A 142,723-nucleotide genomic window follows, 5' to 3' on the forward strand; every position below is an offset into this window, starting at 1 on the left:
CAAGAGGGTCGAGGGTGTGTGACTATAGTTGGTAGCTAGCAGCTTTCCCCTAATTTGCCCATGATTGCATGGCTAGTAGGTGGCAGAATCCAAATCCAAACAGACAAAGCTCTGTCTATACCACCTATAAGAGTAGCAAGTGGAAAGCAAAGGGAGAGATAAGCCCGAGGCAAAGGACTTTACAGAGTGTATCTTTACAACATTGTGGTAATGCACAATTTCCAGGGGAAACCAAGAAAGCTAATTCTTTAGTTGCTGGGAAGACAGGAGTCTGGAGAGTTGAGAAAAGAGGTATAGAGTCTCTATACAGTTGAAGAGATAGAGAGTCTCTCTATACAGGAGACGAGATATAAAGTCTCTCTATATAGTTGAAGAGATATAGAGTCTCTCTTTACAGGAGAAGATATATGGAGTCCCTCTATACAGGAGACTGAAAATAATTAATTGCTTTGGAACTTGTGAAGCCAATTTGAAGAGGAAGCATTATCTTGCTAACTCTTAAACCAGAGGTGGTCCAGATTGTTTGAGAAATAGTCTGGAAATAATTTTGAATAACCGAAACAAATTGCTCCTCTATTCCTCGAGTGAATCAGGCTTTCCCGAGATAGGGTGAGACACGTACAATAGCTGGGTATGGGGGCCGGTGCCAGGCACCCAAGGGATCACGCGGATTCCAGGCAAGGGGACTCTGTCCAGGAAAGGTCACGTTCAGTGAAAGGTCATGAGTGCCAGGACTGGGATTTCAACCACTTCTCTGAGGCATAACAAGGTGGTGGTTTGTCCAGGGCCTCTTCCTAGGAAGACACATTGGTTGTAACTTCCTGTGAACATCAACTTCATGGCCTCCTCGAGTTAATCAAAGGGATCTCCCCTTTTTGGCGCTCTTTCAGCCCCCAACCTCCCCCCTCACCCGTAACTCTTCTGTGGACCATGATTCTTTTCTGTTGTCAAGGCCACGATGACAGAAACTAATGGTTATTGCATGACCTCTGAGCCTCAGCTCCCTCTCTCTCAGGCCCTGTCCGTCCCGGATGCCCCCTTGCTACCCCCGGTTACCATATGCTTGTCCTCAACCATCCATCTTGGAGTTTCCAAGCCTATCACTGCCTTCATGCCATGAGTTATTCCATCCTCACTGCTCTTCTTTTTATAAGTGGAGGTTCTGGGCTGTTTCTCTCCCTCGGACCCCAACAGTTTCCTTTCTACTTCAAGGACTGTTGGTTTTCTGTTTTGGTTTGTTTGGGTTTGGTTTGGGGGACATACCCCACAAAGGGATTATGCCTGGCTCTGCACTCAGGAATTACTCCTGGTGGTGCTCAGGGGAACATATGGGATGCCAGGGATAGAACCCCTTGGCTGGCACATACAAGACAAGTGGTCCTACCAGTTGTACTATTACTCAAACCCCAACAAGAATTTTTTTCAATGACCTCACTTTTCCCAAGTTTCTGGACCAGCTCAACTGATCAGAAGGAAATATCCAAGAATGTCACTGGCCCGCTGGTTCTGTTTTTCCTGCAGGTAAAGCCAAGAGCCAGAGTCTCAGACTCAGAGTTAGGAGGTGGTAGATAGGCCACCTTGTCCAGTGGTCTCTCAAGTTGAAAATCAGCCCAACCCAGAATAAGTGATTTCCAGAGCTGCCACTTCGGTGTCTCATTTGTCAAGTAGAGATAAAAATACCAGCCTTGTAGGGCGATGAGGACAAGCCAATGGGGCATGTAATTCATCTCATGTTTAATAGCCGGGAGCAGAGATTCTGCTTGTCTCAGACCCAGCTCCTGCAAAGAAGAGGGCAGACTTGCCCAAAGTCATGTGCAGCAACAGCTACAGCTCAGCCTGTTTCTCCCGTGGGTTTTTTTTTTTTTTTTTTGCCCACTCACCCCAGTAGGGGAAGAAGGCAGGAACAGAGGGGCATGATGGGAAAATCTTCCTATTCTTTGATCATCTCCCAGGGGCTGTAGATGCAACACACAGGGGACAAGGACAGGGTGTAAATATACAGATCCCAGGCCCACAGCCACACCAGAAATGAAGAATCAAGACAATAGGGCAAGGAGGCGCCTGGAAAAGATGTTTTAATGTTCATTCACGCAGTAAATAAGATCAAAGTCTATGGCACCGAGAGAGATGTTTCTCAGAAAATCCACCCTCGTGAGCCTGTTCATTCAGTTGCGGTTAGTTTGAGGGTTGCCAAAGGGAAGGAAGGGTGCAGTGAGGGCGGGGTGGGAAGGGCAGCCTTCAAAGGAAAGGCTGGTCTTTATGTGCTATTTATTTTCTACTGTCAGATTATTTGGCATTTAAACTTTTCCAGCAAGTTGACTTATATAAAGAGATGCCATTCTGAAATATGATTGTGCAAAAATATAAAACTCCTAAAGCATGAAGGCAATAACACTTTAAGTGGGGAAATCAGTAAGGGTTGTTAATATCAGAAAAATACAAAGAGGATCATTTGAGCAGTTCTGTTTCTCTGGAGGAACAGCGGTCACAAACGATGAGTGGAATATTCCAGAAAGAAGCATGTGGTCTGTACATAAGTTAGAAAGGTGCGACGTTTCTAAACACTGACTTTGCAAGAAAACATGAAGGACGTCTTACACTCAATGTAGTGTTCAAAGGGGGAAGGACTGAAGGATGCAGTGGGCAGGGCCTCAGCTTTTTGTTTCGACTCCCTCCTAACCATGTCAGGGGGGTGGGGGCGGGGGACATGGTCACACTGCATGGGGTGTCCTGCAGGATCTAGCACCAATGTGGGAATCAGATTTGATCTTGCCTCCGAGTCCTCATGTCTTCCGTTCTGAGTGTGACTGAGGTATGTTTTCTTCGGTTGTTGTTTGCCATGGAAGCAGATTGAAGACCGTACTATTTACAACGTTTAGACAGGTTCAGTTTCAGTGTCAACTCTTCACGTAAGGAAAATGAAAACTCGTGAGAAGCCTCAGAAGGTCATCACTTCCGAGCATCAGTCAGGAAACTATTTTCAATGCACAGAACAATGAGCCTGCTCGCACAGCTATAGGGGTTCTGCTCCAGAATCTTCCCCGAGCTCAGGGGGGAGGCATAGCCTGTGCTCTCCGTGCGGGCGGTCCGCCATGCTTCACAGTAGTTATCCACCAGACGGACGCCGTGAGGGGTGGAGCCGTGCCAAACCACCTTTTGGGGCCTAAAATAATAATAATAATAATAATAATTTTGCCATGTGAACCTTTTTTTTTTGCCTTTTGGGCCATACCTGGCGATACACAGGGGTTACTCCTGGCTCTGCACTCAGGAATTACTCCTGGCTGTGCTCAGGGGACCATATGGGATGCTGAGAATCGAACCTGGGTTGGCCGCGTGCAAGGCAAACGCTCTACCCACTGTGCTATCGCTCTAGCCCCGCCATGTGAACTTTTAGGTACTTCCTCATGGCACATCTCAGGGAGTCAAACTGAAGACAGCCGAGTGAATGGAGCCAAACTCCTACAAGTCCACACTCTGACCTCAAACCACCTCTGTCGATCTTCTGAATGCTCGATTTCATCCATATCCTGCTGGCCCTGTTCTCCTTCCACACACTCTGTTAACATGACTCTGAATCTCTGTTCCTGGGGGCTCATTCTGACTTGGAATGACCCCTCTCCCAATGGTCAGACCAGGGGCTCCTTCTCTTGTTTGAAAAGACGACATTAACTGCCTCCTCCTGCAGGAAGCTCTCTTTTTTTTTTTTTTTTTTTTTTTTTGCTTTTTGGGTCACACCTGGCGATGCACAGGGGTTACTCCTGGCTCTGCACTCAGGAATTACCCCTGGCCGTGCTCAGGGGACCATATGGGATGCTGGGATTTGAACCCGGGTCGGCTGCGTGCAAGGCAAACGCCCTACCCGCTGTGCTATCTCTCCAGCCCCTGCAGGAAGCTCTCTTGATTCTCACCCCAGGGCAAGAATGATAATGGCCTGGGCAATCCTGTTTCTCTACCAAGGAAAAGTCACATTTATCATGTATTAAGTGCCTCCTGCCTGGCCTCTGTTCTCATGGCATTCCTTTACTTCTTACAGCATCCTCGGGTACAGTTATGGTTATATGGCCCGTGGACAGGTGAGGCGGCCAGGCCCCTTAAGAGGCGGCCAGGCATGGCAGGTGGGTCCTGGCTTCGAGGCCAGGGAATTCTCCATAGGTTCTGGCTGCCTCATGGAGGCTTTCTGTTCACCATACCCTAAAGCACAGCTGATCAAAACACTCCTCTAGTTAGAAGATTCCCCTGAAACAGTCTCCTATGCATCTCCTTGGAGGGTTCTTGGCCCTACTCACCAGGAAGGATCCGTCATTACATTTCGGCCATCAAAGGAGTATATGGGACTGTTTGGGTGGAACTGACCTCCGTGGCCAGTGAAAATGGAGTCCCAGTTGTCAAAAAGGACTTGGCCCTAGAGAAACAAAATGTGCCATTTCAATTGTCATCCCGTCAGCCTATAGATGAATGAGCTCTTTATTTCTACTTCAAGGCAAAGGTACCTCCTCCCCCCCCCACCCTGGTGTGGAAGCACAATCCCCAACCCCAGAGCCCACAGAAGGAAGGAACTCAGGCACAGCTTGTGGTTTGGTTTGTAGAATCCAGCCCGGGACCTCTGAGTTCTTTGGTTTTATTTTGGAGGTCACTTTCCTTATCTATGTGTATAAAGTCTCCTCCCTGGCTGAAATGTGCTTTTCCCCGTTCCGGTAGTGGTGGTGTTGGATCCTGAGTTTCATGCTCTAGGCTCTGATGCATCTCTGACTCCTTTTCTAGAATGAGCCCTGTTTCCTCCTGTTATCTACTGCACTCCAAGAGTGCAAATATTTTGAGAGGGTGAATGTGAGGGAACAGAACCTTGGGAGAGAAGATACAAAAATCTGGGGCTGGAGGCAACAGAGAACTTGCTAACCTCAGGGTACCCCATTGAAGTGATGGAGTACCAGGGAACAAAAGCTCTCTAAGTACCTTTGAGATCTAGTTAATTTTTTTTAAGGGGGGCAGAGATTGTTTGTTTTCGGAGCACACCCAGCAATGCTCAGGACTTGCTCCTGGCTCCACACTCAGGAATTACTCCTGGTGGTGCTCAGATACAGGATGCCAGGGATCAAACAAGTTGGCTGCATGTAAGGCAAGTGCCCTACCTGCTGTACTATGACTCGATCCCCCTGGGGTAGATGTGTGAATAGCACCTGAGCTGCCTCTGTTGCCTAGAAGAATAGAATGCTTTCCAGGTTCTCCTTGAGGGAGGGAACCCCCTGTGAATGGGGAAGAGAACCACCGGCCAGGCCCTGTCAGCTGAGATGTGCTGGAACTACAAAGCTGGTATGTGACAAAGGGATGCTGATTTGGACAACCACTGCTCTGCCCACTGGGCCCCTCAGTGGGTACCCTTGAGAGGGTGTCCATGGTCCAGCTAGAGCCCCAGAGGCAGGAGTCAAGGATGCCAAACTTAGTGTATGGTAATTTGGAGCAAACTGCTTGCTCTCTCTCTCTCTCTCTCTCTCTCTCTCTCTCTCTCTCTCTCTCTCTCTCTCTCTCTCTCTCTCTCTCAGTCTCCATTGGGAGAGCTTAATTTAAAGTGAGAAAAAAAAACCCACTTTTATTGAAACCATCTATTAATAGAAGAACAGTGCTTTTTCAACTCCCCAAAGAACTAAGGAAGTGAATAGGCTACTACTATTCCTTCTCTCTGCCTCAAGACTTAAGTTGTGTAAGCAGGAAGGGTCACCATTGAGATAAGGAAACAAAGACTCAGAGAGGTCATCCACCCTACAAGTCACACAGTCAGTTGGGTCGGGCGATACCTTGAACCCTCACATCTCTGATGAGGGCCAAGGCGCCAGTCCCCATAGGGGCCAGGACTTCCAGGACACCAGGGCACTGCCTGTTTTTACCTTGAGATTCACAATGGGAAGGCTGAACCTCTCTGCTTTCCGCACGATCGTGGAGAGGTCTTGCAGGTGAGTGGATAGGAACGCCCTGTAGGTGGACAGCAGACCCGTGGCCCTGGCCTGCTGGAAGCACTGGAAGTCCGCACGAATGTCCCCAGAGAAGGGGGAGTTCAGAGCCACCAGGTGCAGCTGGAACAAGCAAGAGAAAAGTTGTTGCTGTTAGAGCTAGATGCAAGCTCCATTATCGGGGGTTGCTTAGGAGCCCCCAGACTCCCTGGCAGAGGGCAGGCAAGCGGGTAGCACCTTCATCCTGCATATGAGGTCATCGTTACATTACAGCACCACCGAGGAGTAAAGTCACCCACAAACAAAATGCTGCTTGGGGGGGGGCGCTGTACAGTGGGTAAGGGGTTTGCCTTGCCAGGAGTGATTCCTTGAGCACTGCTGTGTGGCCCCAAACAGCGTAGAACCAGTGCAGTAACCCCTGAGGGTCGCAGGTGTGACACCCCTTCCCCCAAACCAACCAAATGAAAAGTGCTGCTTGGGGCAAATGCAGCCGAGGGCCACATGCAAGCTGAAGTGCCGAGACTGGCCCCGGCCTTGGGGCACTTCTCAGGATGTTTTCTCCATCTCACCACCTTTCCTTCCCATCCTAGAGCAGACGGGAGTCAGCTACACCCTCCAATTTATCTCTTTTAATTCACCCCTAGTTCTGCCAGCATGGCTGGGCTGAGAAGGGGCCCCCGTCACACAGCAGCCCCTCCTCTGCCTAAGCTGAGACATTCCTGGTGGTGGCAGTGGGTACTCCTGCCAGCCTGGCCCTGAGGATGGAGAGGGTGGGAGGTGCCCTCACCGCCCACTCCAGGGGCCAGACTCCAGCTATGCAGGCTGGCCAGGCCCTGTGTATGTGGACACTAGAACACCAGAGGGCCCAGCGGCTGTGGCCCCTCCACCTCCGGCCAGCGTGCAGCTGCCACTGAGACTTGGCCCTCTGCGGGAGGGGGGGGGGCGGGGGGAGGGAACTGGGAGAGGTGTGGGGTGACCGCGTGCACTCCTAATCCTCCTATTCTGAAGGAGAAGCAGAGAGAAGAGTCTGGAATGTGGATGGTTGTTCCTAAATGGTGAATACAGGGCATTTTGGGGAAGGTAATCATGTCACAACAAAGTGTTAAAAAAGTGGAAGATTGCCGTCTGGGTAAAATCATGGGCTGCACTATTTTCTTCTCCGTTCTTTTTATTCACTCTCCAAATTTTCTCTGATGCATATGCATTACTTTAGAATTTATAAAGTGCTATTTAAAGATTCCTTTAGCGTAGATGTAGCTCCTGAAAAACTCCCATTTTAATCTCGGAGTTACTTGATCTTCCTGTCACAGAGAAACTTTGTGAAGGGTGAATCTCTCCAGCCTCTTTCCGCCTCACTTCCCACTGGCTCCTCAGCCAAAGCATGGTGGCATTCTGGGAATGCTCTTCTTCACTTTCTATGTTTTGGGGGCTGGGGTGAGGTCATACTGAGTGGTGCTCAGGGTTTGCTCCTGGCTCTGTGCTCAGGGATCACTCCTGGCAGTGTGCAGGTGGGGATCAGACTGGAGTCGACCACTTGCAAGTGCCTTAACCCCTGTGCTATGTCTCCAGCTCCCCTTTCTCCAAGAGCAGGGCTCCTCTTCACGATTCCGATTGTCTTCTGGGCAGCCCCGAGGCTGCTGGCTTCAGCCTTGGTTGGCCTCTTCATTCTCTCTGGCCTCTTTGTCCATCCCTGGAGTCTTAGCTTCCTTCTCTCTCTCTCTCTCTCTCTCTCTCTCTCTCTCTCTCATCACACCCAGTGATGCACAGGGGTTACTCCTGGCTCTGCACTCAGGAATTACCTCTGGAAGTGCTCAGGGGACCATATGGGATGCCGGGAATCGAACCCAGGTTGGCCTCGTGCAAGGCAAACGCCCTACCCACTGTGCTATCGTTCCAGCCCCTCAGCTTCCTTCTCAATAGTTCATCATCCAGCTGTTTTTTTAAGGCCAGACCATAGGAAATTGTCTTATACGATATGGCATGTGGGCTGGATAATCCCCAGGCCTGGCTTTTGCCAAAGCAATGATTTCACTTGTGAGTAAACTGAGGCTACATGAGGAGAAACCCTCCCCCATCTCTTCTCTCCAGACAGCATCTCCTTTGGGAGCTTTGCCTTCCTGTCCCTCCGTTGAGGACCCTCGCTGAGTGTCTCTCTCCAGCCCCAGGCCATTGTGAGCTTTCAGACCTCTATACCCAAGACCTTCTGGGTCATGGCCATGAGATTCCTGCATACCTGTGCCCGCCTGTGAGCTACCAGCAGAGCTCAGGGAGGGGCTGCCCTAGGAGAAACACGGATTCTGCCCGGCACAGGCCTTGTTCTTTGAAAGTGACCCACAAGCCTAACCTTGGCCACTGCAGCTGTCCAGTCACACAGAGCTGGGGCAGCGCTAAACAGGCCCACTTCTCTGGCCTCTCCTGGGGCCTTAGTGCCCTGTGTTGGTCTCTGAGACCCATCTGCAGACTTTACTATTATTCCCCACTTTTAGTTTATCTTCGGGCCTTATGTGGCAGTGCTCAGGGCTCACTCCTGGCAGGGCTCAGGGGGGACCCTATGAGGTGCCGGGGATTGAATTGGGGTCGGCTTTGTACAAGACAAGTTCCCTGCCCACTGTACTGTCTTTCAGGCCCTTGTTGTGTTCTTTCCCTCTGTCCTTTGTCTACTGTCTGGCTTGTTAAACTCAGCCCGGGTGAGGTGGTAGCCTCCTGGAGACAGTGTTGTCGCAGTGACAGAGACACAACACACAGCAGATGGGGGGCTGCTTGCTTCTGAAGCTGTGGCTCAAGATGTGGGGGGTTCCAAAAGATGTGGCAACAGAAAAAGGTTTCTGAACGTGCCACCGCCAGAAATCAATTCAAAATCCGCCGTGTCCTGAGCTGTGGGCGTTTCTGGCAGCGCTCGATTGGGCTATGCTTCCTCTGGCGATGAGAAAGGTCACCAGGGGAAAAGCCGAAGCTGCCCTGCTCGAGGCTACAAGCTCCCGCCCAGGCTGTGGGAACGGTCCCCGAGCCTGAGGCCCTGTGCACGGGAGACACACGTTCGGGATTAGCACAGTAAAGGCGTTTGGACTTACCGAGGGCCTCACGTAATTGGCGCTTAAGACAGGCAGCTGTGGAGGCTGAACGTGATGTGGCTGCTGGGGAGGAAAGGAGAACAAGCAGTGGTGAATATGCATCCGAGCTGTTCTCCAAACACAGAGTACAGAGCACAGCCCCTCAGGGTCCACCTGGGTCTCTGGGCCACGTCTCACTGCGAAGAGTCTCATACTCAAATGATAAACTGTGCCCTAGGAAGGATGGTGGGTGTGTGTGTTGTGTGTGTGTGCGTGCATGCATGTGTGTGTATGTGTGTGTGCATGCACACATGTGTGTATGTGTGTGCATGCACGCATGTGTGTGCACGCATGCATGTGTGCGTTCATGTGTGTGTGTGTGTATGTGTGTGTGTGTGTGTGTGTGTGTGTGTGTGTGTGTGTGGTTATGCTGCATCTTTTAGAATGCACTCAGAACCAAGCAATCAACCACTTCACTGCACAGGGCAGCCACCTCTTCAGAACTCCAGCTTCCTCATCTGCAACCTGGAGGTGACCACACCTGGCTCAGAAGGAAGCCTAAAACAGGGGCCAGGTAAATGGTTGATGTGTTTAGTGGGCAAAGAATGCTTAGAGTGCTTAAAAGCAATAGATTTCTTAGACCTATGATCAGGATGAGGAAGCTTTTGTGTGTGTGTGCCAAGGGCCATTTGGATTTTACAACCCCATTTGAGAGCCACTCACTACAGGCAGGCAGCTGATAGGAAGCATCCGTGTGTCTTCGATCATGGTTCAAGGCCAGACCACAGGAAATGGTCTTATATGATATGGCATATGGGCTGGATATTCCCCATGCCTGGCTTTGCCAAAGCAATGATTTCACAGGTGAGTAAACTGAGGCCACACGAGGAGAAACCCGCCCCCTAGAGGGTTTAGCTACTACAGGGGAGCAACCGCCCGTCCTGTTTCCCTCCACTCTGCGGTGAGATTGTTCTGTCGGCACGTGCTAACTCTGGGCTTCCTTTAGACACCAGAGCGGGCACAGATGGGCATCCACAGTTTGGAGGGGTCAGAGGAGACACTCAGAGGGACTCAGTTCATGCTGCTGAGTGGAGGAGCAAGGAAGACCAGGAAACAACTCACGTGGCTGGAGAGTGCTGGGGGTGGCAGGCTGTCGGCGGGAACGGGGATCAGCTCTCCCAGCTTTAAGGAAAAGAGTACACTGAAATTGAAACACCCGCTAGGAATGGTTCCCCTATTTCCAAAACAGAAAAATGGCATTTGCAGGAGTAGATCAATAGTTTTTCAAAGGTTGGGGAAGGCGTTTTGTTTTGTTTTGTTTTGTTACTTTTGGGGTCACACCCGGCGATGCATAGAAGTTACTCCTGGCTCATGCACTCAGGAATTACTCCTGGTGGTGCTCGGGGCCCATATGGCATGCTGGGAATCGAACCCAGGTCGGCCACGTGCAAGACAAATGCCCTACTCGCTGGGCTATCGCTCCTGGGGTTGGGATTTTGTTAAGGGAAGTTTCAAAATTACCTGTAATTTTTTCCAGCCATCCCGGACTCGAATGAAAAACTCTGTGCTGTCCTTCAAGTAGATGAAGGTCCCTTCTATCACCAAATGTGCGTTCTGCAGCATGTGGTCCATGGAGCTGAAGGCTGTGACCTGCCACATGGTAGAGATCCACATACTGTGTTAGGGTGAGGGCGCCCTGAAGCTGCCTCTCTGCAGCATCGAATAGGAGTGCCCTCCTTCTCCACCAAAGGACCGAGTGTGCCACTATCCACTGGCATTCAGAACCACACTGATCCACGGTTCCTCAGAGGTGGAACACAGCTCTGAGTTACAGTGAACAAGACTCTAAATGGCAACGCATAGATGAAAGCAAGGAAGATAATCTTCCGTGGGATCAAAGGCAGTCAGAAACTGTGAACAGAATTATGTCTTGGGTTTGAGAATTGGCAAAATGAGTGGGAGGTTCTGTCATTTACATCTTTCCGGGGCTCCCACACTGTTCCTGGAAGGTGGCCGTGTTTGTTTACATGAGCAGCAATGAATGGAAGCAAGTGAGCAGCTCTGCGTGGGTCTTGTACCTCTTAATTTATTTATTTTTGCCTAGCAGAGTCGTTACAATAGCAAGCACATGGTAGACATGGAGGTGTGTCAGCTCTCTATCTAAGGCACTGCCAAAAATTAGACAGCTATATTGGCAGACCCGGGAACAGATATAAAAGCTGCAAAAAAAAAAAAAAACTCTATCAAAAAAACATCATCTCTCAAAGAAGTATCAGCCGGAGGGAGGCTTCTTTTTTTTTTTTATTTCATCTGAGAAAGTTTATTTAAAAAATTAATTTTCCTCCTGGCCTTAGAAGAAATGACTTTATGCATTAGAATGGCTTCAGCCAGGCCCCTCCCCCAAGGTTGTAAATCCCATCATCTTCTAGACAGGTCTTTTAATTTGGCCACCAAATCCTCCACTCCACTCACCGGGCCTTCCCTCTGGCCCCCACATAGTCACACACTAAAATTCACAAAGACCAAAGCACATTCCTAGGAATCCTGACATTCTTGTGCTGGATTTACCCATTGTCCTGTGGAGTGCTGTGCCCTGTGCTCCAATGATCTGGAATGTACTGAGAGTAGCCCCAAGCTCCTTGGGCAGAGTGGAGCCAGCTGAGTCCCTCGTGCTAAACCTGACCAGCGCAGAAGCTGCTGAGATCTTTAATTTTCATGCTTATGTTTTCTGATGTCCTATGCTTGGTTCTTACTGGCTCTGATATCTGTGATACGATTGGTTCTTATAAAATTATCAGTTAAGGGGAAGGGGGACTAGAACTCAAGTCATACATAATTGTGTGGTTTATATTACTTAAGAACCCACTCCTTTCTTTGGACTTAAACCAACCCCAGTGTTCTGGAGATCTTAATTCCAACCTGAAAGGGCTGGCAGCCCTCCTGGTTCAAAAGGAAGGATACATATCACGGGCCAGACTCACCAGGTTTCGGGATCCAGGTAGCCCCGGCTGTCCAGGAGGGCCAGGCGGTCCAGGCAGGGCCACAGCTAAGATATAAAAGAGAAGAGAAGCTCTGACAGAGGCCTTGGGGGTCGGCTGGTCACTTAGGAAAGGAAGGAGAGCATGCAAACCCCTGCTCACAACCCAGCACAGCAGTGAGTCTTGGCTGATGCATCTCTGTAGCTCTAGACCCAGGATATGATGCACCCATAGGGACTCATTGGGGGTAAAAATGAGAGCCTCGGTTGCAGCCATGAATTAAGCCATGCCAGGGAACTTTCCAGGGGAGGCCTATCTGGCTGTGTGGATAAGCCAGTTTGAATCAGATTCTCTATCACTTGTTTCCCAGCCTTACTTCACTCATGAGAGAAGCAGAAGGACAGAAGAGAGGCATGGAAAGAAGAGGAGATGCGAGGCAGTAGAGAGAATTTGAGGTGGTGCTGAGACAAGAGCCCATGAGGCCAGGAGATGGAGACTCGGGCTTTTGAACGTCAATTCCCAGCTCTTGTGATCTTGGAGAAACAGAAGTTCTCAGAATCCCTGCTTCCTCATCTGTGAAATGTAAGCAGGCAGTTCTTTTCAGGCCGCTTGGTGAGAACTGAGGAAAATGCAAACCAGGAATGGGATTTGCATCAGTATAGTTTCATTCCAAGGATTTTAGTTTTTTAAGTCACAGTGTCTATTAGGGTTTTCTCTCTCCCTTTCTTTGTGAGTCTTGCTAGAGGCTTATCAATCTTGTTTATTTTCTCGAAGAATCTATATGAAATGAATCAGAAAAAGAGGGACAGATATAGAAGGACTGCACTCATTTGTGGAGTATAAAATAACATAACACAAGACTGACATCCAAGGACAGTAGATAGAAGGATCACAAAGATTGCCCCATACTTGGAAGCCTGCCTCATGAGTGGGCGGGGAGAGGACAGCTGGAATAGAGAAGGGATCACTAAGAAAATGACGGTTGAAGGAATCAATCAGGATGGGAGATGAGTGCCGAAAGTTGATAAAGGACCAAACATGATAACCTCTCAGTTTCTGCATTGCAAACCATAATGTCCAAAAGTAGAGAGAGAATATGGGGGCTATTGTCTGCCATGGAGGCAGTGGGAGGGTGGGAAAGGGGGGGGTATACTGGGGATATTGGTGGTGGGGAATGTGCACTGGTGGAGGGATGGGTGTTTGATCATTGTGTGATTGTAACTCAGATATGAAAGCTTGTAACTATATCTCACAGTGAATCAATAAAATTTTTTAAAAAAGAGTCACGGTGTCCTTTAAAATGAGATGAAGACACTCTCTCCCCAGATGAAATCTGGAACAGCCGCACACAAAAACGGCTCCTCTGCTCCTTAAAGGCTATGATCTTGGAGGTCTACTAACCAATTTTGGCACCCAGCTGCTTCTTATAGAAATGCATCTAGACTGTGAACTGAGCTACAACCCCAAGCCGCCCTGGGAGGGGAAAGGTTTTTCTCTCTCAACCCCTTCTTGCTATGGGGGAGGCAGCAGCGGCGGCAGCCCCAGAGGCACTCACGTGGCGACCGCCATCATCTAGATCCCACTATTCAGAGGTATGAGTTTGCAGTGACGTGGCGCGCAGGAGATCATGGGATGGGGGTGTTACTGGCACAGTCCCCACCCAGATGAGATCCGGAGCAGCCGCACACAAAAATGTCTCCTCTGCTCATTAAAGACTATGATCTTGGAGGTCTACTAACCAATTTTGGCACCCAGAGGCTTCTTATAGAAATTCATCTAGACTGTGAAATAAGCTAAAATATCAGAAATCCAAAACCGTGTGCCGCACAAGCTCATATATTCTTCATTCTCAGCAATGGAAAACAAATTATCAAATGATGCCTTTTCAGCAGGTTTAATTGTTGGGGGAAAATTCCAAATAATAATAGTGAGTTCTCTGTTGAAATATTGAATGTATTCAAAGTATGGAGAGAATAAAGTGAAGATCACTAGCCATACAGGTGGGGGGGGTGGAGGGTATACTGGGGTTCTTGGTGGTGGAACATGTGCACTGGTGAAGGGATGGGGGGTTGATCATTGAGTGACTGAGAATTTAACCTGAAAGCTTTGTAACTTTTTCCATTGTGATTCTATAAAAAAAAAATGAAAATTAAAAAAAAATGAGAGGAAGGCCTCAGGGGTGTGACTGAGTTGTAGAGGACATGCCGAGCCTGACCGAGGCCACGATTCTGTTTCTGTAGCGCAATAACCACCACCACAACACCAAGAACAGAACATCAGATAAAGGTTCACCAACCTAAATCTCTATACAGAGAAAGAAAGCATCATTGAAACAAAAACACACCTGTACAAAGAAGAGAAAGTATATGCACATCATAAATTTGACAAAGGACTAATAGCCAAGATATATAAAGATGTCATGAAGCACAACAAGGAAGCAAATAACCCTATTAAAAACTGAGAGCTTCAGGGGCTGGAGTGATAGCACAGCGGGTAGGGCGTTTGCCTTGCATGCGGCTGACCCGGATTTGAATTCCAGCATCCCATATGGTCCCCTGAGCACCGCCAGGGGTGGTTCCTGAGTGCACAGCCAGGAGTAATCCCTGTGTATCGCCAGGTGCGACCCAAAAAGCAAAAACAAAACAAAACAAAACAAAACAAACCTGAGAGCTTCAATCACATCCCAGAGCTGCTGCCCTGTAAACTCATCTACCCACCCTGCTCCAGAGACTCATAATTTAATCTTGAAAGAGATCAACTAGCCGCAAAATTTCTTGGATATATCAGACCTGGCTGAGACCTCCGGGGCAATCTCGGGAGCAGGAAGGGATAAATTCTTGCCCCACCAAAGCCCAAATAGCTGCACTCACACATGCCAAAAATTTTAGGTACACGAAGATTTTTGGTTGACATCTCCAAGCCTTCTTGGAGTGGGAACGGGCAACCTCCCCCCACCTCCCATACTTCCAGAAGCCCTGGAAGCCACACCCATGTCCCACCTCCACTTCCATGTAAGCTCACTCACTGCTCAGTTGAATATTCTGGACTTTCTTTTTTTTTTTTTTCTTTTTGGGTCACACCTGGCGATGCACAGGGGTTACTCCTGGCTCTGCACTCAGGAATTACTCCTGGCGGTGCTCAGGGGACCATATGGGATGCTGGGATTTGAACCCGGGTCGGCCGCGTGCAAGGCAAACACCCTACCTGCTGTGCTATCACTCCAGCCCCTATTCTGGACTTTCTAAACTGCATTTTCTCCAACAAAATGAGGAGAGGCCTGGGGCCAGAGAGATAGTACTGGAGGTAAAATGATTTCCTCCCATGCAGCCCACCCAATTTAACCTCAGCACGGATTATGGTCCCCAGAGGACCACTGGGGTCACTCCTGAGTTTAGAGCCAGGAACAGCCTTTTGGGACTGCAGCTGCAGACTGCGGCTGCAAAAGCACAAATGTGACATCTCTAAACTCTACAATACTAACAGCATACCAGATTGAGTGGGAATGTAACATAGAAGCCAACTAAGCTCAACAAACAAAAACATTAACACAGAAGGCTACACTAGCAACAAAAGCTTAGTAAACTCTCAGACAAGGACTTAATGTCTCCATGGTGAGATACAATAATTTTCACAAATTTTCTTTTGCGGAAGTATTTTTTTTGATCATTCCGTTAGCCATTTAATGGTAACAAGCAATATAAAATAAATTATTGTGGGCCTGCTAAGGAGGCAGGCTTGAGGAAAATGAAAAAAATGGTGGAGAGAAGGTGACATTGGTGGCGGGATTGGTATTAGAATAGTGAATTCTGTAGCAAATCATCATGAACAACTATGTAAACCACAATGTTTAAATAAACATCTCGTCTACTCAGCCGAGACCCCAAGCAACCGCACACGAACAGCTCCTCTGCTCCTAAAAGACCATGATCCTAGAGGCCTATTAACTATTTTCAGCACCCAGCGGCTTCTTACATAAATGCCTCTAGACTGTGAACTGGGCTGCGACCCCATGTCGCCCCGGGAGAGGAAAGGTTTTTCTCTCCTTTCCTTTCCTTTCCACAGTGGTGGTGGCAGCGGTGACCGCGTGGCCATCTTATAGAGCCCAGTAACTGGAGGTACGAGCTTGCAGTGACGCAATTTCTGGCAGAAATTTCTCTGGACTTAATTACTAAAATACCACAAATCCAAAACCTCATATACTCTTCATTCTCAGCAATGGAAAACAAATTATCAAATGATGCCTTTTCAGCAGGTTTGGTTGTTGGGGGAAAATTCCAAATAATAATAGTGAGTTTTCTGTTGAAATATTGAATGTATTCAAAGTATAGAGAGACTAAAGTGAAGATCATTAGACACAGAGCTGGGGGTGGGTGGGATGAGAGGTATACTGGGATTTTTGGTGGTGGAACATGTGCACTGGTGAAGGGATGGGGGTTTGAGCATGGTTTGCCTGAGACTTAAAACTGAAAGCTTTGTAACTTTTTTCACGGTGATTCAATAAAAAAAGTTAATAAATAAATGAAATAAAATAAGAAAGAAAGAAAAAATAAAGTGGAAAAAATTAAAAATTAGCAGGGCAAGACAGTCCAGTGGGTAGGGCAATTGCCTTGTATGTGGCAGACCTGGGTTTGATCCCCTGCATCCCACATGGTCCTCTGAGTACTGCCAGGAGTAATTCCTGAGAGCACAGCCAGGAGTAACCCTTGAGCATTGCCAGGTGTGGCCAAAAAACAAAACAAAAGAAAAGTAAAAAAAAATTAAAAATTGGGCATGTCCAGCTACCAGACCCAGGGAACCTGAAGACCCCCTTCTCAGCCGAGGTGCCCTCTGAGCACCTAGGCCAAAGAGGACCCTGCAAGTTTTAGGAGTGGTCATAAGTGAACTGCTAGCCCGGCACAGGCACCAAAGCGGCTCCTCCCCCACAGCGGTAGGGGGCGTGGCCTCCAGCGTGGCCGCCACTCCTGAAGCCACAGTTATTTTCCCCTTTCCCGGCCCTTTGGACTCACATCTCAACCCCCAATACTTAATTCTGACGAGGATAGCCTGGCTATACCAAACACATTAGGCCAATCATCCAAAAGCCTATTCCAATCAAAATACTCCCCAAACTCACCAAAATAACAGTAAACACAAAAATCTGAACAAGTCTATTGCAAAAGAACACATTCCCTAAAGCTTCACTAGAGGCCTCACATAAGTCACAGAGAAGACCAAGGAGCCCATCTAGAATCCTCCTTCGCAGTGAGAGGGGGTCACTGAGAGTGAACTGGAGGGATCCACCTCCACACTACCACAGCAACATGAAGAAACAGCACAGATGCCCAACACGGTGAGCGGATGAAGAAAAGAGCCCTAAAGCTGCAACACGGAATATCCACAAATACAAATACAATCTCTCTGATAAAGAATTCAGAGATGAAACGTTGAAAATGTTCAATGAACTCAAAGAAACAGTGGAACAGACATCCAGTAAATTAAAGGAGGTTATGAGAGAAACAGTAGAACGGACAGCCAATAAAATACAGGAAGAAATAAGAGCAGAAATATGAAAGCTACAAACAGGAGTGTCACTAATAAAGGATTCAGTAGATGAAATTGAAAACTCAGTGGGTGCCCTCATCAGTAGAATGATGACAGTCGAAGATAGAATCAGTGAGCTTGAAGATGAGTTGCAAAAAGCATACAGGCAACAACATATAATGGAAAAAAAAACTCAAAACAGCGCTAAGATGAATAAGAGACCTAGGTGATGAATTCAAGAGGAACAACATAAGAATCTCTAGAGTACCAGAAGAACAGGGAGGCAACCCCAATGAAGTCGCAGTAGTTAAAGATATAATTGCTGAGAAGTTCCTGGAGCTGGAGAATACACATATCCAGTTCCAAGAAGCCTGAAGGGTACCAGCTAAAAGAGACCCTAATAAAAATACTCCAAGACACATCATAATCAGAATGATGAATACCACAGATAGAGACACAATACTGCAAGCAGCAAGATCAAAGAAGGAAATCACATACAAAAAAGCATCCCTTCGATTTATAGCAGATTTTTCAGAGAAAACTGTTCGAGCTCGAAGACAGTGGTGGGATATAGTGAGAAAACTCAATGAAATGAACGCCTCACCAAGAACACTTTATCTGGCTAAACTCTCACTCAAACTCAAAGGAACAATACACTACTTCATGGATAAACAACAGCTCAGGAACTTCATAGACTCAAAATCAACCTTAGAAGAAGGACTGAAGGGGCTACTGTAAGAAAAGACAAACCCCTACAAACACAATAAACCTCTACAAAAAGATGACACAAACCCCATGACAATAATCTCTCTCAATGGCAATGGACTGAATGCACAAATTAAGACACACAGAGTGGCAAAATAGATGAAAAAAAAACTGAACCCAACATTCTGCTGCCTAGAAGAAATACATTTGAACAGTCAGAGCAAAACAGACTCAAAGTCAAGAATAGAAAACAATCCTTCAAGCAAACAGCTCCCTCAAAAATGCTGGGGTCCTGGCCATACTAGTATCCAGCAACATAAATTTCAGACTGAAAAATATTAGAAGGGACAGTGAAGGCCATTTTGTAAAATAATCGAGGTATGTGTACATCAGGAAGAAATCACACTCCTCAACATATACACATCCAATGAGAGGCCACCAAAATACTTAAAACAACTTCTAAAAGACTTCAAGAAGGAAACTAGTAGCAACACAATAGTAGTAGGAGACTTCAACACTGTCTTATCATCTCTTGATAGATCAACAAGACTAAAACTCAGCAAGGAAGTACTGGTTTTGAAAGAAGAAATAGAAGAGAGAGGGCTAATAGATATATTAGCTTTTTCATCCCCCCAAAACTGAATACACATTCTTTTCTAGTGCACATGGACCATTTCCAAGATAGACCACATGCTGGGACACAAAGCAAATCTCAATAGAATAAAAAAGATGGACATTGTATCAACTATCTTTTCAGATCATGATGCACTGAAGATAGAAGTTAATTACACACAGAAATGGAGAATCAAATCAAACACCTGGAAATTAAACAGCTCATTGTTGAACAATGAGTGGGTCAGAAAGGCAATCAAGGAAGAAATCAAAAGATTCCTAGAAACAAATGAGAATGAAGACACAGCTACCAGAACTTGAGGGACACAGCTAAAGCAGTGTTACAGAGAAAATTTGTACCTCTGCAAGCTTTTCTCAGGGAGGAAGAAAGGGCCCACATAAATAACTTGACTTCACAGTTATTCTATTCACAGTTTAAGATCTTAGAAAATAACCAACAAAAGGTACCCAAACAAGAAAGCAGGAAAAAAATAATAAAACTTAGAGTAGAAATTAACAAGAAATTATCCCCCCAAATAATCCAAAAGATCAATGAAACCAAGAGCTCGTTCTTTGAAAGAACAAACAAGGTTGATAAGCCACTAGCAAGACTCACAAAGAGAGAACCCTAATAAACTGAATCAGAAATGAAAATGGGGACATCACAACAGAAACCAAAGATATTCAAGAGATCAACAAAGATTATTTGAAAGTCTGTATATCATGAAACAAGAGAACCTAGAAGAAATGGATAAATTCCTGGACTCCAATAACCTCCCAAGGTTGAACCAAGAAGATTTGGAATACCTGAATAGACCTATCACTATCAAGGAAATTGAAATAGTAATTAAAAGTCTTCCCAAAAATAAAAGCTCAGGTCCAGATGGATTCATTAGTGAGTTCTTCCAAACATGTAAAGAAGACCTATTCCCAGTTCTTTTCAAACTTTTCCAAGACATTGGAGAAACAGAAACACTCCCAAAGAGTTTCTATGAGGCATATATTGCCCTAGTGCCCAAAACAGATAGAGACACTACCACAAACAAAGAAAATTACAGACCAATATATCTGATGAACACTGATGCAAAGATCCTCAACAAAATATTAGCAAATAGAATCCAAAGATTCATCAGAAAGATCATACCCCATGACCAACCATGATTCATCCTGGGAATGGAAAGATGGTTTAACATTCGCATATCAATCAACATAATCCATGATATCAATAAAAGAAAAGATAAAAACGATATGATCATATCAATAGATGCAGAGAACGCATTTGACAAATCCAGAAACCATTTATGATGAAAACTCTCACCAAAATGGGAATTGAAGGAACTTTCCTTAAAATAGTCAAAACTAACTACCACAAGCCCACAGAAAGCATTATTCTCAATAGGAAAAGACTGAAAGCCTTCCCTCTAAGATCAGGTTCTGTAAAAAACACGCAACCTGGAGATTCTTCCTGCAGCGATTTATTCAGAAACCTTCTCATGCATTGGGAAGGAGGGGAAACGGGAAAGAGGAGAAAAGAGGAGGAGGAACCAGGGACCAACGAGGAGGAGCCTCTAGCTAGGTGGCTTCCCCCCTTATATACCTCTCACTGCTTGTTTACGCCCAAGTGTCTGCAGCTGATAGGCTAGTTACACCTCGTGGGCGTGACAGGACATCCTATTTCCTTATTAGGGTTTGTTTTCGAAGCACGGTGCAATTAACAAGAAACAGGTGTTGTTTACGAAAATAGAATGGTAGGCACAAAAGGTTCAATAACAATAGCAGAACACCTATTCTCTAGGACAGATACTTTTTCAGCAGGACCCATCAATGATGAAATTCCATGGTTGTGTTTCTCCTCTCCTTGTCCAACAAACATATGAGCATTCATAATATTAATCGTTTTGTATGGGCATAGCAAGAGATGCATTAAACTTTTAGAATTGCTCTCCCGGGGTCATCTCAATCTCAGACTACAGTGCCCAGGCCAGATTAGTCTTTCCTATCCCTAGCAGGGTCCTAGTCTCGTCATTACTTTAAGATCATTACAGCACTTGTCCATGATCAGACTCTTAACTTATAGTTAAGAATGAGGCACTTTGGCCAGGCCCATCTCGATGCCAGGGTAGCACATAACTTACCGCTTGCCCTGGGTCCGTCTCATCCCCTGTTGGGACCCTGCCTTTTAGAGGGCTAGGAACTGAGGGCAACCAAGGCTACAGTCAAGAAAGCAGATGCTCGGGAATTAATAATATTCAAAGCCAATTAAATCCCAATTGCAAAGGCATATTAATAAATGTCTTTCTTTGTCCATACAAAAAGGACTTGCTCTGAATAAGCTATGCAAAGGACTCAAGGAGAAGAGAAAGACATTATTTACAAGTCAACAGAACACTAAGAAAGAAGCTACAAATAAACACAGAGGAATGGGAGCACTGTGACGGGAGTAACCCAATAAACCTAAACTACCTGAAGCTATGTAATCCTTCAAGGTTCAAGACAAGGATGCCCACTCTCAACACTTCTATTCAATATAGTACTGGAAGTATTTGCCATAGCAGTTAGGCAAGAAAAAATATTAAGGGCATCCAGATAGAAAAGGAAGAAATCAATCTTTCACTATTTGCAGATGACATGATACTATACTTAGAGAATCCTAAAGCTTCTACCAAGAAGCTCCTAGAAATAATAATTTTGATGTCATTGGCTCCTCAAAGATCATAATTTTATCCTAGTGATGTCATACTGATTACTGACCTCACTGACCAAGAATCTCTCAGCCTCCTGAGCACTGGTTGGGAGCGTCCCTCTCTCCTATACCCTCATCAAAGTGAGAAAAGCTGAACTGACACTTCACCAAAGAAGACATACAGATAGCCAATAGGCACATGAAAACAATTTGCTCATTATCATCTATTATTAGGAAGGTGCAAAAATTTAAATGACAATGAGATATCACCTCATGAGAATGGCCTACAGAACAAAAAGAACCAGAAATAACAAGTGCTGGAGTGTATGTAGAGAAAAAGGAACCATCATATACTATGTGTTGGAATGTAATTTGATCCTGCCTCTATGGAAAACAGTTTGGAGAATTCTCAAAAAATTGAAACTAGACCTGCTTTCTGATCCAGCCTTTCCACTCCTAGGTATGAATCGAAATCACACAGACAAATACAAATTTGAAAAGATGTATGCACACCTATATTCACTGCAGCACTGATTACAAAAGACAACATACGGAAACAACACAAATGCCCAATGACAAATGAGTGGATGAGAGTTGTGGCACACATACAAATAATGGAATACTACTCGACTAAAATGAAGGATAGAATATTGCTGTTTCTTTTTTTTTAAAAAAAAAACATGAACATGAATGAAACTAGAGGAAGTCATGCTAAGCTATTTAGAAAGAAAAGAATAAAAACCACTCAATCAAATGATCTTACTCATCTTACTCATGTCTGGTATAAAAAGACACCAAACATGGGGCAGAATGACAGTACAAAGGGTAAGGCATTTGCCTTGCATGCAGTTAATGTGGGTTTGATTTCTGGCATCTCACATGGTCCCCAAGCCAAACAGGAGTGATCACTGAGCACGGAGCCAGGAGAAAACACTGGGAACTGCTGGGTATGGCCAAAAAAAAAAAACAACGAAAGAAAGAAAGAAAGAAAGAAAGAAAGAAAGAAAGAAAGAAAGAAAGAAAGAAAGAAAGAAAGAAAGAAAGAAAGAAAGAAAGAAAGAAAGAAAGAAAGAAGCCAAGCAAGGGTCGAAAGAAAACAAACCCTTACACTCTGACAACAGAACTGAAGTTATCAGGGGGAGATAGGGGGTGGGCTAGAGTCCAGTGGACTGTGGTGGGGAAATATTGCCAATTTGCTGATGGGTGTGGAAGTTAACACAATGCCTCTAAAACATAGAAACATTATGATCTATAGTCATGTAAACTAGTGTTACCTCAAAAAAAATTTTAAATAATGATCAGATACCAACCCCACACTCCATACCCAAGAAAGAAAGCAAGCAAAATAAGGCTTTAGCAAAACTCTCTTTGCTAGAAAAATTGTCCCTGAAAATTTCTACATAAAACATTAGCAGGATGGCAGATCCCTTGAATTCTCTAGGAGTTCATGGTCCTCCAAGTGAAAAGCTGCCACTTTAGGTGAACATAAAGGAGGATTATGGCACCTAATCTTTTGCTTTCCTCTCCCTCTCTAAAGTGCTGCAATCCCTCCTCACCAAATCAGCAAAACTTTGAGCAGAGGTTAGGATGTTTTCGGGAATCCCAGTAAAATGACTTATGAGACTTTTGGGGGCCGTGACAAGTAAGCTCCAACATGAGATGTGAAAATCCATACCAGGGGCTGGAGTGATAGTACAACAGGTAGGGTGTTTGCCTGGCATACAGCTAATCTGGGTTCTACCCCCAGCATCCCATATGATCCCCTGAGCACTGCTAGGAGTAATTCTTGAGCATTGGCAGGCGTGACCCAAAAAGCCAAAAAAAAAAAAAAAGTCCATAACAGATCCTAATGTCAGTAAATGCAGACTTCATGTGGACCCCTATCATCCTCTTCCTAATGCGTGTGACCTTCAGTGAGACACTTTACCTCTCTGAGCTTTAGTGTCTTCATCCATGAAATGAGTTTTATAGTAATATTGGTCTCATCACCCTCCCCGGGCTATCATGAAGATCAGATGGGATAACGGGCAAGAGAGCATCTTGTAAACTTAATTGCCATACATTATGTGAAGGGCAGTGTTAATCCATTGGAGCAAGACATGATGGGACCCTAGGGTCAGGCTCTTTTGGACAACAGACTCTGCAACCTACAGTCTCCCCATGCATCGTCTCCTCCTACTTTCTCCAAATCCTGTTTCTTCCTCAAAGTTAGTTGAACACCTCACTCAGCACCTCCATTCTTTTGCAGTACGAGTATTGTTATCTTCTCTTGGACTCAACCTCTTCACTTTGACAGGCATTTGGCTCCAGATGGAGCTACCATGTTCTCATGTAATCCAACTTCCTACAGATGAGTGGCCCAGGTGGGCCCAAAACAGGCCAAATCAAAGTGCCCTCTGGCCTTTCGCCATCCCAGGACTCTGTCAGCTCAAACTTAGAAGGCCGAGATTTCCGGCTGATGGAGGAGGCTTTACGTCATCAGCTGCTGCCCTTCCCATCCTTCTCCGTCCTACAGCATGTGAACGGTGAGATGTGTGGTGAAGAAGCACCAGATGCCTGAAGCTAAAGAACAGAGAGGAGCTGGCAGAGATGCACAGGGAAGCCACACCAGGGTGAGTCCCTGTGTCAGAATGGCCCCGAGGTCCATATAGATGTCAGCCTCTCTTGCAAACTGATGGCTCACTTCCACCTTCACAGATAACTCATTTGCCTTCAGCATGTGCTAGCTTGAGTTTTATTTTTGTCATTCACCACCCTAAGAGCCAAGATGAAGGCAAAGTTACAGTCCCAGTCCCAATGCTAACTACTCTTGAAGGTTCTCCCCAATGCCCTGACATCAGCTCTTCCCAGGTGCTCTCCCACTGGCCTGACTAAGGTTCATTCTTTCTGGTAATAATGATTTTAGTAGTGGTAGAGAGCTAGCACAGAGAGGAAGAAGCTTCCCTTTTACACAGCCGACCCAGGTTCAATCCCTGGGACCCTGAGCCCCATGAGTGATTCCTGAGCAGAGAATCAGGAGTAAGCTCTGTGGCCCAAATACTCACACTCCAAAGGGAAACAAAGTGTATTATAGAAGAAATACTGGCTTTGTGTGTGTGTGTATAAAGCAAAGTCATTTTATTTTTTAAATTTTAGGAAAAAATGTGAGGAAGGGGGGCAGAAAGAGAGAGAGGAAAGAGAGAGAATGAGAGAGAAGCCTTCTTTAGAGAAGCAAAAGTCTCACATACCGACTGTTATTGCTATTACTCTTACTTTCTAGTGTGGGCTCAAGGGAAAATGCAGAGGCCTTGGAACTATGGATTGGGCCTTGATTCTGTAAGTACCATTTATTAGCTCTGTGACCTTGGAGAAGTTCCTACATGTCTCTGGGTTATACCTGTCTCAACTGTAAACGAGCGAGTGAATCATTTCCTCGAAAGGACTACAGAAGACTGTAATAAAATAAGGTAGTAAAAAAGATACTAGGAGTGTACTGACACTTGGTAAATGTTCAACAGAAAGGGATTTTTCTTTCCTGTCACTCTTTTTCATTTGAGGAATTGTGGAACCAAACGGTGAAGAGATTTTTCTCACAGAGAGCTAGAGTTCACACTGGCCCTTGAGTTCCTCAGGCCGATAAAGCAGCCAAGAAGCTTCCACCCCACCCCTCGCCCCCACGGAAAGCTCTTTAGTATTATTAACCTGTAGGGAAACCCAAAGCTACTATGAGACAGCCCTTCACAGGCCCGAGGTGCAGAGTTAGGACGAAAAAGATAAAATAGTAAATACTGCTGAAGACAAGGAGAAACGTGAACTTTCTTCACTGCTAGAGCCAAATGTTGTGAACACTCTGGAAAAGAGTCAGGGGTTCCCCCCCTCAAAGTAACATCTGGAGTAATTCTTCGTATGACCCAGCAATTCCTCTTGAGAATGGAAAATACGGGTTCTCATAAAAATTCAAACTGGAATGTTAGCACAGAAATATTCACAGTAGCCCCCAATGGCAGCAACCCAAACATCTACCAGCTGCTGACTGAAGGATGAAACGTGCGACCCCCTTACAACAGTCAGTCATAAAAAAAAAAAAAGGAAGGGTGAGATGACAGAAGCCACAATAGCTTCCAAACACGCTAACGAGCGGAGCCAGAGTCAAGAGGCCATGCTGTGTGACTCCTGCTGTACGGAAGCCTCAGAAAAGGAAAATCCACAGAGACAGACGGTGAATGATTAGAGACTGGGGATGGCAAGTGACTGTCGAGTAGTACCAGGTTTCTTTGGGAGGTAACAGGAATGTTCTGGAATCAGAGCCATGGTGAGGGCTATAAAACCTTGAGATATATTTAAAAACAAAGCCAAAACTGAATGGTACCGTTCAAACAGGGGGACTGTACAAGCTGTGCATCAGATCTAGCTTTGAGGCAGACAGGAAACAGTGTCCTCAGACACGCAGCTCTGACACACCACTGAACCCAGTGTCCATGAGCACAGAAGCTGGTATGGTGGCAAGAGTGCTAACCATAGGACTCACCTGCTCCCAGGATGGCTGGAGGACCTGGTGGTCCTGGGGGTCCCGGGGGTCCAGGGACACCAGGTCTTCCAAAGCCAGGTGGCCCAGGTAGGCCTGGAGCCCCTGGGGGTCCTTGGGGCCCAATGATGGTCTCCCCTTTCTGGCCCTGTCAAGACAAGCACATAGTGACAGGAGAGAGAGAGAGAGAGAGAGAGAGAGAGAGAGAGAGAGAGAGAGAGAGAGAGAGAGAGAAGAGAGAGAGAGAGAGAGCCATCAGTCACTGCAGGTCCCATCCCTTCTCCTGATGGGGACAGTCAGAGAAGTTAGGCAATCCCAGCTGTCCTCACATCCGGGTCCCAGACACTCTCAGGGAGGCACAGTGGTTAGGGGTCAGCAGGCTGACATGTGGTGAAGGGCACTGGGCAGAGTCCCTGGGCCCTGAGTCAGAAGCGCTCAGTCTTTTCATCAAACATAGATGAGGAAACTGAGGCCTAGAGAGGAAGGAGTTTGCCCAGAGCCTCACTGCAAAAGACCCACAGAGCAAGGAGTAGAAAACTACACTCCTGGTTTTGGGGAGCTGAATAGGCCTGGGGTGAGCTCTGGGAGCAGAGCGTGTTCCTGGCTGGCCTGTGAGAGCCAACAATCTGGCCATCCTCTTATTGGAGGTCGAACTCTACTTTCTCTTTTGTGGCCTGGAGAAACTTCTCATCTGAAGAAGACCAGGCCTGTCTAAGGGCATCTTTTCTGGCAAAATTTCAGAAGCATCCAATTGCCCCTTTAAAAACATCTCCCTCACCTCCCTCTCCGCCTTCACTGCTCCTACGGTGACGGACTCTGTGTTGAGTGAACAAGATCTCATCAAGGACACAATATAATATGGTAGAATGGTCAGTGAGCTGGAAGCTGCCATTCCTTCCTCTGGGTCACGTGCCGCATCAGTGAACACGGCCAAGGAAAGCCATCAGGTGCTTAGGCCCTGATGCCAGCACCGGCTACAGAGACCAGGACTCGCTCCAACTGCCTTCTCCTACCAGGGGCTTCCAGGAAAGCTGTGTGACTCAAGGAGGAATGTGACAGGGAGGAGGCTCAGTACTCACAGCCGAGCCCGGATATCCCGGCAAGCCTGGAGGCCCAGACATAAAGAGGTCGCTGTGAGAATCCCCTTTCTCTCCTCGGATGCCTCTGTCTCCATTCTCCCCCTAGAAGCAGAGAACGTTCAATGAGAGGAGGACAAAGGCACCCCGAAAACTTGCAAACACTCGGTCAATCCTGAAGGGAAACGTGTACCTTCAAGCTGTTGATGAGGTGACTCAGATAAACCGGATCAATGGGAGGCCCTGGAGAAATAAAGCTTCATGAAATTCACAATCATAGTCTCAGACATTGAGAAGCAAAGTCTCCCACTGGCTTCCATGATGCTTGCTCAGGACAACTGGCTCCATGTCGAGTTGGCCAACAGAGTGACCTCTGGGCTTGGGGGCAGAACCATCTCTGCTCTGGGCTCCACGTAGGCCCAACAGTGTGAGTTCTTGGGCACATCCCCTCTCTGTACCATGAACAATGGGGATCTCTGGTGTCTTTTGACAGTGATCCATCTGGGACGCTCAGTGCCCGGGACTAGATCTGGATCTACAAGCCAAGGTGGCCACGTTCTTGGTCTTAGTTCCTGGCCCAGATGTCTCAGGAAAAAAAGAAAACTCATACACAATGCCCCCCAATTAGAGTTGGAATACCTGGTGGTCCTTGGGCCCCCTGTTCGCCTTTTTCTCCTTTAGAGCCGGGAAGACCCCAGGATCCTTTTTCTCCTTTGACACCTGCCACCAAACACATATGTTAAAAAAAAACAGCTTTGGGTTAAAGAAACTTTGATACATCTACACAATGGAATACTATGCAGCTGTTAGGAGAGATGAAGTGATGAAATTTGCTTATAAATGGATAAACATGGAGAGCATCATGCTAAGTGAAATGAGTCAGAAAGAAAGGGAGAGACATAGAGGGACTGCACTCATTTGTTGAGTATAAAATAACATCACATGAGGCTGACCCAAGGACAGTAGATATAAGGGCCAGGGGGATTGCCCCATAGCTGGAAGACTGCTTCATGAGCAGAGGGGAGAAGGCAGATGGAATAGAGAAGGGATCACTAAGAAAATGATGGCTGGAGGAACCAGTTGGGATGGGAGATGCATGCCGAAAGTAGATAATGGACCAAACATGACAACCTCTCAGTGTCTGTGTTGCAAGCAATAATGCCCAAAAGTAGAGAGAGAGTATGGGGAATATTGTCTGCCATGGAGGCTGGGGAGGGTGGGAAAGGGGGGTTTACTGGGGATATTGGTGGTGGGGAATGTGCACTGGTGGAGGGATGGGTGTTTGATCACTGTGAGATTGTAACCCAAACATGAAAGCTTGTAACTATCTCATGGTGATTCAATAAAATTTAAAAAATTTAAAAAAAAAAACAGCTTCGCCTTCTAGATTACAATCTGCTTAAATTCATCTGTTTGTGGCATCATCTCCCAAGCAGTGCCCGGGATGTGTGTGGAGGTGCAGGTCTGCAGGTTCGGTGCCTGGTGCCGTTTGGGCCCAGGGGCATTTAAGGCACCAAGTGGTGTTCAGGTTCAGACCTTACTCTACCTGCAAGAATGTGCTCCAGTCCTGTGGGCCAGCTCCCCAACCTTGTCATCTATATGACCCAGTTCTGGGACCAGTCTCCCACTGAGCACTGTGAGCACAGCCAGCCAGGCAAAGGCCCATGGACAGTCTCTAAAATCCTTTGTTGAAATGAGAGATTGGGCGGGTGCAGATGGGGCAGACCTGTTTCCTGCTCTTGAGAACTTGGTCTCCAAGGAGACAAGCACACAGCAGGTAGTAGGGGACAGGCTGGATATGCCCAGTAGGGGCCAGCAGGGGACTGGAAGGGGAGAGGGATGCCTCAAAAGCATATGCACTCAAGGGGCTCAAGGGTCACTTCCGCAGCTGAAAGAGTCAACTCATGCCCCATTCCCAATGTGCACACACACATACACACATACACATACACACAGACACACCCCTTCCTGATGGGTTCGGAGAAGCTGTTTCCACAAAACCGACCTTACAGGCTCCCCTTTCTCCCCAACTCTCTACATGGGAAAGGGGCACAGAGGGAACCTCCTGGGGGCCGATTCTGGGCCAAGGAGGGATCCCCGCTCCCCCACCTTGATGGGACAATGGGCACTAGGTCTTTGAATTCCTGGAGGTGATGGTGCTTCCCAGTGCAAAGGTGGCGGGGGCACACAGGATAGTTGGTGTTCAGGCTTTCCCAGTGTTAGGCGAGGGATGTGTCAGGGCATGGCACAGCCTGCTGATGGATGCCAGTCCTGGCCGGACCTCACCAATGCAGGAGGAGCAGAACTCACTGAGGAGAGAGAGATCCGTCCCCTTCCAGCCCTCCCAGGGGAATCCCAGAGAAGGAGAGAGCAAGTGTGTCTTCTCCCCTCGAGCCCTTGTGTGCCCCAGAGGAAGCTCCCTGGGGAAGGGCTGGAGTACCAGTACAGCAGGGAGGGCATTTGCCTTGCACACGGCCCACCAGAGTTCGATCCCCATAAGGTCCCCAGAGTACCGCCAGGAGTGACTCCTGAGTGCAGAGTCAGGAGTAAGCCCTGAGCATTGCCGGGCATGACACAAAGCAAAACAAAAACAAAAAGTCCCTGGGGAGAGGTGTCATGGAGTAAATGGCCCTTGGCAAGCAGGGATGCAGGGAGACAAAGGGCAGAGTGGGGGGGGGGGTGTGGAGACCAGGAACCAGAGTCACCACTGCTGGCTCCTGGGGCCCTGTCCCTGTGTGCCCGCCCCATGTGTCCTGCCCAGGCAGAGGGCCACTGATCAAACACCAGAGGCTGCGGGGCCTCACGCCTCAGGGGGGCGGGTAGAGGCGTCTCCAGGCAGTGCAGCCTGGCTGAGTCTCTGCAGTTCTCTCTGTTCCTGGCGGAAGCTGAGAGCACTGAGGAGCCAAGGCCTCGAGCTCACACGGCCTCTCTCTGCTTGAGCTCTCGGCACGTGGCCCGTCACCGACACTTCAGCGACTTGTGCCTAACGGAGCCTGAGGGCTGGGAGGTGGGATTCGTGTCTCAGCCACACGTGCATGGTACAACACCACTCGGCAGAGAGGCGGGCTCCCCACACACACGGACACCCGCACGGACACACGGCATATTCCCCGCCCAACAGAGGCTCAGTTGGCCGCAAGGCGCAAAGCAGACGGCGTATGGCAAAGTCACAGCCACACACACAGACCCATCCTCCAGGTCACCAAGTTCAGGCCCTGTCCAGGAGCAGCAGAAACCACCTTCTGCAGAGCACCAGGGTCGAGAAGCAGCCCTGAGACACCCCGCGGGGAAGGGGCTGCATACCGTGGAAAGTGATAAGCTCTGGGTTCTCGGAATGGTTGGGGATCACCTGGAGAGAGAGAAAAACAGGGTCAGAGGGTGTCCGCCCCCCATGCCTGGGCTGCGCCTGTGGGGGGAGGGGCACAAGAGTCCCCCAAAGCTCCAAGCTCCCTGGAAGTTCTCTGTACCCAAACACGCCAGGACTTACTGGGGCCTGCTGTGTAGCTTGATGGGGGGCTTGGGGGAGACTGACTGGCCCAGCAACTCTGCAGAGGGGAAGCCTCAAACTTAAAGACACAAAACTGGGCCCCCACAAAGCCTCTCACTCTTTCACTCTCTCACTAAGCTTCGCACTCCCCCACCCCGCAAACAGGCATCGATGAAAAATCCACGGCCAGGGCTGCCAGGTGTCATTCCAAGTCCCCGAGAGCAGAGACCTCAGTTGTCCCGGAAGCCAGCCGGACAGAGTACTGGGCGCTCGGAGCAGTAGATTAAATGTTTGCTGACTGAATGGCTGTGATTCGACACGGCACGGGGAGGTACATCCCTGCCCAGGAAAGGTCCGCCCTCCTGCGTTTCCCCCACAGAACCAAGACTCTCTGGATGTGGGGGACTTTGGGGTTCATGCCCGTATCCAGAGAGGGGACCTCCCCCATCCCCCGGCCCGTGCTGGCATCTAGTCTGGGGCGATGGGGAGGCCTGGGTTACGGTTCCAGTGGCAGCTGCCCATCTTCTGTGACCTTGCACAGGTCAGGGAGGCCTGAGGTGCAGTTTTCCCTGTGGCTAGCGGGGAGCTGTGTGCTTGCCCCTGAGGGCTGGGCCGTGTGCGAGAGAGCCGAGCACACACTCTGGGAGAGATTTGGGTACCGCCCCCCAACCCCGCCGTGCTCAGAGCCCGACTGGAATTGCTTACTTTGGTTTCTCATCTGCATCTTTTTAAAGGGTCTATGGCCCCCACCCCCGAATATCCGGCTCCACGCTGGAGGCTGATGGGGGACCAAAGACCCACACTCCAGCACAGTGCACCCTGAGGAGATGAGACGCGCCAGCACCACAGCCTGATCTAGAAGCTTCTAGAATTTCACATGTAGGTGACAGGAGGCAGGAAAGCCGGTGAGCGGAAGGGGCCCCCAAGGTGGATCTGAGGTGCTCTCAAGGGCAGGGCTGCTACTCACCGGCGTTTTGCAGTGCGGCCGTGCAGGGACGGGGAAGACGGTCTGTGTGAGGCGAGAAAGGGAAGGCATGGGTCAGGCCCATCCGGACCACCTCCTGCTCTCCCAGGATACCCCCACCCACCCCCACTTACTCCTTTGATGTTAACCACAGCACCAGGAGGTCCAGGGGGGCCTGGGGGACCAGGTAAGCCTGGAGGGCCCTATAGGGAGAGAAGAAAAGGGATCACTGAGTTCCAGGTGCCGTGAGGTGCAGAGGCCCACAAGACCCTTTCCCGGGATCTGGGACACAACAAAGAAAGGAAGGTCCTCCCAAACCAATAGTCTTCTCCCACAGGAAAGCCAGCACCTCCCCTCAGTGACCCATCTTCACCACAGCCCCTGGGCAGTGCAGAGTGGGCGTTTTCTCACTTCCACATGGAGATAAGAAGGCCCAGAGAGGGGAAAGACTGGCTCAAGGTCACACAGCAACTTAGAGCAGACCAGATTCTGGCTGCCAGAGCAGTGCTCCGGCCCTCATGTCAATGAGTCGCCTCTCTATCTGGGGATCCGGGTGAGGGATGGCGGTGGAGGTGGGGGTAGGTGCCTTCAGGTGAAACGGTGCCTGGGAGGAGGCTTCGCTAACACAAAAATAACCATGTTGGGTGGTAGAGCTGGGTTCAGAGGTCACAGAGCCTGAAGCCCAGGCAGGACCAATAGTCGGAGGACTGAGGCCTCAGGCTCAGTGGTTTTCCCATGGTTGGTCTGCAGCAGCTAGGGCCACCTGCAGGTGTGACCTCTCGTAGATATGACCGCCCAAGGTGTGACTTCTCATAGATGTGACCTCCTATAGGTGTGACCTCCCAAGGTGTGACCTCCCATAGGTGTGAACTCTCACAGGTGTGACCTCCCACAGATGTAGGTCTCTCACAGATGTGACCTCTTATAGATGTGACCTCCCAAGGTGTGAACTCTCACAGATGTGACCACCCCTGGGTTTGATGGCCCACATATATGACTGCCCACACAGGTGCGAGAAGTTTGCAAAGTGCTGGCCACATACCTGCATCATGATCCCTCGATCTCCTTTGGTTCCCTTGAGGCCATTCAGTCCGGGGCGACCCTAAAAGGCACAGACACCTTAGCAAACCGCACCCAGAGGCCCTCGGTCAAACCCACCCCCTGTCTCCTCTCACCTCCCCTCTCAGGGACCCCCACACCTACAGGGCGTCCAGGAAGGCCAAATTCTCCTTTGTGTCCCGGTGGTCCTTTGGGTCCCTAGAGGCAAAACCAACAGATTAGAGAAAGATCAGCCTCACAGGGGCCTGGGGGGGCAGGAGGAAGGTGGGTGAGGAGCAGACAGAAGGTGCCAACCTGCTGGGCATGAATGTCCCAGCTCCCAGCAGCAACTTCCGCCCAGTCTCTTCCCTGCCACACCTCACCAGGGCTCTGCCCCCAAGCCAGACTCTGCACCAGCCCCCCTAGGCCACCAGGGCCAATGAAAAAGTGCTCAGGTGCTCTGTCCTCAGTATCCAGGTTGCCAGGGGCCAGGCCAACTCAGAATTGAATGTTTGCCCCCAGGGTCCTATCCCAGGGCTTCCTATATCCTGCACAAAGCACCCCTCCATCCCTCATGACAGCCTGGCAGATAACCATAACTTGGTTCTACCTTGCTCCCAACTACCCCTCAGCACCAGAACCCCTGGCCTGGCCCCCAGATCTCTCTAAAGTCCCAGACTCAGAGGTCCTGGTCTGGGGTTGACTTTCTTAGAGAGAACCGGTAATTTCCAAGCTATCTTATTGCCCAGCGACAAGATCCCAGCTCAGAAAGGCAAAAGACCCCAGCAAATCCTTTCCTAAGTCAGGTGGGGAAACAAAAACCCTTAGAGAAGAGCACGGTCTCATGGTCTCATTGGAGCCCAAGAGCAGTGATCCCGGACCAAGAGCCAGAAATCCAGAGAGAACTGTGTGGGGACCCTCTGAGGGACCCTGTGAGCCATAACTGCGCTGTAATAGCTCACCCCACATCCAGTTCTCCTCTGGATATACAACACAACCACATTTTTGCAGGCTGCCCTGCTCTCTCAGTTCTGGTCAGTAGAATTTGCTAGAAGTGCTGCTCATCATCTTCCCTTTGTTTCCCCATCTCCACCTGCACTGACGGCCGATACCAACATGGCCTTGAATGTGCAAGATGGCAGCGGGCAGGAGGCAGTGTCCCAGGTCCCCCCACCCCCAACCCCTAGTCCCTGCGTGGAGAGGAGGGGTGTCCAACTAAGAGCCGTGCACTTTCAAGAGTGAACACTGAGACATCTGTGCTAAACAACTGAGATTTTGATCCAAACACACACACACACACACACACACATCACTGTTGCAATTTGCATGTCACAATCTAACTGTGTGCCAGTGTGGGAAAAGCTTCCGACCCTGCCCCAGGGGACTCACCATTGGTCCAGGGGATCCGTGCACTCCTGGTTCACCCTGGATGGCAGATCAGGGAGATAAAGACTGTCACTCAGAGGCCCACCACTTACGGCACAGACAGACAAGTGCCCCCCACGGCTCTCGAACACCCTTACCTTTTCCCCTCTCAGCCTCTCCAGTGGGACTTCCCCCGTCAGGATGGCGCCAGGCTCGCCCTTCTCGCCCTGCGATTTGGAGAATCCAGAGGTGAAGCTGGGCTCCCAACCTTTCTCTGATCTACCGCCAGAGGAGAGTCTCTCACCCCCACCCGCCCATCCAGCTCCGACACGGCCTCTGGCTAGAATATTCCAACAGCCTCTAGGGAAGGAGCGAGGGTCTCTTCCACACACCGTCCTTGGGTTCCCTGGGCTCCCGCGTGCTGCTCCTGAGCTGGACAGGCCACGCATCCCCAGCCCCCAGCTAGGCCCTTGCCCTCTCTGGCTGCAAGCAGGCTCCTGACACATCTGGTGGCTTTGCTCGGCTAACTTGACGTGAGACCCGTTCCCACCCCTGAGACGTTGGAAACTGGGCAAGAAACGAAGCCACGAACAGGGAAGGTCTTGCTCAACACAGCGGGCGGGGCTGCATCCTTGTGTCCCCGTGTGGTGCTTCGCTCCCCAAATCCATCTTCCCATGGAAACCCTCCACTGTTCAGAAAAAGTCCCCTGGGCTACTGGGGCGGGGGCAGGGTCGGGGTGAGTGGCAAAGACTTATCACCTGCCCCCCCATCCCATCCTCCGCAGAGCTGACCGCTATCTGGGGTCGGGAGAAAAACCCAGGTAGAGGAGGGTCTCACCTGCTGCCTTGGCCCCAGACCCCACTGCTAGTCCCGGTGGGGCTGGTCTAGAGCTCGCAAAGGAATGAGGCCAGCGGAGCCAGGGTGGCAGAGCCAAAGCCAGCAGAATCGTCTCTTCTCTCCCTCCCCCAGTGCCCCCTGGCCTTGGGCTCTTACCGCTCGGCTGGCGAGGAGAGGCACAGTCCTGCGCAGGCCAGCAGCAAGAAGGAGCAAGCGCAGAGGCGTTAGAGGCAGAGCGAGAGAGAGCACGTTAGCTGTCGCGGCCGGAGCAGCTGCCCAGGCACCCGACCCGGTTGTGAAGGCGGCAGGGGATCCGTTCCAGAAACATCCTTCTGATCTTGCCACAGAGTCCACGGTGTGTAAAGCGAGAGCTGGGCAGCTCTCGCCCGACCTGGCCTTCTCCTGAGCTACGGCGACCCTGGCCCTACCTTATTCCTGTAAGACTTATGAAAGCAAAGACGCCTCCCCAGACAGGGTGCCCCCACCCGCCATGGGCCAAAGTTAGACCCCTCCGCGCAGTGCCTCTGGGAGTCCCTGGGAAGCGCTCCATAGGCTGCATGTGTATTGCAAACTTTCCAGACCAAGAATATCACCCAGTTGCAGAATGCCCCAGGCTTCAGCGTCAAACTAGGGGCAGTCCCTGCGTTCCTGAGCTACATCTGCTCTCGTCTGACAAGGGTTTCAAGGCCCTTTACGTCCTGGGCCCAGGGCTCAGGACTGAAGGCATGGGACAGAGGCTGCCCGCAGAGAACTCACAGGCCAACGTGAGGGTCCATGGCAGCCAGACCACGCACAGTTCACGCGACACCAGCATGCTGGGGTGTGTGGCTGTGAGTCCCCTTTCCAAGCTAGGAAGAAAACCAATGTCCCCACCCAACTGGATGAACCTCAAATCTCTAACAGATGACCACCAGGGAAACATAAGAGCCAATTTCTGCTCTGAGGAAAATGTACCAGAAGGCGCCAGTTGTGATTCGTGTCCAACCTTGCCACTATATGGAAAATCACAGGGGCTTGTCATTTAATGAGATGGACTTTATGGCAGGTGAATTCTACTTCAAGTTTAAAGAAAGGCAAAGGGTCACTTTCAGGCTATTTGCAGGTCAGCCCATTCTGGGGCACAAGTCTAGGAAGCTATGAGGCTTCCTCTCACCTGATCTCCTTTAAGCCCTGGAAATCCAGGCACGCCAGTGTCACCCTTTGGTCCTCTAGGGCCCTGGAAGAAACCATTGGAGAGCACTTTGTTGGTAGGGAAGACTTAAAATGCTTTAACCCAAGCCAAGTATTTCCTCCCGAGAAGTGGGAAAGAGTAAGCTGCACCCTGGGTAGGCAGAAGCCAACTCTCAGCCTGCTGCCTACCCAGTTCCCTGTAAGACAGAGCTCAAGGCGTGCTTGGCACCCACCAGCCCTCCCAGCCAGCCTCCACCCTCAGCTTCTGTTTCTCCTCCCACCACCCACCACCTCCCCCCAAGGTCTCTGAGCTTCAGTTCTTGCCGTTCCCCCTGGCAGGAAAGCCCTTCCAGCCCCCTCTTGCAGCAACAACTCCCTCGTACTGGGCCAGAAGTCTGAGCCCTGACATTCACTGAGTATGATCGACAAGTACTCCCACAGCCAGACGGCTGTCTCCCTCCCCCCAACCTTCCCTCCTGCCCCTGCAGGCGTTTCAACACTTGATTGCAATTTAGCTCTTCACAAGTTCCTCTCTTGTCTTCTGGGTGGAAGGGTGATTTCCCCACGAGAGGGGGAAGTTTGTTTTTTTTTTTTTTTTTTTTTGCATCTCTTGATTATATTCTAGCAGTGAGACTCTTCCTGTTCTCTCTTCCTTCACCCCCCACCCCTGCAAATACAAGCCTAGTAAATACAGTGTATCTGTGGAGGGTCCCAGCTGGGGGGTCAGCAGCCTGGACCCTCTCCAGCACAACTGCTCAGTCCCCTCAGTGGGCCCAAAGGTTCTTCTGAGATGTGGGGCTCCCCAGAAAGCACAGACCCATATAGAGGGGACTTTGCGGAGCGACGTGCCCCCACTTACCGCAGCTCAGGAGGGGCTGGAGGGCAAGCTGTGGTCTCTGCTTTCCCCTGACCAGGCGGCTTCCCAACCCCCACCCCAACCCCCGATTTCTAGCCCAGGCCATGAGGACTGTTTTGTGGGGTGGGGGGGGCATTGTTTTGTTTGGGTGAAGCTCAGGGGCTACTCCTGGCTCTGCACTCAGGAGCATGGAGAGGCTCTGGGGAACCCTACAGGAGGCCAGGGATCAAGCTCGGGTTGGCCACCTGCGAGGCAAGAGCCCTACCCGCTGTAGTGTCAAACCAGACCACCAGCACTTTCAGAGTCACCACTGGGCTCCGATGCTCTCCGAACCCACGAAACAGCTCAGACATCACTGTAAGGAAGGTGTCATGTTGCTCCACCTTGCTGGTGGACATCAAGGACAAACGTGAACTACTAGTGTCCTACTGTCCTTCATTTCTTCTAGCAGCAGGTGCGGGCACCCACCCTCCCAGCTGGCCGTGCGGACTCACCTGGACAAGGCCCTGGGCTTCAGCACACACCCACGGACCATCCAGAAATACACTTTCCCCGCCAAGAAACCGGTCTGAGAGGCATGTCCACCGAGGGTGGACAGTTAGACACCCGTTCCTTCCCCTCGCACCATCATGCCAGGCTGTCAGCTCTACAGTGCAATCTCCTTGGGCTATTTGGGGGGCAGGGGGCTCCCTAACAATGCTCAGGGGCTCCAGGGGCCACTCTCAGCAATGCTCACTGGGCCCCGTGCGCCTGAGAGCTGGACTCTGCAGTGCTACCTGGGCCCAGCAGTGCAAGGAGGGGGGGTGTCCCTGGGACCACCCCAACAGTGCTCTGCGGGCTGAGCTGGGGTGCTGGGCCTGGCACACCACCTCTTTGGGCCCTCTCCTGGCACGGCTGCACTGTATGAACTTAAAAGGCCTGAGGCAGTCACTGGCACACAGAAGCAGCTGGGCATGGGCCCAGCAATGCTTGGCCCTGGTGGAGGCCCACCCTGCATGAGCCAACTGTCGAACAATCACAAGGGAAAGGGCAGGGGAGGAACAGACGCCCCACAGGCTTACAGGCGGGAAGGCTTGGGCCAGGGAGAACAGGCCACAGGGCTGCGACACGCTCCATACCAGAGACCCAAGCTTTTTTTTTTTTGAGGGGGGGAGGGTTGGGGGCTTTTTGGGTCACACCCAGCGATGCACAGGGGTTACTCCTGGCTCATGCACTCAGGAATTATTCCTGGCAGTGCTTGGGGAACCATATGGGATGCTGGGGATCAAACCCGGGTCGGCCGCGTTCAAGGTAAATGTCCTACCCGCTGTGCTATCACTCTGGCCCTTCCAGAGACCCAGGCTTGATCCTTGGCACTTCGTGGTCCCCTGAGTATCACTGGAGTGACTCCTGAGCACTGAGTGCCTGGAGCAACCCCTGAGCACTGCTAGGTAGGGTTCCCAAAAACAAAGAAAAGAAAGGAGGGAAGGATCCCTCCTGTAGAACAAGGAGCAGGGCCCCAAGAGAGGAGACCACTGTGGTACTTACCGGAAATCCCGGCAGTCCAGGCATGCCATCGGGTCCCTGTGACGTGCAAGGACAAAGCAGTGGGTCAGAAGCCACGGAGAACTGCGACCCGCCCATGAGCCACCCCTCTCCCACTTTCAGAGGCTGAGCCAAACTGGATTCTCTTAGCAAGGCTTGGATCTACTTTAGGGGCTTCAGGGAAGACCCCCGAGGAACCCACACAGACACATGAGACCAGATAAGGGGCTGGCAGGGGGCAAGTTGAGGTCACCTCTCTCTCTCTCTCTCTCTCTCTCTCTCTCTCTCTCTCTCTCTCCCCCCCACCTCTATCTCCCCTCAGTGGGAGCAAGGATGGGAAAAGGCCCGGCCCACCATTTGAAGCTCAGGACACACAGGAGGGAGCCGACTCTCTGGGCAGGCCAGCCCAAGCTCAGGTGCCTGGGCAGGCAGGAGGGCTAGGCACCATGAGTGTGTGCAGACCAAGAGCTGGCCCATACACTGTCTTCACAGAGAGGGGAAAATGGCAGTGATGGCCAGGACGAGGGTCCTCATGGGGAACACTGCCTCTGAACAGGAAAAGCCTGGCCACCCCCCACCCTACCCCAGCCCCCGGGGCGAGTGCACAAGGGCCTGGACGGGTTGGACTGGAAGGCCGGACATTCAGGGTGGAGGGACGCAGATCAGAGGCCACTGGGGTTGGCTTCCCGTCCAACCCATCCAACACCCCATACCTCTGATCCTCTGATAGTTTGGGGAGAGCTATGCCTCTGGGTGAATTTGGTGTTAGCTGCCTTAGGGTGTGATTCCTGGGGGCACTTTGGATGATTCGAGGAGCAAGCAAGGAAAAAGAACTCTTTTTTCTTTTTTTTTTTTTAAGAGAACACTTGGGCTGGAGTGATAGCATAGCAGGTAGGGCATTTGCCTTGCATGCAGCAGACCTGGGTTCAATTTCTCTGTCCCTCTCGGAGAGCCCAGCAAGCTACTGCGAGTATCCCGCCCGCATGGCAGAGCCTGGCAAGCTACCCGTGGCGTATTTGATATGCCAAAAACAGTAACAAGTCTCACAAAGGAGACGCTATTGGTGCCCGCTCAAGCAAATTGATGAAACAATGGGGCCACAGTGCTACAGTGCAGTGCTAGAGGATTCTTGAGTTGCTGATGTCAGTGCATGGGGGGCCAGAGGAGATAAAGGAGGACAAGGACCCTCCAACAGAAGTGACTCCATGGAACAGAAACCTAGGCCTCCTCTGGGCATTTGCAGACACTGAAGGTGGTTTTTTTTTGGGGGGGGCGTGTTTCCCTGGGATGAAGAGGGTGCGTGCACAGTGGTCAAGGCCCTGCACTCCAGCCCGTGTCCCCTCCCTCGGAGGACAGCAGCTGGCAGCTTTGCATCATCTCTCCCTCTTAGAAGCTGCCTCAGAGGTTGCAGGGAAGCATCACGCAGGGGCCTGAGAGCCCTGGGTGGGGGTGAGGTGGTAGGGGTGGTGGGGAGCTTACACACACTCCAGGTGCTGAGGCCTGAGCGTGCGGCTCTCCCGAGGGTTCCAAAGGACCCCGCGGGGATTCACCGCACGGCTCCCTGGTTCCTTGATGCCAAGGCCTGCCTCTGCCCTGGCTAGTACAGCATCCGTGTGTACTCCACTCCGGTCAAGGGGCTGGAAAGCCAGTCCCCTTCCCCCATGCACCTGTTTCCCCATCAGCACAAGGCCCTCCAGGGGCTCCTTCTGTTCTGGGAAACGAGATTCTGCACATAGAAGCAGGCCAGGGCCCTGCACGCATATCCACAGGCTGGCTACTGACGAGTCTCCAATTTCTGGGCAGTTTATGCATTTCTCTTTCTTTTACCCCGTGCCAGGGTTTTTACAGACTATGAGACTACCAGGGTTATCTGGACACCTGCGGACGACCTTTGTGCTTGCCGGACAGGTGCCTCCAGTCGCCGCGCCACCCCCCACGCATCCCAGCCACTCGCTTCCATCCCGCTGATGTAAGGGGCCAGAGGCTTCCCCTGCATCTGAAAAACCCCTGCGATGGCACGCGGCCTCTCAGAAACACACAGCTCTACAGCTCTCTCTCTCTCTCTCTCTCTCTCTCTCTTTCTCTCTCTCTCTCTCCCCCTCTCTCTCTCCCTCTCTCTCTCCCTCTCTCCCTCTGTCTCTCTCTCTCTCTCTGCACACCCTCACTGGCTCCCAGATCTCTCGCTCGGCAGCCACACCAGCACCACTGAGTTTCAAACAGGGCCTGTGGATACAACCTGAGGGCCGGCCAGCTCCGGAATGTCCGAGAGATTCGTGAGTCCGTGGGTGGTGTTGACGAAAGGCTGAAGAAGAGAGACGCGTCAGACCGTGAGAACGAGGCTGGGGTGTGTTCGACCCAGCAGCGAAGCCTGACCTGCCTTCCCCCAGCATCCACGGCAGCATCTGGGCAGACTGACCCAGCCACGCTCCTCTCTCCCGCCCTCTCACTCACCCAACAGCCCTGCGCTGCCTGGGTGCCTTCCTCTGGAAAAGCCTCCTCAGAGCTTACGCGATGAAGGGAGCGGGGCGGGGGGGGGGGCGGGTGAGAGCGGGTGAGCGAGCAAGCCGGAGAGGGAGAGAGTGCACTGAGCACGGAGTCCCCATGGGGATTCATTCATGCGCTTGTTCTCTGTCGGTGGTGCTGGGTTGTGTATGTCACCCTTCCACTTTCTTTTCTTGTGTACGTGTGTGTGTATACATGTGTGGGGGGGGGGTGGTGGATGTGGGGTGGGTGGGTGGGGGTGGGGGTATGGGTGTGTGGGTGGGTGTGTGGGTGGGTGGTTTCTGTGTTAGGGCCACACGCAGCAGGGCTCAGGGCTGACTCCTGGCTCTGTGCTCAGGGTTGACTCCTGGTTCTGTGCTCAGGGCTGACTCCTGGCTCTGTGCTCAAGGATGGCTCCTGGCTATGTGCTCAGGGCTGACTCCTGGCAGGGCTCAGTGGACCAAAAGGCCTGCAGGGGATGGAACCTGGGATGGTCGCATGCGAGGCCAGCACCCTCGCTGCTGTGCTCTCGGCCCCTGGCCCTGCCGAGGAAGCTGCAGCCACCAGGGGGGCCCCTCCCCAGACACCAGCCCCCTCACGTGCTCCGGCTGCTCTGTGGCATCCCCCCAATGCTGCCAGTCGGCAGAGAGCACCGGAAGCACCATGGAGAGAGCAGAGGCCTCGGGCAGAGAGGGAGGGGCAGTGGAAAGGCCAAGGCCAGGGGCCAGCCACAGGCCTCCGCAGCACCCGTGGCCCCAAGGACGCTGCGCTGGAGCCGCCCTCCTCTCCCCTGCCCGGCCGCCCCGCTCTGGCCCAGACGGTGCTCACCATAGGTATGATCTCGATGCGTCCGGGCAGCCCCCGGGGTCCTGGGGGGCCCCTGGTGCCAATGCCGTCCTTCCCTTGGTCACCCTGGGGCAGGCAGAGAGAGCAGAAAGACTCTTGTTCCCGGACGGTGCTCCTGGGCCAGGCTGGGGAGTCCATCCCCCGCCCCGCCCCCCCCCCCCACCCAGATCGGAGCCTCACCTTGGGTCCACGGTCTCCCTTCTCTCCTTTGAGGCTCTGGCAGGGCAAACGCAAACGCTCCTGTTACCTTCTGTTCTCTCGGCTCACTCTCCCTCTGGCCTCCCCTCCGCCACCTTAGTGGGGGCGTGGGCCCGGGGGCAGAACTGGGATCTCACACAAGCAGGGCACAGGCTCCACCCCTCAAGCCCCAGAACAGGACCAAGGGCGAGGGGCAGACACGCCTCCCCGGGCCAGGAACAGCCCGCAGAGAGCGGGGGTACCGAGGCCATCTCTCTGCGAGGGCCAGTGTCCCTGGTCCCAGAGACCCCGCACCCTGCCCAGGCCTGGGTGAGGGCTGTGCCGCTGCACAGCACAGATGAGGAGAGCCCCAAGGGTGTCGGGGGGCACCCAAGCAGGAGTGGACCACGGGGGGGGGGCAATCTGTGTGCAGGTGGGAGGAACTGGTCCAGAGAGGGGCGCTCTGACACATGACAAGGCACGAGTCAGAATCAAACGCTGGCTGGCTCCTCATACGAGAGTTAGATTGTAAGGGGAGAGATGGGGGAGGGAGAGAGGAGGGTCAGAGACAGGGAGAGAGGGGGCAGAGAGAGGGAAAGAGAGAAAGAGGAAGAGGAAAGAGGAAGGGCGGGCAGAGGGATAAATGGGGCAAAGCAAGGGAGAGAAAGAGTGGGAAAGCGGGAGAGAGGGGACAAAGAGAGGGAAAGAGGGAGAGGAGAGAAAGAGGTGGAGAGAGGAGGACAGAGAGAGGGAAAAAGAGAGGGAGAAAGATGGAGGAGAGAGGGAAGAGGGAGAGAGAGGAAAAGGGAGAGGGAGAAAAAGAGAGAAGAAAGAAGGGGAAAGAGGCAGAGAGGGGGACAAAGAGAGGGAAAGAGAGGGAGAAGAGAGAAAGAGGTGGAGAGAGGGGGACAGAGAGAGGGAAAAAGAGAGGGATAAAGAGGGAGGAGAGAGGAAAGAGGGAGAGAGAGAGGAAAAGGGAGAGGGAGAAAAAGAAGAAAGAAGGGGAAAGAGGCAGAGAGGGGGACAGAGAGAGGGAAGGAGGGGAAGGAGAGAAGGAGGAAAAGGGGGAAAGGGAGATACAGAGAGGGAGAAGAAAGAGGGAGAGAGGAGAGAGTTTTTCCACACAACATGTTCAAAACTCTCCTCAAATAATAATTTAAAAAAAGCTCCTCAAAGGAGGCTCCAGGCCTGTCCACCGCTCAGCAGGGGGCAAAGTGAGGGGCAGTAACTGGGGGCTGGGACACAAGGCACCCCACCTCCGACCTCTCCCTCAGGCCCACAGCCTCCCCTTGAAGGGCCCAGACTTCAGCCTACACTCGAAGCCGTGGGTCCACAGACTCTGGGTTCAGGATGTAGCTCGAGGTTTCCAGAACCTTCTATGTCCTAGGGAAGAAAGAAGGAGTGTTGGGGGAGGGAGGTACCTGAGCCCCTGCAGGAGCCAGGGCTGGAAGTGGGGCTCAGTGGACACGACACCGCCCAAGTGGAGTTCGCTCCGCTGGTCCTTCTAACACTCTAACCAGCAAAGGGGGGACCATACCTCAAACTCAAGTCCCACGGTGCATCCAGGGCCTGGGGGGCCGGGTGGCCCTGGGGGGCCCGTGACCCCAGGAGTGCCCACTTGTCCATGTTTCCCGGGGAGCCCTGGTAAGCCTCTGCTGCCGGGGTCACCCTGGGAGGAAGAGGACAGCTGAGCCCCCTGCCCCGACACACGGGGTCAGAGACGGCTCTTGGCATAGATTAGAACAGGCTGCCCGGGAGCCTCGCTCCCTTCCTGGGGGTGTCTCCCCTGCCCCCCACTGCCCTCAGACCCGCCCCGCAGAGGGAAGGAGGGGAAAGCTGGCTCCCAGGGTTTTTACCTTTTCTCCCGCAGAGCCGTCAGGCCCTCTTGCTCCCTGGGGAGGGGAAAGGCGGGTTAGTGAGGATCTCAGAGCCCGGTGGAGATTCGGCTCCAGAACCAGGGCCTGGAAGGGGCCCACGCCCTGCACCCATGTGGTGGTGTCTCCAAGCCTGCACGGACACCCACGCCCCCACCCCCGCACCCCACCCCCGGCAGGTTCTAGGAATCATTCTGAAGGCCTGTGACCGCCCGGGTCAGCCATCTGCTCATCACTGACCGCCCCCGGAGCAAAGGAAGTTAAAGGCCACCAGAGGCAGATGCCTGGGAAGGCCAGTGTCACTGCCAGGCCACTCCCTCCACGGAGGGCAGTTAAGGGCACGACACCCCCGGTACTGAGACCCAAAGGAAGGGCTTCAAGAACTCGACCCGACTCCCGGGGCAGCGTTGGAAGCTACCTGGTTCTCTTGATAAACAGAGAGAGAGAGAGAGAGAGAGAGAGAGAGAGAGAGAGAGAGAGAGAGAGAGAGAGAGAAGGCGATTGACCAAGGCCTGAGCTGGGGTGTGGAGGGGCCTGCACAAGCAGGCAGCATGTCCACCCTGGTGGGGGCCCCCGGGGCTCGGGGGAGCAGATGGAACTCCTACAGTAGGGCCCCTGCTGTGAGCTCCGGGCAGGTGGGGACAAGCACGGGGCTGCTGGCTGGCTGCAGGCAAGGCCGGCTGAAATTCTGGACGAACTGGGCAGGGGTGAGGCACATGCCTGCCTGGCATGTGGCTGGCCGGATTCCCGTGCCTGGCACCACTTGGTCTCTGGGCCTTTGAGTACTGCCAGGGAGGCTGGAGCAACCCGCACCAGCACCTCTCCGGACCCTCACATTGGCCTGTCAGCCGGATGGGCTGAGAACTGCTGGGAGGAGCCCCCAGTTCTCCTGACCTTGGGAGGGACGTACCTCCTCCCCCCCCAATCTTTTTTTTTTCTTTGACTAGGAGAACCTGAAGCCCTGCCCACCCACCTCCCTCCTTTGATACTCACAAGAAGAGTAAGAGCTGTCTGCTCGGGCAGAGGGTAAGGGCCCAGCCCCGGGGAGCTGGGGGACCCTGCGGGGCTGAGAGCACCCTCCACGCACAAGCTGAGGCTCCCCTGAGGCTTCTCCTCCCATTCCCTTCCTGAAGTATGCAGGGGGGGGCGGTCTCCCCAGCAGCCGCTGCCCACCCCCACAGCCGCACAAAGGCAAAGACCAGAACTCCAGAGGGGTGCAGGCTTGGAAGGAAGCACGGGCAGAGGCAGCAGCAGCCGAGGCACAGCCCCGAGGAGAAGACGGGGCAGTGGCGGCTGCGGATGCCTCCGAGGGGGAGAGAGGCCACGCTCGCCCAGGGATTCTTCTTGGTAGCTGACCTACACTCGCGGGCCCCACACAGCGGCGGCTACCGGTAAAGAGCCAGAGCAAGGTCTGGTGAAAGAGAAACGGGGTGATGGAAAGGAACCACCAAGCTAGGGAATGAATCCGGGGAACAGTGGAAGGAAGAATCCTAGAGAAGACTCTCCTATTTATTTATTTATTTATTTGTTTGTTTATTTAATTTATTTATTTGGGCTGGAGCGATAGCACAACGGTAGGGTGTTCGCCTTTCACGTGGCTGACCCGTGTTCGATTCCTCTGCTCTCTCAGAGAGCCCAGCAAGCTACCAAGAGTATCGGGCCCGCACGGCAGAGCCTGGCAAGCTACCCGTGGCGTATTCAATATGCCAAAAACAGTAACAATAAGTCTCACAATGAATGAGAGACGTTACTGGTGCCCGCTCGAACAAATCGATGAGCAACGGGATGACAGTGAATTTATTTATTTATTGCTTTTTGGGTCACACCCGGCAATGCACAGGGGTCACTCCTGGCTCATGCACCCAGGAACTACTCCTGGCGGTGCTCAGGGGACCATATGGATGCTGGGAATCGAACCCGGGTTGGCTGCATGCAAGGCAAACGCCCTACCCGCTGTGCTATTGCTCCAGCCCCTAGAAGACTTTCCTCAGCAACACACGAGGAAGAGAATTCTACGGGAATCAGCTCGGTACAATTTTCCCAGAGTCATCTGAGGATAAAGACCTGAGAGGAATGATGAAACAGGGACACGGAGAACCAGGAGTTCCAACATCTGGGTGTGGGGAGTGGCGGAAGGGGAGAAAAGAATAGAGACAGAACAGTTTTGAAGAAACGATAGTGGAACATTTCTGAAAACTCAATCTCTCATATAGCTCTCTCTTCTCTCCACCTAAAAAAAGGGGGGGGGGCCCACACATGCTCTGCAAACTGTGTTAGTGGGATAGAACCCAGGCCTACAGGTTAAGCATGAGCACGAGCCCTTGGAGCTATCTACCCATCTCCTGTTTTTTTTAAAGGACCGTCTTTTAAAGCTAATGCAGGGGCTGGAGCAATAGCACAGCAGATAGGGAGTTTGCCTTGCACTCGGCCAACCCAGGTTCGATTCCCAGCATCCCATAAAGTCCCCTGAGCACTGCCAGGGGTAATTCCTGAGTGCAGAGTCAGGAGTAACCCCTGTGTATTGCCAGGTGTGACCCAAAAAGAAAAAAAAGGTAATGCAAATTTGTTTATCACATTTGAATACACAGATATGCTATTTTTAATAAACTACATAAGTATGTGAATTAACCATAAATATTGCAGTTTAGTACCACTACCCAATGTAAGTTGCTATTAAGTTAAAATAAAATCAAATGCATCTGAGTGCACTGACACACACACACACATTTTTAAAAGGGGCCCCTAAGAGACAGAGAAAGGAGATTTGGGAGAGGATCAACATCCATTTATGATAAAGGAGCATTTCAAAACAACAACAATAAAAAAAGAAATTCTGAAATCTTTCAAAGAGACGAGCTAGGTGGCCTTCAAAGACACAAAGCTGAATGCTCTCTGACTTACGGTGGCAGCACAGGTTTCTGTGAGAGATCACCTTCAAACGCCCGCCCGCGACAAGGGCCTTGATCTAGCTTCTAAACAAATAGACTGACCTAGATTCTTTAAGCAACCAGGAGAGTAAAGCAAAGACATTGTTTAAGTATTCAAGGTCTTAGAAAGATTGCTCTCCTCAGACCCCCTGATACTGGAGAATATATGATTAAAGAACACATCCCAAGGGGAAAAAAAAAGCAAGAGGACACGTGGTGCCATGAAAAATGTGCTCATCTGTGACCTTTATCTTTCAAAACGAATGTAAAACACCCAAGAGGAATGGTCTGTTCTTCCTCCCAGCAGCCTGGAGTCCCTCCCAAATTCCAACGTGCTGCCAGGGCACGGTTAGGAAACCAGCGGGCTGAGCGATTCTGCAGATTCCTTTGTCACTCTGGCCCTTCGGGACTCCAGGATGAGCCTGAACCAAGCTCTTGGGGCTGATGAATGCAAGAACAACACGTACAATTCACATTGTAAAGGGGAAAAAGGGGAAACCAGGACAGCAGTTAATCCCACGTGTGAGCTGAAGAGCGGGTGGTGGATCTGCGGTACTAAGAACAAGAAGGAGGGTGAGAGAGACAGCACAAAGGCTTGGCATGTGGGAGCCCTGGGTTTGAGGCCCAGCACTGCACGGTTCTCTGAGCACCAGGTCAGGAGCTGCCCCCAGAGCACCACCATGTGTGTTCTCAGGAGAACAAGAAAATATAACAAAATAACAGAAAGGAATGTTTTTTTTTTTGGAGGCTAGTCTCCAGCGAACCCTTTAACACCCTTTCCAGAAGCTTCCAACTAGCTGGAAGAGCAAGCTGACCCTTTGCCTAATCCTTCACAGTCCACAAAGACCTCCGAGTTAACTACTCATCCTAAGTTGGGGAGCATAAATCAAGAATACATCTATCAGGGCTAGAGCGATAGCACAGCGGGTAGGGCATTTGCCTTGCATGCGGCCAACCCAGATTTGATTCCCAGCATCCCATATGGTCCCCTGAGCACCGCCGGGATAATTCCTGAGTGCAGAGCCAGGAGTGACCCCTGTGCATCACTGGGTGTGACCCAAAAAGCAAAAAAATATATATATACATCTATCAAATGAAGTATAGAAATAATAAGTTTGGTATTTGATCATTGCTGTCTGTGCCAGGTTTGGAACATAGGGCCTCACATATGCAATGTCCAAGCCGCATCTTTATACATAAAATATAAAATTCTGGTTTGGGTTGTTGTTGTTGCTATTGCTTTTTTCTTTTTTTTTTTTTTCCTGGTGGTGCTCATGACTTACTCCTGGCTCTGGAGGGATCACTCCTAGTGGGCTTGGGGGATCGTATGGGATGCTGGGGATTGAACCTGGGTCGGCAACATGCAGAGCAAAGGTCCTACCCACTGTACTACAGCTCTGACCATTTTTCTTTTATTTTGGCAGGGGTGGGGTATGCCCTTCAGTGCTTGGGAGTCTCTCCTGGCACAGCTGAGTAGGCCACGAAGATCTGGGGATCCTCAAACCTCAGGATTCTACATGCAAAGCCCTTTTGCACCATCTCCTCCCCCTACCTACCACCCGCCCTGCCGCTAACAAACTTTCAAAGATCATTTACATTTTGAGGACAATCTCACAAAATAATCATATTTTTCCCAATTAGCTTAACTGGATCAGATTCTCTGGGGGTGGAGGGTAGTCCCCACTTTAGCTGAGAGAGATCTCGGTCCCTGTAGTGAGGAGAGACTGATTCTCACAGCAGGAGGGAAGATCCTTCTCCCCAGCCAGCCAGCCACTGAGGGCAATGCCCAGGCAGGACTTGAGTCTCCTTGTCATCTGAGAGATGCAAGCCTGACGGGGACGGGGGAGGCCAGGATCGCATCTATCCGTGGCTGCTCTGAGGTGCCACAGCCTGATTCTGGGGGTCTCTCCAGCATGCTATCCTTGGTTTATATCAGTCCATGCTCCTTTACTGATTTTTTTTTAAGTAAATGTCACGGGTGAGTATTTTTTCCTTCAGCTCTCCCCAAGCAAATTTCCAAGTCTCCCGAGAGCCTCTCCTTTTATCTTTTATTTGACCACAAAGCACCCTCAGCACACAGTGCCGCCGCTTAAGGTTCTCACAGTTTTCAAAGGGGAAGTGTGTGATTTCTCTGTCCCCCATTGCCCCCCCGGGGCAGCCTGCTGCTCCCGCACAGCTGATCCCCAGGCAGCGAGCTGCACAGTGCGCCTGCGTGCGCGTTTGTGTGCAGAGGTGGGTGTGGGTATTTTTAGGTGCCAGACGGGTGGGTGTGTGTGTGGGGGGGGATGTGGTGAGCGTGGGCAAAGCTGGTAAAAAGAACAGGGAGACGGGGACAAGTCTGTGACGCTTCCTGCAAAACGCAGTGTCTTAGGAAAGAGTCAGGCGTGTCAGAGGAGCACGGGAAAGCCCGGCGGGGGCTTCTCCTTCTGAGAACGAGCTTTGCACAGACACGAGGGACTGTTCCAGCGATCATGAGCACACTCGAGAACCTCCAGAAACGGGAAATTCAGCTCAGAGAGGACTGCGGCGGGACCCGGGGTGTCGGCACTTTCCGTGACCTCTCCCCAGCTTGGGTGCTCCCCATCTTGGGGGGCGGGGGGGAAGACCCTCCACCTCCGAGCCCCTGCCCCACCCTGCTGAGCACCTGAGGACCTGGCTGTTCTCTCTCCCCAGCTGGGAGCCTGGAAAGGCACAGGGTGTGTGTGTTGTGGGGTTGGGGAAGCGGGACCCTCACTCCCGCATGGGTGGGCAGCAGAGCCCTGATGTCTGTGAGGTGCAGAGTCAGAGAAGTACTCCTGCTTTGACAGGGTTGGGTGGTCTATTTATGTCTGTCTGGGGGCCAGACCTGGCAGCGCTCAAGATGTATCCCTGGCTCTGCTCTCAGGGATCGATCCTGGAGGTGCTCAGGGGACCACACAGGGGGTTAGGAGGGATCAAGCCCAGGTGAGCCCGGTGCAAGGCAAATGCATTGCCCTCCGTGCTATGGCTCTGGCCCCAGCAGCGTGGGGTGTGGTGGGGTGGGGAGCACAGACTAGGAGAGCTAAGGGGTCTCAGTGACCTTGATGAAGTGGGACGGGGGGGGGGGGGTGGTGGTGCTCAGGAGAAGAAATGCTGCAGTGCTGATGGAAAGTGGCAGAAGGAAGGGAGCCTCCTGCCGCCCCTCAATATCAGGGGGAGCACTGGGGGCAGAGCACTGAGAGTAGAAATGGGAACAGACAAACAGACATCCAAGATAGAAAAGCAGGTGCAAAGGCCAGGGGGCAGGGAGGAAGGGCACATCCAGAACATTCTCCGGAGACCTCAGAAGGGTGTGCTAGGAGATGGAGCTGGGGTGGGGGTGGGAGTGTAGCCTGAGGGTGTTACATGACTGGGTGCAAGAAAAGGTTGGGGTGGGGGCTGGGGGGAATTAGAAACGCCGGAATATTGAAGGAATAGTGCAGGCCTGCAGGAGGGGAAAGAATGATCTTCAGTGGGAAGCCTGCCACTGGGGCCGGGGTGGTGGGGGATAAGTTAGGAAAGGGAATAATCACAGACGGGAAATGTGCCTGCGTCGAGGCAGGCTGGGGCAGGAGGGAAACTGGAAACACTGGTGGAGGGGTTGGTGTTGGAACATCAGATGCCTGAAACTCAATCATGAGTATCTTCGTAACTTTATAATTCACTAAAAAACAATAATTTAGGAAGGAAGGAAGGAAGGAAGGAAGGAAGGAAGGAAGGAAGGAAGGAAGGAAGGAAGGAAGGAAGGAAGGAAGGAAGGAAGGAAGAGAGGGAGAGAGAGAAAGAAAGAAAGAAAGAAAGAAAGAAAGAAAGAAAGAAAGAAAGAAAGAAAGAAAGAAAGAAAGAAAGAAAGAAAGAAAGAAAGAAAGAAAGAGAGAAAGAAAGAAAAGAGAAGCGGCCGGGGTGAGGGCCATGTGTCAGGAATGGCACGTGAGGTGGGTGAAGGTGGCTGCAGGGATGCAGCCTGGCAGACAGATCAATGGGGCAGGAGAGGAAGGGAGGGACCTGGAGGGCGGGGACCACTCTGGGGAGGTGGCGGCAGACAGACACTGAGCCAGGCCTGGACACTGGAGCCCCCTAGTGGACACAGCCAGCAGAGAGGCTGGGGCGGAGGAGAGCTGGTCTCTGAGGAACAATGTCCAGAAGAGTGGGCCCTGGGGCCCAGAGCCCTCCCGCCTCGCTCCTACCTTCTCCCCTTTCATGCCTGGAAGGCCGGAGTCTCCATCAGGTCCAGGCTGTCCCTCGGGGCCCTGGGGAACATAAGTGACCGTCAGCCCTGACATCCCTGATCCTATCCACACACAACGCCCTCTTCCCAGCACCTCCTCCCCCGCCCCCTCGTGGAAGAGGAGGTGCAGACCCAGAGGAGCCTGTGGCTGAGGCTGGAGGGGCCAGGGCAGATGGTCAGCCCCAGCCGCTGCTTGGCCAGCACGGCTGGCACGTGTGCCGAGGGCCCTCAGTGCTCAGGGAGCCCCCTCTCTGCTCTGGGGGGTGGTCAGGGAAAAGGCTGACCTATGGGCCCCGAGGGCCTCTGGGAGCTCCCGCTGAGCAGAAAGAGGCAGTAAATGCAGAGCTGGACGGCGCCCTGGACTCGGACGAGAGCTTCTGCTTACAGAAGGGAACCATCTTCCTCAGGGGGCCTCGGTTCCGGGGTCTCCGCTCTCCCCCCACCCCCGTGACCATGACGAGGAGCCGAGACCTCACCGGGGGCCCTGGCTCGCCATCAGCACCATCCTCCCCAGGAGATCCTGGGGGTCCCATGAGAACATCAGCTCCGGGTTTTCCGGGTATTCCGGGTGGGCCAGGGGGGCCGGGGGGGCCTGGAGGACCCTAAACAAAAAAAGACAGTTGTTCTGCTCAGAACCAGCAGAGCGGGGATGAACGGATGCTGCGCTATGGCCTGCCGTTTCCACCAACAGCTGGGGAGACCCACAGTGAGCACCGACCACACAGGGAAAGGGGCTCGCTACACGCACACACACACACACACACACACGCACACATGTGCGTGCACACACACGCGCACACGCACGCACATGCACACACATGCACACTATATGCAGATAGACACTAGCACACACATGTGCATGCACTGTATGTGGGTGCATACACATATACATTGCACACACACGTGCACACAGCTCACTGGCCGAAGGGCAGGGACTTGCACCCTGGTCTTCGTGAGTTCCTTCTAATCAGTTTTTTTCCCAAATGTTTGTTACACATAGCCCCCAAGTTCATCAGAATTCAGACGTGTTCGGCATGTTTTGTTTTTGTTTGTTTGTTTTGCTTTTTAGGTCACACCTGGTGATGCACAGGGGTTACTCCTGGCTCTGCACTCAGGAATCACTCCTGGCGGTGCTCAGGGGACCATATGGGATGCTGGGAATTGAACCTGGGTCGGCCGCATGCAAGGCAAACACCCTACCCGCTGTGCTATTGCTCCAGCCCCGGTTTGCTTTGTTTTTGAGTTAATGAGCCATCTCTCAGATCACCTGCTGCTTTAACCTTTACTTCCGGGGTTTGTGGGTCCCACCCGGGGGTGTCTGACATCATCGGGAGTGACCATCTTCCAAACAAACAATCAAAGTGGAAAATGCCGACGCAAAAGCAGAGAGAAAAGTCCAACCGAACCCCTGAGCTCACCCACCGCCAGCCGCCATGACTGCCGCCGCTCAGAGGCCGTCAGCCTGGTTGGTTGGGTTCGTCCCGGCCCTGTACCTGACCCGCCCTCCAGGCCCAGCGCGGAGGCAGTCCCGGACACCACTCACCCGGATCAGGTCCTCACTGCCCATCAGGTCACCAGAGCCTGAGCCCAGGCCAGAGCCCCAGGCCAGGCCAGAGCCCTCCACCTCCGCGCCCATCTGGAGAGAAGAAACCCCACAACGCGGCCTCAACACTCCGGCCAGGGCCAGGTCACCCCACCTCCACCACTTTCTCCCAAGCTTTCCTCCAGCCTTCTGCCCCACCTCTCTTCACCGCCCTGTGAGGAGGGACCTGTCCCGTGAGGAGGGACCTGCCCTGTGAGTTGGGACCCTGCCCCATGAGGAGGGACCTTGCCCCGTGAGGAGGGACCTTGCCCCATGAGGAGGGACCCTGCCCTGTGAGAAGGGACCTTGCCCTGTGAGAAGGGACCCTGCCCTGTGAAGGGGGACCCTGTCCCGTGAGGAGGGACCCTGCCCCATGAGGAGGGACCTGCCCCTTGAGGAGGGACCTGCCCCATGAGGAGGGACCCTGTCCCGTGAGGAGGGACCCTGCCCCATGAGGAGGGACCTGCCCCTTGAGGAGGGACCTGCCCCGTGAGGAGGGACCCTGCCCCATGAGGAGGGACCCTGTCCCTTGAGGAGGGACCCTGCCCCATGAGGAGGGACCCTGCCCCGTGAGGAGGGACCTGCCCCTTGAGGAGGGACCTGCCCCTTGAGGAGGGACCCTGTCCTGTGACGAGTGACTATTCTGTCACAGCGTGACAGTCTCGAAAAAGTGAGGCCAGGGCACTCACCGTGGTTCCAGCAGTTCCAGGTGGTTCAGGGGTCACGGGAAGCCACTCCTCAGGAATACCCTAAAGAGAATAAGAGGGTCAGTGGCAGGCTGGACACTGCCTCCCTCTGTCCCCTTTCTTAGTTGGCAACTGCTGCTCTTGGCTGGTCAGAAGAAAGTTCTGGTCTTCCAGGCCAAAATGGAGCACCTCATCCCCTCTGGGGCTTTGGAACCCTGGCTCCCGTCCACCTGAGGGGACCACCAGATGGACAGGGGACATGCACGGCCGAGTCATCCACAATTCCCTGGTCTGGGGCCCTCGGGAGCCCCCATGTCCAGCCGTAGTGCCCTCACTCCCTCCTCCTCGCCCTGCTCGCCTGAGAACCTTCATTATTCAGGGGTCACTGCCTAGTGTGACAGTAGCCGAGAGTAGTTTGACTCAGTTTACCCCCAAGGGTTGGAACATTAAACCACCTCAATGTTTTTCTTTGATGGACAGCATTGGGATAAACATCCTGATACACAAAACCATTGCACACATCAGGCTCTCCTTGGTTTCTAGAACAGCAGTTCCCAGTCAACAATGTGCAGTTGTTTAGTCATTAACCTGGGTCAACAAAGAACTCTCCAGAAGGAGCAAACCCATCATGGGTACTGAGCACCAACGTCTGCTGCAGAAAACACAAAGGCTCTAAGGACAATTGGCCACAGTTTGTCACACACCAAAACCAAAACCAAACCAGGTAAGAAGGCAGAGATGATCATAGGCTAATAGAGACACAAGAGACACATCCAGGCGCGCATATGCTGCCTGAGCCCATGTGCTGCTTGTGCCATGTGGCCAAGCACATGTGTCGCCCGCATCTCCCCCCTTGAGATGTGTACTTTCATGCTTTCGTGTCCAGTGCTAGGATGTGTGTAGAGCTCTCTCCACCCGTGAAGAAGCCCGCATTCTCTCTTGAGCGTGTTATTCTTACTATTCTCTCTCCCACTTATCCTTCCTCCTTCCCTCAGAAACCTCGGAATAAAATCTGTTACTTCAAAAGAAAAAAGAGACACATCCATAAGTGTGACGTGGAGACCTTGTTTAGATCCATATTCAAACCAACAACTTAGAAAGGGACCTTTCTTAACTATTAGGGTACTGAGGGGCTGGAGCACAGTGGGTAGGGCATTTGCCTTGCACACGGCTGACCCGGGTTCGATTCCCAGCATCCCATATGGTCCCCCGAGCACCGCCAGGAGTAATTCCTGAGTGCAAAGATAGGAGTAACCCCTGTGCATTGCCAGGTGTGACCCAAAAGCAAAAAAAAACCCCAAAACTATTAGGGTACTGAGCAATGTTACAAAGGGGGCATTATTAATTTTGTGAGATGCATAGGGACCTGAGACTAAGAAAAATCAGAGGTCCCAGATCAACCTATTTTCAACACAGATGGAAGAGTTTATAGGTTAAATGATGTTCGGGATTTGTCTGCATATACTTCTGGGCCTAGAGAGGTAGTATCACAGGCAAGGTGCCTGCCCTGTAGCTACTTTAAAGTAAATACATACACCCGTGCAAATCTCCCTTCTGAATAGATGCCCAAAGACCAGAGATGCAGCTCAGGTGATGGGTCACATGCTTTGCATGCAGGAGGGTCTGGGTCCCATCTCTGATAACTGCAGGGGCCCTTAGCACTGCCAGGTGTGGCCCCCACAATAATCAAAAACATTCACAAATACAAATATTCACACTAATAAAAGTTGGTGAGAGCAGGTGTGTCAAACAAAGCACCCTTCGCATAGCTACTCAATGTGAGGAATAGGTAAGGGGGTTATTATTCTAAGTCCTTTATTATTATTATTATTATTAATTTTATTTGGACTGGAGTGATAGCACAACAGGTAGATCATTTGCCTTGCGCGTGGCCAACCCAGGTTCAATTCCTCTGTCCTTCTCGGAGAGTCCGGCAAGCTATCGAGAGTATCCCACCTGCGCAGCAGAGCCTGGCAAGCTACCCGTGGCGTATTCAATATGCCAAACACAGTAACAACAAGTCTCATAACAGAGACATTACTGGTGCCCGCTCGAGCAAATCGATGAACAACGGGATGACAGTGCGACAGTGCTACATTATTATTTACTTCCAAAGTTTAAAAACATTATAGAGAAAGGAGAAGTGGCTCAAGGTAGAAGTGATGGCCAGCAGCCACTGCTGGAGCCTCCTGGGGTGACCCTGAAGAGATAGGGCGGGGTCTGCAGAAGGGCTGTCCAGGTGTTTACTACGTGTGGGCGGTGCACAGGCAGCACCTCAAGCTCACTCGGTGGCTTCCACACCCGCGGCCCTGTGGGATCTCCTGGAAGCTGGGCCGGGCGCCAGGGGGCCTCTGGCTATTTGGAGGAAGCTCAGCGCAGCTTCAGCTCTGCAGCCAGCACGGGCCTGGAGCCCCCTCTCATCCCGCATCTTTCAGACACAAACGCCCAGAGGGGGACCCTCCACCTTTTGGATCCTGGTTTGGGCCCTTCCACCGCCTCAGATCCTATGGGAAGCTTGAAGGCATGACATCTGCAGCCCAGCTCTGCCTCACGGATGCGTGTCAGGGCTCCAGACCCTCCGGGTCTCCCTCTCCCCCACCCCCAGCAGGGTGGAGGCGTGAGTGTGGGCGGGTGCTTAATGGCCATGGGTGAGCAGGGCGCTTCCTGCTGGGTCGGAAACAAGACCCTGCTCCTCTCCAGCCCCAAGGTTGGGACAGACAGCACTAAATCCAGATGCGGGGAGCAGGGCCCTGGGAGAGCTGGAGCCAAGGCCCCATTCTCCCCCTCTACCCTGGAGCTCTGTGCCGAGCCTGTGCCAGGACCAAAGCTCCGGGAGGCATGTGGGTCTGGTGGCCTGCTTCTGCTCCAGGCAGCAGCATCAGAAGAGCTATTCCCTGATGCCACAAGCCCACGCCAAGGGTCAAGGGCCAGCATGGGCCTCCTATTCCTGAGACGGAATTCCAGTGCTAAGGGGTAACGTCTCCATGCAGAGACAGAGCTCGCAAACGCTCCCTCAATGGACCTCACAAGTAAACAGAGGCCCAAAGCAGGGAAACGGTTTGCTTGAGATCAGAGCTGCCACCCAGAATTCCAGAAACTTGTGCTGGAGGGGACTGCAGACTCTGCCCTCACCACACACACACACACATGTATGCACACCATCTCTTTATTTTATTTCAATTTGGAGGCCACTCCTGGGAATGTTGGGGAGAGCATACAGTTTCTGGAATTGGACACAGGGCTCCCATAGGTAAAGCATGAGCTCCAGGCCTGAGCCATCTCCTTGGTCCAAACATGCACACACCTGCACACACCTGCGCACACACGCTCACACGCATGCACACGCATGCACATACATGTGCACACACCTGCATACACATGCACATACATATATGCATACATGTGCACGCACACCTGCACACACATGCGCACACATGTGTATATGCATATACATCTGCACATATATGCAACCTATATACACAGACGCACACACACACATACACCCCATGAACACATCTGCACACACTCCACAAGGGTAGCCTCAATGACAGTCTCTGCTTCTCAAAGGTTCTCAGGTGGAAACCCTTACTCAAGTGGAAAGTGGGGTCCTTGGAGACCTGGGTCCAGGTGCCCCCAAATTTAGATTTTTCCCCTTCTGCTCTTTCCTTATAAAGTGCGGCCTGTTTGTTCCAGTCTGGAGGACCCTCAGATGCTCAGGCCTCCTGAAAACCAAAGTGGACCCTCCCTCGCCTTGGGGTCTCCGCGCTGCTTACCTGGGTGACCACCCCCTCAGGTGCCACGGTGGGCACGGGGAGCGGAGACCCCTCCGGGGGAGCCAGGCCCAGCTCCCCTGCCTCCGTCCAGGGGAGGAGTGACTCTGTGGGGGCTGCTGCTGAGTCTTCATCACCACCAGGACCCTGAAAGCAAAACCAACAGAGGACTCTGGCCACTGTCCGTGCTGTCCCCATGGTGCCTTTCAACCCCCCCCCCATCTCCACACCATACCCCTGTGATGCCGCTGCAGAAGACGAGGAGACAAGATGGTGTCTCTCACAAGACCCTGATTTCACACAGGCCCTTCGCTGCAGGCATGCCCACCCCCTGTCCACAGCAGCAGGGACGCCCACTGAGGCCACCCCGCTAGCCCCAAATCTGGAGGCAGGATGCCCACCAGCCTCTGCCCTCCCACAACCCTTCCAACTCCCAACCACTCATGTTCTAGAAAGTTCTCCCAGACGCAGCTGGGAGGCAGGCAGCAGGGGAAATAAAATCCCAGATGTGCCCATCCCCCACCACCATGCTCCCTCCCTAGCACCCTGGCCCTCTCCAGTGACCACTCTCCAAACAAGCACTCAGCACGGCCACGTCTGCTCTGAGCCCTGGGAGCTGGTGGGGACACTTACAGCAGTGCCTGCGTGCTCAGAGGCCACTGTGGGTACGAGGGGGGCCAAGCCGTCTGTGGGGACCCCACTGGCCTCCTCCTCCTCCTCCTCCTCCTCCTCCACCTCCACGGTGCTGAGGGGCCCTTGTGGGGTAGTCACCACTGTGGTCACACTGGCTTCACTCTTTGGATCCTGAAATTCAAGTGGCATGAGGCGTGCGGGGAGGAGGGGCAGCTGGTGGCCCACACTGCAGCACACACTTCTAGAAGCCCAGGTGAGGATGCGCCATCAACATCAGGCCCGTGCACACCTGGGACCCCAGCAGCGTGGCCCTGCCGAGCGTCTGGACTTAGCATGTGCATCTTCAGCGACTGAGCTCCCCTCCAGTTCTACAGAGGTTCTCCTGGTCCCCGGCAGCTCCGAGAGTGACACCCCCTCCCTGCTACACTGAGACAGGGTAGAACTGGGCGGCAGGCTGTGGCCCAGTGGCCCAGGGCCTGCTCTGCAGGGCCGGGGTTGGGATTCCCAAAGCCAGAGTGTGACCATGGGGTGCAATAGGGCACCGTGGCCAAGCGGGCAACTCCCAGACACTGAGACAGTGACCAGAGAAACAACAAAGATGGGGTTGGTACAATCTGCTCCCCATTTTTCTCACCCATAGGACGAAGGTTCTGCCTGTGGCAAACAGGAGGAGGGAAATGAAGAAGGATAAAGGAGGAGTGAATGATGAATGAAGAGAGAGAAGGGGGGGGGCGGGGGGGAGGCTGGAGCGATAGAACAGCGGGTAGGGCATTGGCCTTGCACACGGCCAATCTGGATTCGAATCTCAGCATCCCATATGGTCCCCGAGCACCACCAGGAGTAATTCCTGAGTGCAGAGCCAGGAGTAACCCCTGAGCATTGCCAGGTGTGACCCAAAAAAAGCCAAAAAAAAAAATCTGCGTGACTTAGAGATATAAGCTACAGTTATAGCCCCGAGGCTACTCTGGGAACACGGAATTGTTAGTGGGTAGGGGGGTGGTCCTATAGTGAGGCCAGAGGGAAAAGGTGGGGAGCAGATATACAAGCGTCTCTAAGGTCATTTTTATTGTGGGGAGGGCGGGTTATTGGGGGAGGTGGTTTAGTGCCATACCCAGAAATGCTCAGGGCTTACTCCTGGCTCTGTGCTCAGAGAGTACTCCTGACTCTGTGCTCAGGGATTACTCCTGGCAGCTCAGGGGACCATGTGGGACATCAGGGATTGAACCTGGGTAGGCTACATGCAAGGTAAGTTCCTTATCCCCTGTACTAGCTCTCCAGCCCCACCCACTCAGCGAGTATCTTGGGATTGCAGGAATGAAGCTCGGTCAGCCAACGAGACAGGGACAACCCCCTGTCCTCTGCCCCTGGGCCCATAGGGCTCCAGGAAGGAGAAGTGCCGGTCCCCGCAGTGCTGGTCACTGCAGTGACTGTGAGACCTTCCAAGGAGATGGCAGGAAGGTGTCTGTCATTGCTGTCCCAGCTGAGAAGCAGGGGTGGGAGGAGGGGAGGAGGGGGGAGGTTCTGGGCAGGGGGGGAATGAGGAGGGAGGACTCTGCTGCAAGAAGGAAGGAGGAAGGATGGTCAGCGAGGTGGGAGAGACGAGGACTGGGAGGTCTGGCTAGGCCATTTGAGTCAGGTGGGAGAGTGGCGTATGTACGTAGGGAGAGGGAGGGAAGGAGAGGAGGGTGCAGGAGGGGGAGGCTCAGGGGCTGGGTGGGGTGAGGTGGCTCCCTGCAGGGTAGGAGGAGGCTGGTCCTCATCATGGACAGGCGGGAAACACCAAGACTGAGTGGCGGGCGGTGTGTGCAGGAAGAAGGCAGAGGAAAGAGGACCCAACGCGCCCATCTCACAGGGCTAGACATTTGGAAGACAGGAAGTGAAGGTCAGGGGTGCGGGTGGGTGTGAGGATGGTCGAGACCCTGCAGGAACAGACACTGGAGGCCCACGAGACACCTGTGTCCTGCTTCAGAAGGGGGACCAGGCTCTCCACACGGGCCCAGGGGGGCTGGGAGGGACCCCTGGACAGCTCCGCTGCTCTGCTCTCCCGCTCCACCCCACCCCTCCCCCCGCATGTCCTCCCAGCTCCTCTGCACCTGCCCGGTGGGATGGATGCTCTGAGACCCTCAGCTCAGCTCCTTACCTGCAGGACCCCTTCCCCGGACTCCGGGGAGGACCCGCTGCCGGCCTCTGGCTCCCCCGACGCGCTGATGGGCTCCTCGGCCTCTCCTGCAGACGCCGCGGAACCTTCCTCTATATCTGGGTCCTGAACAGAGGACCCGGAGGGGCTGTGTCAGGGTTCAACGGGAGGGAGGCTGGCGGAAGCCACTGGCTGGGACCCCCCCACCCCCCACCCCACCAGTGGCCCCTGCCCCCAGGCCTCAGTGGTGACACTGGGACAAAAGTCAGGGCCGGAGGACCCAGGGCTCGGGGCTGCAGGTGTGAACCCGCTCCGGCTCCCTGCTCGCTGTTACACCCCACATACCCCACCCCATCCTCCCCAGGACCCCCCCCCCCCGACAGTCACGGGGGCAGATCCAAGAGGTACTTTTAGCCCATGGCCCCTGGAGATAGGATCTGGCACTGGGTGGAGAGGGGTCCACCCCCGAGGGAGCCCACCCTGTCCTGAGCTCGTCCCCAGGCCAGCTTCTCCCCATTGCCCCCCACTCAGAACTCAGGGTGGCCTTTCCTGCCGTACTCCAACCGCCCACCTGCACCGCTACCCCCAACCCCCACGGCCCCCACCCCCTGCCACAGGCAGCCTTTGTCTCTCCAGCCTCTGCTCTGGGAGCACTGTCTCATACCCGTGGGCATCACCGAGTCCAACTCTGCAGCTCTCAGGGGAGACCCCAGAGCCTCCCAAGCTCCTCCTGGAACTGTTCACTTCACTGGCCCCAGGACCTGGGAATGTGCTCTCTGACCCCCCATGACCCTACCAACACTTGTGGGTGAGGCCAGAGACACTGCCTAAGGGAGCAGCAGAGTCGGAGCACATGTTCTGGGTGACTCACCGGAGCGGGCTCTTCCCCAGAGTGCTCAGCGGGCACCTCGAGGGTCGGGGTCCCGGGGGTCGCGCTGTTGAACTCCGGTGTTCTGGCAGTGCTGCCGGGCATCTCTGGGGTGCCCTCGGTTGCCACGGTGCTTGCCAGAGCTCCCTCGCCAGTTGGGCCCTGGGGACGGAGGCCTTGTGTCTGGGTGCCGCTCTCTGCACCCATGGGGGGCGGTGCAGGGTGTCGGCCCAGCTGCTCCGGCCCATTGGCGCACACAGGGCCACGCGCTCCCTCCTGTATCCCGCTGCCGCAGCAGCTCTGGCTCTTCAATCCACACAGGCTTCCCTACCAGCCCCCCACCCCACCCCGTGACCACCCTCATGCCCCTCTGATCTCCGGAACACCCCAACATCTTTGCCCCAGAAAGGGCTTCAGAAGGGGTTTTAAATAAGGGACAGCTCAGTGTCTGTGTTGCAAGCCATAATGCCCCAAAGTAGAGAGAGAGTATGGGGAATATTGTCTGCCATGGAGGCAGGGGGAGGGTGGGAAAGGGGGGGTATACCGGGTATATTGGTGGTGGGAAATGTACACTGGTAGAGGGATCAGTGTCTGATCATTGTGTGATTGTAATCTAAACATGAATGCTTGATTCAATAAAATTTAAAAATATATATAAATAAACAAATGAATAAGGGACGGCGGCTGGAGTGATGGCACAGCAGGGAGGATGCTTGCCTTGCACGTGGCCAACCAGGTTTGATTCCCGGCATCCCATATGGCCCCCTGAGCACCAGTGATCCCTGAGTGCAGAGTCAGGAGTAACCCTTGAGCATCACCGGGTGTGGCCCCAAACTCCCAAATAAATGAGTAAATAAATGAAAGGACAGGTCCAGTAGAGGTCTGAGGGCCATGGGGATGCTGGAGGCGCATAACCCAGAGGTTTACTCTGCTTCAGTGCTCAGGGGTCACTCTGGGTGGGGATTCAACCAGGTTGGCTGCAGACATGACATCTGTAAATGCTTAAACCCCGAGACGATCTCTCCAGACCCAAACTTCCACGGGAAAGGTCCAGACCAGAATTTGGCCAGCTACATTAAAAAAAAAAAGTCTTTTTCCCCAGGGGGCTGACTCTGCAGAGGTTAGAACTCGCCTCTGTGGGTGGTTGGGGGAGGAAGAGGAGGGAGGAGAGGGAGGGAAGCCAACAGCAAACTCTCCGCCTAGCTCCTGCCTGGGCCCCGGCTGCCAGCGGGCCTGGGTCTCGAAGGGGACACCTGGTCTCTGTATTTCTGCTCATGTGATGCTAAACTTGGCTTTTAAAGCCCCTGTGGAAGCCAACTGCCAGCAGAAAGGGACAGGGAGAGCCAGGAGAAGCACCCGAGTTTTCATCCCCGGCTAGGGGGTCCAAGAGCTAACGTGGCGGGGTTCCCATGGTGGCCCTGGGGAGAAAGACGCATTTGCGGTCAGATGGCACCCGGCGGTGTCCAGCATCTGAAAACTGTCTCTTCAGATGTCATGGCTCAGCATTGGCCTGGGTACCCCCATCCGGGCAGCCTTGGGAGTCTGAGTCGGGGCTCATGGTCCCTACAAGACCAGGGAGGAGGTGACCACGTGCCCGTTAGCACAGACCCGTGGGTCCCCACCGTGCCCAGCTCACCAGGTCTGCCATAGCCCACCGGACTGACTACTGACCCGCCAGCTGCACATAGCCCCTCACCTCTTCAGTGACAGGCAAGAAGTTCCCGTCCCCAGAGCCAGCCTCTGGAATGGGGGTACCATCCACAGCCTGGTCCTCCTCGGTCGTGTCATTCAGGATCTCCCCCGAGCCTACGGGAAGCATCAGTCTGCAATGAGCAACTGCAGTTTCACGACCTTGGGAAACAGCGTGGTTGTTGTCCCCTGACTGACCAGAAAGGAAAGATGTCTGTTCATGAGTATTAGGAGGGGAAATGGGTGTCAAAAGGGAGAATTAGGGACCAGAGAGATGGTACAGCAGTTAAGGTGCTGGTTTGCACGCGGCCGACCCAGTTTCATCACCAATGGCATCATACATGGCTCCCTGAGCCCTGCCAGGAGTGACCTCTGAGTGCAGAACCAGGAGAAGCCCTGAGCACCTACAAGGAGGAGGAGGAGGAGGGGAAGGGAGGAGGAGGGAGAGGGGATGGGGAAGGAGGGGGAGGAAGAGGAAGAGAAGGAGGAAGAGAAGGAGGAGAAGGAGAAGGAGGAGGAGGAGGAGGAGGAGGTGGAGGAAGAGAAAGAGAAGGAGAAGAAAGAGCAGAAGGAGAAAGCATAGGAGAAGAAGGAGGAGGAGGAGGAAGAGAAGGAGGTGGAGGAGGAATAGAGGGAGGGGGTGGAGGAATAGGAAAAGGAGGAGGAGGAGGAGGTGGAGGAGAAGCAGCAGCAGAAGCAGCAGAGGAAGCAGTAGCAGCATTATTGTGGGTCCATCACTGGCTCTGGCACCAACGGCCAGGCGGGAGCCCTGCTTTGTCACCTGTGACAGGCTGAGTACCTGGTGGCTCAGGGTCATCATCTACAACAGTGGAAAATTTTATCTCTAAGGTTATCTTGAGGATTATGTGTTAAAGGTATCTGATAAACAAATAAAGGAGAAGCATTGAAGACAGACCCTGACCACCAATAAATATTCCGTCTCATGGAGAGTATCATGCTAAGTGAAATGAGTCAGAAAGAGAGGGACAGACATAGAAGGACTACACTCATTTGTGAAGTATAGAAGAACATCACATGAGGCTGACACCCAAGGACAGTAGATACAAGGGCCGGGGGATTGCCCCGTAGCTAGAAGACTGCTTCATGAGCAGAGGGGAGAAGGCAGATGGGATAGAGAAGGGATCACTAAGAAAATGATGGCTGGAGGAATCAGTCGGGATGGGAGATGCATGCTGAAAGTAGATAATGGACCAAACATGATGACCTCTCAGTGTCTGTGTTGCAAGCCATAATGCCCAAAAGTAGAGAGTATGGGGAATATTGTCTGCCATGGAGGCAGGGAGTAGGTGGGAAAGGGGGGGTATACTGGGGTATTGGTGGTGGGGAATGTGCACTGGTGGAGGGATGAGTGTTTGATCATTGTGTGATTGTAACCCAAACATGAAAGCTTGTAACTATCTCACGGTGATTCAATAAAATAAAAAAAAATTCATCTGAAAAAAGAATTCCTCAGTGTACTTCTACAGTTGTAAATAGGATTTTTGAGTAGATGCCCTTTGAGAAATACAGAGTACATGGGTGTGGCCTTAAAAATAAGGAACAAGGGCTGGCCTTATAGTACAGTAGGCGGGCACTTGTCTTGCACACAGCCAAACCGGGTTCTATCCCTGGCATCTCATATGGTCTCCCAAGCTCTGCCAGGAGTGGTCCCTGAGTGCACAGCCAGGAATGATCACAGCTGGGTGTGACCAAAAAAAAAAAAAAAAGAACCAGACTAAACCTCAATAATTCCAGCATATAGGAATATACAGTTTCTACCATCATTATTAGGGGCTCCAATACACCATCAGGCTACACTAGCATGCGACAAGGATGAATGGAGACATTACTGGCATCCGCTCGAGCAAATTGATGAACAACAGGATGACAGTGGTACAGTGATACACTATATCACTGTAAACATTATAAAGAATGACACTACTGACATGCATGACAATTAGTCCTTAGCACGGAGGTCACCATGCTGGGTTTAACTGCAGTATTGGCCATCAGCTTCCTCCAGAGGCGCCACAAGGGAATGATTGATCCTTCACCTTTTTTTTTAATTTTTTTTTTTTGCATCAAACTGTGTTGGTTAAGCAACCTCCATGAGCTCCATCCCTAGGGCCTCTCTCTCCTACTCCCTCTGCCCCAACTGCAAAGGCCGCCACTGCCACCTCACTGCTGTTGGGAAGAGTCACCAGGAATCCTAGCTTCCTCTCTGCCATCCCCCTCAGAGCCTGCGCCCTGCTCTGAGCCCGAATCACGCCTTTACTTCTAGCTCGCCTGTGCAGAGGTGGAGGTCCCACGTCAGTCTCTTGGTAAGATGGAGGTCCTTCCTCGCGCCATGACCCTTTCACGCACGCTGTGCTCACATGTGTGCGGGGAGAAGGACAGAGTGGGAAGGAGGGGCTCTCACCCTGAAAGGCTCTGAGTGGCCAGGAGTGGCCTTCGCTGCCACCACCTGTTGTTCCTGCATTCTTCCCAAACTGACCACTAGGGGGCGCCATGCAGGCACCTCTAGAGACCCCATGCCTGGACACTCCTCCCTGCTCTTGGAGGATGGGGTTCAGGGGAAGCTTGGGATAAAGCTATCAGTGGCTCTCCCAGGCAGGGGACAGGGCTGAGACTCTGGCCCCTTTCTCCTCACCACCTGGGCTGCCACCTAGCAAGAAGAAAGGGATGACGTCAGGTCCCTTCTCTCTGTGTGGTCTTTTGTCGGCCAGAGCGGAGGTTAGCTGATGGCGGGGCAGGGCCAGCTGGGCTGGGTTCTGAGTCCTGGCATCTCCCCTTGGCATCCACCTACCTTGCACTCACCCCTCTGTCTAGACGAGAGCCTCGCCCAGGGCCTGCCGCCTCTGCCCGCTCCTGGTCCCCATTCGGGGATGCTCAGGCCACCCACGAGAACAGCACACAAGCCTCAGAAGCCTCTTCCAAGAGGCCGTTCCGCCCACCCCCCCAGGCCCTGGCAGGCAGGCAGCCGACACTCTAGCAGACGGAGGGAGAGTCCAAAGCGCAGGAAAGCTCAGCCGGGGGCTCCAGCGGAGAGCAGAGGGGGACCCAGCAGGGCTGCCCTCAAGCCTGGCCTCAGCAGCACCCCCACCCCCGCCAATGTGTTAGGACTTTGTGTTTTGCAAGGGGGAGCCACACCCAGTGGTGTTGGGGGTCTCCTCCCAACTTGGTGCTGAGGGTTCTCTCCTGGACGTGCTCGGGGGACTATGTGGGGGTTTAACCCAGGCTCCCACATTCCAAGCATGCACTCAGCCTCTAGAACTCTCTCCCTGGTCATGTGTATTACACCCTGACTAAAAGTATTGCATAGGTTTCTCTTTTGGGTCTCACTTGGTGGTGCCCAGGGCTTACTCCTGGCTCTGCACTCAAGGATCACTCCTCATAGGGTTCGGGGGACTAGATGGGGTGTCAGTGATTGTACCCGGGTCAGCTGCATACCCAAAAAGCACCTCCACTTCTGTATTATCTCTCTGGACCCCCTGCAGAGTTTCATTTTTTCTACTCAGAACTTCCTTCACCCACAGCTTCTCCAGTTTAGTTGACATCTTTCATGTGCTGGTGGAGAATAAGATCGACCAGTGCAGGCCCGGATGCAGGGAGAAAGGGACTCTCCTTCATTGCTGGTGGGAATGCTAACTGGTCCAGCCTTTTTTGGAAAACAATATGGACATTCCTCAAAAAACTAGAAATTGAGCTCCCATTTGACCCAACAATACCGCTTCTGCGAATATACCCTGAAAAGCAAAAAATAAAAAATAAAAAACAGCAGAAACACCATCTGCGTTCCTATGTTCACTGCAGCACTATTCACAACAGTCAGAATCTGGAAACAACCTGAGTGCCTGAGAACAGATGACTGGATAAAGAAACTATGGAATATCTACACAGTGGAATACGATTCAGCTGTTGGGAAAAATTAGGTCATGAAATTTGCCCATAAATGGAAGGACTTGGAGAATATCATGCTGAGTGAAATGAGTCAGACTGAGAGGGACAGATATTAAATGACTGCATTCATCTGTGGGATATTTTTAAAAGTATGAAGCTAATGTTCAAGGTCAGGGAAAATGGGCCTGGAGGACTGGTCAGTGGTTGGAAATTACCACCAGGGTGCGGGGTGTGGAAGGTAGTTACGATAGAGGAGAGCCCATTTGAACACATTAGTTGGAAATAATCACTCTTTTGGACAAGAATTGAGTGTTGAAAGTAGGGAAAGGGGTGTACATGACAACCCTTCAGCAACTATATTGCAAATCATCACTGTATCACTGTCACTGTCATCCGGTTGTTCATCGATTTGCTCGAGCGGGCACCAGTAACCAGTAACGTCTCCATTGTGAGACTTGTTGTTACTGTTTTTGGCATATCAAATACGCCATAGGGAGCTTGCCAGGCTCTGCCGTGCAGGTGAGATACTCTCGGTAGCTTGCGGGGCTCTCAGAGAGCGGAGAAATCGAACCCGGGTCGGCCGCATGCAAGGCAAATGCCCTACCTGCTGTGCTATCACTCCAGCTCATTGCAAATCATAATGCTTAAAATGAAAGAGAGATGTGGGGGGGGGGGAGGTGCAGGAGGAGCAGGGGCAGGAGGAGGAGGAAGAGGAGCAGGAGCAGGAGGAGGCTCTCCCACAGAAGCTGCGGTGCTCTTTGTTCCAGCTGCACCCAACCTGGCGCCCCAACCTCACACACAAAGCACCGCCCGTGACGACCCCTCAGGGACTTGCCTTGTTCGAGGCTGCTGTGGGGGGTGACACTGGAGTTGGGGGCTTCTGGGGTCCCCTCAGGCATGGGTTCTCCAGAGAACTCAGCATCGTCGGCAGCAGGTGTTGGAGTTGGAGGGGCATCCACGGGGTCCACTTTGAGTTCTTCCGACTGGAGGGAGGAGGAAGAGGACCCCTGAGGATTTACTCGGCAGGAAAACAGACGATGGCAGTGATGGTCGGGGAGGAAAGATTAAGGCCCCGAAGCGCCAACGGAGCCAGAGAAAGCCCAGGCCGGGCGAAGTGACCTGCAGGGCGGCTGGCTCCACGGGGCATGTGACAAATCCGAGTCAGCTATTCCGCTGAAGTTCTCGGAGCCCCCGCAGTGGTGCTGGCTGGACCGGCTGCGTGCGAGACAAGTGCGTTACCCACCGCCCGTTCTCTCCAGCCCCCGGTTTCTCCATTTTCAGAAAGAACCGTCCTCTGGGCTGACTCGAAGGTGTGGAGGCTGTGGAGGAGGCAGCTGGGAGAGGACCCAAAGGGGGGGCTGGAGCAGTTCTGTCTGCGGGAGCCCCAGTAGGAGCCCTGATGCCGTGTGGTCCCCTGAGCACTGCCCCCCGCTGCCCCCCCTGTAAGACAAATGCAGCAGGTTGCGCTTTAGGGTGAAGCTTTGCCACATGCTGAACCCCCCTCTCTCTCATGCCCTCACAGGGTGACTCGCTCCACACCCACTACCAGAAGCTCTGCAGGTGCCAGGCCCGGGGCGAGTCCCCGGGGATAAAGGAATGGACGTCAGGCCGCGGGGCTGCCCCCAACCTCCTGGGCTATGTGGGAGGCCCCGGCCCCAACTGCCACTGAACTTAACATGACAGCAACAGGGGCCCCGCGAAGCGGCCACCTTCCGTGTTCACATTAGACACAGGCTGGCCGGCACCCTGCCCCGCTCCCAGTCCCACAGCTCCCAGGGATGGCCTGAAGACTGGACGGGTCATGGCTGGACCTGGACTCTGGGCTCTACTCTTGTTTCCTGGCCTCCTGGCCTCCGCTTGTCCACTGGTAGAAAGGGCAGTTTTCCGTGCACTGCTGGACAGGAACCACGGTGAAGCCGAGGCCCCCAGCGCTAAGAGACTCTGGTCTGCTGGACACCTCAGTGAGGAGGGTGTCCATCTCACCAGAGACATCTGTCTCTGTCTCCTAGCCCATATCTGTCTGTCTGTCTCCCAACCCCTATCTCTATCTCTGTCTCCCGTCCTTATCTCTGTCTGTCTCCAGGCCCTTATCTCTTTTTTTGTCTCTGGGCCCTTATCTCTGTCTCTATCCTCTGGCCCCTATCTCTGCCTCTGTCCTGCAGCCTCCGCCTGCTGGAGGCTTCCTGCGTCCTCTGGTTGCTGAGCAGACACGGCCACAGGTGGGGCTTCTGCATCGATGACTCAGGCTGGAGACTGCCTGCGTTAGAGTTTCGTGGCTGGAGCTGGAGACTGTCTACACTAGAACCCTGTCTCACGGCTGGAGGTTGCATTAGAACTGTGTCTCACGGCTGGAGGTTGCATTAGAACTGTGTCTCGTGGCTGGAGACTGCACTGAAACAGTGTCTCATAGCTAGAGTGTGACTCAGGGTTTCAAGACCACCAGGTGCTCGTCTGGGGTTCAGGGAGAGCCCAGCTCTGGCGGGGCAGGGCCGGGCATCTCCCAGGAGGACACCCCTCTTGGCCCGAGTGAGTGTGACAGCACAGCCACCGGGCACGAGCCCCCATTCAGGGCTGCTTTCCTGAGACCTGGCCCTGTCCTGCCTTCGCAGATCCTGAAATCAAGGCCCTGAGTCAGGGGGTCTCTGGGTCTTGTTTTCCGGTCGAGAAGCCAGAAGGACTGCGTCCGTGGCCCAGGCTGGGGGTGACTGAGCTCGTGTCCACACGCTGGCTCCACTGCCCTGGCCATGTTGCAAATAGTGGTGGGGTCAGTCAGTATTTTGCAGATCTCCCCAGAGCAGGTCTGAGCGCGGGGACGCCAGGGCTGGGCTCTGGAAGCCATGAACTCTCGGCCCCAATGCCGCTGACCCCCGGGACGGGACACCGTGACACTCACCGGGGCCTGTGTGAACATCTCTGCCTCCAAGATCTCAGCAACGCCCTCCGTCTCCTGGAACCCGCTGGCCTCGCCCGAGCCCTGCGGGGGACAGATGGTGACAGGCGACCAGGGACCACTTACCACTGGGCAAGTCAGTGTGTGTGTGTGTGTGTGTGTGTGTGTGTGTGTGTGTGTGTGTGTGTGTATGTTAGAGAGAGAGATACAGAGAGAGACAGAGAGACAGAGACGAGAGACAGAGAGGAAGGGATGGGAAGAAATGGAGCGAGCTCGTGCACAGCTAGTGACTGCTTGGCTGTTCTTCCCACGTTCTATGGCTCAAGCAGAAGGTAAAAAACAACCCCATTCCCAGGCTCACCCCCACTCCCAGGCTCGCCCCCATTCCCAGGCTAGCCCCCTTTGCCAACACCCCACTCTCCTCGCTCCCCTTCCGTGGCTGCCAGAGGCTGTGCTCCTCATCTCTGCACCGGCCCCAGGTTGTAGCTCAGGAGCTGCCAGGCAGAGGCTGGGCTGCACCTTGTCCTCCCAGTTCCCCATTCCCGCGTGGGGCCCCTGGGACCCGGGCTCCAGGCTGCTCCTGCACTCGTGAGCAAACCTTCCCAGGCCCTCTCAACTTGATTCTACTTTTCCGCCGTGAGGCAGAGAGGCAGAAGGGGCTCCCATGAGCACCGGTCGGGGACCCAGCCCGGGAGGGCAGACATTCTTATAGGGAGATGTTTTTCTCCAGGGGCACAGGAGCGAGTCTGGTTTGGGGGCTGACGCCTCGGCCCCAGCGGGGGCAGACACCCTGGCCTCTGCCGGCCCTGCTCTCCTCCAGCCCCACTCAGGCCTTCCCCCTCCCTCTAGCTGCTCCTGAGTCCTCCTCCGCCTCCTCGCCCTGGAGACGCTTCTGGGGGCGGGGCGGGGGGGGGGGGAAAGAACCCTGACACCACCATTCTCACAAGGTCACCGCATTGGGCTGGGTCAGTGCAGGGACGGAGCATCCCCACCCGTCTCTGTCTCCTCCAGCACCCTCCAGTCAGGGCACCCAGCCGCAGGGAGGTGGAGGAGGGAGAGAGAACCCTGCTCTCCGCCCCATCTCTCTCTCTCTCTCTCTCTCTTTCTCTCTCTCTCTCTCTCTCTCTCTCTCTCTCTCATACACACACACACACACACACACACACACACACACACTTTTAGGGGCCGGCTCCACTGCCAGGCACGCATGCAGGCGCGTTTCAGGGTTATTTTTGTAGGAATCGACACCCGGAATGTCGTGGAGCTGTGACTTCCATTTTAGAAAGCCTGACACCCTCTTCTTGGCAGGAAGTCTGGAAAGCAGGGCATGGACTGGCACGGCCCCCTGGCAGAACCTCGCACCTCAGAGGGAGAAGCACAGCCCCCACCCCACGCCAGAGAGACGGCAGAGGCCCTAAAAAAATAAAGACCCAGAGCTTAAAATAGGAGCCGCGGCCCGGAGGCGAGGTCCGACAGACACAGTGACGTGGGCACTGGAGCCCGTCTCTGGGCACCCGGCCCCCCCCCTGGCCTCCCCTGGAGGCACTTACCGAAGAGCTCTCGGCCTCGCAGTGCTCCTCAGGCGTCCTGGGGTCAGGGTGCACGATCAGTTGCTGCATGGAGCCCTGCAGGGAGCGGAGCAGAGGGTCAGAGACGCCGAGACCAGGAGCCCAAGGCCCCTCCTGGCTGCTTTGGTTTATGGGGGTGTCCCTGAGCAATATGACCCCAGCCCCCCAGCCACAACAGTCCTGGGGGGTGCTGAGTCCAAGGCACAGACAAGCTCAGGACCTCTCGTCATGGTTTCCCCGACCCTGTCCTGTCCGTGGCCAGCCCTGGCCCCCGGGACACGTCTCTCTCTCTCTCCCAACTGTGCACCCCCACTGGAAGGCCTTGCTCCATCCTCCCCTCTCCACCCCCCAGATTAGCCCGAGTCGAGTGTTTCAAAGCCCTCACGGCTGGGAGCACAGCACCTGAGGTCGGGCTGACGGCGAGAGGCTCCTAATTGCTCGTCTACACCAAAAATGGAGCTCCCTGGTCCCAAAGGATTTTATTTATTGTTTTTTAAAAAGGTAAAAAATTGGGGCTGGAACAATAGCACACAGCAAGTAGGGCATTTGCCTTGCACACTGCCAACCTGGGTTCGATTCCCAGCATCCCATATGGTCCCCCGAGCACTGCCAGGAGCAATTCCTGAGTGCAAAGCCAGGAGTAACCCCTGAGTATTGCCGGGTGTGACCCAAAAAGAAAATAAATAAATGAATTTTTAAAAAAAGGTAAAAAATTGCTTATTGAATGTGAACTTGTTAAAATTTACTGTCTTCAACTGAACTATAAATAACCCCGACTCTGCCCCCACTTGGCCCCACAGTCAGGTGAAGGACAGGTGGGGGCTCGGTGAAGAACTGGGATCTGGGGAGAATTTCTCTAGAAGGCTTATTCAGGGGAGCACTGAGACGGTGACCTCAGTTTCTGGGCACGTTGTCTACAAGTGGTAAAGAAGCAGCTCTGGGCCAGGGCCAGGGCCCAGAGATCAAAAGGCTTTGCATGGGGGGTGGGGGAAGGGGGCCATGCCCAGCACTGCAGGGTCTCCCAAGCGTGGCCAGGGGGGACCTGCAGCACCCAGAGGGTGTGGCCCAAAAAAAAGAGAGAAGGGGAGAGGGATAGAGAAAAAGGAGAAAATGAAGGGAAAAAAGAGAGGAAGGGGAAGAGAGGAAGGGGAGGGAGGAGAGAAGGAAGGAAGGAAGGAAGGAAGGAAGGAAGGAAGGAAGGAAGGAAGGAAGGAAGGAAGGAAGGAAGGAAGGAAGGAAGGAAGAGAAGGAAAAGAAGGAAGCAAGAGAAGGAAGGAAAATAGAAGAAAGAAGGGGAGGATAGAAGAGGGGAAGGGAAGGGAAGGAAAGGGAGGGAAGGAAAGGGAGGGGAGGGGAGGGGAGGGGAGAAGGAAATTAGCCACCTCTCACTCAGCTCATTCTAGCTCATTCCACCCTGGCAGGAACTGCCTAAGTGCTGCTGCCACGGCACCCAAAGCTGAAACCGCCGGCTGTAAGGAGCCTTCCTCTCTCCTGATGCCTGCAAATGTGCAAAGTGCCTTCACACGCTCTCACGGGAGCCCGCAAGCCTGCAGATGGGATTCCTTCGCCCCATGACAGATAAGACAGCAGCGGGGGCTGGAGAGCCCAGGGCAGGCCTCACGGGGGCTTAGGTTGGGGCCTGAAGCCAGGTGCGGGGGGACCGGGGCTCCATCCCCCCCTGTTCCAGGCCTCTCTGAGACCCTGAGGATAAACGAGCAACCGTGACAGGGGGCCAGGGCTGGGCCCCGACTTACGATGAACCTCTCCAGCCCCGTGGCTCCCGCGTTGCCCACGAAGACGCCCGCGCTGGGCTCGATGGCCAGGGCGCGGGCGGAGCGCCGGAAGGTGACCGTGCCCTGCTCCTCGCAGTCCAGCAGGAGGCTCACGCGGTCCCCCTGGACCACCACGGCCAAGCGGCTCCAGCGCCGCGTGAGCACTGGCACGCGGAAGGCGGCAGCCTCCTGGGACACCTGGGAGCCGGGCTCGGTGTAGTAGAGGATGACACGCTGGCCGCCGTCCTCCTCGCCCGACAGTCGCAGGCCCAGGTAGAGGACCTTCTGCAAGGCGTCGGTGATGGCGAAGAGCACGCCGCCGTGGGCGCTGTCGGGCCTTACGATCGCGCTGACGGCAAAGTCCCGGAAGAAGGTCGCAGGGATGAGCGTCCTGGCCGGGCGGCCCACGTTGGCATTCGGGCCAAAGCTGTAGGCGGCGAAGCCACCGTAGCCCGTGACGAAGGACACGGAGGAGGGCAGCGGGATGCCGATGAGGTCCGTGAGGTCCAGCGGCCCCCGGGGGATGGATTCTGCAGAGAGGCGGAGAGAAGGGGGGGGGGGTGTCACGCACATGTTCTACAAGGCTTGAGAACGGGGTCCTCCAGAGCCCCAATGACGGTTTCTCACTCCCTGTTTTTGGTGGGGGGGCGTGACCTCCCAAGCAGGGACCATGCCAGCCCCCACTCCGCTATCTTCTGAAATGACCCCTCGTCCCTCAAGACGCTGCCTGCCATGGCACCTACCATTTCACCCCTGCTGCCCACCCTCCTTCATCCCTCCTGCGGCTGCCGCAGATCTCCCCAGACACACTCAGTGCTCCATCGCCGCTACTCGCTCACTTGTCTCTCCCCACCGGGCCACGAAGGGAAGGGACTCATCGTGTCCATGTCCCCGGTCCCCAGTGCCACTGAGGGAAGTAGGAACCGAATAACCACAGACCTGCCAGGAGCCGAGCAGGGCAGCAGCTGTCTGGTGGGAAGGGGTGGGGATCTGATTCCCACACCTGAGCTCTTTCTCCCCCCCCCCTGCCCTGCAAGCCTGGTTTTTGGGGCTGGTTTTGGGGGCTGCACCCAGCTGTGCTCAGTACTTATTCCTGACAGTGCTGGGGGGGAACAGTAGGAGGTGCCCGGGGTTGAGCCTGGGTCAGCTGCATGCACAGGTGTATTCACCAACCCAGCGGTGACACACCTGTGACTGTTTCTACGAGCAGAGAGAGTGACATCCATGAACGAGCACATGGCTCAAAGCGCATGGGAGTGCTCGTCTCTGGGGAGGGTTCAGCAGTTTATATAACACCTTCAGCTAGGTCCGGTCCATGGCATGACAGCAGACAAGAATCCTCGGGCACTCACACACATCACTTGATGAGAAAGAAAAATGAACAGCCCCCAACTCGAATGGAAATGCATGTGTGAAGCTACGAGATTATACCCGAAGGCTCTTGAGAGCAGAAACTGCAGGCAGAGACTCACTCTCGGGGGGAGGGGCTGCGGACAAAGGCTAAAGGCTCGTGAGTTCATTTATTTTCTCTGGGTGCTCTCCTACTTCTGAAACTTTAAACCTTGTATTTGGTGTAAAAAAAAAAAAAATCCAGACATTCCCGTGCTTTTACACATCAGCTCCTTCCGTCCCCTTCCAGACACGTTGGCGTCGTCCTTCTTACCTTCCCTTACCCCGGCATACCTTGTCTTTGCATAGGAAAGGAGAGGGAAATGGTAGACGGGAGTGGAGAGCCGTGACCGCCACTGAGGTTCCTCTTCCCCACTCCGGGGTAAAGATAAGAACTAAACCGAGCCGGGCACAGCCTGCGGGGAGCCGGGCTCTGGGTCCCGGCTAAGCCCCTGAGAAGCTGCCAGCCAGCTCCCGTCTCCCCAGAGAGCTGGTGCACAGGCCCTGTCCAGGCAGGGGTGTCGCAACCGGTCTGGGAAGACGGGGGTCTCGGGACAGTGAGGCAGCCAGAGTCTCTCTGGGGATCGAACCCAGGTAGGCCACAAGCAAGGCAAGTACTTGGCACGCTGCACGGGGTCTATGGCACCAGCCCTGAGAATTCTTCACCCCAGAAGGACTCTGCTCTGATGAAACATCAGAAATATGACCAGCCTACTTGGTGTATTTTCCATTAATTTTTTAATTGAATTACAGTAACATACACATTTACAAAGTTGTTCACGATTGGGTTTCAGTCATATAATGTTCCAACACCTGAGCCCTCACCAGTGTGCATTTCCCACCACCAATGGTCCCAATTTCCCTCCTGACCCCCCACCTGACACTATGGCAGGTACTTGCTTCTCTCTCTCTCTCTTTCTCTCTCTCTCCCTCTCTCTCTTCCTCTCTCTCTCCCTCTCTCTCTTCTCTCTCTCTCTCCTCTCTCCCTCTCTCTCTCACTCTCATTCTCTCTCCCTTCTCTCCTTCTCTCTCTCACTCTCATTCTCTCTCTCCCTCTCTCTCTCCTCTCTCTTCTCTCTCTCTCTCTCTCTCTCTCTCTCTCTCTCTCTCTCTCTCTCTCTCTCCTTTTGGGCTTTATGATTTGCCATGCAGATAATGGAAGGTTATCAGGTATATCCCTTTACCTGTGTCCTTCCCCTCCCGCCCCGCCCCCCTGTCCCCCCCCCCCCCCGCCAACACACACTCTCGTGGCAAGCTTCCAACCCGTCCTCCTGGCCCCTCCTTACCCTTTCTTGGATAGTGGTCTCATATGTATCCCATAAATGAATGCAGTCGTTCTAAACCTGTCCCTCTCCTTCTCTCCTTCTGACTCATTTCACTCCACATGATACTCTCCATGTCCATCCACTTCTAAGCAAATTTCACGACTTCCTCCTTGGTATTTTTTTTAAGAGGGGAGGAGCCCAAGCCACGCTTTGGAGATCCCGGGCTGCTCCTGGCGGTACCCGGCTAACTGGGTCTGACAGTCCAGGCTCAGTTCCCACGGTGGTGGTGGGGGGGAGAGGGCGGGGGTCACTGGGGCTGCACTTCGGGGTCCTGCAGTCCTTCAGCTGTGCCCACCCGCGTCCCCTTGCTTTGCAGACAGAGGAGACGGTCAGGGCACGAGCTCCAGGGGCAGGAGACAGCAGCAAAAAGCTGCCCAGGAGCAGGAAGCACAACTGGACAGGGGTCCAGGGAGGTTGGTACGCCAGAGGCCCCTCCCAGAGCCCCGGGGGCTGTGGCCTCCAGCAAAGACCTTGGCGTTGGTCTGTTGGAGAGAAAGACAGGAGGCTCCTGGGCTTGGGTTTGGCTCCGGCGTTTACCCAGCGGGCAGCCTCCAGGTGGGGTGGGGTCTCCCTGCGCGTCTGCCACTGGGACCCCAACAAGACGAAGGCAGGGGATTAACTCTGGGCAGCGACTGGCATTGAGTCCGGGTCAAAGGTCCTTTGGAGCTGAGACCCTTTCCCTGCACCCCTGTCACCGGGGCCATGGACCCCCAAGGGAGGAGTGTGCAGGCCGCAGGCCACCCGCGTGTGTCTCCACCAGCCGGCCACAGCGGGAGCCAAGCCAAGAGGCCAGTGAGCAGCTCCGGCCTCCAGCACCCGCTTCCCTCCATTGTCCAGGCGGGACGACCCCTGGCCCGGACTGACCCCGGCAGAGGCTGCTGGCTGACTGCCCCTGGCCTCTGGCGGGAGGACCACCTGCTCCTGCCACCCCTGGGGAGGAGAGGGAAGCCAAGGAGCCAAGACAAACAGGCCCTGCCGCTCGGTCCCAGGGCCTGACCTGAGATGCCTCTAGGCTGGTGGAGGCGGGCGGGGGGCCGGGGAACAACACAGCTGGAGGGGAGACGGCCCCCACTCTAGCCCGGAGGGGCCCCACTGCGGAGCCGGGCTGGTGGGGGTTGCTCAGGCCACTCTCTAGGCTCAGAACTCTCTCTCGGTGGGAGGGGGCCACCCAGAGGCGCAGACACGGCTCCCGGCTCCCAGGACAGCCACACACCCACAGTCAAGGACTAGACCCAGAGGGGAGGGCTGAGTAGGGGGGGCGGCCCCCGCTCCGTGAGGGCCTCCCTGTCCTTGGCATCACCTGGAGACCCCCTGGAGGTCTGGCTGTGCTCCTCTCATCACCTGTCACTCGCCCTCCTTGCTCCTCCACCTGATCCCCGCTAACCTGCAACTCTTGGTTCTGAGACCCAACACACAGGGAATGTTACCAGGGGACACTGTCTGTCGCCTTGATTCGTATGATTACCAGGCACAGGTGAGGCCAGGCCTTGTTCTTCTCCCTCTGGCTTCATCAGCTCGACCTGAGTCCCTCCGGCCGCACCCACGCTACGGCCAACCACGTGACTCCATCTCCGGGTCGTGCTGTGCTGTGTCTGTCTGGCACGGCTTCTGCGAGCGCTGTATGTCACTGGGCATCGGGGCTCCATCCACGGGCTCTCAGAGCACGCGCCGCGGCGAGCACAGGTGTGCAGCTGCCCTGGTCCAGGGCCTTCACCGCCTTCCCGACTCTCCCACTGCGGGATCAGAGCTGGCCTGAGTCTCCCGGCCATCCACGTGGTGTCATTTCTCACCTCTCCTGCCGGCGGGTTAACTTTCCCACAGCCCCTGCATCCAGCCCCGTGGGGCTCTGGGGTGCGGGGGGACACGGAATCCAACCGAGGACCGTGATCCAGGAGGTCTGGCCGTGCTACTCGCAGACTCCGACGCCCTCCGTGGCTCCCCAGTACTCTGAGGGTCCGGATTCAATTGCACACAAGACACCCTCCGCTTCGCCCCTGCCCTCCTCTCCTGGCCAGCTTGCCCTTGTGCTACTGCCCCTCTTTCCATGGCCAAAGCTCTCTCCCTGCCCAGCTGGAGCCCGTAGACGCAAGGGCACACCCTACTCTACACACAGTATTGAGGATCGCCTGGGCCTCTCAATGCCCACATCAGAGCTGGACACAGAGCAGAAACTCATGGCCACGGGTAAAAGGGCAGAGAGATGCAGAGATGCAGAGACACAGAGAGACGCAGAGACACAGAAATGTAGGGATACAGAGACATAGAGAGATACAGAGACAAAAAGGGACATAGAGATGCAGAGATGCACAGATACAGAGATACAAAAAAGATGCATATACACAGAAACACAGATACAGAGAGATGCAGAGACACAGATACAGAGAGATGCAGAGACACAGAGATGTAGGGATACAGAGACATAGAGAGACACAGAGAGATATAGAGATGCAGGGACTCAGAGATGTAAGCACAAAGAGACAGAGAGACAGAGAGACACAGAGAGATGCAGAGATACAGAGAGATGCAGAGACACAAAGAGATACAGAGACACAGAGAGATGCAGAAACACAGAGACACAGAGAGATGCAGAGACAGAGAAACTCAGAGACACAGAGGACACCGAGAGATGCCTGGGGCCGAGCTGCCTGGCCCCTGGCTCAGAGTCCAGCGCGCGGCCCTCCCTCTTCCCCGCACCAACGAGAAGCCAGTGGAGCCGGCTTCAGAGATGGACCGAGCAGAGGAAACTCTGAACAGTCACCACGAGTGAGAATTTCCTGCTGGGGGTCAAAGCCAGTTTCCACGGGAACCAGACAGCCTCCTGGACAGACAGACACAAACAGGGCGGGAGGCAGGTTTTCCTTCTGGCACGGAGGTGGTGGCCTGGCTCGGGATGCTGACGGCCTGCCTCTCTTTCCTTGCCTCTCCTCAGCACACACCCCAGCTTCTCAGCTCTCCTACACTATCCAGCTGAGTCACTGGGTGAGGTCCAATGCAGTCTTAGCCTCCCTGGGGAACTAAATGCAACTTTGCAAAACTCGCCTTCCCAGATAGCCCCCTGGGACTTGGCCCTGACCCTGGCGCTTGTTAGCCACCAGAGCAAGGAGCGCCCTTCCCTGACTCCAGGACGAGGAGGAGGAAGATGCCTTGGAACATGTGGGGCAGCGCCCCCTGGTGGCCACGGAGGGGGGGAAGAGTGCACCTCCACAAACATTGGGACTGCTTCTCAGGCTGTGGTTTCAGGGCTCCCTGCATGTACCTGGAGAAAGTAGGATGGTAGGGACCCCGACCACAGAACAGAGTAAGGACACTGGGAGGGACTCAAGCTGGCAGGTGTGAGCTCACACAGTGAGCTGCTGAGCAGGCTGGAGATATTACCTCCTATCTTCTGCCCTTCGGCCCCGCCCTCCGTTAGAGGAAGCCACGGCCTGGCCCTGTCTGTCTCTTTGCTGCCTTTCCCCACCCAGGCAGTGAGAGCCAGGGACACTTCAGCCAGCTCCCAGGGGACAGGGGCACCCTTCCAGCTCCCAGGGGACAGGGGCACCCTTCCAGCTCCCAGGGGGAGAGGGTCACCCCTTCCAGCTCCCAGGGGACAGGGGCACCCTTCCAGCTCCCAGGGGGAGAGGGTCACCCCTTCCAGCTCCCAGGGGACAGGAGCACCCTTCCAGCTCCCAGGGGGAGAGGGTCATCACCCCTTCCAGCTCCCAGCGGGGGACAGGCACACCCCTTCCAGTTGCCTGATGCCTTCCTGCAGCGGGCCAGGACTCGGGAGGTCCAGAGCCCACAGTGCTGGGGTCTGGGCCAGGAGGCTGCAGGCTGTGGGTAGATAAGGACAGGGGGGCAGGTGCCCCTGGATCACAGAGAGGCTTCTGGCCTGGACTTCCTCGCAGACTGCCCCTGGGGAAAGAGGAAGCCTCCACTATTTCCTTTGTTGCCGACAGTGGCAGGAATTGGGGGGGGGGTGGTTAGTCGGCTCGGAGAGCCCAGGCCCCCTCCTCTTTGGCCCTCTCAGGCTATGCTGTCTGAAACGGGGACATCCCTGTCTATTTGCTCCTGAGGGCTCTGGAGGGTACAGAAATGAGATCTGTGGGCCTGCCCGGGGTCGCCCTTCCTCTCATCTTCCCGGGAGACAGGCGGCTGGGTAGAGGGGGGTGGGGTCCATAAGTCACAACCTAGAGAGGAGGGGCTGGGGGAGCCGGCCACACCGGGGGACATATTCCTCTGCCACACGCCCCGCAAAAGGATACCTGGTCTCTGTGTGCTTATCTCATTGTCGGGGAGCCCCACGCCCCACCATCCTAGAGCCACAGCTGGTCAAACCTACATCTTCAACGGGAGGGACCCCCAAGGGGGTGCTCAGGCCTCCTGGGGTCCTGCCCACCAAGTCCTGTCCAACCAGACGGGTGGCTCAATGTGAGGGTCCAGGGGTGCAGTGCTGGTTGGGCCACTGTGGTGGTTCGGGGTTCTCTGGAGCTGGACCCCGTGGTGCTCAGGGGACCCCGTGGTACTGGGGGCTGAACCAGCACTGGCTGCAGCAGAAACAAGTGCGTTAGCCCCTGACGTGTCCCTCTGGCCCCCAAGTCCACATCTTCAGGGATCCCAGTCCTGGTGAATGTGGCATTGCCCCCCATTTCTGTCCCTACCTCTGCTCTCCTGGGGTGCACCCCCACCCGCTTCCACAGGCTGCCTCACCTTACCCCATGTGGGTCTCTACCAGGGGATAGATAGAGGCCAGCCCCAGAGGCTGGTCCTAGTGGGGCTAAGCCGTCCCTCTGCGCAGTCTCATTCCTCACCCACGGAACCCGGGCTGGGACGAGACAGTTTCCAAAGGCCCCTGCCAGGTCCGAGCGTCTCCGGCTTGGCACCCTCTGTTTCTGTGTCCATCCGCTGTCATTTCTCCCACCACCCACACCTCATGGTCAATGCCTGCAGCCCGCAGCTCCCAGCCCGGCAGAAGGGAGTCTCCAACTAATGGGTCCGGGACAAACCCAGCCCTCCCCACAAACTTCCTCGGCCTGGCCAGCGGCAGGAATGCCAGGCCCAGGAAAACATCACCCGTCTCTGCTCAGCCCTGCCCTGACTGGAGCGCTGTCCTCCACCCCTCCACCAGCTCGCCTGACGCGGTCCCCAGGAAAGGGACCCGTTTCAGGCTGCACGGGATTCCTCTGCCCTCCGCAAAGATGCGAGGGGGATTTCAGACAAACCTGCTGGCCCGTGCGTGCATGCGTGCCTTTCTTAGAAACAGAGCAGCGGCCCTGCCAGGGAAAGCGGTCCTGGCCCAGCTTAGCAGGGGGACCTGGGCTTGGCAACCGCCACAGACTGCCTTTCTCTGCATCACAGAAGAGCATTTTTCTACATGTAAACTTAGAACGCCTCCTTCCCCTTTCCGGTTTTCATATAGCGCCGAGGAATGTCCCCGCTCAATGCAGCCACTGTGTGAGACCCCTCCCTCTCCCCTCTCCAGCTCGCTCTCGGGCCTCCGGCCCACGCTGAGAAAGTGATGGGTGGAAAGGGGACGGGGCGGGGGGGGGGGCAGACATGGGCAAGGTGGAGGCCCTGCCGCTTGGCTGCCCTACCCACAGCTGCGAGAGGCACTGGGGACGCTGGCCCAACGAGGTCCACATCTGCCCGGTGTCCTCTACAGCACCCACGGCAAGGAGGCAAGTGCCTCTGCTGGCAGAGAAGCCGAGTCCCCAGAGGGGTGTCCCAAGTAGCCGCCCGCTGGGCTCTGGGTCCCCAGGGCTTCACCCCACATTGTCACTCTCTTGTGGCAACTTCCCTGCTAACTCAGGCCTGGGCACCTGGGCACTGCCGGGCCAACGGGACTCAATGTGGGTCCCCAGCAGCAGCATAGAGCCTGGGGGTCCGGGGTGGGAGACTCGGAAGAAGACCAAGGTCTAGAAACAATAACAGCAGCAGCAGGGATTTACTGCGAGTAGGCTGGGGCACCAGGAAAGATGCAAAGCCCTTTCCTGGGGCAGCTGGGCCTGGCACTTGCTTGTCTAGGAGCTAGGTCAAAGGATCACTTCACATTCCAGGTGGGGACATTGAGTCTGGGAGGAGCTGGGAATGCCACCCAGAGCCCTGAGGAGGAGCTGTCAGGAAACTCCTGGGGGCTACAGCACAGGTGGGAGGTTCCAGCCCGGCCGCCCGTCACGCCCCTGGGGGAGTGTCCAGCGCATGGGCTTCGCATGTGGAGGCTGGGTTTGGTTGCACGTGGTTCCCCCACCAATACAGCCCGGGATGACCCTGAGCACGGCTGGGTGTGGTCCAAACGCCACAATAGGAAAAGAAAGTGACAGGACAGCCCTCTTGGTTGGCCCTTGCAACCAGAGGCTCCCAGGGTGCCCTGGGCAGGTCTGATGGCCTCTCTCAGGGGCCAGTCACCAGACAGGTGACTGCAGGTTACTTCGCACACGGGCCTGGGATTGTACCCAGGAGTCTGCCACGCACTAGGGTGGCCATTGACAGCCACTTCCTCCTCCGACTCACAGCCATCCCTCAGTTACGATGAGTGATGCAGTGAGGCCACGCCCAGCGATGGGGGCGCACAGGGTCAGCCACAGGCCGTGAGCACCCACTACCCAGAGTGAGTCCCAGGGAGTCTGGGCCGGCTCTGGAAGGAGCCCCAGCCTGGACCTCTAACCAGAGAACCTACCATACAACAGAAAAGGGGGCCAGGGGCCTGGCCCGGAATCTCACGCTGAGAGTTGCAGTCTGGCAGGGACGAGGGTCTTCAGAGCCCCCCACATACCCCTCGGCCCTGCCACAGCCCTGTTCTGGCTGCAGCCTGGGGGACCACAGGGATGCCCCCCTCCCGTGCACACCAGGTGGCTGGGCAAAGGCGGCAGGTGTGAGCGGGCGAGCCGGGCGCGGGCATCTGGGAAGCATTAGGGAGCAGCCGCTCCTCCTTGGGCGCAGGGACCTCCCGTTTCCATTTGGGAAACAAAGACCCTTTGAGAGTGAGGCCTTGGTCTGAGGATGACATCAAGCGAAATGAGTCATGCTCCCGCAGGACGCCAGGCAGCCAGCAGCTGGGGAGGAGAGAGCCCGGGGGACAGGCTGGGGGAGAAGGGGCACTGAGGGGAACGGGGGACGAGCCCCGTAACCTGCAGATCCTGCTACACTGCCTGGCACGGCAAGGAGAGGGGCCTCAGAGCAGCACAGGTGGGCAGGATGGCTGGGGGACATCGGACCAGGCAAGGGTAACCGGGACAGCCTGTGGGGGCCCCTGGTACATGCCCAGGGATGAACACACAAACACACTCACACACAGGCACTCACACACACATGCACGCCCACACAGAGGCATACACACGCACACACACACTCACACACAAGCACACATGCGCACACACAAACACAGCCATACACAGTACACATGCACACACACATTCACACACATGCATACACATACATGCGCGCACAACACACTCATGCAGATATGCACATGCATGTACACACATACACACTCACACACATGCATGCACACACTCAGACATGCACACACATGCACACACAATCATACACACACATGCACACATGCACACTCACACACACATGCACACACAAGCACACACTCATGCATGCACATGCATACACATACACAAGCGTGCACACACATGCGTACATGTATACACATACACACACTTATACACATAAATATGTGCACACATATACATATACACACATACACATACACACATATGCATGCACACACACACTCTCACACACACATGCACACCGCTGGGTGCTTACCCCAGGTCGCAGGTCTACGGATTGGTACACACGGATGCCTCCATCCACACACACTCACACATGCTCACACCGACACAGTCACACAAATCCGTGCACACACCTCAGCTTCCCCACAATCACACACTCCCACAAAGCCACGTAGACTGAACAATCTCTCGGCCCTCCTGGGCTCCGATCACAGTCTCCCTGGAAGAAAGGATTCCATTGCTCAAAACCTACCCAGAGAGCAGACCCATGTCCCCACTGGATTCCTACTTTGGAAGAGAACTCTGAGAACTGGACAAAGGAACAGACATAAAATAAAGACTGTAGGGCTAGAGAGACAGCACAGTAGGTAAGGCACTTGCCTTGCACACAACTGACCTGGGTTCAATCCTAAGTACCCATATGGTCCCCCAAGCCCTGCCAGGAGTGATCCCTGAGCATAGAGACAGGAGTAAGCTCTGAGCACTGCTGGGTGTGCCCCCACCAAAGGGGAGAGAGTGGGGGAAAGAGAGAAAGAGAGAGAGAGAGGGAGGGAGGAAAGGAAAGAGAGGAAAGGAGGAAGGGAAGGAGAAAGAGCGAGAGCGAGAGAGAGAGAGGGAGGGAGAGAGAGAGAGGGAGAGAGAGAGAGGGAGAGAGAGAGAGGGAGAGAGAGAGAGGGAGAGAGAGAGAGGGAGAGAGAGAGAGGGAGAGAGAGAGAGAGGGAGAGAGAGAGAGAGGGAGAGAGAGAGAGAGGGAGAGAGAGAGAGAGGGAGAGAGAGAGAGAGGGAGAGAGCGCCCTGGGCTAGCAAACACATTTAACAAATACTGCAACCATAGTCAGTGACACCAGCTGGCTTCCATAGCCCCCACACTTGGCACTAAAGGGGTTCCTCGGGGCAGCTCTCCTCAAAACCACCTGGGTGATAGGCCTTCACCGCGGGGAGTGTCCAAGGGTTCTGATGGGAAAATGCCCACCCGGTGCAGGCTGCCTGGGGGTAGGCCATGATGAGTGTGGGAAGAGACTGGGAGCAGGTGTCTGTGGGGGGCTCTTGTCCAGTGGGAGACCCTCAGTGGCATGCTGGGACGCTCTAGGGGAGCCAGAGTCCCTTCATCTGCCCCTGGGACAGCTGGTCTCAAGGACCACAGCACTGACCAGACACGGGCTCTCACCCCATTCCATCTCCCCCAGCTCCACAGCAAGAAGCTGGGGGCAGCGGCTTAGTAACAGCACATAGTAACAGCATGTGCTCACGGCGCTGGCTAATCAGGATCAGGACCCCCTAAAAAGATAAGCTCCTGTCCTCGGCTCTGGGATCTTCCTTATCTGGGGGCACTTTTGCAGTTAGGCTTGAGGATCTTGGGATGACGTGGTCATTCCGGATGATGGGGGTCAGGGTGAGCTGAGGGGCTTAATTTCCAGGAGGGCTGTCCTCAGAAAAGACCCCGGGGGCCACCAGACATGTAGTAGAGACCACGTGTCCTGGGGGGCAGAGTCAGAGAGACTCTGGGGAGCTCGTACAAAGGGCTCCACTTGGGGGCCCGAAGTGATAATGCAGCAGCCTCGCACGTGGCTGACCCGGGTTCACTCTCCTCCACCCCATATGGTTCTGTGAGCCCTGCCAGGAGTGACCCCTGAGTGCAGAGTAAGGAGTAAGCCCTGAACACAACCAAATCAAACCCAAAACAAACAAACAACAACAACAAAACAAACAGGGCCCTGCCTCGTAAGAACCCAGGACTGGCACCATCTCTAGCACTGCTGGGTGAGCCCCTCCCACCGTGAAAGGGAAAAGGAAAAGGGAGAAGAAAAAAGGATTCTCCTGGGGCTGGAGTGATAGCACAGCAGGTAGGGCGTTTGCCTTGCACGCAGCTGACCCGGGTTCGATTCCCAGCATCCCATATGGTTCCCTGAGCACCGCCAGGAGTAATTCCTGAGTGCAGAGCCAGGAGTAACCCTTGTGCATCACCGGGTGTGACCCAAAAAGCAAAAAAAAAAAAGAATGATTCTCCTGAGCATCCGGCTGATGCACCTGCAGGGCCTTGGGGTGCCAGCCTTGTACAAGAACAAACTTGGGTGGCGCTGAGCCACCCAGCTGTGGGCACCAGTGGGGACAGCGCAGAGGGTGATGCCCACCCTCGCAAAGGCTGCCTGTCCGTCCCCTTGACCCAGTTTGCTCCCATCCCGATCTCCCGGGTGCTGGTGTCACCCCAATTCCGGGGGAGGAGTCTGAGCAGCAGGGTGATTCTGTGACATCATGAGTGAGTGGCAGAGTCCTGAAGTGGCATCTGAACCATCGGAACCCCACCCCTGAGGAGGAGAGGGGGGAGGAAGTCCCTCTCTCTCCTGCTCCCCGGGCCCCTGTCCAGCCGTCTGGCACTGTCCATAGCCAGCAGCCGGGACTCAGCCTTACCTGGGGCCAGCTCCCCTCCTTTGCCTCCCCAGAGAGGGGACAGGATATTGGCACCCAGAACCTGACATAGGGGGACACCTGTGTGTCAAGAACAGGTGGGGGTCTGCAGGGGCTCCAGGAGGGACCCTCTCTTCCCAACGGGATCCCGGAGCACCCTCAGGGTGGGCCCCTGAGCTGGACCTGGCAGGCTTGACTTAGGTGCACCTGCAGAGAATAAGCAAACCCCCAGAGTTAGGAAAACTAGGGGTGCAAGGTGTTCATCATGGGTGGGGCGAGTATGGGACCTTGAGATCGTCTCTGGTCTCGAAACAGCCAGGAGGAAACTGGGGGTGCCGAGAGACCCAGTTTCTAGGCCCTTGTGCCTAAGCTCTTTGCCCCAGAAGACCGGGGTGACTTTCATCCCATTTAGCAGACAAACAAACTGAGGCTCACAACGCTCAGGGACCCTGCGCTGGTAACTAGGGTGTCTGGGACACACTTGTGGGTCGTCTGAGGTCTTTCCTGCTCTTGCTCCTCTGAATCACATTTTCCCTTGGGAGGCTGCAGCCAGTTTGAGGAGAGCCGCTAAGGGCCGGCCAAGGAGACCAGAATTCATCGCAGAGGCTCCGGGGTGCCTGGGCAGGCTCCGGGGGAAGGCGAGGCTGACCATTTTAGGCGGCACCCCACCCACCACCCCTGGCCCTCAGGGGGCCCCGCTGCCTTGAGGAGAGGGTGGGATTGGGATGCGGAATGTGGCATGAAGGCGGGAGCCTGGCAGCCGCAGGAGACATACTTTCCCCTCGGCACTTGGCATGCAGTGCCCTGGGCGGGACCAGCGGTCCTGGGAGAGGCCCGGGCGCCCCCGTGTATGAGCTCGCGCGTGCCGACTGGGCCAGGGGAGCAGCTGGGCACGGAGCTCAGGGCCCAGAGGCGCCGAGAGCGGCACCCGCAGGGCTGCGGTGGGGGCTGGGGTGGGGGAGGGGAGGGCTGGAGAGTCGGGGTGACCGGAAAGAGCAGCAGAGGCCCCCCAGGGAAACCCAGAGCCCAGCGCCCCCAAGAGGAGAACCAGGGAAGGCCCCAACGCCTGATGGGACCGGGGGTGGGGGGGGGGCGGGCTTGGGCAGGACACGCCCTGGCCTAGGAAGAGGGGGAGGGAGGGGTAAGGAGAGGGGGACGGGGGGCCTGCAGCTGGCTGAGGGCACTCGCTGTCCACTCGCTGGGCGCGACCCGCTGCAGCACCCATGCGCTCTGAGGGGGCACTTGGGTTGAAGGGAACCAGCAGCCCCAGTGGCGACCCCGAGGTCGCAGGTTGGACGGAGATGGAAGGGCAGAGTGAGGGCCTCCGGGTGTCCAGAGGGAGACCCTGGGAGCCCACAGTAGGACACAGAATTCAGCCCAGTGCCAGGCCACTCACTGGCCCTGGACCTTGGGTGGGTCCCTAATTTCCCCAAGGCTCAGTTTCTAATCTGGACACAGGCTCAGGGAGTGGCTGGGGTAATGCCGGGTGCCCACACCTCCCTCAGCCCTCCTCCCTCCCTCCCTCCCTCCCTGCCTCCCTGCCCACCTCCCTCCCTCCCTTTCTTTCCCTCCTTCTCCCCTTGCTCCCTCCCTCCTCCCTCTGAATCAGAGGCCCACCCCAGCCTCCACGCGGGCAGCACCCACTGGAGTGGACCGCAGACAGCCCTTCTCCTGCCTGTCCTGCTGCTCTCAGCCAGGCCCCAGGACCTCCTACCCCCGCCCCCACGCCCGCCCTGGGCTCCCTCCAAGCCAGGCTCCCTAGCCTCTTGCTCCCAGCCTAGGGCCCTCTGCTCTTGCACAACACAGAGCCTGCCGCCTTTCAGCCCCAAGCCCCAGCCCCCAGCAGCATCTCAGCCTCCCGTGAGGCTCAGCGCTGAGCGGCTGGAGCAGGAAGCCCAGAGGCTACTCCTGGACCCATCTCAGAGCCCTTCTCCCGCCCCTCCACCCTCCACCCCTGCCCCTGGTCAGGCCACACAGCAGCTGTGCTTCCATGCTCTCGGCCCTCTGGAACATTCCAGCCCTCTTCCTTCCTCCCCTGGGCTCAGTCTAGGACCCCTGAGATCTCACTTCCGTGTCCTTCTGGGGGGACACTCTCCGGACACCCCAGCACAGATGTGAGGGTTTGTGCTGCACCGTCCAGGTGTCCTGCTCTTGGTCACACCTTCCCTCCCACCCCCAGGGAGAAACACCTCGAGGTTTGGGAATCAGCCTTTATTGCGTGCTGTCACAAAGGGACTCGGTTCCCCTGTCCCTTCCTTGGAGGGGGTGCCGGCCTGCGTGCTCCTCGCTTCCTGCCCAGCAGCCCACGCCCCAGAGCCTTAGATGTGGTCAGCAGTCAAAAGAGCTTTATGGCCACAGACTCGGTTCCTTCCACCCCACTGCCCCACCCCTGCAGGGTCCCGTTTTAGCACTGCTCTGCTTTCCCGCCTTGAACTCAGGCTCCGGCACGTGCCACAGTTCCAGACTCCAGTCTGCACTGGAACTGGCCCCCGGGGATGGCAACGTAACTCTGGCCTCTGCGGGAATGGCCCCTGCCATGCTGGGAGGGTGCACTGGAACTGGCCCCCGGGGATGGCAACGTAACTCTGGCCTCTGCGGGAATGGCCCCTGCCATGCTGGGAGGGATGCGGGGGAGCAAGACGATGACAGGCTGCGGTGAGTGGCCTTGTCACCCGGGCCCTGAGTTACCCCTTCAGATCATGTTCCAGGCCCTGTGCTAGGAGCTTCAAGACGCGCGGCAATCCTCGGCTCAAGAAGTCTGAGCTGTTCAGATAGAGAAGGGAACACCAAGGAGAGGATGCCGGGAGGACCCATTCGGGTTGGAAGATGCGAGCTGAAAGTAGACTATAGACCGAACATGAAGGCCACTCAATACCTCTATTGCAAACTACAACACCCAAAAGGAGAGGGAACAAAGGGGAATGCCCTGCCGCAGAGGCAGGGTGAGGTGGTGGGGGATGGGGTGGAGGTGGCGAGAGGGATACTGGGATCATTGGTGGAGGTGAATGGGCACTGGTGGAGGGATGGGTAAACGATCACTGTATGAGTGAAATGCAAACACAAAAGTTCATAAGTTTGTAACTGTACATCACAGTGATTCTCTAATAAAAAGTTAAAAAAAAAAAAAGAAGTCTGAGCTGAGCACAATTAAGCCCTCTCTACAGACAGAGAGACTGAGGCTGGAGAGGATCACGGGCCAACCATGTGGGCCACCAAGTCCAGGTACTGCAGCCTCGCCCCAAAGTGGTTCCACCCTTCCCCCACGGTCCCCACACTTACCTGCCACAGGCCTTGCCCGTCATCCACTGCCTTGCACTCACCAGGGAGCTGGGGGTGCAGGCACAGACCCTGTCCCGGGGCCCCCTGCATGTCTCCCCAGCTCCCTCAGAACAGGAACCCCACTCGGAGTAGCAGTTCCAACAAGGTGGAAAGGGATTTCTTTCCATGAGTCAAGGCGAGCTTGTCCTACGGACTGTGAGACGGCTCGCACCCAGGCTGTGGGTTCACGGACCAGCCAGGAGCCCCGAGGCTGGAGGTAGAGGTGTGGGGAAGACGCCTTGGAAGGCCCTAGAGGGCCCGTGGCCTGGTGGGGCCTGTGCTTTAGACAAGCCCCTCTTCTTTCAGTGGGGTGAGCGAGAGGATGGAGACTAGGAGGTCTGGCACAACCCACCACGGAGAGCTATGACTCACATTTGGACCCCTGGGCGCCGGGGAGGGCAGGACCATCTGAGAATCAACACGTGGGGATCAGGTGACGAGAGTGTTCCCAGGGGATAAACATTTCTCAGCCTTCTGTGCCCCAAAGTAGCAGTGACAAGAGAGATGATAGAAGCTGATGGCAGGGACAAATACGGGCATGGACAGCAGCCTTCAGAGCACCTCCAAGAATCAAGGAGCAACCCCCAATCCTGGTGCAGCACCACAGCCCATGGAAAACTGGCCCTTTCTGAGTCCCTGTTCAGCTCCCCTTGTCTGTCCAGAGCCCCACTGTGGGCTCACCTACATGCCTGAGAGATGCAACCACCCTCCCACCAACCTCCGGAATAAAAAGGGAGATCTGCAGCCTGTGTTTGCCACCAGCCCACACTCACAAACATTTAAGCAAACTTCTGAGCATCTTCAGTTGGACACGTGTCTTCAAAAAGGGAAGGGGAGGGTTTGCCTTACACGAGGCCAACCCGGCTTTGATCCCTGGCATCCCACTTGGTCCCCTCTGTCAGGAGTGACCCCTGAACACAGAGCCAGGGATGAGCCCTGAGCATTGTCAAGTGTGGCCAAAAAGAAAACAGAAAAAGGGAAAGGAGGGCAAGACCCCTAAGTGGAGCTATTTCCTCTGGACAGTGAAATGTGAAATAAAATTAGCAAATATGTCACATGGAAAAAAACTCCACAGCGATACATCATTCTTTCTCCTTCCCCCACTTTTGCTTTCCGTGGAAGAGTGAGTAATCTGGCTTTTTAACAGGACCAGGGTAGAGAGCAACTGTGATGCTCCCTTGGCAGCCTGTATCGGCGTTGTCAGGCCCAGGTACCTGTCCTGACGTGAGAGGGGAGATGGCCATGAAGGACACATGTGACATGGGAGGGACAGGGCTGCCAAGCTTGGTCACACTGAGTTCAGAGATCCTAAATTCTGGGCCCAGGAGATAGGAGGGTCCTGAAGGCCCCCCGTACTCCTGGAGTGGCCCAAGTAGCCCCCAACCCCCTGGAGCTCAGCAGCACCCAGTGCTCTAGCCCTCGCACAGAACTGCCGGCCAGCTGGCCAACAATTGCCAGGTGGGGCCCCCGGTCTCCCAAGCACTATTTGGGAGGTAACCGTCCTCCAAAATAACAACAACGAAAGGAATTCTAGATCGTTTAAGCTGGCAGTGCATGTGGAGCTCTCTGGGCGCACGTCCCAGATGGGGAACTAAGAGTCAGATTCACCCTAGGCAGGCCAACATCAATGCCGGAACTCTGTGGCTCCATGCTGGAACACACTCCTGTCTCAAAGGCCGTGGATTCGATCCCCAGCCCCATCGGAAATTGGACACAGGGCATTGACACAGAGCCCTGCTGGCCTCTGGGATCTGGGGTCCTGCTGGGGCTAGGGATGCCTGGCAGAGAGCAGGCTCCTGCTGTGTAAACACGCCCAACAACCACTGCCCAAGGACATGTCAAGACACAGGCAAGAGTGACCCCAGACTCGTGGAGAGACAGACCCTCATCCCAGCCCCTCTGAGGGGGGTGCACGGCTTGATATCAGGCTGCAAGGAGGCATGTTGTAAAGTCAGACAGCACACGGGGGGAGGAGGGGCTGCTAAAAGTCCCCTGAGCCACACTATCACTATCACTGTCATCCCGTTGCTCATCGATTTGTTCGAGCGGGTACAATAACGTCTCTCATTGAGAGACTTATTGTTACTGTTTTTGGCATATCCAATATGCACGGGTAGCTTGCCAGGCTCTGCCGTGTGGGCTCCATACTTTCAGTAGCTTGCCGGGCTCTCCGAGAGGGGTGGAGGAATCGAACACGGGTCAGCCGCGTGAAAGGCGAACGCCTAACTGCTGTGCTATCGCTCCAGCCCTTTAGCCACACTAAGGACTGTTGCCATCACTTCCTAGGGCTCCCATAACCAATACCCACTAACCACAGTGGGTGACTGTATTACACCAAGACCATTCCTTACTGTCCTCTAGGTTAGGAACCCAACACAGACCTCATCTGGGGAAGACGTCAACAGACTGTGCTCCTTCTGGGAGCTTTCAAGGTAAATTTGTTTCTTGCTGGATTTTTTTGTTTGTTCGTTTGTTTTTTGCTTTTTGGGGTGAAAAATCCAGGGGCGATGTTCATGGGCTACTCCTGGCTCTGCACTCAGGAGTTACTCCTGGTGGTACTCGGGGGACAATATGGGATGCTGGGGGTTGAACCCGAGTTGGCTGCATGCAAGGCAAACACCCTCCTCACTGTGCTGTTACTCTGCCCCAGTTTCTTGCTTTTTTTCTCTCTAAGTTCTAGAAGCGTCCTACATCCCCTGGGCCACAGTGTCTTCCGACATTGTCAACCCTAGCAAACTGGCTGGTCAGGTTCTCCTCACACCCCATCTCTCTGACCTCCTCGACAACCAGTTACTGCCCACCCCCACCCCCTACCTCCCTACACTTGATTGCGTGTGGTTCCGAGGATGATATACTCTCCTCTCCTGAGCTCTGAACTGCACCACCCCCAGGCCACCTGCCACACTAGTCCCTTTGCCACATAACCGGACACAGGCACTAGGCTCTCGGGATTGCACGAAGAGCCCCCTTTGGAGGGCCGTCATGATGTCCACCAGCCAGTTGGCATGAGCAGTGAGAAGGGGGCGAAGTGGGATGGCACAATCAGAGCTGGCTTCTCGGTGTTGGTCACTCGGGAATGTGCATATCAATCACCTGGGTTTAAATGTGGGTTCTGATTGGCTGGCTCTGTGGGCGGGGCAGGAGAGTCTGCATTTGCTGGAAGCCCCCACGTGAGGCTGTCACAGGTGACCTCTGGGCCACAGTGGAGGATGCAGACTTGGGGGGGATGGGCTGGCAGGTGCAGAGAAGGGAGGCTGGGACACATACCTGGATGCTGAAAACAGATCAGGGTGGTAGGACTGAGACTGCGTGCGGGAAGGGGAGAGGCTGACCTCATTTTATGCAGTTCCGCGGTCACGTGGGCGGAGCTGCGGGAACTGGGGTTATTTTGTTACCAACATCTGGACCCTGTGTTCTGCGGGGTGTCGGGGTTTATGGCTTCCCAGGAAGCACAGCCCAGCTTTGCTGTGCCTGCGCGAGGTGGCTCCCAGCCCCGACGTGTATCACAGCCAGACCCTGCTGTTTCCCACAGCCCACCTGAGAGGATGGTTGTGGGGGGTCTTAGAAGCACCGAGAGTGCACCCATACACTTGCTGGGTGGAGGGTTCAAGCGACTGACTGGCTTTTTTGCTCAGCGGTCCACAGTCTCGAGCTGTGAATGATTCATTCATGAATGTATTCAAATGCTCATTGTGTGCGCTGGGTGCATGTCAGATGCGGAGGAAACGTGGATAAATAAGGCAGGGTTCTTGCCCTCCAGGAACGCCAGAGACAGGGGAGCAGGGGAGGAGGAAGGGCATGCTTCTGTCGTCTAGGGCTGGCACCACCTAACTTCACCCCTCCACGGGGGGGGGGGGGGGGGGGGGGGGAAGCGACTATCCCCATTGACAGATTAGAAAGATAAAAGAGGGGTGCCGGATCCCTGTCATCCGACAGGAAGTTGCAGAGCAGAGGACCGGGACCCCAAACCCAGGATCCCCGAATTCACTGCACAGGTGTAACAAGTCCTGAAGTTCCCCCAGGGTCCAGCATGGCCAGGGTCCCCTGTGTCATCAGGCACTTTCCCTTTGGGGACCCAGGATCACTGCCTCAAAAAGGATGACATGAACTGTGTCAGCCCCAACGCATCTTAGAATCACAGCAGACTCTTGAAAAACCACCCGAGAACAGGAGATGACCCATCCTGGAAGTGGTGGAGCACTGTGCTTCAGGGTTCCTTGTAAAGTCCCAGGTGTGTTCTCTGACGCATCCAGCCTCTGGTTAGTGTAGCTGTTTGCTCCCTGAAGTCCAATGCACAGACATAAGCAAATGGGGAGGCTGGCGAAGGGTCCCAGATGCGCTGATTGGATCGCCTTCTTTCTTTCCTTTTCTTTCTTATTTATTTATTTATTTATTTTTACTTTTTGGATCATACCAGCAATGCTCAGGGGTTACTCCTGGCTCTGCACTTAGGAATTTCTCCTGGCAGTGCTCAGGAGACCACATGGATGCTGGGGATCGAAGCCTGGTCAGGTCATGTACAAGACTTCTCCTACTTTCATATTCTCCCTCCAGGTCACAGAAATAGCAGCTGTGCTGGGGGTGGGGCGGGGACAGGTATTCTCACATGCCGTTGGGGAGGGTCAGTGAATATGGCTTTTCTGGGGAGGGCAATAAAAGCCTGAAAAAAACCCAGGCCCTCCCACCATCTGACCATTAGCTTTAGGAGTCTGTTCTAGGAAACAGACTCGGAAGAGGTCACAGACAAGAATAGGGTCCCCACAGTGTCCTAAGAGCCAGCAACTGGCAACAGCCTGCAGGCTAAAGGGCCTGGGTTTTAATTATGGGACACCCACACAATGAGATACTATTTTAATTACAAAGGATGTTAGGGAAGAATAGTGAATGTTCTAGAGGAAATGTTTAGGTAATTGTTGAGGGGCTGGGGCAGAGAAATGAAACACAATGCACAGAATGATCATTCGCTTAAAAATAGACAGCTGGGGGCCCCAGGGATGGCTCCCTGGCAAGAGGGACTGTCGTGTAGGCACGAGGCTGTGAGTTCAACCCTCAGTGCCGCACACATGTGCTAAGCGTGGTCCTCGTGGCTGTGCTGTTGGGGAGTTCTGGCACCACCCCCAAAGGGCAGAACCTCCTGAGCACCGCAAGCAAAAACAAAGCAAAACATGAGAAAGTGTCTACGAATGTTATCTGGACTTCATCTTGAGAAATAATACGTGATCTTTTAAAGCTTCTTTTGTGGAGACCAGAGAGATAGTACAGCACTAGGGCACTTGCCTTGCATGCAGCTGATCTGGGTTTGATCCCCAGTACCTTATATGGTTCCCCCCCTTATATGGTTGGGCTGGGTTGAATTGAGTTACACTGGGTTGGAAAAATCTGAGTTAGATTAAGTTGAGTAGACCTGAGTGAATACAAGTCCCCATGGGAATATGGAGCCAGCCATACCATTAGGTGACCTAGGACTCCCGCTTTGCTCACTCGAGCTTGCCTCAGGAAGAGGACTTTGAAGTTTTGCTCTCATCCTAGCCTTTTCCTCTCTCATTCGGAGTTGATGAGAGGCAGGGCATCAGTTGACACCCCTGGCCATTTCCAATACCCCCCATCAATCTCAGCTCCCAGGGGCTCTGTGTCAACAGCCATTGCCACAAGGCTCAATGATGTGCTGCTTCGACTTTGAAGCCTCAGTTTTGTATCTGTTCTCTTCTTTTTTTTTTTTTTTTTTTTTGCTTTTTGGGTCACACCTGGCGATGCACAGGGGTTACTCCTGGCTCTGCACTCAGGAATTACTCCTGGCAGTGCTCAGGGGACCATATGGGATGCTGGGATTTGAACCCGGGTCGGCTGCGTGCAAGGCAAATGCCTTACCCGCTGTTCTCTTCTGACAGTGATGCCTTCCATGGAACCTCACTATTAGGCTGCCTTCATTTTTATAACTCACTCACCCACCACCACTACGCCATGGGTAGTGTGCGACATAATAAATCAGCCTTTTCCGGAGAACACCAGGGTCTTCGGGGAGTGGAGGCAGGCAGCTTCCTTCCGCCCCTTCCCTGTACTTCTGAAAGTCCCAGCAACCACACCCACATCCCACAACCGGCCCCCATCCCTCATTTATTGGCTCAGGTTTACAGGCTAAAACTGATTAGAGCTCAGATGAGATCAGCTAGCCACAATAATTCATAGATACACTGTTCTCCCAGCTAAAAGGTCTGGGGTGTCCTGGGGAGAAGGGAGGGTTGAGTCCCCACCCCGCAGAAGCCCTGGAAGCCGCGCACACACCCCACAGCTCCCACCATGCCAATGGCCTGACTCCACTGGACTCACAACTGAGCTCTGCAGAGATAGAAAACTGCGGAAAATTTCAGGTACACCAGTCTCCAGACTGAGAACTCTGGGGTCTTTTCGGAGTTGGGGTGGGAAGCCTACCCCTAATCCCCCCATACTTCCAGAAATTTCGGCAGCTACACCCACACCCTACAACCACTGCCATGCTGGTTCATTGCCTAGTTAAATATTGTCGAGTTTCTGGAGTGCATGGCCGGACAACACCTCCAAGTTCTACAACACTAACATCCCAGTAGAATCTCACCAAATTTCATGGGCAAGTAACATAGAAGTCAACGACACTCAATAAACAAAAACATTAACATAGAAGGCTCAACCTTCTGTTACCAAGCAACATCCTCTTGGTAAACCCTCAGACAAGGGCTCAATGTCCCCATGCTGAGATATATAACAATGTTCACAAATTTTCTTCTACTGAAGTATTTTTTTGATAATTATATTAGCCATTTAGTTGTAACAAGCAATATAAAATAAGTTATTTTGTACTTGCTAAGGGGGCAGACTTGGGGGTGGTTGGGATAATGGTGACAATGGTGAAGGGAAGGTCACAGTGATGGTGAGATAGGTGTTGGGATATTGAATGACTGTGACAAATCATCATGAACAACTTTGTAAACCATGGTGTTTAAATATCACTGTATCACTGTCATCCCATTTGTTCATTGATTTGTACGAGCGGGCGCCAGTAATTGTCTTCATTCATCCCTGTCATGTGCTAGTGTAGCCTAATGGTGCACTGGAGGCTCTTTCAGGGTTAGGAGAATGAGGACTGTCATTGTTACTGTTTTTGGCATATCGAGTATGTCATGGGAAGCTTGCCATGCTCTGCCGTGCAGGTGGGACACTTCTGGTAGCTTGCTGAGCTCTCTGAGAGGGACAGAGGCTTTTGGGAAGACCTCTAATTGCCTTTACAGGTGTTCCCAGTCTACTGAATGTAAGCTTTTGGTCGACTGGCATGTTGTAATGATCTGCACACTGACAAACATGCATCTGCCTGCGTCTCTGGGCAGCACCTGGGACATCTGCGGTCTCAGGTTGATCTCCTTGAAGTTGATGGAGTGCGCCCAAAGGTTGTTGAGGTGTTTAAATAAAGGGGGGGAAATTACCCTTTTCTAAAGAATGTATGAATTAAGAGGTTGGTGCCAGTGCTGCAACATGTTTTAATTAAATCACATCCAAGTGTGAGCCACCAGTGGTACACAGCACACACTGGCATCGTGTTAATGAAGGAAGTGGGTGGCTTCTCTTAGCAGATTTCTAAACACATTACACAACACAGCGATTATCAAGACCAAGTGGAATGTGTTTCAACCACACATGCACAAGAAATTAATCAGCACTACAGAGATTGGTGGGGAGTGGGGGGGGGGGCGGAAATTAAACTATAGCTAAAAGAAAAAATAGCTTCCATTATAATTAATTTGGGGGAGCATCTTAGGTACCACTTTGAAAAAGAGTTGACTTCAGATTACACCCTAATCGTATGGTCCAGTTTAAGTAGTTGAAAAAAAATAGTTGAAGCTGCAGACATTCAAAGAAAGCTGGAAAATAAGCTCAACTCTTCAGCCAGCAGAGAAAAGACAAAGGTACGACGTCAGATGCAGTGGAGGCTTTCAGGCATCAGATGAATAAGGCTAAGATGGAGACCGCAGGCTATATACAATCAGATGGAGTTGGGGGGTGTGGGGGATAAAGAACAAAGTAACGTTTGTGCAAATTCCAACCTAACTAGTTATTAAAGGAAGGAAAACTAAAAGCCCCACAATGTGCCCTGATTACTTGGTGGGGATGAATCCAGAGTTAGCAGAGCTATGGGAAAATCGGGGAGACACATCACAGACACAGGAAGTCGCTGCAGCCTCTCCATGCCCCAGGCTGGGCCTACCCCTTCATCCTGCCATCAAGTCACTGAAAGCATTTGGGGAGCCCTCCCCACCAGACCCTGTCCTGAGCTGGACCCTATCCTGGGTTCTGTCACTTGGAGTTCGACAACATGAGTCGCTGTTCCTGCGACGTCCTGGGTGGGAGGGTAGGCAGGTGAGTCATGGCGATTAAGCTTAAGTCTGAGGAGTCTTGGGAGAGAGGGATGGAGGAACAGCGACTCATGTTGTGCTATTGCTCCAGCCCCAGGATGGTACCGTTTTGAGTCACGGTGATTAAGCTTAAGTCTGAGGAGTCTTGGGAGAGAGGGATGGAGGAGATGGAGCCCAGAGGAGAGACACCCAACACACCCTGGGGAACCAAAAACGGTACCATCCTGGGGCTGGAGCAATAGCACAAAGGGTAGGGCATTTGCCTTGCACGTGGCTGACCCGGGTTCAATTCCCAGCATCCCATATGGTCCCCTGAGCACCACCAGGAGTAATTCCTGAGAGCAAAGCCAGGTGTAACCCCTGTGCATCGCCAGGTGTGACCCAAAAAGAAAAAAAAGGTACCACCCCATACCTTTATGGGATGCCGGGGGACTCCAGGGGGCCCAAGGGAAAGACCTATCTTATTCCAAAACCTGCCTGTGTTCTGGCTCAGACTCCTGTCAAGAGGATCCTGTGAGTGTGGGGGCCATAAAGGACCCATGGAGGCAAGAATCACAACTCCAACCAGGGCGCAGTGAGAACCCAGCACAGCCCTTAAGCTAGGTTGCCCATATGAGTCAATGCCTCCATTGAAGTCACCACAGCTATCCAACTAGCTGTGTACTTGGACGGGTGGGTCTCTTGGGGAGATGCAGTGAAAGGAAAGAGTCCAACAACCAAGACAAAGGCCCTTTATCGGGATGTTCCAGGCAGCAGTGCTCAAGCCAATGACCAAATGGCCAAAGTCCACGCAGCCAACTCAGGGTCAAAGAGGCCTATCCCAGACCCTTAAGGAGAAGAGAGAGAAATAAACATGTTGGCAGAGGATGAGAAAATGGTAGTGGGTGCATAGAAAGGTGGATGAAAGGTGGTGAGGGGCTTAAGGAGGAGAAGGCTCAGCTGAAGAAATCTGGGAAGGCACCCTGGAAGCCAGGTCACTGGAGTGGTAGGTAGAATCAGCCTTAAAGAGACAGGAAGACAAGTGGCCAAAGCCCAGATGTGCTCGAGGAGCTGGGAGGGGTTCCACAGTGTGCCGGTTGGGTTCAGAATTCACTCTGCTGTGCAACAGGCAAGTCAGATGTGGCACATCCCAACTTTCAATAAAGCCAAACCACAGTGAGGCAGAAATGACGGTCCTGCAGGGCTTCAAGCTCATCACCATCTCTGACAGTGCACAAGAGGCAAGAGCTCACAGCCAGCCATGGAATAAAGAAAGCAGAAGGCACGTTTTTAGGTAAAACTCTTACCTACTTCTTTCTTAGGACAACTTAGAGCAACATCGGACTGTCCATGAGCAAGCGTGGGACGATGAGATGGAAAACCTGAGCACACGGCTTAGTGCTCAGGATTCTCCCAAGATCTAGAAGCAGCCAACAAGCACATGGAAAGATGCTTCATGTCACCAGTTGCTAGGGAAACGAAAATCAAGCCACAGAGAGACAGCACTTCCTACCCATCAAACTGATGGTTCATATTTGTAAACGATGGTGATTTTAGTTCTACCTTGGTGCCCTCTTTTCTTTTTCTTAAATGATTGCAGTGAATACTGTTTTTCTGATACTAGCTGATTTTGTTTCCAAAGTTGCTTTTTATCAGATTGGAGGTGATGAGTTTTTTCCTAAAATGCTAAGTTTGCTCCCTAAGTGGATACTGATTTTGTTGAAGGTTCTTCTGGCACATTGTCATGTGAACATGTAATTGTTCTATTAGGGATGAGTTACATGGACAGATATTTCACATTGCTGTGATAAGACTCTCTGTCTTGACTTCTAGAGACATGGGTTTGAGGTAAGATCAAAAGCAACAGGATATAATTTTTTTTTCAAAAAAAATCCCCAAAATTAAAAAAAAATAATTAAAAAAGAAAATGGCTGTTAAAAATAGAAAATAACAGGTGTGGACAATGATACAGAAAAATCAGGATGCTTATACGCTGCTAGTAATGATATAAAAGGGGCAGTCACGGAGAAAAAAATATTTAGGGTTTTCCTCAAAAACTTAAGCATGGAATTACCATATGACCCAGCATTTCCATGTCAGGGTAGATATCCAAACTAACTGGAAATGAGGACTCAGTCTAGCCCTTGTCCACCAACACGCACAATAGCACTATTCATAATCGTCAAAATGTGGAAACAGCCCCGATGTTTCCCAGTCACAGAAGAATAGAGAAACAATCTGTGGTATATCCATGCAACAGGATATTACTCAGTCATGAAAAGAATGATGCACGGGGGCAGGCTTCCGCATGGAGGGGTGACAACTGCTCAGCAAAAGAAGCCAGGCACTCGTGTTTTCATGTTACAGTCTGATTCCCTTTCAGTGAATTGTCCAGTCAAGGTCCAAGCACAGAGACAGCAGCAAAGTGGAGGGCAGGATGATGGGGGAATCAGAGAGCAACTGTTTAAGGTGAAGAAGCCTTTCCTTCGAGTGGTGAAGGTGTTTGGGAGCTAAGCATGTCATCAAAGCACAATTTTATCAACATCCAAATGCCTCCAACCCTGCACATAAAAAGGGCCTATTTTATAGTACACAAATTGCATGTTAATAAAAAGAAAAGTAAATGTCTGATAATTGAAATGTCTGATGTCTGACAAATGAGAACAGATGATCAGCTAATGGGAAAATATAAATGAGTATAGAGGGACTATAATACACACCCATTGCAAAGCTGGAGCTCAGCCCAGTGACAAGACCAAGTGCTGGTAAGGATGAGAGGAAAAGGGGCTTCTCCCCCCGGCTGATAGCTGGGGAGCAGGGCACAGCCATACAAACGGCTCAGGGGGAGGACTTGCTTCCTGCAACCCCAGATGTTTAAAGTTAAAAAAAAAACAGATAAAGTGGCTATGAAAAATAAAAATAACAGATGTGGACAAGAATGCAGAAAAGTCAGAATGCTTGTATGCTGCTGGTGAGAATATAAACGGGGCAGTCTAGATATTGGGCCAAAGCACATACATGCAAGATACAGAATGTTCAATGGAAATGAATCAAATACTGTCAGAGACAGATAAATAACAAATTGGGTATTGAAACTTTGGAATATTACACAGAAACAAAGATACATTAACTGTAGCCACATGCAACAGCATAAACGAATCTCAGAAACAACATTTATTGAAAGAAGTCAGACATCAAAGAATATAACTAGCATGCACAAAGTTCAAAATCAAGTCCAATACAACTATAGAATTTAGGGAAGCAGGTGAGGTATGTATTTTTACTTTTTTGTTTGTTTGCTTGGGCCACACCCAGAGGGAGGTGCTCTGGGCATACTCCTGGCTCTACACCCAGGGGGTGCTCAGGGGACCACCATATAGGGTAAATAAATGGGATTGAATTTAGGTGCAAAGATGCAAGACAAGCACCTTACCTGCTGTACCTGCTGTATCACTCTGACCCCCATACTTTTACTGTTTGGGCAGCTTGAGGCCACACCCAGTGATACTCAAGGGCCACTCCTGACAGTGCTCAATGGAAAGTATGAGGTTACAGAGATGGAACCAGGGTCAGTCACATGCAAGTCAAGTCCTTTATCACCTGTGCTGTTTCTCTAGCCCCTGAGTTGCTGGACATGGTTCAATCCCCAGCATTACACAGAATCCAAACATAAACATCACAAGGTGCAATCCTGGGGACCTGTGAGCACCACTGGGTGTGGCCTGGAGGCCCCCAGCACTGCCCTAGGGAACCCCCACCCCAACTCCAGCTCAGCAAGGCTCAGGCAGTACCACAGTTCAGGCCCTCATACTGATCTGGTCAGCCAACACCCCAGGAAGGTCCCCCCGACCCCCGACTCCCTCAGCTCCACTAATCAAGGTGATGGGGCCAGGAATGTGGTTCTACTAGAGCACATGCTTCAAATTTGGAGACCCTGGACTTGATCCCCACAGAGAGCTGGGCAAATGAAATCCTGAAGGATGATTATCCCTAGGGTTCCCAAGGGGCACCAGGGAGCTCAGTGGGAAGGCACTTCCTGGGGTACAGTGACTGAGTCCCACATATCTGCACCTTATTATCAGGAACAAACTTCTGGTGACACCACTCTACACACACACACACATACACACACACACACACACACACAAACACACACCAAACTCCTTAGAATCTAAAACGAAGGGTAGTTAGTTGAACGACTGACTTGGCTAGTTCATCCCTGACCCATTAAGGGCTCCCAGATCCATGCAGGATGGGGCAATATGGGTTCCAGTGACAAAGGTAGGACAGAAAGACCTCAGGAGCTAAGAAGTCTTGGGAATTGACCTCAGTCTCCCCACCAGAAGTATAGAGATCTTAAAAGCCCAAGTGCCAACCTCCAGGAATGATGATGGTGAGAACTGAATGAAGGGGAGAAACATGCCCGTTTCTCTGATGACTCAGACGAAGCAGCTTGCCTGAGCATTATTAAGGTGCGTTCAAATCTGGGAGGATAATTCACATGTCTGGGAAGATTCTCAGGAACCACTGATCTGCCAGCAGCAACCAATGGCCCTTCTGACTCTTGAGGGTCTCTGGGGCCTCCCATTTTTATAATAAGTAAGGACGGGAACTGGACTTGCTGACGGATGAACAGTGTCTGGGACCACAGGAGGAGAAAGAAATAGCCACACTCCTTTCCCCAGATCCCTCTTCCTTGGGGAAAAAAGGGGAGGGCTGCAGCGCTGATTCCCAAAGACTCAAAGCTGCCCTCTGCCGCCAGTTGGCAGTTCCCTGTATCACAGCCAAACTGCAATGTTCCAACGTGGATCACAGAGCTGAGAAGCCAAAACTATGCTCCAGCTGCCCTTTGATCTGCAAGAAATGCCAGGCTGGGCACCCGGGCAGGAAAAACTGTCGTCAAGCTGTTCCCAAGGAGACAATGGTGTGGGCTGTCCCGGGCTTCCTCTGGCGCTCAGAGGGTTAAGCAAAGCACCCACCCAATCCCCGTTTCCTTTCTGTGGTGGTGGGGGCACCGGTGGCTAGCCCTGCTCCCCTGTCAATTATTCTACTGCAGCTGTGCACTGTTCTCCTGAACCCCACAGGGGCAGGGATGCCTGCTGAGGGTCATCCTGGAAGATCTGCCCTAGAGGGGAGAGAGGGCAGAGCTCAGAGTTAAACTAGCCACGTCCTAGTCTTCTCTTCCTCAGCGATCCCTTCTGTGACAGCGCCAGCACTGTTTCCCACGCAGCTACTGGCCCGGCAGCACTGGAATTTCCATCACTTCTTTGGTGCCCAGTATATGCCACGGTGTGGAAAGCACATTATTTCCTTATCTCTTTCATTCTTCATAGCAGGCGAAAAAATCTGAATAATTGATGATCTCCTTCCCCTTCTTCTTGTGGGGTGAGAAAACTGAGGTGGAATTCCTGAACTAAGGTCCCCTAACCCATGCGCCACGGAAGCCTCGATGATTGGCACCGCCAACCAAGATCGACTTTAACGCCCAGCCCCACTAATTCATCTTTCAAAGTCTGAGACTTGGCGGGGGGAAGGAGGCCCAGAGAACCGAAGGGACAACAGAGCCTGGTGCGCCCAGCCCGGGACGCCTCCATCACGCTAGCGCGCAGCCCGTGGTGGATGGAGACGCCTCCCTGGTCTGTGCTATGTCAAACACGAGGCAGCTCCGTCCCGTTATTTCTTGGAAGCAAAGGTACCAGGTGTCTCCGCACCTGTGCGCGGGATGGCACCGGCTTGTTCCCTATCGGGGGCCGGTCAGCACGCGCCACCGGAGAGCGGTGGCCACCGGAGAGCGGGCGCTATCGGTGCGCCCCAAAATTCCTCTCCGCCTGGAGTTGGAGGAGTCGCACCCAGTTCCGATACTTAGGGCGCCCAGACGGCGCACCGATCTCCCCGGGTGCCCCGAGAGCCCCGCGCCGGCGGGCAGGAGCGCGGGGGCGCACGGCGCGGCCGCGACTCCCTTTTATGTCCAGGAATGAGGCGCGCACCGCCGCCGCGCCCGCCGCGCGCACCCACCAACTTCTGCGGAGCGCAGAGAGGCAGCTGCGTCCTTACCTGTCGCGGCGCGGCTCCGGGTGGCAGCGGGGAGAAGCGCGGACACCGAGAGCACCAGCGCCAGTGGCCAGCACGGTCCCATGTTCCTGCAAGAAGGGGCCAGAAGAGAGGAGATGAGCCGCGGGCGCCGGACTCGGGGCGCGGGGCGCAGGGCGCGGGGCGCGGGGCCTGACCTGGGTGCCATGGAGCGGGGGGTGCCGAACCCAGCGCGCTCCGAGCCGCCGAGGGGGCGGAGGGCTTGGACGTTGCCCGCCGGCTGCTGCTCGCTGCTCCGGCGGGAACAAAGGCGGCGCTGGGCAGCGCGGCGGCGGGTAGACTCCGGCTCCTTCCCGGCCTGCGCCCTGACTCACCCGCGCTCTGAAACTCGACTCCGCCGCGCCCTGCGCTCCCCCGCGCGCCGCACCCCCACTCGGAGCAGGGGCGGCGCACTCCGGGCCTGGGGATCCCCGCCGCGCCCCCGGCCTCCCCACGCCCCTTTCCCTTCAATGGGCGCCGCTTCCCACCCCGGCAGCCTTATGTAACCTTTGCGAAGAGTCGCGCGCCCGCGCGCCTGAGAATGAGCGGGATGCTCTGCCGCCAGCCTGCGCGCCCGTCCCCTCGACCAATGGAATTCTCTCAAGGGTTCGAGGAATCGCTGTGCCTTCCCCCAGATGACCAAGAAACTGGAAGCACAGAGAGGTGGGGCCACTGTCTCACGAGCACTAAGCTGCTCTGAGCTCCTGGCGGCTAGACTCGGCCCTCGCAGGAGGGCAGGCCCAGGAGTGGCCCATTCAGGGTGTCGGAGACGGGGTACCAACGCTTTACTGGGTTTACTGGGTAAACCCAGTAAAGATAATCCAAATAAAACTGTTCCGAGGCTCTAATACTCCAAAGTTTCTCTCCCTTGACTTTGCCTGTCACCTCTCATGGCAGTGAAATCTGCAAGAGGAAAATGACTTTGTATTTGTCTTATTCTCTGCCTTAAAACTTGCCATTCTCAAAGGGCTGGAGCACAAGCTTTGGAGCACAGACCAGGTCGGGATGAAATTCTGGGCACCTCGTGGTCCTGGTGCACACTCTCAGAAGCTTGTGATAGATCGCAGCATTGGATCCCAGCACCACCCTGTGTGGCTTAAAACCAAATCAAAATAAACCAAATAGAGTCAGGTTATGCTAATAAACATTGGTGGATTAAACAGGTGGGGGGGGGCTGAAAGACACTATGGGGTGGGGGGAGCAGTTGCCTTGCACATGGCTGAAAATCCTAGGTTGGATTTTCTGGATCCCCCCATGGTCCCCCAAACACCTCCACCACCTGCAGGAGAGATCCCTGAGTGCAGAGCCAGGAATCAGCCTGACCATCATCCTGCTGAGGGTGGCAGCGGTCAGATGAATATAAACACCTCACCTAAATAGATCAGTGAAAACACTATTAGGGGGGAGACCTGAATCCAGACAGTGGGATGAGATGTGGGGCCCAGGAATCAGCCTCAGCCTACCCTAGAGCTGTCCACCGCACAGGGAAGGGGCAGGAAGCATCCAAGGCCTGCTCCCCCTCACTTGGTGGCTTGTTATGGGGCAGTTACCTGCAGCACCAGAGGGTAAGACCTGTGTGAGAGGGGGCACCACTGGGAGGGGCTGACACCCAGTGAGGGCTGTAGCCCAGCAGGCCGGGGGCCTCTCTCCCCAGAGCCCAGAGTAGCCAGTGCAGAACGCAGGCTCTGGCTCTGTGGCCCAAGCCTGCTTCTCATGCGATGCCCTCTTTCACCAGGGCGAGTCACTGGCCACCGGGTGCAAAAGCCACTGGAGTCAGGCCTGTAGAGCGGATGGAGTGAGCACAGGATGGGAGCTCACCTTGATGGAGATGATTTAGGTCTCAGGCTCTGTGTCCAATGCTTACTTGCTCCCCGTGGCAGCGCTGGAAAGGGGATATGGCAATGACTCTCGCTTCATAGATGAGGAGACCAAGGTTTAAAAATGTACCGAGTGTAAAGGGATATTGCTGATAACCTTTCAGGGTCTGTATTGCAAACCAGAGTAGCACTGGCCAGAGTAGCACTGTAGCACTGTTGTCCCGTTGTTCATCGATTTGCTCAAGCAGGCACCAGTCACGTCTCCACTGTGAGACTTGTTGTTACTGTTTTTGCCATATTGAATACGCCACGGGGAGCTTGCCAGTCTCTGTCGTGGGGGCTGGATACTCTTGGTAGCTTGCCGGGGTCTCCGAGAGGGACGGAGGAATCAAACCCAGGTCAGCAGAGTGCAAGGCAAACGCCCTACCCTCTGTGCTATCGCTCCAGCCCAGTGCCTAAAAGGAGAGAGAGAAAAAGAGAGTGAGAGAGAGAGAGAGAGAGACAGACAGACAGACAGAGAAAATGCCTGCCATAGAGGCAGATTGGGGTTGGTGTGGGGGTGATGAGAGGGAAACTGGGGACACTGGTGTTAGGAAACGTACACTGGTGGAGGGGTGGGTGTTGGAACACTGTATGACTAAAATCTAATCATGAGCAGCTTTGTAAGGGTCTATCGCACAGTGACTGAATAAAGAAGAATTTTTTTCTTTTTTAACTGTGCTTAGTGGCCAGAGAGGTAGTATAGCAAGTACGGTACTTGCTTTGGATGTGGCCGACCCGGATCTGATCCCTGGCACCCCATATGGACCCCTGAGCCCACCAGGAGTGATCCCTGAGCACAGAGCTAGTAAGCTCTGAGCACTGCCTGGTATAGCCCCCAAAATGAAAAAACAATGTGCCAAGGCTAGTGCCAGACAGATGCCAATACCGCTGTGCCTGTGCTTTTCACCACTCAGCCCCACTGCTGTCCCTGCAACACAAGGTCCGACCAACCCCCTTGCCCCCCCCCTTGTCCATGCAGCACAACTCCTTTGCCCCCAAATGCAAAGTTGTTGAGAGACAAAGGGCTCAGGGTTAATTAATGCTTGCTCCCAGTGGAGGGGGTCAGGAGCCTGGATACTAGGCCAGTTCTGACCTGGCCTCAGATGTAAGTTGGTCGAGGCCGGGCCTGATTGTCCTGTTCTTCTTCTGAGTAATGGGTCTAACAACGTGAACTTGAAGCTTCTGAATCTCTGAGCAAGATCTGTCACACCGCCATGTCCTGGCCAATGGGACATGTTGCCCAGATGTGAGGGACTGAAGACTGGGGTTCCTGCAAAGGGTCTTTAGGAGAGGAAGAAATCAGCATGGGCTGGAGAAAGCAGGAGCACTTCAAGATGGCGGGGGTCTGCAGAGAGTTTAGGAGCAGGAAATAAGGAAGAAGAAAGGAGAGGGCCACCCTCTGAGGGCTACTGGTCAGGCTCCGGGGAGCACAGGGAGGGAGGAGCAGCAGAGGTCAGGCTGTGGGGAGCACTGATAGGGAGGAACACCAGAGCCCAGGGTTTGGGGAGCACTAGCAGGGAGGATTGGCAGAGCTCAGGCTGCGGGGAGCACCGGCAGGGAAATGCAGTAAAGCTCGGGCTGTGGGAGCATTGGCAGGGCCGGGCAGCAGAGCTCCTGACTGCTTGACAGCTGAGCACAGAACCGTAAAGGTCATGGGAAGTGGAGTTCCTGAAACTGCTTTGGAATCCCTGAGAAACCTGATCTGGCCGTTTCCCTCCTTTCCCCATTTCACTGACAGAGAAACGAAGGCCTGGAGATAGCACGTGAGTCATGAAATCACCAGCACAGTGTGGTTGACAAGTCCCAGAGCCACGGAGACGCATCAGGGATGACTCTGGCTAAGGTCTTCAGAATTTGTTGCCAACTTCCTATAGCCAGATGGCCCTGAAAGGTGGTGGATTCCCGACAGAGAGACCGAGAGAAGGTAGGCATATGAGCAGGAGCTTGTGGCCGCGATGAATCCTGTCTCTTTCATTTATGCACTTGACCAACAGGGAGCAAATTGGCAAAATAGAGATGACAAAGGGTCTCTGTTCCTCCGGCTGTTAGAAAGATGCAAGGTTTTACGGAGCTAGAAAGTAGTGGGAAAGTGAAATGAGTCAGAAAGAGAGAGATAGACATAGAAAGATTGCACTCATCTGTGGAATATAGAATAACAGAGTGGGAGACTAACACCCAAGAATTGTAGAAACAAGTACCAGGAGGTTGACTCCATGGTTTGGAGGCTGGCCTCACATTCTGGGGAGAGGGCAACTCAGAGAAGGGATCACCAACTATAATGTGGTCGGAGGCCATGCGGGGGGAAGGGTGTTGCGGGCTGAATGTGGGCTAGAGACTGAACACAGTGGCCACTCAACACCTTTATTGCAAACCACACAGCTAATTAGAGAGAGAGAACAGAAGGGAATGCCCTGCCACAGTGGCAGGGTGGGGTGGGGTGGGGGAGATGGGATTGGGGAGGGTGGGAGGGATGCTGGGTTTACTGGTGGTGGAGAATGGGCACTGGTGAAGGGATGGGTTCTCGAACTTTGTATGAGGGAAACATGAGCACAAAAGTGTATAAATCTGTAACTGTACCCTCACGGTGATTCACTAATTAAAAATAAATAAATTTTAAAAAAAGAAAGTAGTGGGAAAGTAGCTAGAAAGAGTGTTGGGGGCAAGACGATGGATATTAGTTTCCGTCACTGGTGGCGGCGGTGCTTTGCAGGGGCCATGTAAGGGCAAAGGGCGTGACTGGCAAGAGGGAGTCTGGATCCCAGACTCAGCACTCAAGAGGTTGAAGAATCAGAAGCCAAAGAACTGTGGAGCTGAGACAGGCCCATGTGGAACTAATCCACCCTGTTAATGGCACTCACAGAAGTGTGAGTACCATGCTTTCTTCTCCCTTTGCCCACACTCCCTCGGGGAAATAAGAATTCTCCCCATCTTGCACCTCTTCCATGCTGGATATCATCTAATTTTATTCTGAATCATTACCCAGAGGGAAGTGGCCATCTCAAGCCTGTAGTGTTTTTTTTTTTTTTTTTGCTTCTACTGTACCTCCTCAACTGGGAATAGAATTGACTTTCTTAGAACCATATTTTTGTGTTGCTGAAGGAGAGCCACTGAGATTATATAATAGTTCTATTATTCTGCTTTGCAGTGAAAAGATGCACTTGTCCTCGGGTAACCACACTCTGCTGTGTCGAGCCTCCTGGGTGCCAATCACCAAGTTAAATTAGCTAACAAAGTTCGATGATTAGGTGATTTTACAGAAAACCACACATTTCTGGCTTCTTTGGAAAGCTTTGGAAAACCTGGCAACATGGAGTCTGTGATCTTTATGTCAGTGATTGGTGAGCCTGAAAAAGTTGCTGGTGTCTTCAGCAAAGACAATGTTCTCCACTTTGCCTTAGTTCCCACCACGCTCTGTAATTCCCCAGCACTGACCGAAAGTCCTTGACTTTTATTACCATGTAAATGTACTCTGCCTTGTCTTATAAGAAAAAAGACAAGTGAGTGCTCATATCCTTGTTAAATCCCTGGGTTAAAAGGTCAGGGTCATAGTAGAGCAGGTAGCCCTGCATGTGGCTGACCCAAGTTCTGTCCCCTGAACCACATATTATCTCCTGATCCCCCTCCAGGAGTGATCCCTGAGCATCACCAGTTGTGCCCCGCCCCCCAAAATAAGAGCTATGTTTTCAGAAGGATGTAGAAGAACATTTTTGACATGCTTGTAATACAAATGCAATATGTCTACATTGGAAAAATGAAAACTAAGAAGGCATTATGCCACAAACCTGGGCCCCCCAGTTAGGTATCTTACCTGAAGGAATATGGCTTAGCTGCATTTGATTGGTAGGTTTGAATGGGTCCAGGATACATATGCTTAGAGCCCCTTTTCCCTGCATATTTCATGTTTGCTCAGTTTTATGTAGGTATCTGACAATATCAAATTCACTGGAATCTAAAGAGGAAAGTCCCCAAAGCGAATTTCTTCCCTACAAATGCCTTGAAAGAAGTGCACAGTAATCGTGACTTTTGTCCCAAGTACACCTGGAAAGCCAGACCCTCTATAGAAGCAATGCGGACCCTCATTTTGGACTTGGGCTTGTAGGTGGAGCCTGTGACTTTCAACTGATAGAAGATAGGGAAGGGATCTAGCCTGGGAGCTGGAGGGGAAACCAGGTGGTCCCCATCTGTGTGTGTGGGAGGAAAAGGGACAAGACACCAAACAAAGCAACGTGCCTCCTGCCAGACTGTGTTCTGAGGGCTTAAGCCATTTCCTTCCATTCCATGTGAAGTTATAGAAATAGCCCAGAAGAAGCTTTCTGTGCTACCCAAGTTGAGTAAATTGTTTACCACGCCTCAGTGCTATCTGGCATGGAGTGACATGGGGATCTTATGTCTCAGCGCTTCCTGACTGAAGGGGCTGTTTCACTTTCCTCTAATCCAGAAGAACCGAATCTCCACAGACATTCTCCAGAGCAGCTGGAATGGGCACACAAAGCAGCCACAATTTTGGTTTGGGAAGGAAATCCAAATAGACAGTCGATGTCTTTCTAAAGCTCAACTTCTTCTGTATATGGGGGATAGCCCCTCCCTTGCAAAGTTGTGTTGAGAGACGACTCCATGGGTTAGAGCTAACGTTTCTCAAGCGAGAGGTCTGGGTTCAGGCCCCTTGCACCCCGTTCTCCTTCCAAGCACAAAGCAGGGAGTAATCTCAGGGGCACTGCTTGAGGTGACCCACTAAACAAAACAAAAAAGTTGTGGAGGAAAAGTTTATAGAAACAACCATCAGCTCTGTCCCCTAGAGCTTGCCTCTTCCTCTGACTTCCCGTTGTTCATCGATTTGCTCGAGCGGGTACCAGTAACGTCTCCATTGTGAGACTTGTTGTTACTGTTTTTGGCATATCAAATACACCATGGGGAGCATGCCAGTCTCTGCCGTGTGGGCGGGATACTCTTGGTAGCTTGCCGGGCTCTCCAAGAGGGACAGAGGAATCGAACCTGGGTCGGCTGTGTGCAAGGCAAACACCCTACCCGTTGTGCTATCGCTCCAGCCCTCCTCTGACTTCATGGGCAGAAAAAGCTGAATCGATTTTTAAACTGGCTAATGAGGAAAGAATTTACTGAAGAAAACTCAGGGAAGAGGGCTGCCTTCTAGGCAATCAAGAGCAAACAAGCGTTTAAACCCCAAGGGCTCTCTGGGAAGGACTCTTGTTTCTGATGAGCACCCCAGTATGTTGGAAAATACAAGGGGGTGGGGTGGGGGTGAAGTACAGATGGAGAATGGCTCAGTTCCTCAGTTCCACCTGAGAAAGATGAATTTGAAATTCTGATCATCTCAAAGGGGATCAGGAGGAAAAGGAGAGCAACGTGTTCGACACCTCTTAGGTGCGTGGTGGCATCCGGACCCTTCCCTGCGTGTGGCATCCGGACCCTTCCCTGCAGCTCTTCTTCCCTGACCCTGGCTCCCACAAGCACATCAGGCCGGAAGTCCAAGCACTACAGACCGGAAATTCAGGTACTGCAGACCAAAAGTGCTGAGGCAGGTGCATTGCTTTCATAGCAGGGCTCAGCCATGATTGAAAGAAGCTAGTAGAGCAAATCTTCAGGTCCATTTCCCAGTTGGTGAGAGAAGTCACATCCCCAGAATCTGACACTCCTTTTGAGCTCCTGGTCCCCAGCCCTCCTTGAGCACCTCTCCCCTGCCCGTCCTGAGCATCCCTAGGGAGGCTGAGCACAGAAATGGGTGACCCACTCAGGGAGAGCTGCCTGGGAGTCTGGAGACAGAGCACTCTGTGAACGACAGGCAGTCAGTGGAGAGCTAAGATGCCCTTTCTCCCTCCTCCCACTCGAACCCTCTGGAAAGGCATCCAGGAAGTGGTTTTTCCAGTCTGAGAGATCGGTCATGCCAAACAGCTCTTTTTCCTTCCTGCCTCATACTCTTTGTCACTCCATGTCTCCCTAGGATTTTTCTTCTTCATACAAGAGACACCTGGTAGGGCTGCATGAGAAACCCCTGAGAATGGTGCCGGTAGAGCTCCTCTCTCATGTGCATCCGAGAAATTTCTAGAACACGTCACCTCCACCTTCCCAGGTCCAGGGAGCTCTTAGTACCACCTGGGCATGTCAGGATGACAGGTCTTTGAACTCCATTCGGACAGAGAGCAGAGTTAGTATCCAAAAAAAAAAAAAAAAAAAAGGATCATGAACCATGCTCCTTGTATTATGAAAACAAATTGCTTCCATCTCCACAGATCGGGACTGTAATCGCATTTGGCAAAGACCATGTTGATGTGTCCTGATAAAAACATCCTTTCTGTCTAACCAGGGTTGGTCACTTGCTAGGCAAATGCCTTACCCCTTGTGACTCTGACAGCGGGTAGGGCGTTTGCCTTGCACGCAGCTGACCTGGATTCGATTCCCAGCATCCCTTATGGTCCCCTGAGCACGGCCAGGAGTAATCCCTGAGTGCAGAGCCAGGAGTGACCCCTGAGCATCGCTGGGTGTGACCCAAAAAGTAAAGATAGCCTATAAGTCTCGGCCCTGACTTTCATCTTCTTTCCAAATTTAATTAATTTGGGGCCAGAGATAGTGTAGGGGTTAAGGCATTTGCCTGACATACAGCCGACCCAGGTCCCATCTCTAATACTAAATGTGGTCTCCCAAGCACTTTCAGGAGTCACTCTTGAGCACAGAGCCATGAGTAATCCATGCCCCTCCCCAAAAAAGTAAATAAATATAAATTAATTTAATTTTAAAATATTTTATTATTATAACATTCGTTTATAAGACTGTATATTTATAAAGCTTACAATTTCATACCTCTTTAAGTTCATACTTCTTCAAAATGTATGTTGCCATACCACCAAAGTCCTGTGTGCCTCTACTACAGACAAGGACCCCTCCACCCTTTCAACCTTCTCCACCCAACCCCCCACCCACCAACCCCCAGTAAGCTCAGTTCTGTGTTCCAGGTTCAGGGGTGAGAGCTCCACAGTTGAGGAGCACAAACAGAGGAAGTTCAAGCACCTAAACTCCGAGTGCCCCGGCAAGCACCATCGCTAAATGTGGAGCACCACAGTCAGGCATGTGTGTGACCTGGGTCATCGCAATAACAATAACAACGGAGGGAAGAGAACGACACACAAATGATCTTTGTTCAATTTTAATTTTAAAAGGATGGACCTTTCACATAGATTTTCTGCTCCACAAATGGGTCACAGCCCATATTTGGGGGTGTGTAATCATTTCAGAACTCTTAATCAGTCCCAGTGGATGGACATGTGGAATGAATTCACTGTACAAATTTATTTGTCCGTCCTCACCCACACTAGTTCACTTCAGGCTGAAGTGAACCGCCAGGGACTTCCGGTGAGCAACATCAGTCCGGCTTGATCCCCAGAACCAGATGCCCAAAGCAAGACAGATGGCTGTTGGGGCTGGAGCAATAGTACAGTGGGTAGGGCGTTTGCCTTGCACATGGCCGACCCAGGTTCGATTCCCAGCATCGAACCCCTGTTCCATCCCTCCAGGGCTGGGTTCCCATTCTAAATGACAGTTATGATTTCCTGTTCCCCTCCTCCAAATACTGGCAGAATGATTGTGCTGGACAGAGTAGGTTTGATCTTAGAAACAAGAGGATTATATCCCGCACATGTACAGGTCTTTAAAGCTTCCACACCCCTTCTCTATGGTGATCTCCACAGCCCTGGAGGAGTCAATAACCATTTTAGAGATAAGGAAACTGAGGCTCAGAAGGGCATGCTACAGCCAAGGTCAGCATAAGAACTGGAACCTCGGTCTCCAGACTCCCTCTTGTGCTTCTATTGATTTCACTCATGCTACCAACCAGATGAGGCACTGAGACTTCCCACAGAACTTCAGTCACTACCTCACTGTCACGAGGTGGGAGGTGGGGGGGGTACCTGAAAAGACCCCTGCACCTGTTCAACTTCATGTGAGAAGTCACAAGTGTATTGCGGGTCTTCAAATGCTCAAGAGCCGGGGAAGTCCAGAAAATTTCCCCCCACCCCCGCCCACCATGGCTGCTTCCTATATCGCATCAAGCCCCCAGGCCAAGGAGATGCTTTTCCTAGAGTGGGTCCCTCTCTGCTGGTCAGGCTTGGTCCTTCAGAATCCCAGTCCCACCAGTTGCTTCTTGTCTATGGTTAAGAGGAAGGACTCAGGGCTGGAGCAATAGTACAGCAGGTAGGGCATTTGCCCTTCACATGGCCGACCCAGGTTCAATCCCCAGCATCCCATATGGTCCCCTGAGCACTGCCGGGAGTAATTCCTGAGTGCAGAGCCAGGAATAAGCCCTGAGCATCGCTGGGGCAAAAAGAAAGAAAGAAAGAAGAAGAAAGACTCAGAGCCACCACTGGCATCTTCGTTGGGCAAGATGGTGTCTGAGAAGGCCTCAGCCCCCAGGGACTCAGGCAGCTGTCAAGCCAAAGGGGAGGGAAGACCCCGTCTGGGGCTCTTGGTGAAGGAGCAAGAAGCAGCTCCGCTTCAGAAGTTCCCAACAGCCGGTGGATCTGAAGTGCAGGGAGACTGTGATGATGATTCTCATCATAGGAATCACGGAGCTGTGCTCTGTGAATTTCCCTTCCCCCCTCCCTAAAGCTCAGTAGGGTCAAATATCTCAGAAACACTCAGAAAAAAAAGTAATGTTTCATTTTTTTTTAATTTAAAAAGTTAAGCTTTAATGACAGAAACTTAGGAGAACAGCTCTGCCCACATTTTTATATAATGTGTTACAAGGGATTTTTGGAAGCCAAATTTCCTCTTTTTATGTTTGTGAACCTCCTGAAATGGAACACCTACCTTCTTCAAAAGATACTTTGAAGCCATAAAAATGTTCATACACTTTGACTCAATAATCCCCTTCTGGGAAACTAGCCTAAGAAAATACCCTGAAATATGGAAAAAAAACATATGCAGAAAATACTCATCAAAGAGTTGCTTAGTAGAAATTGGAAGCAGCCCAAATATTCAAAAATGGAGAGGGAGAGTGGGTAAATAAATTATGGCATAAAGCTTTGAAGAAAAATTCTATAGTCATTAAAAAGGATGATTATGGATTGATGAAGGCTGATAGACACTCTGGGACTAATATTAGGTGAAAGAAGTTTTAGAAAATATTAAAATGCACATGATTTATAAAAGCAGGAAGGAAACAGGAGCCAGAAAGATAAGATAAAGATTAGGCACTTGTCATGCATGTGGCAACCCTGGTTCCATCCCTGGCATCACATCTTCCGGGAGCACAGAGCCAGGAGTAGCCCCTAAGAAAACAGGAAGGAACATAAAAGTTTATTGTTCCTATGTCAAAGGGGGAGGCTCACAGATTTTTCCCCTTGATTTCCATTTCTCTAATGTTATTATGTCTCTAAAAATAAAAGTTTGCTCCAGGCGGGAGAGGTAGTACAAGGGTTCAAGCTTTGCCTTGCACACATCAATCCCCAGCACTACATATGGTTCCCCTGAGCCCCCAAGTTCTGAATGCAGAGCTAGGAGTCAGCCCTGAGCACTACTGGCTGTGGAAAAACAAAAACAAACAGAAAAGCTTTGGTCCATCGCTTTGAAAAAGGGCAATAGGGGGCAGATGCTTGGCTGACCAGTCCGAGCAACTCAGTACTGAGGCCCACCAGGGCAACCTAGCAAGCAGAGTTCGGGGGACATGTGGTTCCGGGGATGAAACTCTGATCAGAGATCCCTGAGCATGATGCCATCTCCAGGGCCCTCCTCGAATTCTCCTATGACTCCAACTGCCCTGAGCAGTGGAGCGAGAAAATGAGGATTGTTTTCTAAATCTAATGCCCTGGTCCAACAAATTATAGCATATGAAGCACTACATTTAAAATTGGAGAGAGGGGCTGGAGTGATAGCACAGCGGGTAGGGCGTTTGCCTTGCATGCAGCCAACCTGGGTTCAATTCCCAGCACCCCATATGGCCCCCTGAGCACCGCCAGGAGTGATTCCTGAGTGCAAAGCCAGGAATAACCCCTGCACATCGCCAAGTGTGACCTGAAAAATAAAAATAAATAAATTTGGAGAGAGGCCAGAGAGATAGTACAGGTAGAAGGCACTTGCCTTGCATGCACCCAACCTGGGTTCGATCCACATGGTTCCACCAGGAGTGATCCCTGAGCACGGCTTGGATGGATTCGGCCCAAACACCCCTCTCCAAAAAAATAACAATGTAGAAATATACTGGGCACTGTTTCCTTTGTAGGGGTCCCGCACCCATAATGCTCAAAGCCCACGTATGACCGTACTTGGCGGACCATAAGTGGTGTCAGGATTTGAACAAGGGTGGTGGCAGCAGCTGCATGCTAGACAAGCGCCTTAACCTTTGTACAATTTCTCGGGTCCCTTCTAGAGGCTATTTCAATGCTCCTTGGCAAGAAGCCCTTAGTGAGAGGAACCACAGCAATGTGGAAACACAGAAATAAGGAAAGCTTAAATCCCTGAATAATTTTTGCAGTAATATAATTGGTATTTTTTGTGTCTTGAACACAATGATGTTTTACTTTTCTTTCTGCAAATGTTTTAATTTATTTAATGAAGCAGGAAACATTCAAAATACACTTAGGGCTGGAGCGACAATACACTGGCTAGATCATTTGCCTTGCAAGTGGCTGACCTGGGTTCCATTGCCAGCATCCCATATGGTCCTCCAAGCTCTGGCAGGAGTCATTCCTGAGGGCAGAGCCAGGAGTAACCCCTGAGCATTGCCACATGTGATAAAAAAAAATTTTTTTTAATACACTTAATAAGTTGGTTAATTAGTCAATGTCACATTTTACCCTAATCTCTACAACTAATGCTCCTTTCTACTTAAAGCATTAACAGCACCAATTGGCCCCTCTCTCCTTTTCCTTCCCTCCTTTCCTTCCTTCCTTCCTTCCTTCCTTCCTTCCTTCCTTCCTTCCTTCCTTCCTTCCTTCCTTCCTTCCTTCCTTCCTTCCTTTCCTTCCTTCCTTTCCTTCCTTCCTTCTTTCCTTCCTTCCTTCTTTTCTTTTTCCTTCCTTCCTTCCTTCCTTCCTTCCTTCCTTCCTTCCTTCCTTCTTTTCTTCTTTCCTTCCTTCTTTCCTTTCTTCTTTTCTTCTTTCCTTCCTTCTTTCCTTTCTTCTTTTCTTCTTTCCTTCCTTCTTTCCTTTCTTCCTTCTTTCCTTCCTTCCTATCTTCCTTCCTTCCTTCCTTCCTTCCTTCCTTCCTTCCTTCCTTCCTTCCTTCCTTCCTTCCTTCTTTCCTTCTTTTCTTCTTTCCTTCCTTCTTTCCTTTCTTCTTTTCTTCTTTCCTTCCTTCTTTCCTTTCTTCCTTCTTTCCTTCCTTCCTTCCTTCCTTCCTTCCTTCCTTCCTTCCTTCCTTCTTTCCTTCTTTTCTTCTTTCCTTCCTTCTTTCCTTTCTTCTTTTCTTCTTTCCTTCCTTCTTTCCTTTCTTCCTTCCTTCCTTCCTTCCTATCTTCCTTCCTTCCTTCCTTCCTTCCTTCCTTCCTTCCTTCCTTCCTTCCTTCCTTCCTTCCTTCCTTCCTTCTTTCCTTCTTTTCTTCTTTCCTTCCTTCTTTCCTTTCTTCTTTTCTTCTTTCCTTCCTTCTTTCCTTTCTTCCTTCTTTCCTTCCTTCCTATCTTCCTTCCTTCCTTCCTTCCTTCCTTCCTTCCTTCCTTCCTTCCTTCCTTCCTTCCTTCCTTCCTTTCCCTCCTTCTTTCCTTTTCTCTTCCTCCTTTTTTTTTTTTGTGGGGGTTGGCAGTCCACACCCAGTGGTGCATACGGCTTACTCCTGACTCTGCACTCAGTGATTATTTCTGCACTCAGTGAGACTTAGGAGACCGTATGGGGTGCCTGGGATGAAATCTGGGTCTGTTGCATGCAAGGCAATTGCCCTGACCAGAGTTCTATCCCCAGCACCACATACCCACCCCCACCCCACCAACCCTTCAGGGTTGCCCTGGTGGGCCTCAGCATTGAATTACTCAGGCTCGTTGACCAAGTATCCCTAAACATAGAACCCAGGCTTTTCAGTGCTCCAATCATCAAATCAGAGAGGGGGTGGGGCACCCTGACTGAAGATGCTTTTGGAAGACCACAAACTCCATAGAACCTGAGAGTTAGGCAACAAAACCCTGGTCAAAGAGAACCTATGATGGCCAATAGACACATAAAAAAGATGTTGATCACTACTTGTTATCAGGAAAATGCAAACCAAAACAACAAGATAGCATCTCCCATCAGTGGGAACGGCATACATCAAAAAGACAGAAAGAGCCAGTGTTGGTGGAGACACAGAGAGGTCAACCCTCATTCTCTGCTGGTGGGAATGTAAGTTTCTGTGGAAAATGCTAGAGAGGCAGCTTGAAAAATGAAAGCTAGAACTTTTGTATGGCCCAGAGATTCCAATCCTCAGTACTATCCCAAGAACTTATAAACATTAATTTGGAAAGATACATGTGTGCCTATGTTCACTGCAGTGCTAAGTACAACACCAGGATTATTAGAACAGCCCAAATGTCAAATGACAGATGAGCAGATAAAGAAGCTGTGGTAGAGATACACAATAAAATACTACGCAGCCCTAAGAGGAAATCTTGCCTTCTGCTGCAACTTGGATGGAGTTAGAGGGAACTATGTCAAGTGAAATAAATCAGAGGGAGGACACATGCTGATGATTTCACTCATAAGTGGTATGTAAAGAAACAAAGCAAATGAAGAGACAATACCTAATGACCCCCGACCCATGGACTTGAAGATCAGAACAGAGGTTCCCAGGCAGGGTGGGGAGACGAGGGGAAGGGGAAGAACAGGGTGGACTAGATGTGTCATAACAAAAGTGGTGATGGGTGAGCAGGAAGTTTGTGCACCCAAAGCCTAAGCATTAGCACTATTGCAGCCATGGTACCTCAACTTCCATAAAAGTTTTTTCCCCACATCTCCTGCTCCCACTATTCTATTTCCTACACAAAGTAATGGTCTTACCAAGAGCTTGAACGCCACAGAATCAGGCAGTGGTGACACTGGGACACAAACCCAGTAATTTTGTTTCTTGTCCAAGGTTATAAATTTCTCTTGACCACAGGGTCTCTGACTACGTTTCCCAGTGCTTTGTGGTGGCGTCAAGAACTCCTGTGTTTTCTCCTTCCTGACACCCAACTATGGCAGAATAAGTGGGCCGCTGAACACACAGAGATGCAGAGCTCCAGGGGCTGGAGGTCAAGGTTTTGAGTTTGGGGGCCAAGAATTTAGGGGATGCCCTGAGTTTCCCTCTGGGCAAGTAGTTCGGATGATCCCCATTCCTCAGAAGATTTTTCTTCATTAAAGCCCTAGCCAAACAGGGCGTTCAAAGTCAGTACATCAAGATCATTTGTGAGCTGTATTACGGATTCACCACCAGGATCTCACCATTCTACAAGAAGTGATCATTAACGTAAAGAGAGGAGTTCGGCAGGGCAACACCATTTCACCGAAACTCTTCAGTGCCACTCTCGAGAACATCATGCGATGACTGGAATGGGAAGAAATGGGAGTGAAGATAGATGGTCGGCAACTATACCACCTCTGCTTCACTGATGACATCGTTCTGATAACGCCAAACATTAGCCAAGCGGCACAAATGCTGGCCGACTTCGACCTTGAGTGTGGAAAGGTCAGATTGCAGCTGAATCTCAGCAAAACGATGTTTATGAAAAATGAACTAGTCCCTGATGTTCCATTTGCTGTCAATGGAATGAACATCTCCAAATGCAGCAGCTATGTGTACCTGGGTCGATAACTCAACATGAAGAATGACTTGGCGCCAGAACTGCGCAGGAGGAAGAGAGCAGTGTGAAACGCCTTCAAGAGCGTCGAAGTTGTTAAGAGGACGAAGAACCTCCAGCTACAGGCACATCTTTTTGACTCCGCTGTTCTTCCTGCACTAACATATGCCTCAGAGACCTTGGCCCTACGCAAACAAGATGAGAATGCTCTTCGGGTATCCCAAAGAAGAATCAAAAGAGCCATGCTAGGAGTATCACGTTTCACTCAAGTGAGAGAAGAATCCGGAGTTTCGACCTCCATCGACGGTCAAGAATCAGGGATGCTGTCTTGTTTGCCAAGGTGTCAAAAATCCGATGGGCCAGACATGTAATGCAATTCAGAGATGACCACTAGACTAGAGCTGTTACTGACTAGATTCCACGGGACATCAAAAGACAGCATGGCCGCCCACCAAATAGATGGTCAGACTTCTTCATCAAAACCCTGAATAAATGATTTGAGGCTCTCCCTGTTCCTGGAGCGAGCAGATATCATTGGGCTACACTAGCACTCGACAGGGACAAATGGAGGCGTTATTGGCGCCTGCTCGAGCAAGTCAAATATCAATGGGATGACAAGTGATACAAGTGGGAAAAAAAAAGACAGAATTCGGAAACATCAGTATCAAATTATTCTTCCCCACTGAGAAGCTGGGGGGACACTGAGGCCAGAGATGGGGATGGGGATAGGAGGCCGAGTGCCCTAGGATGTCCCAAGGAGGAATGGGCTACTCCAGGACCACAGGGGCAAGTGGTGGTGTGACAGGGACTCTTCCTCCTTTGCAGAGAAGGACACCGCTGGCCTTACAGCTGTGTCCCCATTAGCAGGTCACCTGACCCCTCTGACCATATGTGGTCTCTACTTTAGAGTGAAGGTAGCAATGCCGACCCTCAGGGTTAGTAGCAGAAACTCTCTGGCCCAAAGGATGGAAACAGCGGGAACACCCTTCTCATTCACCCCGACTTCCATCAGAACCCTAGACTGCAGCTGTTTCATATCCCAAGGAGACATTCAGGATTCAGAAGTGCTGTTTTCAGGAGGCCAGAGCAATAGTACAGCAGGTCAGGCATTTGGCTTGCGTACAGCCAACTGTGGCTCCATCCCAAGCTTCCTTAATGGTCCCCTGAGCACTACCAGGAATAATTTCTGAGTTCAGAGCCAGGAATAACCCCTGAGTATCACCAGGTGTGTCCCAAGACCCCCCCCCCCAAATAAAGTCCTATTTTCAGTGGGGAGAGGAATTAGGAGTTCTCTGCTGACATAGACCCATTGCTCAGCACCGCTTGCCTTCTACCCCGCACCCCAGCACTGCTGGGCCAGGTCCTGAAGGCCTCAGCACCACCAGGCCCTGAACCTCAGCCCTTATTGGCTATCCATAACCCTACAAGAGGCTCCTAGGGCTCCAGAGCACTGGTGAGAAGGCCCCAAACATTTTTTAAAAGAAGAACTCAAATATGAGTCTTGGAGCCCATATTCCACAATGCAGGTTCTAATGCACTTGGTCTGGCATGTGGCCAGAGGGCAAAGGGATTTCTAATAGCCCTCCATTGATGCCAATGCACTGCCTGTGAGAATTCCCACCACGAAGATCAGGGAGAGTCTCGATAAAGATCTAGTGAATGAACTGAGTCAGCATTTTCCTCGTTGCATTTTAGGGTCAAGTGCATCTTGATTGGGGTGGGGGTGGTGGTTTTAGGGTCCAGTGATTTGGGAGATGACCAAAAAAAAAAAAAAAACTTAGTCCCTGAACCTTTAGGGTCAACTCTGGAATGCTGTCACATGTTTAAATCTTAGAGATGTTGCCAAGCTTGTTTGCAATGTTTGTTTTTTTTATATAACATGGTGAATAGCTCTGTGTTGACTTTTTCCCCCCCTCCTCTTTTATTTTGCAATGGCCTTTGTTCGAAGGCTTTAAAATTTTGATGTACCATGTCCCCCTGATGCAGAATGAATTAGAAAACATTTGAAGTATATTTAGGGGGGAATGCAATTTTGCACTGCAAGGATTGAGGGTCTATAGAAAGAGGCCTTTCAGAATAAATGTCACACATTCTTTGGGGATGAATAAGTCCCCACACCGTTCACCCTGAATGTGGGTCAGAGCTTCGTCGTGCTGGTTCTGTGAGAGGCGGCTCTGGAGAGGGGTCGTGAGCTCCACACAGGGCAGGCGAGGGAATCAGTTCCATCCCGGGAAGTGGCTCCAGCTGGGGAGGTGGGCTGTAGCTTCTCAGTCTTCCCCCTGTGACTCCCAGAATCTTCATGGCCTGACATCAGATGGGCAGGAAGGACGGCAGCAGAGCTCAGAGTGCAAGTGTATTATATTCTCACATCAGCAGTGCCAGTGCCCTGGGAACTTGTTAGAAGGACGAATTCACTGGCCCCCACACACAGGCTGCCTTCATCAGGGAGTCCAGGCTGGGGCTCTGCCATGTGGGTTTACCCAGCCTTCCAGGATGCTGATCCACTAGAGCCCAGAACCAGTGATTAAGAGCCAGAGACCGCAGGCCAGAATCTGATCTCTAGGAATGCCGGCCAAGGAGAGAGGCGCCGAGCAGAGGCGGGGCCAGCCGGGCTCCCCAAGACAGGCTTCTTTCTCTGGCAAGGGTGCTTTGTTCCCAACGCCTCTTCTCTGTGGGGATACAGAGCGGAGTCTTGGGAGTGGCTCTCTCGTCAGAGACACCATATTTTCTTTTTCTTGTTGTCAGATAGGTTATATTTTTTTTGTTTGGGGGACCATGTCTGGTCATATTGAGGGCTGTTTCTGGCTTGGGGGGTCACTCCTGGCGTGCTTGAAAAAAACTTAAGGGGTGCTGACATGTAAGGCAAAACCATTAACCCCTCTATCATCTCTCCAGCCCCAATAGCCATTATGTCTCATAGAATAGACACTGAAAAACAATTTGGCAAAATACAATGTCTATTTTGATCAAAAGTCAGGACACTAAGAGTAGAAGGTAACAGGAGGGGCCTTCTTCTAAATGTCCAAAAGCATGGACATAGCTCATCACTAAGATCAGATTGGGGGGAGAGCTGGAGCAATAGCACAGCGGGTAGGGTGTTTGCCTTGCACGCGGCCGACCCGGGTTCGATTCCCAGCATCCCATATGGTCCCCTGAGCACCGCCAGGAGTAACTCCTGAGTGCAAAGCCAGGAGGTAACCCCTGTGCATTGCCAAGTGTCACCCAAAAAGCAAAAAAAAAGATCAGATTTGGGGGACAGAGCAATAGTACAGCGGGTAAGGCATTTGTCTTGCACGCAGCGGACCTGGGTTTGATCCCCGGCATCCCATATAGTCCTCCAAGCACCACCAGGAGTAATTTCAGAGTGCAAAGCAATGAGTAACCCCTGAGCATTGCTGGGCGTGACCCAAAAAGCAAAAAAAAAAAAATCAGATTGATGGTAAAAGACTGGACCATGGGTGGGCAGGGGCCAGATCAGAAGCAAGCTAAGGAGATCCCATCTCACTACTATTCTTTAGATCAGATCATCTATTTCGTTCATTAAGGGGAAAAACAGAAATGAAGAGCCCTCAGATTATAATGGGAAGGGGCAGAGCAATACTAAGGTGGGTAGGGCACTTGCCTTGCACATAAATGACCCAGGTTTGATCCTCAGCATCCCAGATGGTACCCTGAATCCACCAGGAATGACCCCTAAGCACAGAGACAGGAGTGAGCCCTGGGCACCACTGGGTGTAGCCAAAAATAAATCATAGTGGGAGGACATAAAATTGTTTTTCTAAACAGAGGACGTCATGGAGAAAGTCTGATCAATGCTAGACACAGTGAAGACACTAGAGCTAAGACATGGGCTCAACAAGGTTTCCAATCAATATCCAAAACATCAAAATCCAAAATCAATATCCAAAATAAATATCCAAAACATCAAAATTTTTTAATAGATTAGCAACAAAATACTTTAAAACCAGGGTCATTAAGATAGCTCAAGAAGCTGAACATAGTCCCCATAACACACAGCCCTCAAAGAACCATTGGTACAGCCCTATAGAATCCCCAAGGACTGTCAGGTCTGACCTATATCTCATTGCTAGGTCTGAGCATGGAAGTGTCCAGCCCGTTGGCTGAGTATTGCCACTAATAAACCTGGGCCCCCCCTTAGCATTGATTGTAGAGACTCTACCTCCCCCAAATGAAAATACACTGTCACTTACACTAGCATAAAAATATGAGATATTCAAGTATATATCTGAAAACAATTATGAACAATGTCTACTAAAAACTCTAGAGCTCTGTGAAAAAATTAAACAAGTCTTTTTAAAAAGTGAAAAAACTATTCTAGTCTCTAATTCATGGTCAAAATGATATTTCCAATATTTTCTTCTCAGATTTCTGTTTTTAGCATTTGTATTTGGGCTGGAGTGATAGCACAGCAGGAAGGGCATTTGCCTTGCATGCAGCCGACCCAGGTTCAATTCCTCTGACCCTCTCAAAAAGCCCGGCAAGCTACTGAGATTATATCGCCCGCACAGCAGTGCCTGGAAAGCTACCAGTGGCATATTCAATATGCAAAAAAACAGTAACAACATGTCTCACAATGGAGACGTTACTGGTGCCTGCTTGAGCAAATCAATGAGCAATGGGATGACAGTGCTACAGTGATACAGCATTTGTATTTGTATCTTTGACTGGAGCTGGAGCTGCGTTTGTCACAGGTCCACTGGCATCCATGGATTGTCTTATAAGATTGTCTTATGGATATAAGATATATGATTTTGGAATTTATTGTTAGAAAATCTTCAGCATGTACATAATTCTATCAAGGATGTTCTAATATCCATTCACCCATCCACTCAACCATTCATTTGGTGAGTTTTGAATTCCTTATTTACTCGGAGTATTGGAGAAATTTATCAACTTTATCAAGCTATCAGCCAAACAGAGCCATAAATTTTAGTATATGTTACCCCTGTTCAAGAAAATATTCAGGCCCTCTATACAAAAATGTTGCACATACTCATTAGAATTAATTAGTAATAGATACGTTTTCAAATGCCAGTCAACCAAAAGCTTATATTCGGTAGACTGGGAACACCTGTCATGGTGATTAGAGGCCACCCCAAAAGCCTCTGTCCCTCTCGGAGAGCCCAGCAAGCTATCGAGAGTATCCCGCCCACATGGCAGAGCCTGGCAAGCTACCCATAGAGTACTCGATGTACCACAAACAGTAACAACGACGGTCCTCAGTTCCCTGATCCTGAAAGAGCCCCCAATATGCCATCAGGCTGCACTAGTATGCGACAGGGACACATGGAGACGTTACTGGTGCCCACTCGAGCAAATCGATGAACAACAGGATGACAGTGATACAGTGATCTTTGACATATTCCAAGTTTCGTATCTAGCAAGAAGTAGGGGCCCAATGTTAATGTTCAGCATGTGATTATCCACTTATTCCAATAGCATTTGTTGAAGACCTAGTTTTTTTATTCCCTCACTGAATGCTAATGGCATCACTTAACAGGAAAATCAAGTGATTGTAGGATGACATTACTTTGTCCTCTCCCTCCTTGCCCTGAGTAGCTTGTCCCGGTTTTCCCCGGAGTTTAGGCTTACCCCAGTCACACCCATCAAGGTGTTCCCATATCTCTCCCATCCCTTTGTTTAGCTATAATCACTTTTCCATGCTCTCTTCCCCAAAAGAGCTAATCCGAGGCTTTCCCATAATCTGACTCTGCTAATTTGTAAGGTCAGACCTTCCTAGGACACTGAATATTATAACATTGCCTTTCTCTCCTCTTTATGCCTTTTGAATAATTTACTTTAAAGCAATGTCCTTTTTGTATGGACACGAGAAGACAATTTTATGCTTTTGTAACTTGGGACTTAATTGGCTTTGAATATTACTCCCTCCCAGGCATCTGCTTTCTCCACTTAAGCCTCAGTTGCCCTCAGTTCCTAGCACCCCAAAATCAGGGTCCCGACGAGGGACGGGACGGATCCAGGGCAAGTGGTGAGTTATGTGCTACCCTGGCATCGAGATGGGCCTGGCCAAAGTGCCTAATTCTTAACTATAAGTTAAGAGCTTGATTATAGACAAATGCTGTCATGATCCAAAAGTAATGATGAGACTAGGACCCCGCTAGGGATAGGAAAGACTGATCTGGCCTGAGCACTGTAGTCTGAGATTGAGATGGCCCCAGGAGAGCAATTCCATAAGCTTTAATGCATCTCTTATTGTGTCCATACAAAATGATTAATATTATGAATTCTTATATGTTTGCTGGCTGAGGAGAAGAGAAACACACTCATGGGACTCTGCCCTTGGGTGGATCCTCCTGCTGAAAGAGAATTAAGTCCTAGGAGAAGCATCCCCTAAGGGAAAGGAACCTCAACCCTATTGATGGTGACCACACCTAGGTGTAGACCCCAACCCCCTCACGCTGTGGAGATTTAACTTGGCTGTAAGAGTGGGTTGGAGGCCAGATCCAGAGATCCAGAGAGAGATCCAGAGCCGGGAGAGAAGCAGGGAGAGAGAACGAAATAAACTGATCGAGCAACCATTTTGGTCTTCTTCCTTTCGTCGCCTGCCCTTGACCGACGGCACACACAGCAGTTCCGGGGCACCGAACGCGGGCAGTGAGACAGAGCCACCCGGAGAGCCCGCGAGTGCTCGCGCCCGTCGGCGAGCCCTATTGTTTTACAGCTGGCATCCCTGGAGCGGGCCTGAACTACCAACTAAAGGTAAGAATAGCGTTCAGTGCACCCCACTCTAGAAAGTGAGTGGGAGAACAGAATTTTTTTTTAGTGTGCTGCGGATTAGAATCCTAACAGCAATCCCCCACTAAGATGGGGCAGATTCTGGGCCTTCCTAAAATCTTTCATATTTTCTCAAACCAGACTGAACAGGGCAAGCCATTTATGGATTTGATTCAGTGTCTCTCAGGAGACCCGGAACTCTGCATTTCCAGAGACCAACTCCGGTCCTGCTTTAAGGTAGTTTATGCAGTTAACCCATGGTTCCCGGATGAAGGAACTCTAGAAAGCAAGATTTGGAAACAAGTTAGGAAAAATGTCTTATAAGGCATCTAAGAAAGGGACTAAGATCCCCTGGGAATTCTGGACTACATGGGAGATTGTTAATTCTATTCTCCTGTTTCTGAAAAGTGTGATTGATGTGGAGGAGAACATTAGGAATAATACGGCCTCAGCTCCTCCCATACCTAAGTCTCGAAAGGGTTGTCATAGTATAAATATTTCTTAGACTGATGAATATAGCTCCACGTCCAGTGCATTAGATGAAAGTGATGCAGATTATGAGTCTGCTGCTGCCTTCTCAGATTCTGAGTCCGAGAGTGACTCAGCCAATTGGCCTCCAGGCCGCTTAGGACATGCTCCCAATCGCTCAGTCAAGGCGGAGAGGCGGCGGCCTCCATCTTATCGCAGGTTAAGGATGGATTCTCTCAGTCGTTTCAAACAGGCCTGTGTCTCGTATGGGCCTACATCTCCGTACTGTAGAGAGTATCTTACAGACTGGAGTAAAAAGGCCTACTGGGCACCTCAAGATTTTCATATGGTTGCTAAGACGTGCTTAAGCCCTTCTCAGTACTTGCAGTGGAGAATGTGGCTCAGCAAGGAGGCCAAGGCAGAGTTTGAAGGCCTAGGCCATGCTGGACAAAACTTTTCAGGTATTGAGTTGACTTGTGAGATGTTAACTGGTGAAGGGAAATGGCGCGACCCAGAAAGGCAAGTCACCTTGCCTCGTGCTGTTTTTGCTTATGTCCGTGATGCAGCCCTGCATGCATGGGAGAAGGTTGATGCAGATGCAGAATTTAAGGGAAGTTTTACAAAGATTTTCCAGAGAGCCTCAGAACCTCATGCAGATTTCATTAGAAGGTTGATGAAAGCCATTGAAATGCAGGTTAAGGATAAGGAACTCAGGAGCTGTTGACTAAACTATTGGCCTTTGAAAATGCTAATGAGGATTGCCAGGCCATTCTGCACCCTATTAAGGAGAAGGAAAACATATTCGGGTATTTGGAAGCATGCTGGAATGTTGGCTCTGCTAAACATAAGGTGCAGGTCTATGCCTTACAGAGACAAGCTCAGAAAAGATGTTTTAATTGTGGAAAACCAGGCCACTTTCGTAAAAATTGTAATGTGCCCCCAAGCCGTGCTACTGTGAGAGCATGTCCTGGGCCCTGTCCCAGGTGTAAGAAGGGAAACCACTGGGCCAGAGACTGCAGAACTAGACTTACACCTCCCGGGCCCTGTCCCAGGTGTAAGAGGGGAAATCATTGGGCCAGAGATTGTCGCTTTAATTTTGATGCAGTGGGTGACCCCAACTCGGGACACCTGCAAGGGGGCCAGCTCCAGGCCCCGCAAAATCAGGGGATATTCTCAGTTGCAGCCCCTCTCCCCAAGGTGGAGTCTCAGAACTCCAGTCATCTGAGCTCCGATCAATAGACTCACTGCAACCAGTGACGGCAGGAAGCGCAGCCTTGAATATTTCCTGCCCTGATATGATTACTATAGCCCCTGCCCAGTGTCCCTACAAATTAAATTCTGGTATAAAGGGACCAATTCCACAAGGCACTATAGGCCTACTCTTAGGAAGTAACAGTTTTATTATTAAGGGAATTATTGTTCATACTGTGGTCATTGATTCTGATTATACTGGTTATAATAACAATCGTTATCACGGTACCTACTGTTTGGACATTTGATAAGGGACAACACATAGCTCAGCTTCTTTTGCTACCTTTTGTTGTGCCAGGTCTATCCACTCATCCTAGTGGGGGAGATTTTGGCAGCACAAATCCTATGATTGCCTATGTTGCCCGTCTGAAGAAAGACAACCGCCCACTTTTAACTATTCACGGGAAGAAATTTACGGGAATGATTGACTCAGGAGCCGACGCCTCTGTCATTTCTTCCCAATATTGGCCTAGTAACTGGGCCATGCAGGCAATACCCTATGGTTTGCATGGAGTAGGCATGATGCCTTCCTCCTCTATCCGGCAAAGTGCCAGGTGGCTAAGATGTATTGGCCCAGAGGGCATTACAGCCATTTTCCAGCCCTACATTGTCAGGGTCCTGGCCATTAGACCCCGGCAAACTGGAGTATGATCCCCCAGCCACCGGACTTACTCCCTATAGGAGAGGGAGTGGGAAGGGAAGAAGCCTCTGCCCTGCCCCCCTGCGCACCGCGGCCACCCTACCGCCGCCATCGAGAAAGAACCACGCAGAGAGGGGAGAGTTGGAGGTCAACACAACTCTCGTTTTATTAAGCTCAAATACCAATATTTAAAGAAGAAATTTTAGGGAGGAGTGGGTGGAATGGACAGCTGGTTATCAGCTCTGAAGTAAACATTTTGCTAGGCCCTTTACAGATGTTAATTGATGATTTATGCTCCCTCCTTCCAAGGCCCGGTATGCTTAGCTCAGACAAGCGGTGACTTTCAAGTAATATCCCACTATCTCCTCGACCAGGGAGCCCTTCTGGGCGGAGTGCTGGCACAGGGCCTTGGGGCCCTGTTTGAAGAGAGCCTGTTTCTGTCTCTAAGGGCAGGGGATTTGGCCAGGGTCTCAGACTGGCTGCTGAGACCCCAACACTACATAGCACCCGTACCTATGAATTTATGGATATGGGATTTACTTGAGCAATAGAAAGCGGAGATTAGGGTTCCCGTTCCACTTCCCACTGTGGGCTTTGATTCTGAGGCCTCTCCTTGTTTAATCGGAGCTGCTGCGGTTTCACGCCCAGCACCCCTCTGTATTCAGTGGAAATCTCACGATCCTGTGTGGTCCTCCCAGTGGCCCCTTAATAATGAAAAACTAAGGGTGTTAGAATCCTTAGTAGAAGAACAACTGGAGTTGGGACATATCGAAACTTCATTTTCAGAATGGAATTCCCCTGTCTTTGTTATCCAAAAGAAGTCAGGCAAGTGGCGCCTTGTTAATTGACCTACGAAATGTTAACGCCACCATGGTTCCCATGGGGGCTCTCCAGCCTGGCCTTCCTTCCCCTGCTGCCGTTCCTAAAGATTGGCCACTGGTTGTCATTGATTTAAAAGATTGTTTTTACAACATTCCCATCCACCCAGATGATTGTAAGCGTTTTGCATTTTCTGTCCCTTTCTTAATAACCGCCCACCTATGCGCAGGTATCAGTGGACTGTTCTACCTCAGGGAATGACCAATTCCCCTACCATGTGTCAGTATTTTGTTGACTTGGTCTTGTGCCCTTCCCGTGTCAAGTTTCCTCAGGCTTATGTTGTTCACTATATGGATGATATATTCTTGCATGTTCTAATGATGGAGAACTCCAGAGATTGTATGAGGATGTTATGATTCATCTACCCGAAGCTGGGTTACAAATAGCCACAGAAAAAACTCAGGTGTTGTCTCCATATGAGTATTTGGGCTATGTTCTTGAGCATACTACCGTACGACCTCAAAAAATTTCTATTCGCCATGATAAACTGAAAACCCTTAATGACTTTCAAAAACTGCTAGGAAATATTAACTGGGTTCGCCCCTCTCTGGGCATTCCCAACTCAGACCTCCGTAATCTATTCCTGACCCTTGAAGGTGACTCCGCCCTGAACAGTCCTAGGCAGTTTACCCCTGAAGCTCAGAAAGAATTAGAATTTTTTCTAGATCGACTCCAGAAGTCCCATCTTTCCCGGTTTGCTCCGGGATTAAAATTGTGGCTTTTGCTTTTTGATACCCCCCACTCGCCCACTGCTGCACTAGCACAGCTTTCCGGCCCAATAGAGTGGCTATATTTGCACAACAAAGAGTCTCGCACTCTTGTGCCTTACCTTGAGTTAATGGCTAAACTCATAATCAAAGGAAGACTGAGAGCCCTTGCCATGCTGGGATTTGATCCTCATATCATTGTTCTCCCAGTCCCTGAGAAAGAGATTTCCTCCATCCTGCCCCTCAGTGATGCTTTGCAAAGAGCTTTAGCTGATTTTTCGGGAGAAATTTCCTCCCACTATCCAGCAGGAAAAACTTGGGATTTTTTCAAAAAAACCCCACTTATCATTTCCTCCATCATTCACCCCTCTCCCATTCCTGATGCTCCAGTATATTATATTGATGGCTCTGCCTCAGGGAAAGGTGGAATTTCTGGACCCGCCCTGACCACAACAGTAAACACTAACTATACCTCTGCCCAGCAAGTGGAACTTGCAACTTTGGTGTATCTACTCTCCCATGTGCCAGGACCTGCTAATATAGTCTCAGACTCAGCTTATGTGGTTGGTCTCTTCCCTGGCATCGTAACGGCTGCTCTAAATGCCCCCAATCCTATAGTCCAACAATTGCTTGAGCAGCTACAAGCGCTTTTACAAAAGCGCTCTGAACCTGTTTTTATTACTCATATCAGATCTCACTCTGGTCTTCCGGGACCTATGGCCCGGGGAAATGAAGCTGCTGATCTTTTGGCAGCACCAATTTTTACCTCTGCTGCAGAAGAGCACCAGGCCTTACACACAAACGCCCGGCGTCTTCATATTCATCATCCTACCCCAATTCAAGAAGCCAGGCATATTGTCCGTGCTTGCCCCGTTTGTGCTCCTTTACACTGTACCTCCCATGTGGCAGGGGCCAATCCCCGAGGTCTACAGACCAATGAATTATGGCAAATGGATACTCACGTCACGTGCTTCCCCAAGAAACCTTTTCTCCATGTAACTATAGATACTTATTCTTGCTTCATATGGGCTGTTCCATGACTTCTGAGAGAACCAAAGCAGTCTGCTCCTCCCTACTACAATGTTTTTCTGTCATGGGCGTTCCCTCTGCCATTAAAACTGACAACGGCCCAGCCTATACTAGTAAGGCTTTTCAGGATTTCTGTGATGAATGGCAAATCAAACACATTACTGGAATCCCTTACAACCCTCAGGGTCAAGGAATAGTCGAACGTGCCCATAGAACCCTCAAAACACAGTTATTGAAAATCAAAAAAGGAGGTATGCCTCCGCTTGATTCCTTGTCCTTGACATTGTTTACTTTAAACTTTTTAAATTTACCTCAGGGAGAACCCTATACAGCAGCTGAGAGGCATTTTCAGGAAGATGCACAGACTCAAGAAACTATTAACTCTCCCATTTGGATTAAAGTTGACAAAGAATGGGTAGCAGGGAAGCTCCTCATTCGAGGAAAAGGCTATGCTTTTGTTTCAACAGATGATAACCCCGCTGGGAAACTCTGGGTCCCGTCACGTCTTGTCAGAAGTAGAATTCAACCACCTGATTTGGATCTCAGACCAACAGAGTCTCACAACCCTTCAAATTCCAGCTCTGATTCATCACCAAACTGATTTCAGCTGGAAGTCACAAGGAAAGAAGAGGAGTCAGCATCAGAGGAGCTAGAGCAAAGGCCTCTAGCTCCTTACACATTTCATGAGGTCACATTAAGACCTTTCCTTATACCCCTGTTTTACAGGTTGTGGATTGGACAACGCCAGGCCTCTGTATTTTGAATTAACAGTACTTTACTTTTACCCTTTCCTTGGAATTCACAGGTTCCTGAATGAGAAAGAAATGACTTTTAACAGAAACACCTTCTCATTTCTCTCTAGGATATCCATTTGTATTGGAGCTTTCCTCTGTCTCTTTCTTTATCCACAGGCATGGAGACCAAACCCCAACTGTGAAAGCCTCTAATAACTTTAAAGTGTTTTTTCCAAACATAAGCTAGGTTGAACCTCTAGGACTGCCAAGGAACCAGACCAGAGAATGGCTGTATTCCCCTGCTGAAGTTCTCCTGCCAGAAGTTGTGATGCTCCTGTTCCAGTGCTCCCCGACTGATCCAATATTTCCTGAAATTTATCGGACTTCTACTTGCTGCTCCCCTGAGACTCATTGCTGCTACCACTACTGATGCTGTTACGGGACAACTCTTCAGTTTTGATCCAGACACTTCATTTCTTCAAACTGTGACTAAATGACTTATCATTGGTGACTCTCATCACCCCTGGACAGTGCAGGACAATTGGACGCTTTACTATAAGCACTGCTCTGGGCCCAGGGTCGGACTGAAATCTTAGTACAACTAATAAGACTGTATTGTGATTTAGAATTGTGCTATGATTTAGAATTGTACTGTATTTAGAAGTGTTCCTCTTTCTATTTCAAATTTTTGTAATTTTGTAAAGAGAAAAGGGGGAGATGTAGGATGACATTACTTTGTCCTCTCCCTCCTTGCCCTGAGTAGCTTGTCCCGGTTTTCCCCGGAGTTTAGGCTTACCCCAGTCACACCCATCAAAGTGTTCCCGTATCTCTCCCATCCCTTTGTTTGGCTATAATCACTTCTCCATGCTCTCTTCCCCAAAAGAGCTAATCCTCGGCTTTCCCGTAATCTGACTCTGCTAATTTGTAAGGTCAGACCTTCCTAGGACACTGAATATTATAACATTGCCTTTCTCTCCTCTTTATGCCTTTCGAATAATTTACTTTAAGGCAATGTCCTTTTTGTATGGACACGAGAAGACAATATTATGCTTTTGTAACTTGGGATTTAATTGGCTTTGAATATTACTCCCTCCCGGGCATCTGCTTTCTCCACTTAAGCCTCAGTTGCCCTCAGTTCCTAGCATCCCAAAAGCAGGGTCCCGACGAGGGACAGGAAGGATCCAGGGCAAGCGGTGAGTTATGTGCTACCCTGGCATCGAGATGGGCCTGACCAAAGTGCCTAATTCTTAACTATAAGTTAAGAGCTTGATCATAGACAAATGCTGTCATGATCCAAAAGTAATGATGAGACTAGGACCCTGCTAGGGATAGGAAAGACTGGTCTGGCCTGAGCACTGTAGTCTGAGATTGAGATGGCCCCAGGAGAGCAATTCCATAAGCTTTAATGCATCTCTTATTGTGTCCATACAAAATGATTAATATTATGAATTCTTATATGTTTGCTGGCTGAGGAGAAGAGAAATACACTCATGGGCCTCTGCCCTTGGGTGGATCCTCCTGCTGAAAGAGAATTAAGTCCTAGGAGAAGCATCCCCTAAGGGAAAGGAACCTTACCCTATTGATGGTGGCCACACCTATGTGTACGCCCCAACCCCCTCGTGCTGGGAGATTTAACTTGGCTGTAAGAGTGGGTTGGAGGCCAGATCCAGAGATCCAGAGAGAGATCCAGAGCCAGTAGAGAAGCAGGGAGAGAGAATGAAATAAACTGATTGAGCAACCAGTTTGGCCTTCTTCCTTTTGTCGCCTGCCCTTGACCGACGGCACACACAGCGGTTCCAAGGCACCGAACGCGGGTGGTGAGACAAAGCCGCCCAGAGAGCCCGAGAGTGTGCGCGCCCATCGGTGAGCCCTATTGTTTTACAAGTGATCTTAACTGTAAAGTTGATGAACTCTAAAACTCTTTTCTATTGCTGTGTGTGTGTGTGTGTGTGTGTGTGTGTGTGAAGCAAAGTAATTATTTTGTTTTGGGGCCTCGCCCAGCTGTGTTCAGGGATAACTCCTGGCTCTGCACTCAAGGATCATTCCTGGTGACTTGGGGAACTGATACCACAGGACTAATATGTGGTGCCAGGGATCGAACAGGGGCCAACTGAGTGCAAGGCAAGAGCCTTACCTGCTATATGAGCTCTCTAGCCCCAAATCTGAATATTTTTCTCAGTGTTTTCTCTTGTCTTAGGCCGATCCTCATCTCTCTGCTCATGGGCTATTTTTGAACTCTAAGCAGTTCAAACTCTATAAGCAGTTTAAAAGGAAAAATGCAACAGCTAGAAAGTTGAGTCAGCATTCTGGGACTCCTTAGAGAAGGGGCCAACAGATGGATGCAGCTGAGGAATCATGAGATAAGCCAGGCTCTGGAGCTGTTCGGGATCATGAACCAATTTCAAGTTTCTGTTCTTCTACAAAGCTACCTGTGTCACAGCTTTTGTCTTCCTTATTTACCTGTGAACACTTTAGTAAATCTCCATCAGTAACCTGGAGAATTAATAAATAAAGGGAAAAGTTAATGAGTCCAGGAGGCAAGCTCTCAGTCTGGTCTTGGTGACTACCCAAGACAAATGGCTCTTTCACTCCTCGCTGGTTCTGGGAATGGCCTGAAGCCCAGGAATGGGGTAGGTCTCTCCCTTGGTTTCTGAAGGAGTGAGAATCCTCTCTCCTCCTTCCCTCCCTCCTCCTTTCTTCATTAGCACAACATTCGTGTACAGGACATAAATCAAGCCCAGGTGGACGTCCTACTCCCCCAGGTGATCTTGGTTTAGTGATTGATAAGTAGGAAGTCCGGTGAAAGGTCTGTTCTTCTCATGACTTAGCTCCTGGTTCTGAAGCAACAGTAGCATGGGAACTTGTCAGGAATTAAACTCCCAGGTTTTACTCCAAACCTATTGAGTTGGAAACTTTGGGAAGGAGTTGAACACTGTGTTTTCAGATCTTCAAATGATTCTGATGCATCTGAACAGCTAAAGAACTTCCCTCCTGGTACTCAACCCCCAATATTTAATACCCTATTTTGTATTCTACCATTTGTTTTTAAAAATCTATCTCAGTCTCATTTACACAGTAGAGATGGTAACAGTCCTGCTTCCAGGGGCTCTGTTCAAATGACTGGAATGACCCACGGGGTAGCATTAATCATTGTTGGCATCTAGAAATTTCTCTTACCTTCACTGTTTATGAAAATTCACTCTGTGTATAATAGCTGTACAGTACTTTCTAAAATTTCATAATGAATTTGTATGTGATGACCCTACTTATGAGATAAGGAAGTCATTCTTTCCATTGTCCACATGTAGAAATGTAGGACAAGGGGCTGGAGCGATAGCACAGCAGGTAGGGCATTTGTCCTGCATGTGGCTGACCCGGGTTTGATTTCCAGCATCCCATATGGTCCCCAAGCACTGCCAGGAGTAATTCCTGAGTGCAGAGCCAGGATTAACCCTTGTGCATCACTGGGTGTGATCCAAAAAGGAAAAAAAAAAAAGAAATGTAGGACAAGTTGGTGAAATAGTTTGCACAGATCACCAAGAGAAGTTACTGAGAGAAACCATTTGTGCCTTGAAGAGCTGTGTCTTTCAGTTACACTGTGAATATAAGCCTGTGATCTCAGAGTACCTGGGGTTAAGGGTTTTAGTCTTGTGTAGGTGTTGTTTACTATAGGAAGAAAGATAATGATGTTGCTCCAAGTTATATGTCAAGTGTTGGTAGTGCCCAACCTAGAACTTTAATGATCACTTCTCCGCGGTAATTCTTATTTACGGAAAGTGGAGAGGCCGTTTGGTGAGGTGGGACAGGCAGGGGTGAGTTAGAACAGATAGAGGAGAGGCAGAGCATCAAAAGTGAAGTAGAACAAACCGGCAGGGTGAGGTGGAATAGACAGGGGGAGGTGGGACAGAGATATGTGAGGTGGAACAGACAGCGGTGAATGGAACAGACAGGTGAGTGGAACAGACAGGGTGAGTGGAACAGACGGGGTGAGTGGAACAGACAGGGTGAGGTAGAACAGACAGGGGTGAGTGGAACAGACAGGATGAGGTGGAACAGAAAAGGTGAAGTGGAAGAGGCTGACTAGCTGCAATCGAGGAGGCTGCGGCATTTCCTAGCTAAGCACATGAATGACTTTGCCTCTTAAGAGCCTCCTCCTCCTCCTCCCCACTCCCGCCCTCCTCACCGCCCTCTCCTGCCCACCAGACAGAGCAGCCTTGCATCTCAAAGGACCTTGTGGACGTGGACCCTTTTGCCGACTGCCGAGTACACACAAAGCCTGGAGTCCACTTGGCAGATGTGCTCAAGGAAGAGTTTGAGGAAGACAAACACCACCACCGCCCCCCCAGCACCCAGTGCCCTGCCGTCTGTGCAGCTAGCCGGCGAGAGGGGTGGGACTGGCAGAGAGCTAGTCCAGATGTGTGATCTGACCCTTGTTGGGGGGCGGGCAGCCTGCCTGGTCTGAGGGGGCTCCGAGACTTGGCCAGGCCACAGGCCCCACACGTCCCAGTCCTGTGGGGAAAACCCAGCTTCCTGGCCCGCCACGGCGCCAGGGAGTCCAGCCCGAGGAGCCACTTGAAGCCGGTCAAGTAGTCGTGAATCCCGTTGAATCAAGTTGAAGTACATCCAGCTGAGGCTCAGGAGCTGCTGCGGGCCACCCCCCAACTCGAGCCTTGCTCTGTTCTCTGCTCAGCTACCCGGCCCTTTCTGCTGCTTCTACACGTCTGTGCGGGCCCCCTCGGCGGCTCCCCTGCCTTGGAAGGATGGGGGTGTAGGTGCTGCAAATCTCAGAGGCTTTCTAAACATGGATGGTGCAAGCCTGGAAACGCACAGTGCACTGCAGGTCCCCTGGATTCCTGGCTGGTGGGGTTATCCCAGGCAACCGTTTCTCCATCTGCAGATAGCCACCTTAAAGGGACCCATCTTTCCAGGCTGAGGAATGAATGAATAGTGCGGGTCAAATGTTCACCCCCTCTCCTTGGGAGAACTGCAGTGGGAAACAATCTCCTGCCCCGGAGGGCTCGCCCTGAACGAATTTCAAGCCGAAGCGCAGACATCAGCCCTGTTAGGAAGGAGCCGGTGAGCCCTCACAGAGCAGCCGGCAGATTGTTTCCTTTGGGGGTTTTTCAAAGATCTGGAAATAGTCTGAGGGCCTCCTGTCACTCAGGGTCTCCCCCAGTCTGGGAACTACTGGCCCAAGGAAGCGTCCGGAATCTTCCAGGGCTGACAAGGCATCAGCTAGGCACGGGTCAGCCAGAGAAACCCGTGTGGTTGGTGGCGGCTGGGCCTGCCCGAGTCCAGTCCTGCACAGGCCCCCCGGGGTCACGCCCTGAAGAGGGGCCGCACGTCAGAGGCAAGTTCGAAGCCTGTTTTGTGTCTGCAGGCAGCAGCCCCATCTCCCTCCCTCCTCATGAGAAAAGGTGGGGGGAGAAGGAAATGGGCATTTCAAAGGCTGGGCCAGGCTGGGCCTGAGTCCCCCACGGGCTTCGGAGAGCGGGAGCTCCCCTGTCCTGGCCTTCTGCCTCCGCCCTCCCGCTGCAGGCCTGTTGAAATAGATGTCAAAAAGACGAGAAGCAGCCCCCAGGTGGAGCAAAAACAGGGAGCTGGGTGGGAGGGACGGGGGGGGGGGCGGGGGGAGTCAGTCCTGCAGATGGCGTCTCCCCTGGACATTGCAACCTGGGGGAAATGACACCTGACTGTGGGCACCATCATGTTATTTTTCTCTCTGACACCTCACGCCACTGCCCAGGGCAGACAGAGCAGGGGTGCTTGCCTGTCTTGGAGCTCACGGTCATGAGTTCCATCCCCGGTGCTGCCACCAGTACCATGTGTGACCCTGGTGGCTTGGCAGTTTGTGTAGCTCTGTGCTCTGTGCTTCCTGCTCCCATGAGTAATTTTTGAGCCCACTATAAGCTCCAGGTATAAATGACACATATATGTGCAGTAGCATAGTGGGTAGGGCATTTGCCTTGCATGCGGCTGACCCAGGTTCGATTTCTCCGTCCCTCTCGGAGAGCCCGGCAAGCTACCGAGAGTATCTTGCCCACATGGCAGAGCCCGGCAAGCTCCCCGTGGTGTATTTGATAAGCCAAAAACAGTAACAACAAGTCTCACAATGGAGATGTTACTGGTGCCTGCTCGAGCAAATCGATGAGCAATGGGACAACAGTGCTACGGTGCTACTATAGCTACTACGGTGCATCTGGAAGCCCCCACAACTCAATGATACCTGAGCACTTCAGGCAGAAGTGCCACCCCTCGGGCACACCCATGTGAGCACCCCCTACCTCCCCTCAGACAAGCTCTAAACACTGATGTGCATGAGCCCCACCGCCAGAAGGATGTGCTCAAGGTTGCCACTAAGGCGAGCAGGCAGGGGCCACGGACACTGTGCAGTGGGTGGAGCGCTTGCCTTGCTCACGGCCAACTCTGTGATCCCTGACACCACATAGGGTGTCCAAACTAGGAGTGAGCCCTGAGCACAGAGCCAGGTGTAAGTCCTCAGCATAGCTGGGTGTGGCTCCAACACGGCCCCCAAATAAAATAAAGCACTGCACTGTAGCACTGTCATTCCATTGTTCATCGATTTGCTCAAGCGGGCACCAGTAACATCTCCATTGTGAGACTTGTCACTATTTTTGGCATATCGAATATGCCATGGGTAGCTTGCCAGGCTCTGCTGTGTGGGCGGGATACTTTCGGTAGCTTGCAGGCTCTCCGAGAGGGATGGAGGAATCGAACCCGGGTTGGCCATATGCAAGGCAAATGCCCTATCCGCTGTGCTATCGCTCCAGTCCAATAAAATTAAAAATAAGCAAAAAATGAGCACCTCTGGTGAGCACCAAGACAGAGTGTGCCATCACTGTAAGCTCACGTGCGACCCCTGACCAGCAACACAATAGCACAGCCAGGTCTGCATGTGACCTTGTCAGTGGGACAGAAACAGTGAAGGGAGGAGATGGGGCGGGGAGAAGAAACAACCGCACACTGAAAGATTCTTCTTTTACAGAGGAAGAAACCAAGCCAGAAGGGAGGTTAGGCCTAACTTCAGGCTAACTATTGAGCATCTTCTCATTGGCCACTTCAGCACTGAGAACGTTGCAGGCATGACCCCCTTGTTCCTCTCCAGACCCCGACAAGGGGCTTCTTATTCCTGCCTCCACATACAGACCAGGACGTTAAAGCACAGAGACGGCAAGGAACTTCAGTTTTGACAGACAGCAGATCCTGCACCTGAAGTCTTGGCTGCCCAACACACAGACGCAACAACCAAGGATGGCTGCTCCGGCCAGCAGATGGACAAAAAAAGGGGGGGGGGGAGTGGGCAATTTCATGGGAGTGCATGGTAAGCACTTCCTCCATGGAGAGGCACCCTGGCTGAATGGACTTGGGGGTCCTTGCAAAGACAACCACTGTAGCTCCAGGAAACGAGGTATTGGAACTCACGGCGACTGTGAAGCAAACCTCCCAAAAGACGTGTAGGTCCCATCTTTCTACCCTCGGCCCAGTGGCTCATTGTCTCATATTCCATTTCTGGAGAGCCTGCTAGGTACCTGCTAAGTGGACACACACACACAGAGTCCCTGCCTTCCTGTGGCTTGTTTGTCCTCTGGCCACCTCCACAGCCCTGGTGGCCTTCTTTGTTGGAATATAGCTCTAAATATGTTAGGCCTGACTTTGGTTCGTCCTTGCTCCCCTTGCCCAAGGAGCTTAGGTTTATCAGTCACACCCATCAAAGTGCTCCCGAGTCACTCCCATTCCTTTGTTTATCTGTAACCAATTCTACCAGTTTATCTGCTCTTCCCTTAATCAAACTCTGTTAATTGGTAAGGTCAGAACTTCCTAGGACACTGAATATTATAACATTGCCTTTCTCTCCTCTTTATGCCTTTTGAATAATTTACTTTTAAAGCTATGTCTTTTTTGTATAGACACAAGAAGACAATATTATGTTTTTATAACTTAAGACTTAATTGGCCTCGATATTCCTTCCTGGACATCTGCTTTCTCCACTTAAGCCTCAGTTGCCCTCAGTTCCTAGCACCCCAAAGTAGGGTCCCCGACGTGGGATGGGAAGGATCCAGGGCAAGCGGTGAGTTATGTGCTACCCTGGCATCGAGATGGGCCTGGCCAAAGTGCCTAATTCTTAACTATAAGTTAAGAGCTTGATCATAGACAAATGCTGTCATGATCCAATAGTAATTATGAGACTGGGACCCTGCTAGGGATAGGAAAGACTGATCTGGCCTGAGCACTGTAGTCTGAGATTGAGATGGCCCCAGGAGAGCAATTCTATAAGCTTTAATGCATCTCTTATTGTGTCCATACAAAATGATTAATATTATGAATTCTTATATGTTTGCTGGCTGAGGAGAAGAGAAACACATTCATGGGACTCTGCCCTTGGGTGGGTCCTCCTGCTGAAAGAGAGATTCTGTCCTAGTGAAGGCATTCCCCTGAGAGATAGAACTATACCCCCTATGGATTGTAACCACACCTTTAGATAAGCCCCAGGCTGCTGGGGGACGGGGAGATTTAAGGTAGCTGTATGAGGGGGCAAGGGGAGAGTTCCAGAGGAGAGTGTATAGAGGGAAGATTGGAATAAACTGCAAGTGAGACCAACCATCTTGGCTCCGTTCCTTCCTTCGCCTGCCACATCTTCGCCATCAACCTCCCCGGGGTGGGGGAAGCGGCCGGAGGCTACCGAACTCGGGTGGCGGGAGAGACAGCTGCTGCCCTAGGCCCTGTGCCTGGCTCGGTGCGGTGAGGCTTCCCTTTCCTCGCCCGCGTCTTTTCTTTTTATTTTTACACATTCTTTAATCTTCCCAACTCAACCAAGATTGCCCACTCTAGACCGTGGGTTCATTTGGTTTCCCGTCTACTGTTTGCTGCAGAAATCAAATGGAGATCCGAGACTCCCTCCTCGGGAACGCCTTTCGTGCTGTTCCCAGCAATAGCGTCTTTGCTCCCAAGACCACGCACACTGTGTGTCTCTGAGGCTCACGGTGGTTGTACCGGACTGTAGCTATCAGCGGGACATTCTACAAACTCGTGGGTGCCAAGGATGATGTCAGATTTTGGTTTCCAATACCAGGCTTCCTGACCCTCTAGAGACAAGGCGCCTTCATTCATTCAAGGACTGTGTCGGGCACCTCGGCTGGAGCGGGTGAAGCAGATCCTGCTCTCATTTACATTCTGGAGGTGGGCAGAGATGGGGGATGTGGTCAGGTGGACGAATCAGTGAAAGGACGAATAAATTTGCAGTGAATCCTGAAAATCCTTCTTGAGACTTTACACCTAACACAAGGTACATTGGTGATCTCGTTGTTTATCTCCACGAGGCTCAATATTTATCTTGACTAAGTGAACTCTTAAAGGAAACCGACCTTCCTCTTGGGGTGTGAGTGTTTAAAAAATCACCGGAAGGAGATAGTGTTGGAATGAGTCTCTGCAAGTCTTTTGCAACCTTTGGGCTCCAAAGACAGGGAGGTTATGAGTCTGAGGCTTGGATAAAATAAAATAAACTTTGGATTCACAGAAATGATCCCATCAGAGGAGACATTAGACCTAGGGAGAGAAATAACAAAAATAATCACCGCCAACACTCAGGCGGCGCAGACAGTGAGCCTGCCTGGGAGAAGCCCCTAGTTCCCGACAGCCAACCCGGCTGTGTCGGAAGGAAGGGGAGGCTGCAGAGACGGGGTGACCCTGGCTGGAGCCGTCCCTCAAGATGAAGCCATTGTTCCCTGGGACTCAGACTGGCTCCTGACACACAGTGAGCTGGCAGCTCCAGCGCCTTTGCAATTTCCAGGAATTCCAAATTCCCAAGTGAAAGACAGATCTTCCCAAGGGAAAGGAAATTTGATTCCCAAAGATGGAAAAATTGTGCCTGGGATGAGGAGGGATTCCTTGGAATGCGGGGGCGTGCTTGAATTCCTAGGACTGAGAACTGTCTTCATTGAGCACCTATTATGCTCCAGGCACAGTGCCAGGGCGTGCCTGTGAACTGCCACTGACCAGTGCTGGAGGCTTGTCCACACAAAGCCTCAGTCAGGAGTGAAACTGGCAGACACCGCGTGCCAGGGGTGATGAGGGCCAGCACGGTCTGCTTCTACAGGTCCTCCCTGCTGAGCTTCGTATGTGTTTCTGTCTGGGCTGGTCCAGAGACAGCAGCTGCCCAAAGACCCCTCCTCACTTCAGCTGCCCCTGCTTTCTCTTCTCCTCTCTGCCCCACGGTCCAGCTACTCGGGGCTGACAGCAGTCAGCTGGAAACCCAGACTTGGCTTCGAATAGGCAGATTGGCTTGGATGGCCCCGCCCTTGCCTGCTCTCTCTGGCAGATTCCACATCAGTGGTCAGTTTACTCCCAGGGCTCCTGTGGGGGCACGGTAGGCCCAGACAGTCTCCTCCTCCCCACTCTTCAACTCCAGCTGCAGCTGCCTCCCAGGTTCCTGGGGGCCCCGCCCACTCCATCTCCACCGTCCCGGACTCTGACCCCTGCGGGCACTGTCTACCTGCTCCCACCCTGGACTTTGTCTCTCCTGCCTGTGTCTCGCTCTCCTAAGCTGGCTCTCGGGGTGCCTAACATCTCTCGGGAACTCTCACTGCCGTTCAGTGAATGAAACTGGCTTCTTTCCTCCTTTTCCTCTTCCTCTTCTTCATTCTCCTCCTCCTCCTCCTCTCCTTTCTCCTCCTCTCTCTCAGCTACTCCTCCTCCCCTCACTTCTTCTTTCTTCTTTTCCACTCCCTCCTCCTACCTCCTTCTTCCTCATTCTTCTTTCTGCCTCCTCCTCCCCCTCCTCCTCATTCCCTCTTCTTTCTCTTACACATGCCTCCACACATGCATTCATGCCACAAAGACCCAGAGAACATGGATTCCATGCCAACTACTGTGCCTGACACTGAGGACGATGAAGAGAAGAAGCCTACTGGCCTGCCAACCCATGAGCATCTCCTCCCTTCTCTTCCTCCTTGCCCCCAAGGGGATCGTTTCACTCATTTCCCTCCTTCTCTCCTGCTAAGGCCCGAGCCCAGCTCCTCGTCTGCTCTAATCAGCCATCAGTCTTTCAGCTCTTTCTCTGGATGCAGCCTGAGGAGCCTCCTCAAATACATCTAGACCAACTGCCACTCAGCATCCAGAAGTCAGAGGACCCAGGGCTGGAGCAATAGCACAGCGGGTAGGGCCTTTGCCTTGCACATGGCCGACCCAGGTTTGATTCCCAGCATCCCATATGGTCCCCTGAGCACCGCCAGGGGTGATTCCTGAGTGTAGAGCCAGGAGTAATTTCTGTGCATCGCCAGGTGTGACCCAAAAAGCAGAAGGCAGAGGACTCAAGCTGGCCTGGCACTCCAGCCATCCTGGTCTCTCTTGCTCTGAGGGACAGCCAGAGAGGGGAGGAGCTGTGAGTGTTGGGCTTCATTATGCCCAACCACCTGTGCTCACCCCCAGTGCACACACAATACACACATGCACAGAATTTTACACACACACATACATGCAGGTCTGCCCTGAGCTGGGAATGAGCCAGTCCCTCTATGCTAACAAACATGCCTAGGCAGAGATGCCGTTGCCAGAGTCAGAGAATGAAAATAGAAGACGCCTTGTGACATCTGAATTTCAGATAAACTATGAATTCGCTTCTCATGTAAACATGTACATAATTCATGGTTCATCTGAAATTCAAATGGAAAGGGTCACCATGGCCTTTATCTACAACAGAGAAAGGCT

The 142,723-nt window shown here is 52.4% G+C and overlaps 1 protein-coding gene across 1 annotated transcript; it reads right to left on the bottom strand.

The window, feature by feature from the left end:
- Positions 1–2,103: 2,103 nt before the first annotated feature.
- On the bottom strand, positions 2,104–103,344 carry COL15A1 (collagen type XV alpha 1 chain). Its single transcript, XM_055138831.1, has 40 exons — positions 102,917–103,344; positions 72,326–72,873; positions 70,554–70,628; positions 69,007–69,087; positions 66,949–67,096; positions 62,221–62,330; positions 60,528–60,686; positions 59,660–59,782; positions 57,520–57,690; positions 56,890–57,033; positions 53,120–53,179; positions 52,392–52,484; positions 51,325–51,450; positions 50,808–50,870; positions 43,679–43,714; positions 43,360–43,491; positions 43,137–43,205; positions 41,826–41,861; positions 41,628–41,711; positions 40,555–40,620; positions 38,322–38,357; positions 35,922–35,984; positions 34,089–34,157; positions 33,955–33,990; positions 32,731–32,784; positions 32,570–32,629; positions 31,662–31,730; positions 31,531–31,572; positions 30,380–30,425; positions 27,716–27,796; positions 27,270–27,319; positions 27,080–27,181; positions 26,004–26,148; positions 11,980–12,044; positions 10,520–10,648; positions 10,121–10,180; positions 9,020–9,079; positions 5,886–6,071; positions 4,290–4,405; positions 2,104–3,163 (listed from the first exon to the last, which is right to left on the bottom strand). The coding sequence occupies exons 1-40, from the start codon at positions 103,098–103,100 to the stop codon at positions 2,950–2,952; spliced, it is 4,191 nt and encodes a 1,396-aa protein (XP_054994806.1). The 5' UTR covers positions 103,101–103,344; the 3' UTR covers positions 2,104–2,949.
- Positions 103,345–142,723: the final 39,379 nt, after the last annotated feature.

This window comes from Sorex araneus, chromosome 1 (assembly GCF_027595985.1).
Source record: "Sorex araneus isolate mSorAra2 chromosome 1, mSorAra2.pri, whole genome shotgun sequence".
Classification (NCBI taxonomy): Eukaryota; Metazoa; Chordata; class Mammalia; order Eulipotyphla; family Soricidae; genus Sorex; species Sorex araneus.

Excerpts from the sequence above, each read along its gene's own strand:
- COL15A1 (XM_055138831.1), bottom strand. The coding sequence starts at position 103,100 with ATGGCACCCAGGTCAGGCCCCGCGCCCCGCGCCCTGCGCCCCGCGCCC. Across the intron at positions 72,874-102,916 it reads CCGGAGCCGCGCCGCGACAG|AATCCATCCCCCGGGGGCCG; the intron begins GTAAGGACGCAG and ends GCCTCTCTGCAG. Across the intron at positions 40,621-41,627 it reads GCATCGAGATCATACCTATG|CCTTTCGTCAACACCACCCA; the intron begins GTGAGCACCGTC and ends TCTCTTCTTCAG.